The sequence below is a fragment of the Tasmannia lanceolata genome, unplaced genomic scaffold (assembly GCF_043159265.1).
Source record: "Tasmannia lanceolata isolate RefF3 unplaced genomic scaffold, GAP_Taslan_0.1 ptg000007l, whole genome shotgun sequence".
NCBI classification, from domain to species: Eukaryota; Viridiplantae; Streptophyta; class Magnoliopsida; order Canellales; family Winteraceae; genus Tasmannia; species Tasmannia lanceolata.
This window is the reverse complement of record NW_027518684.1, coordinates 8,649,719-8,790,716: the sequence shown is the minus strand read 5'-3', so window position 1 is coordinate 8,790,716 and position 140,998 is coordinate 8,649,719. Positions and strand designations below refer to the sequence as shown.

General features: G+C 38.1%; 10 protein-coding genes, 1 long non-coding RNA gene and 1 pseudogene across 15 annotated transcripts; 9 read left to right on the top strand and 3 right to left on the bottom strand.

Moving 5' to 3' along the window:
* Nucleotides 1–12,789: 12,789 nt before the first annotated feature.
* Nucleotides 12,790–16,164, top strand: LOC143880923 (uncharacterized). Its single transcript, XR_013251818.1, has 2 exons — nt 12,790–14,202; nt 15,581–16,164. It is a non-coding gene; the product is annotated as an uncharacterized LOC143880923 (long non-coding RNA).
* Nucleotides 16,165–24,687: 8,523 nt separating this feature from the next.
* LOC143881301 (plasmodesmata-located protein 7-like) lies at nt 24,688–28,981 on the top strand. The gene is made up of 3 exons (XM_077384283.1): nt 24,688–25,415; nt 27,169–27,188; nt 28,686–28,981. Exons 1-3 carry the CDS (start codon nt 24,688–24,690, stop codon nt 28,979–28,981), a joined length of 1,044 nt encoding a protein of 347 aa, XP_077240398.1.
* Nucleotides 28,982–37,085: 8,104 nt separating this feature from the next.
* LOC143881300 (putative peroxygenase 5) lies at nt 37,086–46,739 on the top strand. Its single transcript, XM_077384282.1, has 9 exons — nt 37,086–37,335; nt 39,430–39,488; nt 39,578–39,640; nt 39,772–39,867; nt 40,707–40,818; nt 40,936–41,024; nt 44,311–44,405; nt 45,698–45,823; nt 46,444–46,739. Exons 1-9 carry the CDS (start codon nt 37,086–37,088, stop codon nt 46,592–46,594), a joined length of 1,041 nt encoding a protein of 346 aa, XP_077240397.1. The 3' UTR covers nt 46,595–46,739.
* Nucleotides 46,740–50,067: 3,328 nt separating this feature from the next.
* On the top strand, nt 50,068–55,693 carry LOC143881748 (putative peroxygenase 4). 2 transcript variants are annotated; one of them, XM_077385005.1, is made up of 6 exons: nt 50,068–50,209; nt 50,304–50,402; nt 50,491–50,579; nt 53,546–53,640; nt 53,946–54,071; nt 55,399–55,693. In XM_077385005.1, the coding sequence occupies exons 1-6, from the start codon at nt 50,191–50,193 to the stop codon at nt 55,547–55,549; spliced, it is 579 nt and encodes a 192-aa protein (XP_077241120.1). In that variant the 5' UTR covers nt 50,068–50,190; the 3' UTR covers nt 55,550–55,693. The 2 variants fall into 2 exon arrangements, with proteins under 2 accessions (XP_077241120.1, XP_077241119.1); XM_077385004.1 differs by having other exon boundaries at nt 50,069–50,209; nt 50,289–50,402.
* A 3,382-nt stretch (nt 55,694–59,075) lies between these two features.
* On the top strand, nt 59,076–62,152 carry LOC143881747 (plasmodesmata-located protein 6-like). The gene is made up of 3 exons (XM_077385003.1): nt 59,076–60,047; nt 61,483–61,596; nt 61,725–62,152. The coding sequence occupies exons 1-3, from the start codon at nt 59,174–59,176 to the stop codon at nt 61,730–61,732; spliced, it is 996 nt and encodes a 331-aa protein (XP_077241118.1). The 5' UTR covers nt 59,076–59,173; the 3' UTR covers nt 61,733–62,152.
* A 6,017-nt stretch (nt 62,153–68,169) lies between these two features.
* On the top strand, nt 68,170–81,130 carry LOC143881746 (uncharacterized). 3 transcript variants are annotated; one of them, XM_077384999.1, is made up of 11 exons: nt 68,170–68,685; nt 68,942–69,010; nt 69,298–69,393; nt 69,582–69,706; nt 70,015–70,210; nt 72,738–72,910; nt 75,059–75,188; nt 76,476–76,636; nt 78,967–79,043; nt 79,127–79,241; nt 80,656–81,130. In XM_077384999.1, exons 1-11 carry the CDS (start codon nt 68,347–68,349, stop codon nt 80,885–80,887), a joined length of 1,713 nt encoding a protein of 570 aa, XP_077241114.1. In that variant the 5' UTR covers nt 68,170–68,346; the 3' UTR covers nt 80,888–81,130. The 3 variants fall into 3 exon arrangements, with proteins under 3 accessions (XP_077241114.1, XP_077241116.1, XP_077241115.1); XM_077385001.1 differs by having other exon boundaries at nt 68,212–68,270; XM_077385000.1 differs by having other exon boundaries at nt 68,541–68,680.
* A 4,666-nt stretch (nt 81,131–85,796) lies between these two features.
* Nucleotides 85,797–86,539, top strand: LOC143880922 (uncharacterized). Its single transcript, XM_077383901.1, has one exon. The coding sequence runs from the start codon at nt 85,890–85,892 to the stop codon at nt 86,280–86,282; it is 393 nt and encodes a 130-aa protein (XP_077240016.1). The 5' UTR covers nt 85,797–85,889; the 3' UTR covers nt 86,283–86,539.
* Nucleotides 86,540–96,106: 9,567 nt separating this feature from the next.
* LOC143880921 (uncharacterized) lies at nt 96,107–96,972 on the top strand. Its single transcript, XM_077383900.1, has one exon. The coding sequence runs from the start codon at nt 96,287–96,289 to the stop codon at nt 96,677–96,679; it is 393 nt and encodes a 130-aa protein (XP_077240015.1). The 5' UTR covers nt 96,107–96,286; the 3' UTR covers nt 96,680–96,972.
* An 8,858-nt stretch (nt 96,973–105,830) lies between these two features.
* On the top strand, nt 105,831–122,296 carry LOC143881743 (phosphoglucomutase, cytoplasmic). Its single transcript, XM_077384997.1, has 19 exons — nt 105,831–105,903; nt 106,016–106,108; nt 106,881–106,962; nt 110,022–110,077; nt 112,126–112,239; nt 112,366–112,428; nt 112,978–113,097; nt 113,197–113,297; nt 116,050–116,109; nt 116,409–116,508; nt 116,799–116,956; nt 117,066–117,161; nt 118,728–118,791; nt 119,084–119,165; nt 119,242–119,417; nt 119,517–119,593; nt 121,391–121,523; nt 121,790–121,906; nt 122,025–122,296. Exons 2-19 carry the CDS (start codon nt 106,028–106,030, stop codon nt 122,094–122,096), a joined length of 1,752 nt encoding a protein of 583 aa, XP_077241112.1. The 5' UTR covers nt 105,831–105,903; nt 106,016–106,027; the 3' UTR covers nt 122,097–122,296.
* Nucleotides 120,374–124,309, bottom strand: STN1 (Nucleic acid-binding, OB-fold-like protein). Its single transcript, XM_077384998.1, has one exon. The coding sequence runs from the start codon at nt 124,125–124,127 to the stop codon at nt 123,633–123,635; it is 495 nt and encodes a 164-aa protein (XP_077241113.1). The 5' UTR covers nt 124,128–124,309; the 3' UTR covers nt 120,374–123,632.
* Nucleotides 124,310–124,981: 672 nt separating this feature from the next.
* Nucleotides 124,982–137,779, bottom strand: RAD4 (DNA repair protein Rad4 family). 2 transcript variants are annotated; one of them, XM_077384995.1, is made up of 14 exons: nt 137,671–137,779; nt 136,657–136,728; nt 136,439–136,521; nt 135,878–136,186; nt 135,683–135,775; nt 133,960–134,052; nt 133,755–133,856; nt 132,194–132,243; nt 129,825–130,544; nt 129,049–129,463; nt 128,715–128,909; nt 128,472–128,624; nt 127,078–127,287; nt 124,982–125,637 (listed from the first exon to the last, which is right to left on the bottom strand). In XM_077384995.1, the coding sequence occupies exons 1-14, from the start codon at nt 137,711–137,713 to the stop codon at nt 125,242–125,244; spliced, it is 2,934 nt and encodes a 977-aa protein (XP_077241110.1). In that variant the 5' UTR covers nt 137,714–137,779; the 3' UTR covers nt 124,982–125,241. The 2 variants fall into 2 exon arrangements, with proteins under 2 accessions (XP_077241110.1, XP_077241111.1); XM_077384996.1 differs by having other exon boundaries at nt 136,445–136,521; nt 137,671–137,778.
* A 1,479-nt stretch (nt 137,780–139,258) lies between these two features.
* On the bottom strand, nt 139,259–140,071 carry LOC143881299 (21 kDa protein pseudogene; annotated as a pseudogene).
* Between the last annotated feature and the right edge of the window lie 927 nt (nt 140,072–140,998).

Genomic DNA, 140,998 nt, shown 5'->3' with positions numbered 1-140,998 from the left:
CCATCTTCTTCAAATCCCACCTTCACATCTTCACAGTCACTAAATCCCTTCCATTTCTCCCATCTGTTTCTCTTCCATTGCTACCATTTTTTTAACCCAAAACCCACATCTGCTCCCCCATCGCCACCATCTTCCTCGGCCAACAACTCCACAACCTCATTTTCCATTCAAACCCCATCTCCCTTCCTTCATCAGCCACATCCACCATTAACCCATCTCTACCTTCTGCAAATCCCATTGAATCCGAGCCACCTTCATCTCCACCCCCCATCAGCCACCACCACTAAAGCCACTTCCTCACCATGCTTAAGCTATCACCCTACCGCCACCATCATCTCTCCATCATCTCATCTTCTACTCGAATCAGCCCCAGCTCTTCTTCTCCATTCATCCCCCATCTAACCCACTTTGATTTTCTCCCATTTGCAGCCATTTCACATATGATTTCCACCAGTTTCCACTACCAACTCCAGTAAAAATCAGATCTAAACCCTCCAGTTACCTTCCCTATTTCATTCTCCCTGTTTCAACAGACCCCATCTCTCTCACATTTTTAGGGTTTAGGCGTAAGAAAGGAGGAGGAAAAGAGGAAAATGAAGAGGGTTTGCAGCTACCATTGCTGACTATTACCTTCTTCCATCAGTGCTCTTCCATCAAAAGGGTTGGCAGAAAGAGTTAGAAAAAGAAAAGGGAAAGAACTCGACGAAAATTGTAGCAATCTCTGAAAGTCACCACAGATCTTGACTCATCTTCTCGGGTAATCTCATTACATTCCTGTTCTTTCCCCTTTTGAGTGCTTGATTGCCCCTTTTATTGTGTATTTCTTTAATCAAAGGGTTTGGATCCTCTGTTTTTCCTTTTCGTTGCCTTTGGATGTTAACATCTGCTAATGTTGTATGATTCTTGGCCCCAATATAATTCCGGTCATTAGATTTTTCTACTGTTGGCCATCCAATTCATAAAGCTTAGTTGGCATGCACAGGTCTCCTTTCAAGTCATATTAATGTGCATGCAAAATGGTAGTCAGTGTATTCAGCTCACTTTGGTTCGAAGTCATGAAAATGTCTTTGCTCGGCTCTGTATTCTCATGCTCGTGTTGATTTGATAAGGCTTGAAGCTATGCCCATATCCTATTGGAGGTCTGTAATTATAGGCATGCTGATTTTTTGGTTGTATAACTGCTGGACACTAGGATGTGAAGCCATGAATATCTTTCCTTGGCTCTGTGTTCTTATGCTCTTGTTCATTTGATTGAGCTTGAAGTTATGCTCATGTCCTATTTGATAAGAATGTCATTCATCTGCAATATTTTCCATTTGATAAGATCGTTTTGGATCAGTTGGATGGCTCTTTGTCTCTTCCTTATGTTCATAATTAGGATGTAGGTTAAATCATCATGCAAGTAATTACTAGCGGTGTCTTCATTAGATCTGTTGAATGCTTTAGCCTCATTTCCTATAATCCAACAAAACCTGTTGTCCATCGTTGTTGACTTAGTGTCTTCTTACATCTGTGGTTAAATTGTAGTGATATTAGGGTTGTGGTGAATATCAGAGAGTATTTGGGTTTATTTTGTTAGCCTGGAAGAGACTTCATCGTTCATTGAGGTGGTTGATAGAAGTTTAAGGAAAGGAACCATGGAATCATCACGGTAATGGCCAAAAACATAAGTCTTGGTAGCTAATATCAATATTGTCATGTTTTGCCAATTGCATAAGCTAATTTCATCCCTTTTCCTTTTGTCCCCCTTCCTGTCCTATAACTTTCTAGAGGGTTTAGGGATTCTTTCTTCTTTAGGATCACTATTTTCATAGGGTTAAGGGTTCCTTTCTTATCTTCTTTCGAGATTATTCTTCATGTTCCTTGGGATCCTATTCGAGTTTCGGGATTCCCTTGATCATAGGAACACATCACCGGGTTTTGGCAAGGACGGACGGCAACCTCCTAAGCGAGAACCCTTATTCAATCAAAAGGGATAAAAACAACCACATAAAAAATACAAAACAATAAAAATCGTAAAAACAATAAAAAAAACTTAAAAAACACTAAAAACGTATTTCGAAAAGCTGTTTCGAACTATGTTGGCTTGATCCTCTTCCACGAGGTACGTAGGCAGCTTGGGATCCTCATCTCAAGTTCAGTCAAACTTTGTAAATAAATCTTTTCAAACCTTTGTAAAAGACATTTCAAACCTTTTATTCAATAATCTTTTTCAAACCTTTTGAATAAAATCTTTTCTAACATTTCAAAACAAAAACTAAAAAATACAAAAGCTAAAAATGGGCAAGGATGATTGCCAGGTCACTCAGAGCCCTCTTTTCATTCCATTTCCGATTTTGATTGTGGTTTTCCGATTTTCATCGGTTTTCCTACGTTTTATTGAGTTTCGGGACAGGCGATGACGTAGCGTGGCCCATTCGCAGGGATTGTCTTCGCTGAGCCCAACGATAGGCTATGACGATCGTGAGACTGAGATTTGTCCGATCTTTAGCGGATCAGGATCGCTGGGCTTGATTTTTTTAGAATCGCTCCCTGAGCCTATCGTGTGTCCCCTTTTCTTTTCCCCGCCATTTCTGGTCCTCGCATACCGTCGATTTTCTGATTTCGTCCTTTCCTTGCATCTTTTAACTTATCGTGTGTTTGTCTTTGGTTTCTTATGTGTTTACTTTCAGCTTGCTTATTTTTCTAACACGTGATTAGTTACTATTTTCTTAGCATTATCTCTTGCATAGGCTCTCATGCCAATGTATTTATTTTACTGCTTTGGTTGTTTATTGCTTTGCATTATCTTCTGCGTAGTTAGGCGCATGTTAGTGTGTTTACTTTCTTTGATTCATCTTATCTTGATTATTTGCTTAGATGTAGCTGTTTACTGCTTTTCCTGATTATCTTATCTCATTGTATCTGCTATTATCTGCTTAGCTGTAGCTATGTATGCGTATGTTTCCTGCTTTCCTAGATGTGATGAGTTAGGATTAGATGTGATGAGTTATGACTTGTTTGTTTTTTTTGCTCATCCCTGGGTCACGCATGCTTATGTAGACGTCTTCTAGGGGGTGTTTATTCCCATTACATGATTTTTGCCTAAAATTTTTCAAAAATAATAAAAATGGCATAAGATCGAGTGCGCTCGGGCAAGTGGGGTGCCTAACACCTTCCCTACTCGTAACCAGGCATGGATCAAATTATCTTTGGATTTATCCATTGCACAGAATACATTTTTATTGGCTCCATGGCCGTATTCCATGAATGATGACTCTTCTTTATTTTCAGGTACGTCTTGATTCCGGGATCTGACCCCGAATCAAGAGGTATCTCATATATCGCCACTCATGCGCACCATTTCGAGAGAACCTTGGTAGAGCTCTCCTTCACATGTGGAGATCCAAAGGATGATGGGTGATCCGTCCCTCGGCATTCTTGGATCGGGGTCCACAAGGTAGCACCATATCCAAGCTATAACCTCAGTTAAAAAAATGTCTGAATAATGAAAAATTGTTGAAAAAATCTGAAATTTTTTATGCTCTGCTCTGAACTTTAAAAATTTCAAATAATTCAAATGCTGTGGGATTTTTATAAAGGGGAGTGATAAATCGACCCCCAAATATCTTAAATCGACCCCCTATGTGTCTTGCTCTCTCTAACCCAGAGGAGAGAGAAAGACACATAGGGGGTCGATTTAAGATATTTGGGGGTTAATTTATCACTGCCCTTTTTGAAAATGCAAATTTGAAGAATAATTAAACAATATGGTATTTTTAAACTTGGGAGAACCTAAAAATTACTGGAAAGACATTGAAGTGAAAACTAAACTCACATCCTATTGTATCAAACATGTCTATTTTGCCATCCTTCAATGCTTTTTATTGTGTTTTATTTAGAAAATAAATAGTAAAGATAGCACATATAATTGTTGTAAATAGAAAAATAATCCACTTTTTTCTCCTCAAACTCTTCTTGTAATTTTCTAAATTTTCCTCCGGAGATTTTAAATGATGTGTGCGCGTGAAGTCCATTACTTTTTAGAAAGTATAGGGGGACCCACTTCATAGGATGATCCAAACTTTTCATTTGATGGGCCACAACTTAAAATAGGTTTGTACCCCATAAATTATCTCCATAAGATGATCCCAACCCTCCAATGTGTAGAGGACAACACATTATAGAAACATCAATATATCAGACGGTTGTGATCATCCCTAAGGGATTATTTGTGGGGGTACTACCTATTTGCGTTGCGGCTCATCAAATGATCGGTTTGGATCATCTATGAAGTGGGCCCCACTCTAGTTTCTTAAAAATACTGGATTTTATGTTGAAAAATGATATAAGCAAAACCATGTTTTAATAATCGTATGGACCCAGCTTGTCTTCTCCTTTTTAATTGGCTTGTGAGAGCTTCTTGGGAAGTGTAATAACTAGGGGTGCAAGTTTGCCATGTCAGCCCTGACCTGCCCTGAGCCCGAACAGGGTCTGGGCTGAATTTTCCAACCCTGAGGGCGGGTCAGGGTTCATTTTTTAGGCCTTGACTCAGGGTCGGGTCGGGTCGGGTTCTGGGTTAATGCCTTGGGTCACCTGACCCGGCCCGACCCTAAGTTTTCTATTATAGAATTGAACCATCTGTGCATGTTTCTTTTGCTAATGTTTTATATTATCTTGGATTGATGTTTCTTTAGATTATTATTGTTAATTAATTTTCAAAAAAACAAAAAAGATTATTATTGTTAATTGTCTTTGCTGCCCGTCATGTTGTTGAATTCATATTGTCTTATTTTGTTCCCCTTCTCTGTTTATTGGTTATTTTGTTGTATATGATATGTGGTTGCTTTATTTTTGGCACTCTTAACAGGTATTTTCACTAGGGCCAATCAGGGCCAGCCCGGCTCGGCCTTGCCCAATCAGGGCTAGCCCCGCCCGGCCTTGCCCAATCAGGGCCAATCAGGGTGGGCCAGGGCCGCAAAAAAAAAAAGGGCAGGCAATGGGTTGAGGTTTTTCGGCCCTGACTCAGGGTCAGGGAGGGTTAGGGCCGAGATAATGGGATCCATGGTTGGGCTAGGGTTTTGAAAAACCTGACCCAACCCGACGCTGTTGCAGCCCTAGTAATAATAACCTTTTGGCAGCTCTTTAAATACTAAAAGACAAGCTGCATTAGTGAAAATATAAAAAAATATGGTTGTGCTGATATCATTCCCCATTATATTTACTTATGGCCATTTTCGTCATTTAAAGATGCACTTTGGACATTTCAGAATGCATGCAAATTTCCTATCCTATATATCTATTCTATATATATAAAGCTGGATGTGGTATGCAGAGGGGGTGCCACGGGATGTGGTACGCTGAGGGTGTGCCACGTGGCACCCCCTCTGCATACCACATCCTTCAACCCTTTTTTTAACGCATTTCTAACCGTTTTATTCCCCCCCCCCCTCTCTCTCTCTCCAATCAAACCCTACGAAGGATCACAATCCTTCAATCCATAATTTCAGCCTTTTTTTAAACGCATCTATTCACAAAGCTTTTCTAACCGTTTTATTCTCTCTCTCTCTCTCTCTCTCTCTCTCTCTCTCTCTCTCTCTCTCTCTCCAATCAAACCCTATGAAGGATCACAACCCTTCCATCCATAATTTCTAAATACCCACTCATACATTATGTCTTTTCAGAAATGCCTCCTGAACTCCACCTATTTAAATATAGTTTCCTTGCCTCCACCCTTCATCCATCCCACTTCTGCAATTTTCCCTATATCTTCTGCTCAAAATCCACCATTATATCAGACACCAGGTACTCTTTTTTACTGTGCTATGTCTTATTCCTCAAAGAAAAGGCATTTTTTTGCAATTAATTTATATATTGGTTTATGCTTCTACGACTTTATAAAAATTGATTTATAATTTTTCTCGCCCATTAATTCCTAATTTGTTTGTACATTTAGCTTTTCTTTCTTTTTTTTATAGGGTTATCAACATTTATCCTCATGGATCTCTTTTAAAATGCATCTTTATTTAAAACAGTCTTAAAGCATTTCTTCTCGCCCTGTGCATCGCACGGGTTTGCAACTAGTATCTATCTAATCTAATATAAGATAGCTGGATGGGGGTTTCACTGTTCATCACTGAGGTGGCAGCCCTCCCATCCTGCCATGTTGGCGTTGAAATCTAACGTGGCATCATGCCTAACCTTCTCCGAAATAGAGAAGCCCTTCCCAAGTCGGTGCCAATGTGCCATAAATTACCTAGATTGTCTTTATCTTCCCAAACGTCAAATATAGAAGCTCTTCCCAATCGGCACTATAAATTCCCTAAAAGCGTCTTTTATCTTCCCAGCGTCTTTTATCTTCCCAAACGTCAAATATAGAAGCTCTTCCCAATCGGCAGCCCAACCTTCTAAATGGACGCAACCCTTCCCATTCCGCCCATAATACGGTATCAGTTTCAAATCTTTACATATTAGAAATTGTTTCCATCTTCGAAGCCTCAACTATCGATGATGGGGAGATTGAAGACATCACCGTGACCACCGGAGAGGAAGAAGAGGATGCCCTTCACGTTTGCAGCCGTTTTTGTGTTGTTATTTGGAAAATCAAAAAAGATTTTCCTTTCCTGCCTTCTTCCCATGTCTCTTTATCTGTTCTTCTTTTATCTCCATTTCCCCCCTCACTTCTTTGTAGGCATCGATGAGAAGCAAGGTCATCAGATGCATTTATCTGTTGTGAACTGAGGAATGGAATCCATAATCCCTTCAACCCTATTTCACTCATTTATGTTTATGTGATGTCAAAGAATCAAGCCCGCCAACTATTTGATGCAAAGCCTGACATGAACGAATATTATAACTGGGTATGTAAACTCTTGGCACATCTCCATCAACATTTTTTTTGTATTGCATATCCATATTAGTTCAATGCTTTTCTTTGTTCTTTTTTGGTTTTAATTTCCTCTAATTTGGCTATAATCCATAGTTTCTATCTTCAATGCTCTTATTTCTGTTTATATTATAAGATTTTTGGCTGTCTTCAATTGATCATGCTCGCCAATTGTTCGATGGAATGCATGACAGAGATGAAATGAGATGAACAATTATGATAATTGGGCATGTCATCTCTAGGTTTATCTCCATCAATGTTTTTTTTAGTATTGGCTAGCCATAGTTGTTCAACTCTATTAAATTCATTGTTTCCTCTACCATCATTGCCTTTATTGGGTACATGATGTGTTGTACTTTATTCTCTGTTTAAGTTCCAGTTTCGATCGTGGTGTCAGATATAGAGTGTATTCTGGAGACATGATTTCCTTTTCGTCCATGCGATGGTGCTCTATTTCCCCTTTAAAAGATTTATTCCCTGATCTTTTTTAGTTGCTGGTGATAAGTCAGCGTTAGTGAAAGATTGTTTTCAGAGAATAGCTGGTAAAGTTATTTGGAAACTTCTTTTTAGGAGGAATTTCTTTGATAGAGAAATGCCTTCGGTGCTCATATTCTTCCAGGTCCTTGAAAAGACTTACATCAGTTTATCAGGGGTGGATAAAAGGCTTTGGGTTTTAGATTCTTCCGGTTTCTTTTCAGTCAAGTCTTTTTATAAGGGCCTGGTTCCTTATCAGGAAAATCCAATGGCAGCAAGGGTGTGGACAATCAAGGCTCCTCCAAGAGTTTGTTTCTTCGGCTGGTCAGCGATATGCGGTCGGATCCAAACGGTGGACTTTCTGAGAAAGAGGAAACTACTAATTATTGATCATTGTGCTTTGTTTATAGAATCAGGGGAGTCGGTGGATCACATTTTCATTCACTGTAAAGTTGCCCGTGAGGTATGAGGCAGGATTTTAGCAAGGTTTGGAATGGATTGGGTTTTTCCTTCCACTCTTAAAGATTTATTTGAAGGTTGGTCCTGTAATTCATGGAGGAAAAAAGGAAAGGTTGTATGGTGGCTCTCATTGATGGCCACATTGTGGGTTCTGTGGATCGAAAGGAATAATAGAGTTTTCGAAGGTAAAGCTAAATCTTCTTATTTTCTGTTTATCAAGGCCATTGCGTTAACTATCTCATGGGCTAGGGCTCTTCCGCTTTTCCAATTTGTTTCGGCTTTCGAACTGTGGGAGGGTTGGAGAGTAGTCTGTAATAGTAAGGAAAATGTTGATGTTATTATTCAGGCCTGACGTCCTTCCCCTGATGGGCTCTTAAAGTTAAATTTCGATGGCTCTAGTTTGGGTAATCCTGGCCCAGCTGGGATAGGGGGTGTCTTGAGAGACTGCGCCGGGGAGGTCATTAAGGCTTATTCCTGTCCGATCAGAACAGCAGATTTGAGTGACAGAGGTAAGAACAGTTCATCAAGGCTTTTTGTGTATGGAAGGGAATAGGTTAGGCAGTTGCATTGTAGAGGGTGATTCGCTTAATGTTATAAGATGGCTCAGGGGCTCTTTGATTCCTCCGTGGAGATATCTTCGTTTCTTTGATGAGATAAAAGACATATCGGAAGGGCTTTCGGTTTTATATCAGCATGCGAGAAGATCTGCTAATGCTATTGCAGACAAGTTGGCAAAAGATGGAGTTTCTAAGCAGGTTTTAGAGCTTTTTGATTTTTTACCGCCCTAATTGTATAATTGCAGGGTTGTCTCTGTTTTCTTGGTTTGTATCTGTGTCTTTGTACTTGAAGGGGGACCTTCTCAGTCTTCTTTTTAATGAGTCATGTTACCATTAAAAATAAAAATAAAAATGGTGTGTTGTACTTTGTTATATTGTTTGAATTTTCTATGATTATATACATTGAATATGAGTTTGTTATATTGTTTGAATTTATTTGTTTACTGGATCAACGATTTCTTCAATTTGGGATGGCATATCTCCATCAATCTTTGTTTTGTTGTTATCTTATAAGTTATAACTAGATTGGATATTTTAAAAAGTCCCGAATCAACTCACCTAAGTTGGGTCTCTTGCTGCTTAGTTGAAAATTCAGGATATGTTTTTTGAGCTTTAACCCCAAAAATATTGCCGACCTCGCATGTCGTTTATGCAAAATCTCCCCACCCCCTCTCTGTCTCCCAGATTTTCGCCTACACCGGATTTTTGCCCCAAATCCTCTTAGTTTCTCTCCCTCACCGTCTTCATCCCCCTTCTAAAATCCCTCTTAGTTTCTCTCCCTTAACATCTTCCTCCTCCTTCTAAAATCCTTTTCGGCTAAAATACATCATATTTCTTTGTCTGATATGCCCCCTCCTCTCTCTGTCTCTCCAATATTCCCCTTCTCTCTATCCCCATCTTCCTCTCTTTTAAGGGTTTCCTTCTTTTGTGACTTGCAACAATAACATCTAAACTGGAATTTACTACCGATCTACACCAATAGAAGCATCAGTCCAACTATTTTGGAGTTTAACAAAACCCAATGCATATTAATTTGTAACAAACAGACCCCTAATTATGGGGGGGTGATAAATGTGCCCCCTATGCAGTACTTGGGACACCCAGATGCAGTGTATCTATATGATATGACTGAAGAGGGGCTGATGTACTTCACATGGGAAGGATTCAACCGAACGGATTACCGCGTGCACTGCAGCTGGGTGTCCGAAGTAATGAAAAGGGGCACATTTATCATTTTCCTAATTACGAGAGGAAAAAAAAGAGACCATGGAAAAAGTAGATTCTAAAATCTCCGTCCGAAGAGACTATCATCAATTTAAATGCCAAGTAGCAAAAAGAATGGATGTAGCACTTTTACGAGGAGAAGAGGTCAGTTTCTTGGGGATGAATCGGGTAAGGGAAATTGTACTCATTTTTTTTTATATATTTTAAATATTCTTTTTATATGTACATGGAAGAGAGACTGATTTTAGACAATGGATCTAGCAATTTTGTATTCATAGTCGTCGTTTTTTTAGTGTTCGGGTGTAGCAATTTGGAATATCTTTACTTTTAGGTCAAAGCATGTTTTGTTATGAGTTTAGATACAGAGAGAGTTGTATGTTCAATGAGTTATCCCTTTTCCTAACTTCTCCAACAAAAAACCTGAAGGCGAAATCAATCATTGGATTAGTTTGTGATGAGTTTTATGATTTATGTTTGTTTCTTTTCCTTGGGTTGAAATGGGCTGTGAAGCATTGAGAAATGACGCTACATTTGCGATGAATTGGGAAAGAGTATCTTGGTGTTTTTCAATTAATTTTGTGTGGGTGTTATTTTGTTCTATTATTTTTTTTTATCTTTTTAGGAAAAGAATTTCTAGGCCACGTTAGTAGCTTTATTCTTAAATGCTCTGAATGGTAGATTGGCTACGTTCTTTGGATAAAGATAATATCTTCGGTGTTATTGTATTTACTTTTCTCTTCTTTCTTCACAGGTTGTTGACGATGATGGGGTGCGAGATGTTCAGTGGGCAGTGATGTGGTGGTAATGAGAGAAGAGACGATTGTTGGTGGACGGGATTGCCTTCTATTAACGAGTGTGGGTTTACTGAGGTGACGTAGGAGGTTTTCGTTGGGGTTTTTGTTCTTTGGTGTGACTGTCTGTTCGAGTTGTTCAGGTTAAATGTTTTGGTAATTTTTTGATGCCTTAACGTATACTCTCAAGAATACACGTACACGTGCCAATGTAGAATTAATTGGTATAATCTGCAATTTATTTTTATTAGTGCACAAAATAGTTACAAAATATACACCAATTTGAGATGCACTTGAATATGGGTAAAAATGATGGTTTTGCTTCAACAGAGAGTTCACATGTTTCTGTTTCGTGAAAGCATAAGCAATGGGTTCTCCTAGTGGAGGCCATAAATAACGGCCCTTAATATTAATAGAGCCTCCCTGCCTAATAACTAAATGTCTTTAAGTTTTTACCAAAGTTTTGATATCGGAATCGCACAATCTTCACCATTCATTCACACCTACAAAGGCAGGAGTATGGAACATACATAAAAGGAGAAAAATGGTTGACCCACCTTGCTTTAAATATAGATATGATTAGGCCCACCATTATTAAAGCATCCCTTAATTGAGCTTAGAAGCTTAAAAGATGATGCAAATGTGATTATTGGTAAAATTTGAATGAAAAACAAATATACATCAATTATATCATTTTGATATGATAGCATAGCCTTATATCTCATTATTTTCCATGTATTATAGCATTTTCCCATTGCAAATGGGTGTTGGTTTATCAGTACTGGCATAGTTGATTTGGATCGAGGTGCTGCATTTTGTTTTTCATGATTTTTTAGATGGAAGAGTTTTGAACTCGATCTAAAGAAAACCCTGTTGGGACCCTTATCTCTTCCTGTATGGCACGGAGACAAAGAGGCAGGAAGCCTGGAATGGAGGTGGTCCAGTGGTTTTTATCAATTCCTTTATTTTTCTATGTACCGCTGGAATTATTTTGTTTTTCACGATCATCTCTATTGCGGAAGGGATAGATAAGATCATGACAGACAATCTGATCGTTCTTTTGAAACAAGAGATGGTGGATTGCAACACCACTTACAACTAGGGATGCATTGGATGTCCTGTGAATTTTTTCCAAAGAAAAAATAAGTGAATATGTGAGAAAATAGGCTAAACATAAATTTAAATGGGACCAGCCATTTACACCTCATGTTTTGATGAGGTGGGCTCCATCATCTCCGCCTATACCCATGCATGCATAGGGCTAACCATTTAACAGTTCATGTTTTAATGGGTGCATTGGGCCACCATTTTACACTAATGGTTGGGGCCCACCATTTTACACAACATGTTTGGATGGATTGGTTCCACCATCTCCACCCGAACCCATTACTAATGCCGGGCCTACTATTTTACACCTCATGTTATGATATAGAATGGACCCACTATTTTACTTCATTCATAGAGCTATAGCCGTTTCTTTGGTAGTGTCTTCTTTTTTTCTCTTCCCCTCGGGTTTTATATGATGTAAGCCTTTATAGTCGTACTTCCATTGGATGATCCTAGCCCTCAGATCTATCGAGGAATTTGGAACCTCTATAAATCGGAGGGTTTTTTTACTCCTCTATTTTTTTTATTGCTTTCCTATAGAAAACCTTCTCTATTTTTTTACTCCTGTGCATCGCACACACAGGGTTGCATACTAGTATAATAATGAGGAAGGGGGGTTTACTGTTCACCGCTGAGGTGGCAGCCCTCCCCTTCCTCCCTCAAACCTACGTGTCACAAAATTTTCCTACGTGGGTATTTTTTTTCAAAAAACAAAAAAATTCTATTTCTAACGTGTCCTTTCCCATCCGAAACGTCTCTCTAAATATCATTCATTTCCAAAAGTTATGGGTTTAAATAGGAAGGTGTCCTTTATTTTAGTAATTTCAGTTACCCAATTCAAAAACGGAAATTGGAGACACGTTTTTCTTCCCAGAGATCGTCACTTTTTTCTTCCCAAGACCGTTACAAGCAATTTGTTTTTCATCTTCCTTTCTTCCTATAGGCTTGCTCCCATAACTCTTTATAACCCCAACGGTTGTTTTATTTATTCCATCCCTCCTTCCCACTTCCTCTGCTGAATCCCTAAACCTGCACCAGCTTGGACGGCAACATCAAGATCAAAGTGAGTTCTTTAATTTCAGTACCATTTTCTCACATATTCCTATTCTGTGCAAAAATTCGTTTAGATTGATTATATTCACGTCGTCGTGTATTTCTAATTTTTTTGAAAATCAAGAAAAATCGGTAGTTTGGTGAGACCCTGGTATATATAGAAAGCAGAATCCTATAACTGGTGGTGCTGCCACGTGGCACCCCCTCTATAACAGCCAGAAATCCTGTTGGCATTAAATCCTACGTGTGTCATCCGCAAAAAAAAGTCGTTTCTTTTTCTCAACCGTCTCTTCCTCTTTACGAAGGCCTAAGTTTCTAGTGGAAAGACACCGTTATTCACAGGGCAACAACATTACCAATCGTCGTTTCAAGTTCCTTTTCCGCCCCAGACGTTAAATACCAATAGTCGCAGATTCCATTGATTCGGGTTTTAGATGGGTTATCTCTGCAAACAATGTATACATGGGTTATCTCTAATTTTGTTCTCTCTCTCCCTCTCTCTCTCTCTCTCTCTCTCTAATTTTACTTTAGACTGATTGTTGTAGACTCTAGATTCATCTGTAATTTTACAGCAAAAGAAAGGGCATTCCTATTTCAAGTAAACTCTTCCTACCGTTTCACGCCTCTGAAATTTCCACTTTCAAAAAAATCAGGTTAGTGTAATTTTTTTTTAATGGCTGAGGTTAGTGCGGTTTTTTTTTTTTCTTTTTCTTCTCTTTATTCATGCCCCTGTCTTTATATTTTTGGTTGTGATTATTTAAACCCGATTCATGATCAGTTAAGGTCATTTCTAGATTTTGGAATTCATAATCACATCATGGAATTTAATGTTCCATCGATGTTTTTTTGCAACTGAATTTTGCATACTTCTTTATTTCCATGTTTGGATTGCAGGAATTTTTTGGAAGAGTTTGGAAAGAAAAAATATTTCAAAATTTCTTAATTTTTTTAAACGTGAAAAAACATAATTTGAACGAACCCTATTCCATTTTTTTATTTAGAGGGACCTTCAATTTATGATTATAACCTATCATTTCCCTCTTAGTTGAGAAAAGGAAAAAGGTTCCTGAGAATAAAATTTCCTTTTAAAAATGTTTTTCTTTCAAACCAAACACGGCAAAGCTCTTTGATTTTTCCGTACATGTTTCATGTGTGCACCAAGTGCTCGATGAAATGCCTCTAAGAAAATCGTTTTTTACTTCCCTGTGTTGTGCATTTATGCATTCCAAGGCTTCAGAGGCATCCAAAGGAACACTCATTAATTTGTTCGGATCATTTACCAACAACCCAATGCTCCTTTTTGTGGTTATATATACGTATATAAATATATATGCAGGAATCCAGATAATTTTTTCTATTTAAGGTACAAAAGGCAAAGGCAAGGCTATTTTTTCTTTCCCCTTTACGCTCATATAATAACATGTTTTCTATCATATTTGTCCGAATTTTCCCTTGGATAATGTTTTTCATATCTTTTCAGTAAAGATATCGCCTTTGCAGAAGACCAGTTCCCTTTCTCGGTCAAAGAGACTCAACCCAACTGAATAGTTTGTGCCAAGTGATTGGCTGCACCAGCCGGGACAACCTTGGTGTGACTACGAGAGGTCGTTAGCAAAGAAAAAAAAAAACTAATGGCGTCGAGAAAAGCACGGTGGAAACGCGCATTTTCTTTGTTGAGTTTTTTCCTCCACAATTGTCTTTCAATCATTGAAAATTTATTACGGTGTAAACATGCCATAGAGAAATAGAGTTCTAGCTCTAAAAATTATGAATCTGTTTAGTATTTATTTTACGTTTTATATGCTTTTGATAATTTTTAGTGTGGGAAGATGTTTTTTCTCTTATATTTTCATGAGTGAACTTTGGGATCACTTATTTTTAAATAGTGAGTTTTGTTCAACTTAGGCCATGTTTTGATTGATTTGTTGAAAATTTTGGCAAATAAAAGGCTCTCGATTAATTTTTTTTTCTAATTTCGAAATTTTTGGATCACTTATTGAAAGTTTTGTTCAACCAGTTTGACACTTAATCCAACAGTTGTTGCTGCTGCTGAGTTAGTTATTATATTTAAGGCCTTTATTGTCATTTCTCTTTGAAGATAGGGAAATGATATTTTCACCCCTGCAGTAAGCATTCACCCCCTTTTAACGTGATTTGACGTCAAAAATCGTTAAAGTTGCCTACTGTTCACGTTATAAGGGGGCGAACGCGTACTGCAGAGGGGTGAAAATATCATCTCCCTGAAGATATTATATTGTATTTATTTTCTGTTTTATTGGCTGATCCTACATGAGGAGAAACCCTTCCATTTATTTCTCTTGGAATTTATATAAGGTTTTGTGAAACTTGCTTTACCTATATTGGAATGACTTACCTCCCCTACTCTTCCTTAACTTCTATTTACATGGCCATCACTTCATTGTAATACAATGAGGCGAACCCATTGTTACATGATGTGGCCAAGCTTTTATCGATCCTTAACATCCCTATAAGACACTGGTGCTCAACAACCATCATAATTAACATCTTAATATCCAAAAAAAATCTATTCACTATTTTCCCCTTTTGATAAGATATCCGGTCCAATTTTCTAGCAGCTCATATTTCCACATTTTTGAATCTCATGTTCTTGAGAATAACATGGAAAGTGAATTCTACTACCACTTATGTTCTCTATCAACTGCTGGGTGTTTTATGTGAAAAAAATGTTTTCCTATTGCTCATAGGCTTTGTTCCACCCATCTGATATTTATTAATTTCCATAAATGAAATAATGCATTTTATTTTTTATTTTAAATCATTTTTGTTGCATTTTTTCTGAATCATTTACTCCTTCCATTTTCTTTTTAAACAACATTTTTTTACCAATAATTTACTGCTTTTGTCGCCCCCTGCATCGCACCATTTTTAGAAGTAAAATTACCTGCTCACGAATATATAAGCATGCATAAAATAAATTCATTGGACTTGGATGCTAAAAAATTGATTCTGATCTTATTTATTATTATTTCTCTTTGGAACTTCTCTAACATTGCACTGCAAAAAAGCAGGGAAAAAAAAACAGACCCAAAAATGGCCCTAATCACCTGTTGAAGAAGAACGGTCCAATTCATCTAAGCCAGAACTGGTCTGAATGCAGGATCGTATGTCAAAAGCCGAATACTATAAAAACCATAAAATTAAAATCCTGATGAAGAGGAAGCCAGCACAGACAGAACCCAAATCAAAATTTCAAAGCCATGAACATTGTCCAAAAGATTATTGATGGTTAGAATCGATTCGATTTTCCCTTCATCGGCACTGGAGCATGAGGAGAGAAAGGGTCTGAACATACATATTGGTGAGGAAGAAGAAGCAGGAGACGTAAGATATGAAGTTTGTATTGCTGCGCCTTCTTCACATCTCTTATATTTTTGCACCTTCAAATGGGATCTTGGGTTTTCTTTTGTTAATGCGTTTGGAGTCCACGTAACTGTTTCTGATCCTACATATTGTAAACATAATGCATTTCATATAAGACTAACTATTTAGTTTTCCCTATGTGGTGAATTGGCCATTAGTGTAACGTAAAAGGATGGATCTGCCTTTTTTTGTTGTTGATCGGATTGCATGCCCAATGAAGGTTCCTTCACAAGAGGTGTTTATTGATTTAATTATTAGTATAGTTTGACTAGAGCACTACATTTGTGTTAGTTTTATTGACCATCTACAAGTGTCCTATCCGAGATGCGGAGTTGTCTGGGATGAATAGCACAAAGGTTTGATTTTCTTTTCATTATTAGGTCATGTTCTGTTTAGCTGTGTGCTTTTTTTAATAATTTTTACATTTTCATTTTTTATTCACTTGGTTTTTGGGTTTAGATACTTTTTTCCCTCTTTGGTTGTACATAATTGGGGTTTTATCCCCCACATTTTGACTCATTATTGTGGAGAACTTATATGATGAAAGGCCGTATAAACACTTAAAGGTGATACGATAGAAGTACCACCCTTCATATTTGATCCAACAGCAGCTCCTCGAAAAGTGAAATGCTATTGGATCAAATATCAAGGATGGGATGCTGAGTACGTGTTTATAAGGCCCTTCATCATATAAGTTCTCCATTATTGAATATCATGTTGCCTCTAAATTAAAAAAATCAAATTTTTTCTTCACATTGGAGTTTTCAGAGCACCCCATGTACGAATTGTTTGTTGTTATATTTTTTTTATTTTGATGAATAAGCTCGGGTTAGGCGGCACCTGCTGTACTTTCATTTTCTCAAGTGAAAATTTTCATTGTTGCTTGATTATAATCAGGATAGCACTTAGTACAGATTTCTAAGAACTCGAAAGTGGGTTTACAATACTCTTATTTTTAACTCCAAGAACTCTTCCAATGCATTGAATTGTTCTTAATCAACTTCCAATCCTTAATTTTGGCTTTATATTGATTTTTATTAAAAAATAATTTAAAACAAGTGTACTGCATTTTTCTAATCATTTTTTGTTTTTTCTTTGTTGTTTCTTACTAGTTTTTTCTTTGTCTGTCCATTTTGCCCTCCACTTTTGGATCGGTTAGGGTGATCCTATGGAGCTGATTTTTTATACACACCCTATCTATATAAGGGTCTTTCAAATGAATGCTTTGGATCACCCTAACAATGTGGGCCCACATGTGTTTGGGCCCTCAAGCTCATATAAGCTATACGAGCTTCAAGCTCACAATCATTTTCCTCTCTCTCTCTCTATATATATATATATATATAAAAAGCTGAATCCTATAAGCTGTGGTGCTGCCACGTGGCACCCTCCTATACACCCTATATACACCAAAGTTCTGTGTATAGCTATTTGAAAGCTATTAAATCTCCTATAATATCTCTCTCCCTCTCCTAAATCTCTCTCACCAAATAAATCTCCAATAAGGAAGCTATTAAATCTCCTATTAAATCTTCACGATACCCTCGAATCTACTTGGCATGTAGTGTCCTTTGGCAAGTTACCTCAGCCGCTTCGTATTCCACCCAACCGCTTCCTAATTTCCTATTCCCACGTAGAAAACTGCCTTTACGTATTAAATTTTCACATAGGGCAAGAGTTAAATTCCATTCTATTAAATTCTTTGAAAACGAAGTAAATAAATCGATTCTCACACAATTAATACTGATTTCAAATTTACACATAAGCCAACACCCTTAGGGGTGGCAATGGTTCGGTTTCGGTTCGGTTTGACCCCCAAACCGAACCGAACCGAAATTTGAATCGATTTGGTTTTACCAAACCAAAACCGAACCAAAACTGAATTTTCGGTTCGGTTCCGCCAATTTTGCCACCCCTTACTCATAATAATTGCAAATATTCGGTTTCGGTTCGGTTTGATCCCCAAACCGAACCAAACCGAAACCGAAATTTCGGTTCGGTTTCGGCTCGGTTCCGGTTCGGTTCGGCCAATTTTGCCACCCCTAAACACCCTAGAAAACTGCCTTTTCGTATTAAATTTTCACGCAAGGCAACAATCAAGTTAAATTCCATTCTATTAAAATCTTTGAAATAAGTATTCTATTCCCTATTATAAGGCAAATATGCATTTTCCATTTCAGCCATGTCGTCTGGCCCATTTAATCCGGCATTTATTCCGGAATTTTCATATATATTTTTTGGAATCCACGTCTCCTAATTAAGAAAGCAGCTTATCCTATCCGTTACATGAGTCAAGTATTCCAACAATTTCGTCATAAAAACGACTATTTTATAACTATGTCTCTCGATTAAGAAAGTAGATATAATCCTTTCCATGGTTTTGGGTTTTTTTTTTTTTTTTTTTTTCACGGAGACTATTTTATTTAATTTACACCTTTTCAAAAAAAAATTATATTTAATTTACATAATCTCTACAGGATCTCACGGGTAAGTGAATCTGTTGTATTTTAGATTTAGTTGAAGCCACACGGCTGATAATAGCTTAGTATGTGTTACAATTGTGTTGATAATGTTGAGGATTTTTATTGGTTCCATGGGATGTATTTGTTTGTTTTGGAACCCATTGATAATCTAAAGTAGGTTAGAGTACATGCTGTTTTTTTCCTCATCCCTTATTCTTTTTGTTGGTTGCTCCTCTCCACTTTGGTTGTAGATCTACGGTCTATGCAGAGAAAGTGGTGGGTATGTGATGGAGTGGATCTTTACTTGAGATGACTTGATCAAATTGTTCACATAATTCAGATCCATTCGGGACTCTTGGGAAATGATGCGGCTTTTCAGCATCCTTGGGGGTTTTGTAGGCATTGGTCTCTTCTATTTGGCAGTGTGGTATGGCTGAAAAGAACAGGTTAGGGTTTAATTCCCCGCTTCCCTCATCCCTTTCTTCATTCCCGCTTCCCTCATCCCTTTCTACGTTCATCTAAAAGTTTCCTTTTGTTTTTGCATAGCATATCTATTTACATGCATTGAAGTCCCTGTACCATTAAAAAAAAATGCAGTGAGGTCCCTAGATGTAATATCATAGCCATTCTTCAATTTGAAGTTGCCTTTTGTTTTTGCATAGCATATCAATCTGTAAAAAAATGCAGTGAAGTCCCTAGATGTAATATCATAGCCATTCTTCAATTTGATTATTTTTTTTTTATAACCAATCCCATTGTTTTATTTATAGTTTTCTTAGTTAACTCTTCTTTTTTACATTTCAGTTTGTTATTCTAATTTTGGGATTTCCCACAATATGTAAGTTGTGTAAATTTTGCAGGGTTTTTCATCGGTTTCAAGGAGAAAAGATGTGAGACAAAATGGTAGGGGTATATCCATAGTAGTATAGTAGGCTTCCAGTATTTTTATATCAGTTCCAGTATTCATATCCAAAGCCATTGGTAGTGATGTGATGCAAAATTTATGTAGGCTAAAGGATCTCACTATCAAAAGCCATTGGTAGAGATGTGATGCAAAATTTATGTAGGCTAAATGATTGTGAGATGCCTTCTGTATTTACATATTGGTTTGGATTAAGCAATATCTTTTAATTAATACGACCATGCTATTTCTTTTTTATTTCTGATTTTCTCTCAAGAGGTTTTTTTTTTTTGAAAAGGGCTCTCTCAAGAGGTTTTAATAGGCTATATTTTTAAATCGGTTGCTTATTTTTATTTGGGAATTGATTTTTCAGACCAGACATGATCTAATAATGTCAATAATATTGGGTCTTCATTTTTTTTTACTTAAATGCATTTATTTATTATCATATCATATTGTTTAGCTACGATGAGCATGTACAGTAACAACTTTTCAACTTTGATAGAGACGTACCCAACAGCTATTCGAGGGCCAATATCAGCTTCTTGAAGCAAACATAGAGACTCACTCTGTTTTACTTAGTTTTTTAAGGCTGTTGCAATACCCAAGATGCTAACAACACCCACTTACAAAAGTTTAGAACAAAGTGAGGAGATGAATAAGGTTTTAATTGAATCTATCTTTCCACCAATGCTTTAGATGAATAAGGAGGAATAGCTCCATCTAATCCATCAACAGTGGACAAAGCCATTTCAAAGCAATGGCTATTGGACTTTGGTTCACAAGCATCTTTGTTTATGTGCAAATTGTTCAATTGTTCTTCTGGGATTAGGTCATGTTGGTTTTTGTTTTGGTTTGAGCTCTTATTAAACTTTGTTTTTTTATTCTAAAGTGGGTTTCTTTCATTTTTATCATAGGATTGGTTTTAGGCGAAAACTGTTTGTTTTCTTTTGTTTGTTTTAAATCACATGGCGAGGAAAAAAATGCTTTAAAACTGTTATATATAAAAGTATTTCTATGGCAAAATTCTCTCTCTCTCTCTCTCTCTCTCTCTCTCTCTCTCTCTCTCTCTCTCTCTCTCTCTCTCTCTCTCTCTCTCTCTCTCTCTCTCTCTCTCTCTCTCTCTCTCTCTCTCTGAAGAGAGGATTGCAAGCACATTGATGGATGCGAGTTCGCTAAGACGTTATTTGCGTGTTGAGTATTGGCTTCACGGGGAACATGGCGGAGGCCTTTTTTCCCATCTAAACCAATTACCGCCACCAACGCCAAATCCCCACAGGTATAAGCGGTAGTTTTTGCTTGGTTTCCATAATATGAAAAGACAAGAGGAGAGCTGTTCTGACCATAACATCCTTGCTTACCAATTTGTTTTACGAATTTCTAGATTCAATTGTGTGGTGTCCATTTATAAATAATCTTATTTTATGATGTCATTCAGAGATACATAAATTACTACTTATGTGCCTGTTACACAGGTGGATAGTTTTTTTAAGGGTAAACTGGGGTTAGGCAGGACCTCTACCAGATAATATTTGGATAGTTCTCACAAGGGAACTGTCAAATTCCTCTTTGAAACTCTATATATTTAAATGCCCATTAAAGCATCGTCTCAATGCTTATATTGTACAATTTTATCATGCCAATGTTTTGTACAGGTCAATGTTATTTTTATTATGCCGATGTTTGGTTCTCATTCCTGCCACTGCTTAGATTAATCTGTTACACCATTCACCTTTTTTCTTTGATGTTCTTTCAGTATACTTTATTCACTTACATTTTGTATGCTCTTATCCATTCATTCCATTCATAAATTTATATATCCATTATGACATCGAATTTCACTTCTTAGATATGTGTTGCATGACTGCGTGTAATAGGAAATTTTATTTTATATGAAAATATCTCATTATACGTTATCATAGTTTGGGGTGAAATTGTGTTTTCTATGTACAATTCAAACATTGTTGGCTAAAAATGCATATACCTGGTCATATTAAGATTTTTTCTTTGAACAACATGGACTATATCATCTCCACCTTCCATGAAGCATAGATGGATAAACATATGGATTGTATCACGTCTAATCTTCTAGAAATGTGTTGCATTTTGGTTACGAATCATAGGTTTTTATCTGATTCACTCGCTTTGGTTTGATCACTATGAAAATGCCCATTAACACATCAGATGATCGTATAAGTTTTCCAATCATTTAGGGTGAAATGAGGCACCCACCAATTTACTATTTGACATTTTAAGACGCCCAAACAACATGCCTCCATCTAAGTAATTTGAATATAGGCGTTGTTTGGATTGCAAGAAATACATTCATGAAGGCCCCTCTAAGTAAAAATAGAATAGGGTTGGTTCAATTTATCTTTTTTCTTTTACTAATCTTTAGATTTTTTTTTCCTTTCCAAACTTTTCCAAAAAATTTCGGCAATCCAAACAGGGCTAAGTGTTGTTCTTTTTATAGGGTAGTAATTCACATAACTTCTTACTTATTTGATTATTTTCAGGGTTTTTTTCAACGTCAAATTACTTCCAACCCGTGCATTGCACAGTTGGGGTTTAGCCCACATAGTAATTCACGTACCTTATTGGTTAGGGTTTAGCCCCTATTTGGATTGCAAGAATTTTTCAAGAAAAGTTTGGAAAGGAAAATATTTCTAAAATTTCTTACCTTTTTAAAACACGAACAAATATAACATGAACCGGCGCTATTTGATTTTTTTTTTAGAGGGACCTTCAATTCATGATGTTACCATTAAATTAATAATAAATTTTGTCATTTCCCATTAAATTGTGGTCCAAACAGGGTCTTAGTGTAATGAGGTCATAAAATTTCATATAAAATAATTTTTTTTCATTTTTATAGATTGTTGTTGGAAGAAAAAATTTTACTGGAATTTTTTTCATTTCTGTAGATTGTTTCACCATCCAAACAGGGCCTTTGTGGATCATGTTTCTATTGTGATTTTGACTTAACACCGCTTCTTCATAACATGTGCATTTAGAAAGGCTTTGAAGAGTCGATCTCAGTCAAGGAAGGGCGCCTCATACACTTTGCTTTATATATGCGAAGATTTGAACCTCTAGAATAAAATCATCCAATCCCATTTGTAGAATTTTATATTTTTATTTCTCACTTTTTTTCCAACCGAAAATAACTTTCCACCCGTGTTGGTTAGATCAAGTAGTTATGATACAGGAAAAGAAAAGAAAAATCTAAAAATTTAAAAACTGAAAAATCATGATGAAAATGTACACATTTTTTTTTTTGAAGAAGGCAACAGAATATGTATATATATATATATATATATATATATATATATATATATATATATGAATAAGATGAACCGAGATGGTCCTGTTGGAACAATGAGCAGAGAAAATAGCAAAACAATAACTCAAGGGGGGAGATAGTCAAAACACTCCAATTCGGCCCGAGAAACACCGCTCTTAGCCAGGGAGTCGGCTGCCACATTGGCCGATCTCCGGACATGCTGAAATACCATGGAGTAGCCCTTTGCTCTATCCTCTATCTCCTCAAAGAAAGGCATAAGTCGCCAAGGGGGAGAAGCGGCTCCCGAAAGCCAGCGAATAACATTTACGGAGTCGCCTTCGACTATCAGTCTGTCGCACTCCAAGCGAGGCATGGAGAGAATCCCACTGTGAACGGCTCTAACCTCCGCCTGAGTCGAGTCGGCAAATCCAAGAGGCCCCGAATAGGCCCAAATGACTTCCCCTTTGTGATTCCGACATAACCCCCCCACTCCAGCCGCTCCTGGGTTGCCGAGAGAGGAACCGTCAAAATTGAGCTTCAGAGACCCCGGGGGCGGGGGGGACCAGGAGGGCCGAGATTTCACTTTGGTAACCGATTCCATGCATATGGTGGACCACCCTTCCCAGAGGGCATACGCAGAAACAAACCGAAAAATAGGAAGTGAACGGGCCCAGGAGATGACCGCTGCTACCACCTGTATATATATCCAATATGGGGCCCGGGCCTTCCCTTCAAAGACCCGCGCATTCCGCTCTTTCCACAAGAACCACCAGGATGCTAAGAGACACATCTTCCACAAAATTCTACCTTTCCTCTTCCACGGAGCCCAGTCCCAACTCCGAATAAATTCGGCCATAGAATTGGAAGCAACCCAACTGACTCCAAATCTAGAAAAGAGATGACCCCAAATATATGAAGCAACCTGGCAATGTATAAAAATGTGGTCGATGGATTCCCCGGTCGATAGACATAGGGGGCAGTGATCCACCAGCCACATTCCTCGCTTCCGCAAGAAATCCATCGTCTGAATTCGTCCCCAGCTAACCGACCACCCAAAGAAAGCAGCTCTTGGAGGGCACGCGTGGCACCAAACCGCGGAGGACGCATGTTCCACTAGAGTGGGGGTCAGATGGATATAAAAAGATTTAACGGAGAAAATCCCCGACGGATTCCAAATCCAAATTCGACGATCTACGCCTGAAGACTTGATGTAGCAGGAGGCCAATAAGGATATGAGGATACACATTATAACTAATTACAGAGCCATTAAATACATTATCAATTAATATTAATTATTTTAAATTAAAATAAGACATTAATCATGATAGTATACTATGATAATTATTTAATAATAGTATGGTTATTTAAGATTCTATATCTGATTTCCTATTCTATTCCTAATGTTCTGCACATAGAGTATATTCAATTCCTAATTATTTAAGATTCTATATTGGCACCATTGTGGCGGGCTTACATAGAACCAACCTATTTTATTCATCGCCCCGTGCATCGCACGGGTCTGCAACTAGTTCCTTCTACGGTAGCAAAAGGGTAGTTACGAAAACTCAGGTTCTTCATCACTTCAGCGTAAAATCTTGTTGAATCTTCTTGTGAGTTCGTAGTGCTCTGATACCTTTTCTTGTTGTAGTGCTAATATTGTTTTAGTGGTAAGAAAAAATAGAAGGGAGAAAGAAGATATTGATAAAACTCAGATGAACTGAAAAACTGATGATTTGATAACAGAGGTTGTAACTTGTAAGGCCTTTACGAAGGCGTAATTTCTTAACATCTAAGAAATTATGCATTATTTTAATTAACGTAGGTTGGCTTTCGTTTTTAAGCAACACATTTTTTCGTTTTTTATGATCAACGAAGGTCACCAATTTTAACTCGTATTTCTTTTTATATCAAGGCTACCGTTGTTTTTACTAATTCCACCGACATGTCTCCCTTTCAACAAATCTCCTCAAACCAACGAGACGAGCACCCAATTCCACCCAGAGATTTTCCAAGATAATATCTCACCCATCCAATCAACGGCCCAGATTCTCCCCAAAATCCCATAATCCCCTTCCTCCCTCTCATTCTCTCCCACAAGCCCACACCAAAATGTCGTCAGAATCACAAAAAACCCACCTCCCATCTCTCCTCTCTTTCCTCCTCCTCCTCCTCTCCTCCCTCCCCAAACTCGCCTCTCCTTCCTCCTCCGACTCGTTCGTCTATGGCGGTTGCTCCCAGCAAAAATTCATCCCAAACTCACCTTTCCAATCCAATCTCAACTCGCTACTCACCTCACTCGTCAACTCAGCCTACTTTTCTTCCTACAATAACTTCACCATCACCGCCTCCGACCCCGCCTCTCCCGTCTCCGGTCTCTTCCAATGCGGAGGAGATCTCGACCAATCCGACTGTGCCGAGTGCGTCCAGCACTCAGTGAGTCAACTCGGCATCCTCTGCCTCTACTCGGCTGGGGGCACCCTCCAGTTCCAGGGCTGCTTTGTCAAATATGATAACACCATATTTTTAGGCGTCGAAGATAAGACGTTGGTTTTGAAGGAGTGTGGGATCTCTGCGGGCTATGGTACGGATCTGCTGAGTAGGAGGGACGAGGTCTTAACGGGCCTTGGGTGCGGGTCCGGATTGTTCCGGGTCGGGGTATCCGGGTACGTTCAAGGGATGGCTCAGTGTGTTGGTGACTTGGACTCCGGCCAGTGTTCGGATTGTTTGTTGGAGGCGATCGAGAGGTTGCGTGGCGGGTGTGGGGCAGCCGTCTCCGGCGATATTTATCTCGGAAAGTGTTACGTCCGGTTCTCCGCCGGTGGGGTTTCTACGAAGGCGTCGAGTAGTGGTAAGCGCTTTTATCCAGGATGGTAGTTTTGGATTTTGTTATGTTTGGCCAATTTACTCAAGTCTCCTTGATAACTAACTAGTTTCAAATTGCCCAAATCTTTTCTTAAGAGGGATTTTGGTTTATTTGGTAAAAAAAAAAAAAAAAGAACTCGAAGGGTTTTTAGTAAAAATTTTCATTGGGCAGTGATATTTCCCCCCCTCTGTTGGATATTCCTTTAACGGTGGCTCCTCCCAGGGGCGATGCCACATGAGAGGAAAGGGAGGCAATTGCCCCCCTTAATTTTTTGGAAAAAATAAAATATACCTTCATGTTTTAATATTTTTTTATTTTTACCCCTTTTTTTTTTAAATATGCCCCCCTTTCCAATCATCCCTAAGATAGAAAATAAGTTTAAAATTTTAATTTTACCATTTTTATCTCCCTTTTTTGTGCAAAATTTACTATAATTTTTGCCCCCCGTGCAAAATTTCAGATAGAAATTTTTTCTATCTTAATTTTAAGATAGATAAAAAAATTACTATAAGTTTTGCCCCCCTTGTGCAAAATTTCTGGCATCGCCCCTGGCTCCTCCACGCCTCATATCTGTTGGGGGGGGGGGGGGGGGGGGGGGGGGGTTGGAATTTCACTGCCCTTTTCATTTTTCTTCTTCCTGGATTTTGTTTGACTATAAAATAGGCCGTGATTACCTGGTTGTTTTCGGTTTGTGTGGAGTATTGTTTTGGTGTGCAAGGGAGGAAAGTTGAGGAAAACACCGACGACGGGCAGTTTATTTTCTGAATTCCAATAGGCGGTGAGTTTTTCAACTTTACACCCTGACACGCTCAAAGAACATCTGTCAGACCAAAATAAGACCATTTTGCCATTCCTTGTTCTGCAAAGAGATTCATGGGCCGTCTTGCGAAGATCTTCGATCCGAACCTTCGCTTCGCATCTACTCTCTCTTAGAGGATGAACCACGCCTTCGCTATCGCCCCTCGCTACCGCTCAACCTCTCCAGCGTGATCCCCTTCTCTCCTCCAGGGATGGTGGCCCTACAAGGGGCAGGGAGAGGTAGGATTATTTCCTATTGGTACGCTATACGTTGTGACGGCGGCTCCGTACGGGGTTCACATCACAATCCACTTTTTCCTGCTGATTGCGTCTCTTTTACTATTAAATTAAATATACCTCGACATCAGCAAAATAGAAATCATTTCATCTGAAGAATACGTGAAACGTCCAGTTTAACGTCAAAGCTAACGTCGACGTTTTTAAATTTGAAAAAACCTATTTAAAAAATCAGGAATAATATTTGCCGTAGAGGCGGAAGTCGACGGCTACAACGTAAGGTGCGACTGGACTGGAGTTGGGTGTGGTCGGAAAATACTTAGGTGTGAGTGCATTAAAGAAATCTGATTAATATTTTGTGATCTCGAGGCCCACGCATTCGAACTTGGGAAAGGAAAGGTTTAATCTACGCCGTTGAACGATAGGGTTCGTTTCGAATTATCTGTGGTTCGATATATTTTCGAAAGTTCATTTCTCAACGCCGCTGTAGCCACTAACTTCTCCCTCCATCTTCCTGAGAAACCTCTTTTTTCTCTGCCTTTCCCTTGCTATTCTTTCGTCTTCTGCATCTTCTCCCTTGCTTTTCCTTCGTCTTCCGCATCTTTAGCCACTGCTCGGTTTACAATCCTCGTACATGAAATGATTTCTGTTTTGCGGATGTTAAGGTATATTTAATGCATGTATAAAAAAAGACACAATCAGCAGGAAAAAAGTTGACTGTGGTGTGTATCACTTGCAGAACAAGGAAGGGCAAAATGGTCTTAATTTGGTCTGACACGTGTACTTTGAGCGTGTCAGGACGTAAAGTTGAAAACTCGCCGCCTATGGCAGTTTAGACAATAAACTGGCCTTCTTTTATGTTTTCCTCAAGAAAGTTCTTTTATTTTGTTTAGTGTGGCTATGTTTCCCTTATGGTCTAATCAATGAAAATTTAGTTTAGTAAGTTTGATGTCTTTATTTCATTTTTTCCTTTTTTGGGGTGGTGAAGAAGGGTGTTAAGGGATGGATGGATGTGATGTTTGAATCTTTTGAGTTTGAGAAATCTTTGGATGGGCCAAATATCAAAGGTTGATATTAGCATCTCTTGGCATAATTGTATTTTGATCAAGATCATCCAATTGTAGGTCTAACATATAGATGATTTTATCAAATTGATTAGATTTGATCGATCGGTGCTCAATGCTCCATTGGCTATTTTCCTTGTAACAACCCATTTGCCAGCCATTTGATTGGATAGCGTGATGTTATAATTGGTACAATTCTCAAAGATGGAGCCCATATTTAGATGGTTTGGATCGACATAGATATAGCTACATGATGATAGAGGCTTCAAGGATGGCGATAAGAAGTGCCCGGTTATTTTATTTTTTTCTAAGTTTCTTTGATTGTTGTTTAAACTTGAAACGATCGAGAACTACTACTCAGGTTCATGCTTCAGTAGGGCACGACCTCGTTGTAGAACAATGAGGTGTGCCCAGTATGATATGGTGGGGTCACAACATTTGATTGATCTGAATCATCCATTTGTTAGATCTTGTTTGGATCTCTTATGCCCAAAATTCACCTCAATCGTGCAATCCTAACATCCAATAATGTGTATTTTTTTACCAATGAATGTGAATCGTTTGCCTACATGTATTTTTTGGCTAGCAACAATACACATTATTATATTTTAGGATTATATGATTGGCGTGGTTTTAGAGTCACAGGAGATTCAAAGCAAGGCCTATCAACTTTGATGTTTCGGAATATTCAAATCAATCAATGGTTAGACACTTAGACCCACAATACTGTAGTGTGCGCTCCTTGTTGTATTACAAACATACAATGTGGTTGCGTCCACCTAAAGTGTTCACTCCTACAAAGGCATTCCTATCCCGAATTTCCAAGCAAGAAAATATGACACATTTCTATAGGTAATTTATATTTCCACCCTCACTTTCCAGCTTTTCCACCCCCTTTTGTTTGCCTATTCGTGGAAATGGAGTCCTTCCGAGGAAAAAGACAAAAAAGAGGTGGAAATTTTGTCATTTTTAAGAAAAGAAAAATAATAGTAGCTGGAAATTAATTTCCTATTCTGTACCAAAGAAAATAAATCGTAAACTTTATAAGTTTATATCAGACAATGTATTATCATAATAATGAAAGTGGCTCTTTCCCACAAAAGTTCAAGGACATTTTGGTAACTTTTGACTTGTTACAACATCAGATTCCGAGGCCGGAAAGATTGTAGCTATTATCATCGGGCTGCTAGCCGGAGTCGGTCTAATTATCGTTTTCCTTTCTTTCCTAAGAAAGGTGTTTGAAGGAACTAAGGGTGAAGAGGTTTCCTCATCAGAAAAGGAAGACGATCAAACAAACACAAAAGGTCTTCAAAAAAAAGAAGGGAAGGTGTTTGAAGGAACTAAGGGTGAAGAGGTTTCCTCATCAAAATCCCCCTCAAAAAAGGAAGACGATCAAACAAACACAAAAGATCTTCAAAAAAAAAAAAGGAAAGGTGTTTGAAGGAACTAAGGGTGAAGAGGTTTCCTCATCAGAACCCTCCTCAGAAAAGGAAGACGATCAAACAAACACAGAAAGTCTTCAAAAAAAAAAAGGAAAGGTGTTTGAAGGAACTAAGGGTGAAGAGGTTTCCTCATCAGAACCCTCCTCAGAAAAGGAAGACGATCAAAAAAACACAGAAGGTCTTCAAAAAAAAAAAGGAAAGGTGTTTGAAGGAACTAAGGGTGAAGAGGTTTCCTCATCAGAATCCACCTCAGAAAAGGAAGACGATCAAACAAACACAGAAGGTCTTCAAAAAAAAAAAGGAAAGGTATTTGAAGGAACTAAGGGTGAAGAGGTTTCCTCACCAGAATCCTCCTCAGAAAAGGAAGACGATCAAACAAATACAAAAGGTCTTCAAAAAAAACAAAAAGAAAAAAGAGTAACCTGGGAGGATGAGCTTACTGAAGTCCACCTGATTCCGGTCGAGCATGAGTAGTGAAGAAGAGACTCCATAACTTGATGAATCAAATGAAGCATGGCAAGAAGTTCCCACGAAAATTTGGCCAAAACGCTCACAAAGAGCCCAACATATCCCTTCCAAATTAGCTGATTATGTAATTCACAAATATTGAGCATTTTGTTCTCTTATGCTTAGTTTTTGTCGCTCATATGTACTGAGCCTTGGTTTTCCCTCTCTCGCATGTTCCGAGTTAGGGTTGGTTATGAGCTTTTATTTTATCATCTTTCTCCTTATCTAATAAATCAGTAGGTCACGCCGGAAGAACGCACAATCGCTAATAGCGATGACGATCCGATAAAAAATAACAAAAGATAATTGTGGTGCTCAAAAGCTAACCCATATTGGAGGGAAACTCCAAGATATAAGTGTAAAAAACACCTTTTCTCCACAAGAAAGACACACTTTCATTCAATATTTCAATTGTCAAAGAAACTACCTTCTCCTCTTTTCCATTACCCTTTTATCCAAGAAGTAATTACAAGGTCTAAATAAAGAGTCCCCAAAAAAAAAACGTGCAACTAGAGGACAGTTATTAGCCTCTTATTCTAAAGAAACTTGATTATGCCATGTAGTAATTTCCTAAACATCTACTTTCTAAAGTAAAAACCTCCTATGCTTACTTGTAAAGACTCTCCATTAATAGGTAATGCTAATGAAAGCACTCAAAAATAGCTCACGTGAATCCTATGCAATCTAAAATATCCTAATAAAGAACTTCCTTTTAATAACTAATACTAGAATGTTGTGCAATACCTTCACATAGTTCCATGTGAATGCAGTCACGTGAGAGTAACGGATGCACACACATGTAATCCAAAGATCCGTGTGGTCCGTTGGATTCTTTCGGCGGGTTCTTTTTGGATGATTCATCCAAGCCATCCATATATCTACTATGTAAGCATGTGCTCTTGCATCAATCGCCCCCTCTAGAAGAAAACTCGACCTCGAGTTTAGTTCAGTGTTGACAATTTGGGGGGTAAGGATCATGGTGGTTGCTGCAAATTAATTTCTCGCTCCGACTTCGAATCGAAGTCCTTTCCAACAAATTAGATACTTCCATCGTACTATAAATCTGACACTTTTGGGTGGTCAATCTACTTTCATCTTCTTCTTGAAGATCCATTTACAACCTATGGGTTTTGATCCAGGTGGTAAGTCAACTAATTTCCAAGTTTTATTACCCACAATGGAATCCATTTCATCATTGATGGCCTCTTTTCAAAAGGCCACATCTTGAGATTTAATAGCTTCTTCATAAGTCTTAGAATCAGGTTCTACTTTTAGATCTATCATAGTAGAAGTTTTGATCTTATCTTTTGACTCTTCTACAAGAAAGACTACAAAATCAGGACCATAGGCTTTTTTTCTTCTATCTCTTTTACTTCTCCTAATTTCATTAGGTGCCTCATTTATTTCCTCTTGAGGCTCTAATGCAGACTCAATATGTGGGTTTAAATCCATTAATCTAGGAATGGATGAGAACCTGTTTTCAAAGAAGATGGCATCCCTAGACTCAATAATGGTATTCATTTTTAATAAGTCATTAGGTTTTATAACAAAGAACCTATAGGCTTTACTATGATTTGCATATCCAAGGAATATGCTTTCAATTCCTCTTTCACCGAACTTTCTTTTCATAGATTTGGGTACTTGAACAATGGCTCTACAACCTCAAACTTTAAGGTAGCTTAAGTTGGGTTTTCTCTTTTTCCAAAGTTCATAGGGGGTTACATGGGTTTTCTTATTATGAATTCTATTTAGAATGTGACAAGCCGTTAATAAGGCTTCACCCCAAAATTCCTTATTTAAACCAGAATTGACTAGCATGGAATTAACCATTTCCATAATAGTCATATTCTTTCTTTCCGCAACATTATTTTGTTGTGGTGTATAAGGGGCGGAAAACTCATGTATTATTCCCTCATTTTCACATCCTCTATCAGATCTAATACACTTGATCTTAGATTCATATTAGTTTTTTACTTCTGTCTTATAAATCTTAAATTTATCTAAGACTTCATCTTTATGTTCTAACAGATATACATAGCAGTATTTTAAAAAATCATCAATGAATGTCACAAAATACTTCTTGCCTCCTCTTGTTGGAGTGCTATGTAAATCACATACATCACTATGAGTTAATTGTAATAAAGTAGTAAATCTTTCTACACTAGGAAATGGTTTTGAAGTTATCTTAGTTTGCATGCACATCTTACATTTATCTACCAAGTTTTCATCACATTTAGGTATTAGTTCTAACTTTACCTTATCATGCATTTTTCTAAGATTTACATGTCATAATCTATTATGCCATAAAGATATAGACTCAAGCATGTAAACAAAAATATTCACTTTATTAATATTCATCTTGAACATGCCCTCATACATATAACCCTTCTCTACAAACGTCCCACCCTTGGACAATACAAATTTGTTAGATTTAAATACAAGTTTAAAGCCACTCTTATTAAGAAGGCTACAAAAAGTAAGATTTCTTCTAAATCTGGTACATGGTATACATCAGTAAGAGTGAGGATCTTTCGAGAAGTGAATTCATGTTCCACTTTGCCTTTTCCTTTGACTTGTGCTGTTGAAGAATTCCCCATGTGGAGAACATTTTCATCTTCGACTAGTGCATAAGTAAAAAATGCGCTTTTGTCTTTACAAACATGTTTTGTAGCGCCCGAATCGATCCACCAAGCATCTTCTCTTTAAAGGAAATTAACTTCGGATATCATGGCAACAAATTTTTTTTTGTTTCCCTGAGTGTTCGACTTTTTAGATCGATACTCCCTCTTGTAGTGACTCATTTTGCCACATTGGAAACAAGCGCATTTGTTCTTCTTGTTCTTATAAGAACCCTTGTCATTTTAACGCTTCCTCTTCTGATTACCTTTCCAAGGTTGAGTAGGGGGTTTGATTCCGTCATATTGACATTCTCCACCATATGGACCATAGAGGATAGTGGTTCAATATCTTCTTTTTTATCTCGAAGCCTTGATTCTTCCTCAACTTGGAGGGTTTGAATCAAATCTTCAAGAGACATCTCCTCTTTTTTATGTTTAAGACTTTTTTTAAAGTCTTTCCAAGATGGTGGTAATTTATCAATAATTGAAGGTATGATGACTGTATCATCAAGATTTACCCTTTGTTGATGAACTTGACTAATGATATGTTGGATCTCATGAATTTGATCCACTACCAACTTATCAGCAGTCATCTTAAAATTTTAAAAATGACTTACTACAAACTTTTTGGCTACAGCGTTTTCAGATAGATACTTTGCCTCTAAAGCCGTCCAAAGTGCTCCCGCCGACTTCATATTATGGTAGATGTCAAACAGTTCATCGGTCATGGCATTAAGAATGTGGCCGATGCACAAGTAATCATCATGATCCCACTTCTTTCTTTTACGTGCTTGAACAGTCGTCTCATCTTCAACAATCTCCGGTTTTGGTGTAGTAAGTACATACACAACTTTTAGAGTGGTGAGAACAAAATGAACCTTCTTCTGCAATCTTTTGAAGTTCCATTTGTTGAATCGTTCCAACTTCACAAAGTCTTGTGTCATTTGCTTCATTGATTGCGCCATGAAGATCTTCTGAATATTGTCTTAAGATTGTTGGAGAAATTTCCTCTATAGTGGTTATGAGAAAAAGAAGAATAAGATGCTTCAAGGCGCGTAATCGCTTTCCTTAAGACAATATTCGCCCCCACCAGTTGCGTGCAAAGGAGATCCGCGAATTGCCTCCAAGATACAATGAAGCCTTGTAGGACAATCCTACAATTGTTTGATGACGCTTTGCACAAGCGGAATCAAACCCAAACCACCTTTCAAGAAATTCAAGCCTTAGAGAAAATCACTTAAAACTGTTTCGGCAGAAAACAGTTTTAGTGCACCGTTTTATGAACAAATTAACTAGAAAAACAAGTGAAAGAGAGATTGCTAGAGAGAGAAGAAAGTACAACAATAACTGTTTTCTCATTATTAAAAGACAAGTTTTTGCTCTTTTTTATAGAACACTAGATGTCTATTCACTAAGAGAAGCATCTCTTCAAGACATCTTTTTGATTGGTTTGAATAATGACCATTCGATCACAACTCTTTGTGACTTAAGTGTCTTGGATCACTCACAAAGTGTCATTTGTATTTGAAAAATATCTGACTGTTGGGAAGCAAAAGACATGAAGAAAGGCTAAAAAACGAAAGTGAAAAGCCATGTCTATTTTCTTCCAATGGATAGTTTTTCCAACATCCGCGGTCGACCTCCGACATGCTTCTGTTTCTTTATTTTTCTCGATCCAAAGAACTGCGGTTGACCTCCTATACCTTTATGGAAATCATTCAAGTTTTCATAACCAATCCGCGGTCGCCCAGGATACCCTGGTCGACCGGCCCTGTCTGAAAATTGTTTTTATATTTAAAATCAAAATTTGTGAAAAACCATTTTAATTTTCAATACCATTTTGAAAATCTCTAACAAAAATGAGGAATAACTATTTAAATTAATTGTTAGTTACCATATGGAAGGCGGACATAGCTAACCCACAGTGCTACAAAAGCAGTAGAGCATGTGACAAAGTGACCGCCTTTCAGCTCTATCCTTTTCAGGAGGCTAGAACTATGTTCCATCCTTTCATGTCTCCATTAACTATGTTCCATCTTTTTCAGTAGGACGTAAGAATGCCATTAAGGTGGGTGTCCTCGTTGAATTAACTCAGACATAAAAACTAGCTTTGTTAAAGTGTATGGTGGGGCTAACCTAATCTAAGCCTTGCACTACCACTTTGCTAATTCTATTCAATCATGGGTAACATATCACACACGCTTTATGCTAGAGTAAGACATTATCTAAGTAATCCACTTATCTGCTCCGATGGGGCCTATGGAATCAATCCTAGGTTGTATTCATATCACTAAAAAAGGCAGAGAGAAAGAGAGAATTATTGGTAGTTAAAATAAAAATAAAAATGCAGATTTTTTAAGCATGCACAATGGTAGGGTTCCTGTGCATATTCTTTAGAAGGCTTTTTAACATATAAAAAAGTTTAGAGGAAAATATATATAAAATATTGGAGGCTTTCTATTCATTTAAAGGTTAGGTGATGTTTGGATAAAAAATATATTCCATGAAAGAGAAATCTAGGGTCTTTTTCTTTCATGTTTTGCAGTCAGTGGTAGAGAACCTTCATTTGCATGATTTGATATAGGGCTGCAAACGAGCTGAGCCGGCTAGCGAACATGTTTGGGTTCGGTTCGTTAAAAGCTCGGCTCGGGCTCGTTTGTTTACTAAACGAGCCGTACCCTAGCTCTGAACAATCTTCTTTTAGATAATACACTCCTTTGTGCTATTAGAGATAGTGTGTTATGCCCTTTTCCGCCTTTGGATAACTCCACAATGGATAACTCACCCCTCCTTTGTAACAAGATAAATGTTACTGGCACCACCATGCTTTGACAATTGCACCACTCATTTTGAGTTCACCCTCATTTTCTCTTGAATAGAAAGAATTGGGCACACCTTGCATGGATACTTCACACCCCTTTTACTTGGTCTTGAGATAAAAATTAAAATTGGGGTGCGACTTGGGATAAATTTCTTGAGATTCGGATTTCAAGATTTTATTCGCTCTTGGGAATTTATTCAATTTTAAGATTTTCATTTGATTTCGGGACTTAGGGTTCGGTCAAAATGGGGTGTCTACAAGTCTATAAAATGGGTTTAATCATATTACAAAGATGCAAATGATGTGAGCTGAACCCCATCTTACTTAAGAGTCATATATTTAGAAAGTGAGCGGTGGAGATGCACCTAAGCTTTTGCATCTTAAAGTGAGTTCGTGAACAATTTGGTGATATATAGTCCTTAGCTATTATCAACAATAGTAGTCATCACGTGTCCCACAGGTGGAAAAGGAGACTTGAGGGTAAGGATAATATATTATAGAATGGAAAAAAATAGCTGCACTCCTTCGTTTTGATAATGGCACATGTCACTTTACTAAACACTCTTTTGATTGGTTGCTAACAGTTTTTTAGGTCTTATGGTAGAAATTTCAAAGAGAGAAAAGTATATACCTCACTTTGTGTGGCACAAATGATATGATAACGGACCTGTACGTTCTGAAGTTCCAACCAATTAGATGCACTACTTGTTCAGCATAGGGATTGGCTAGCGTCCATCGCAAAAGGCTTCTCACCAGCTGTCGCACTTCAGACCAGCCACCTCGTGAATGAAGACCACAACTTTTGTCTCCATTCACGAGGTGGCTGGTGTGACGTGCGACCGACAGACCAGCAGCAAAAAGCCTTTTTGCAATCGACCTTAGCAAATCCCTTGAGGTAGATGGTGCTGTCTCCCAATTCCAGAAATTGTCTCATCTTTCAGGTGCTATAGAGTATAGAGTGGGACAGGGATCTCTCAGGCTTTTTTAGACGTTCCCAAATATCTTAGACCTAGGGCTAGGTCTTACAATTTCTCAATCTGTGAGGTGGAAATTGATCAACCCTTTCACGTACGAGTGCTGCAATTACCATTTTAGCCATCAACAATTTATAATTGCTATAGAGCCACATCGTGAAATTGATCAACCCCGTATAGTTTTCTATCAAATACATTCATTAAACCCCAATTTTGATTTGCGTTAAAAAGTGGATTTTACCTGTTTTTTCATTTTTTGTTTGTCTTCGTATTTCCATGATTCAAAATATTCCTAGACTTGATTAACAGAATTGTTATTTGTTTTGTGAGGTTTAAGAGTATGTTATAAGTTAAAATCTCTCTATCTCTCTCTCCCTCTCGTATTTTTTGAAGCTGAAACCCAAAACCCTCTCTCCGGTCATGCCCATAATCCATTCCTGTTGCTGTTGCAATCTAACCTGATCTAACAAAATTCCTTCCAATCTCCTTCAAATCTCTAATAATTCCACTCCCCTCAACAAATTCGTTTTCTCAAATGCTTCTCCTTCAATCCCTAGCAACAGATTCGCTTCCATACATTCGAGATTTTCACACGGAGATCAAACATTTTCTAACCCTAATTTCCCCTTTCATCGCCCGAAATGCAATCGCCCCAGAGTAATTAGGGCTGCGGGATCGGATTATTATGCCACGTTGAATCTCAATCGGAAAGCGACTTTGCAGGAAATCAAAAGCTCTGATGCGAATTTTCTCCAAATAAATCTCCTAAGTTTTAGGCTTTTAGATATTTTATTTGAGTTATTTAAAATTGTAGTTGTTACCATGGCTGATATTATTTGTCCTGATTTTCCTCATTGTTCCTTATCTTTTGGATTGTTCCTTATCTTTTGGGTTATGCTATTATCCATGTAACTGCAAAACGTGTGTTGTAGTTGCTCTATTTAAAGGGCATGTTTATCATTAATAAAGAGGAGAAGAGAATTTACAGTAAAATGGAAACTATGTTTCTAGGAGAGTAATGGCTCCTCTCAAACCGAGCCATTAGGAGGTTCTGGTTGCCTCGAATCAACCATCATCTTTCTTATTCTTCCTTTTTTATCTTTTTATCTTTTTATTTTGTTTATTCGTGTTACGGCCCGATCAGGCACGTAACAAGTGGTATCAGAGCAGTCGGTCCTGCGCCATGGCTTCATTCCGTGAGATTTTAAATTTCGTGAATGAAGATTTGCAGAAGGTTAAAGCGTCTTTTTCGAAAAGGATAGAAGCGCAACGGCGATTTGAAGAAGGTTTGGACAAAATCAGCGAGCTAATCGAGGAAATACGCAAAGATGAAGAAAAGAAGAATCTTGAAAATATTGATGTTCAGGTCGAGAAAAGTGCAAGAATTGATGGCGACAAGGCTGGGTTAGTTGAAGAAATTACCGAAGAGCATAGTTATTTTATTCAACTATCCGATCATTTTGTCGTTTCGATACGACCCCAAGAAAGATTGTATTTCTTTTCAACATCGATCGCATCAGATTTTGAAGACGGAGTTTGAATAATCGCTATCACTTATTTTGAAGGATATCAAAGGCTAATATCAACTACGGCCAATAGGATTTGGGACCCCGGTGGATTGAAGTATTTTCTCTAGTGAGGAATTCAACAACCTTGTGGACAAGGTTGTTTCAAGGGGGAAGGAATGATGCGTGCCAAATCCTGAAAACCGTCTCCAAATAAATCTCCTAAGTTTTAGGCTTTTAGATATTTTATTTTAGTTATTTAAAATTGTAGTTGTTACGAGGAATCATGGCTGATATTGCTTGTCCTGATTTTTCTCATTGTTCCTTATCTTTTGGGTTATGCTGTTATCCATGTAACTGCAAAATGTGTGCTCTAGTTGCTCTATTTAAAGGGCATGTTTATCATGGAGAAGAGAATTTACAGTAAAATGGAAGCTATGTTTCTAGGAGAGTAATGGCTCCTCTCGAACAAAGCCGTTAGGAGGTCCCGGTTGCCTCGAATCAACCATCCTCTTTCCTATTCTTCCATTTTATTTTGTTTATTCGTGTTATGGCCGATCAGGCACGTAACAAGCTCTTACAAAAACCTTGCGCGTAAGGTGCATTAATTCGATTCGAAGTTTTTGCCTACAATTCCATGAATTTATCATGTTCTTATGCTTTGGAGGCCGGTTGGATACAATGATTTTAGAATCCTGGATTGTAAAATCAGGATTTTGTAAGCTAAAACATGTTGCGGCAAGATCCCGCCGCTAGAAATCCGGTTATAGGAGACTACTCGAACCAATCAATACCAAATAGCCACGGGCAACCCACAGAATTAGCCTAAACGAGTATGTGCACAAATCAAGAGTGTAGTGAAATAAATGAAGAAAACAAGAGAGCAAAAGACACACGAGATTTATGTGGTTTGGCACTTTGGCCGACTCCACGGACAATCTAGCAAGTAAAGTTTCACTATCAACAATGGGAAATTATAAACAAGGGTTAAAACCCTTACCTCTCCAACAATAGTGAAAACCCCACCAACACCCTCTTCTTGGAACCCAAGCAAATAAACAACTCCCTCTTTACAATGTTTTCACAACCCCAAAAACATTATAAAAGGAACCCAACAACCTTGGATCGAGTTCTTGCAAGAGTAGAAGAAGAAGAAGAAACCCTTGGAAAGAGAAAACCCTTTTCTTGTAGAGAAAAGCCCCACATCCACTTCTTTAGAATAATTCCCAACTAAAGATAAACCCCTCTTTAGTGGGCTTATAAACCACATTCCAAGAATGCCCTCACTTAAAGAAGATTTTACCAAGTGATTTTATATCACTAATCCAACAAAACATGGATTTTGCAACCTAAAACCTTGATCATACATTTTTAGGATTGTAAAATCCAGGTTTTAGCTTACTAAATCCAGGATTATAAAATCCATGTATCTAAACTGCTTCTTTTATAGGGCTGTTTGGGTATGCAGATTTTACAATCCGGGATTTCTTCAAAATTGTGGCTAAGAGACAAGAGAAGAAGTGAACCAGCCGTCGTTTTTGACTCGTTTTTTACTTCCCGACCTTCTTTTCGTTAGTAAGAGAGTAGCAGATCCTCCCATATTTCTAGGTTTTAAAAATCTCAGGATGCAGGAGAGATTTTTAAAACCTGATTTTCTCACTTAAATTCCGAGAAACGTTGTCAGGACAACATGCAGCAGCTTGATCATGAACCCTCCTTTGCACTGCTTTCAAACTAAAAACCTGGATTCTAAAATCCTTGTATCCAAACGGCGCCTTAGTGTCTGTTATGTTAATTTGTTTTAGGTTAATTATTGGAATGATCAATTACTTTGGCGAAATGTTTCGTCTAGAGCTGATTAATTTAGAATTCATACATTTTTTTTAGTAAGGACGATATGAATTTGCTTACGAGGGCTTTGCTAATAGAATTGTTGTGTTCTTCCTGTTCTTTTAACCTAGATTTTTATCGGATTGTGTTGTTGAAAACTATTTTTGTTTTGAAACATTAATTATCATCCAGCTATGAACAAGAGTCCTGGGGCAGAAGCAAAGTTTAAAGAGATTAGTGCTGCATATGAGGTGCTCATCTCCTTGTTCCATTTGTATACATTAGGCCGTCTTGTGTTTTTTCTTGGTTTTGTTTAATGAAATATTCTTCTTGGGAGTAGCTATATGGCAGTGATACTATTTGGTTCTCTTGTATAGTCACATTTGAGGGTGTATTCTATATGGTATTGATGTTGGTACAGATAGTGCTTTCATTGGATTATAAGATGATTCGCGGTTGCATTTCTGTTAGATGTTATTGCGACTTTTGCATTTGAATTTTCGTTTGTGTCATGGAAATTACACTTTTATGTAGGTTCTATCGGATGATGAGAAAATATCTTTATATGATTGCTTTGGTGAGGCAGGTTTACGTGGAGAGTTTGGAGGATCAGGTGTTGGTCCGCAAGAGGTAAGAACGGAATTCTCATGTAGTGCCCTCAATAACAGCTAACAAAGCAGAAGTTTTTATTAATCTTAGAACATGCTTAATCTACCAAGATGAGTGTTCAATTATCATGAAGAGACCCCTATGCAAGTTAGCACCCATTTGAAAAAATAAGTAAAGAAAATGAACAGTAGAAACTTGAGAAAGCTGATGTCTATAGAGAATAGTAGTAGAATTGATGCAGACAAAGAATTTTGAAGGTGGAGTTCAAAAGACCGCACCCCGCTATTTTTTATGATGGAAGTCTGAAGTTTGTGCTTGCTGGTAGTTTGTTGGTCTCTGATTTTTCAATTTAATCTCACATTTTGCTTTTTTTTTATTTTTAAACACCCTGTTTTTCCTTTTTTCGATTTTCGAATGTTAAAACTTATAAGTTATAACCGACCCAATATACACCATAATAACATGCACATATTGCTTGGACAGGTCTGATATTTATGGCATTCCTAGGATAATTTAACCCTTAAAAATGGTGTTTAAGCAATTAACCATGATTGTTCTTATTTCCGGAACGGAGCCTGTGTTTTACAAATGTTTTCCTCTTCTTACTTCTAAGCAAGTGTGACGTAGCGAAGAACCAGGTTCGATTTCCCTTATCCTGCTTGCAATCTCTCCTTTTTGTGCTCCAAAGCCATATCTCTCTCTCTCTCTCTCTCTCTCTCTCTCTCTCTCTCTCTCTCTCTCTCTCTCTCTCTCTCTCTGCTATCCATGACTTCTCGGAGCGAAGGTATGCCTGTGACATTCAAAGCTCTCTCTGCTTGTTTATTGAATTTATGCAATTGACATTTTTCTCCTCTAAAGAGGGTGAGGTTTTAGGAGAATCGAATGGCGGGGATTTGAACGTTCTGCAAAAGCATGTTGCCTTCTTTGACAGGAACAAAGACGGGATCGTTTATCCATGGGAGACATTGCAAGGTTTTTTTTTTTTCCTTCATTTATATTGCCTTTTTTAATTTTTTTTCTCCTTAACTGTCTCTTTGTTTTCTGTTTTTTTTAAAGAAAAAAAAAATCATTTTATTCCCTATTGTTTAGGGTTTCGTGCGATCCGGTGTGGCATGGCCTTGTCCACCATCAGTGCTTTCTTTATTAATTTGGCTCTCAGTCCTCGCACCCTTCCCCCGGCAAGTCTCTCTCTCTCTCTCTCTCTCTCTCTCTCTCTCTCTCTCTCTCTCTCTCTCTCTCTCTCATAATCATAACCATACATTACATTAATAATCGGATGATCTGGATCGTTCGTAGGGTGAGCCTACCGTGAATGGGCTGGAATACACCTATGGGATAATCCTGACCGTCCATCTATTAGCCTTTAAATGGATTATATAAGCAATCGTTATCAATGGACACAAATCTATCCTAAAACACTCGTTAGAAAAGAAAGGGTGTAATGATATCCGCACTTCCTTACTTTGTCAACGGCACTCCTCTCTTATTGCCTGTTGTCTATAGCTGTATTAGAAAAATAGCTAACTGTACTTTTCGTTTATAAAATGTTACTGTACTTGTCTCTAACAACCAATGATTCTAGTATGGTTCTTCAGTCTTTGCAAGTCACATCATGGAGAAGGGGCCGCATTATTGTCTATCTACTTTCAAGTGGTCTTCGGATTCTTTCATTCGTCAAACAATCCCCTTTCAAAATTGAAGATTGCTAGTAACATTTGCATTGATGTTTTTGTGGCTTCTATCAAATTTGTTTTCAAATAGACCCTCCTTGATCTTGTTGTAAATCTTGTCAATCTCTACAAAGCCCTCAAATCTTGGAATTACTAGGTCGTGGTGAGTGTCCTCATAAAACTTTTTTTTTTCGCAGGTAAGCTGGGTTTCGTGGGGACCCCTACCAATCTATTAAATGAATAAAAAAAGATGATACATTTTAAGTATGAAAGCTAACATCCCTACCTTGAGACACACTAGATAGGAAAAAAAACAAAGACACAAATAATCCAAAAATACTAGAGACCTATGAGCAAATTGATGGTGAAGAAACAAATTACAAGCTCATAGAGGTCAACTTCCTGCTATCCTTCATGAACTTGATGCCCCTAATGTTTCGAGAGGTCTATCAACTTCTGACATAACTTTCTGATTCTCTGGCTCTTCCACATCTTCTGGTGGTTTGTTCTAAATGATGTGTCCTCTGTTAATGGTGGTTTGTTCTCAATGGGAGGCGGGCTATCATCTTTTGACCTAGCTCCTATTTCTATTGTTCTTTGTCATCTTCTGATGGTTTATTCTAAGAGGGTTGAGAAGGTAGGATGTCCACGAGTAGATGACGGTAGGGAAATGAGGGGTGGATGGTTTCCCTTTCTCCTCTGCTCCTTTTTACCATGATCCCTCATCCAAGTCGGTGGAATTTGCCGGGGAGTCTTTTCCGAATGAGCTAATGCATTCTCTTCCAAATTTTAGCCTTTTTCATCGTTAAGGGTTGGTTCTTCCTCAAATTTCTCTACCGCCAGGAACTATTGCTCTGGTGATTTCCTTGGTGATGGGTTACTTCCTTAGAAAACTTCATGAAATTAGAACTAAACTCAACCGATTAGAAAACTTTATTGAAATAAAAAACGTTATTTAGTCTCCTCAGTGGAATATATTGTGATGGTCGAAACAATCATGGACGCTGGCATGACAGTGATGGTAGCAACAATAATGGACTCTATATATTGTGATGGTTGAAACAATCATGGACTCTGGCATGACAGTGACGGTCGCAACAGTAATGGACTCTGGCATGAAATTAGGACTAAACCAATTAGAAAAAGTTATTGAAATAGAAAACATTCTTTAGTGGAAGATATTATGATGGTCTCAAAAGTCATGGACTTTGGCATGACAGTGACAATAACAACAATGGCAGATGCACTTAGAGTACCAGACTTTCTTTTAGCAGTTGCAGTAGGTCAGCGGTTTTTTTCTTGCCAAATAAGTACATATAAAACTTGGTGCGCCATAAACATGGGTAGCACAAGGACAAAGTGTTGGACAATGGATCTGACCTGTTGCTTGGATGTGCCATGTTGCTTGGAGTAGAGAGGATGGACAACACCTATCTCTAATGCCTAATATAAAATGTGACCACCAACAACATTATTCTTAAAGCCCTAACCACAATAGTAACCTCCACCACCCATCTCTCTCCTATTTTGCCCTTTCTAGTCTAGCAATTGAAGCTTTCAGCTTGCCCAAGTATTGAGAAGTGCGTGAGGAGACTTTGCTAAAATGCCTAGCAGCTAAATAAGCTTGTAGATGATTAATGCATATGCTTTGATATGGTTTTTATGAAGGCAGATGCTTTGATTTGGTTTTGGACAAAAGTAGACGCTTTTGTTTGGTTTTTCATATCCCAAGGAGTGGTATTAGTGTTTTTTCCGATTTATGCTGTTGAAGAAGTGGGTTTTCAGATCTCTTTAGCTGTTGAAGTTGTGGATTTTAGTTTTCTGCCTCGTCCCGAGCTTAACGGATGAGTTTTCCTATCTTGTTTTAGATATTGCATTTCCTGTGTAGCTTTCTGATGTTTAAATTTTTTTTATGAAGTGTGCTGAGGTTTTTTAGCTCTTTAGATCTTGTTCATGCAATGCTCTTTTATTTCTAGCTTCCCATCGCTGTTGAAGATTTGTTTTTTTCTTTGGTGTTTTCCTTCTTTAACTCTGTAGATCTCATTCTTGCAATGCTCTTTCTCTCTCTCAATGAGAATTGAATCTGAATTGGGGGAAAGATTTTTATAAATGATTAAATAACACCAACTCTAACAGCTTATGCTTTTGGACTAATGGTTGTTTTCACACGCCAGACACTAAAATCAGAATTAATAGTTGGTAATGATATCCCTTACATTGGGGTTAGGTCTGTAGCTCAATGGTTGAGGCTTTGTTTCTCAACCTTGAGGTCGCAGGTTCAATCCCGGCTTACCTACCAAAAATATATATTGATTCCTGATTCCTGTATTCCAAACGCACCCAACACATTTTATCCACCCATTAAGATATCCACATGATAATGTTTTACTTGACTTAATAGCCATTGATCTTCAACTATTTATTTTGCATTATCATTGTGGTCGTTGATCTGCATATGTTATAATAACTGCTATCTGCCATCTTCTTATTTGTGAAACAACCAGTTACTCCAAAAGCTTAAGCTGTTAGAGTTGATGTTATTTAATCATTTATACTTCAACACTCCCCCTCATGTGTGACCGCTCTTTCTTTGGGTTGGCTGTACACGTAGATTTTTAGTATGGAGTTGTTGGGTTTTGAATCCAAGAACTGCCATGTGGTGATGTGAAACAATCAATTACTCCAAAAGCTTAAGCTATTAAAGTTGGTGTTATTTAATCATATATGCTTCAACATAAATATAGGGTTTTTTTATAAGAATTGGAATTAGAAAATAATCCTCTTTATGATGCAGGGAAAATGGTTTTCCCCTCTTTTCCCAATCTACATAAACAATATCCACAAAGCCAAACATGGGAGCGACTCTGTAGTCTACGATGTAGAAGGAAGGTAATAACACGCAAGAACTCTATTGGGTCTTCCACCCCTCATCATTCTCATTTAAATTCTCACCCCGAGACCAAACACTCTCTACAAAGATATAAAAAGGATCCTTATGTAACCCACCACCCTTGGTCTAGTTGACCGATTTATTTGCTTCATTCACAGTTCAGCTTGTTGACTTTTTTATGCAAAAGTCTTTTTGTAATTCAATCTTACAAAGGGGTGCTTTTAGTCTTTTACATTGGCTTTACTTTTTGCTTTAAGGCTTCTCACTCAAAGTTAAAGCTTCCCTCCAAAAAGACTAAAGCCATGAGAAAAATTTAGTCCCAAATGGGAAGTGTGAGAGGGTGAGAGTAGCCATATATATACTTTCACTCTCTTAGTCTTGTGAATGAGAAAGAGGTCATGGGAATCCTACGCGCACGGATCACCCACTTGGGTCCGGTGGGCTTTTGGTATTACCACACGCGCGCCGCCCGGCCCGGCCCGGCGCGGCCAGCCGCGCGCATGGGCTCAAAGCCTTTTTATTTTATTTCTTTTCTTTTTCTTTAATCATTATTTAATACTTTTTACCGTTTGAGATTCCTTAAATCATGGTTTTGTGACCGTTTGGGAAACGTCTCTCACGCATTAAAAGAGTGCGACGTTTCATCCCAACGTGTCTATTATTTTTCTATAAAAATGGTTTTACAGAGATACAAATAGATATAGAACGGATTCTTCTTCTGCTATCCTCTCTCTGGTTTCCTTCTGGTTTTCCCAACCTTTCTGATCAAGGCTTTTGGCACATATAAGCAAGTTGTTAGGCATCCGGGCTGCGTGAGTGCACACCCCTGGAGCAAGAGTTGTTGTATCCTGGAGGCATACGCCGTGACGCCCATCTGCACCGTTGATTCGTCATAGTGGGGGCGAGATTTGCCTTAAGGACAGCGAAGATTCTTCGTGCCTCAACTCGATAAGTGATCTAACGATTTGTTCTTCCTTTACAGTTTATTATTGCAGAAAATTGTTACTGTTGAAATCTGCTTTTGAAGTTACCAGATTAATTTCGTATAAGGTATTATCTCATCCTAAATTACAGATTTGCACATCAATTTTTATAACACAGCTTGCTACCCGCCGCCCTTGGTAAAGGTCTTGAGGCTTTTTTAGTTTTCTATGTATCGACCGGAGCGGGGGCCTTTTGAGCACTGTACTAGCAAGCTTTCCTTTCTTATAGTCGTAGAAGAACGAATCCCCGACTTTACTGCAACGTATCTTCAATAATCGTATAATCTCATTTTGTTTGTTTTGACAAGGTTCGTGTCATCAAGATCTGAGGAGATTTTCCACAAGCATGCAGTTACCAACCCTAATCCTCTAACGTGGAGTGAATTGATGGAGATACTGAAGGCAAATCGATTTCCCAAAGGCTACAAAGGATGGTGAGTGTTCTCTTGAGAGAATGCATTTTTTTTTTGTTATGTGCATTTGATTTCATCACAATCGTCAACTTGGGCTCCCTTTGGTTGCTATGAAGCGGGACAGACGTTACCTCCTTTTTTTCATAATTCCACCCCTCTTGTCAAATGTTTTTTTTCATAGAATTTCTTTTGCTTATGGTGTTTTGTTTCATTATTGATGCAAACAATGAAACCATCGAGGGGAGTCTTAAGGTTTGTTTATAGTGTTATTAGTCAATTAAATCTGTGATTAACTTCACTTCAAGTGGCCGTGTTTGGAATGCAGGGATTGTGTTGAAAAGTTAGGAAAAGAATTTTTTTTCCAAAATTTCTTATTTTTCCATCATTTGACCACAAATGAAAAAAGCAAACAGAACCACAAGTTTTATTTAGAGGGATCTTCAATTTATAATGATATCCCTCTAAATAAGCCATAACTATAGCATTTCCCTCTAAATGTGGAGGCAAAAATCTTTCAGAAGAAAAGCTTTTCCACGAGAAACGTTTTTTCCTGCAATCCAAAAAGGGCCCAGGTACAGAGATCTATTTGTTGGAAGCTTTTCTAGGCATGTGTAAGTTGAACTGATGTGTGATTGTTACAGGTTCGCGAGCTGGACGGAATGGAAGATACTTTACGTTTTGTTTAAAGACAAGGAGGGATTGCTGCAAAAGGAGACAGTGAGAGCTGTTTATGACGGGAGCCTCTTCGAAAGAATGGAAAAGGAGAGAGCATTAAGTCGTAAAATAGCTTGAAGATTGATAATAGTTAACCAAACTTCTTGTGGTATCTTACTTCCATTTCAGCTTTGATGTTTTCTATCTCTATGTATAGAATTATAGATATATAGTGATATATTGCTTGAAATGAATAGGGACACACAGTGTTCGTTGAAATGAACTAGTTCGGTCTTGGCATTTTGCCTAACCCCAGCTTACCCATCAAAAAAAAAAAAGAAGTTCGGTTTTGGCTAGATAATCAGAGGGCCACCACACATGAATGATCTCCCCTTTTGGACAGCATATGCTTCAAGACTTCAAGTAGGTGTCATCGCATCCGTTGATCTGACCTGTTATCACAATTATGGCCGATTTTTGCTGAACCCATCTTGAATATGTGATCCTAACCCTTGATCCATCACCTATAGATTTGTGTAGGCCTTTATCACATTGGATGTCTGTTTGGCATGCGACCACGGCTATCTTTGAGGCACACCATTGTTTTGAATTACAGCTCATATACTGTAGTTAAAACGTTATTTATTGGCCTATATGTGTGTGCGTGCGCGCCAAGACTACTCTTTTTAAACTAGAAGGGGGTGGCCCAGGGAAGAAAAGGGGGTGGATATATCATTTCCCCACTATTTGTTGTCAGGAGATTCAACACTCCCCTTCTAATCTAATGAAGGACCTTTTTTTTTTTCTAACCCTTAGACCTTACTTAGTTACCTTAAAAACCATTTGTAAGAGAACAACCATGTAGGCCGCACCATCTCCAAGCTATAACCTCAGTTAAAAAAATGTCTGAATAATGAAAAGTAGTTGAAAAATTCCGGAATTTTTATGCTATGCTCTGCTCTGAACTTTAAAAATCTCAAATAATTCAAATGCTGTTGGATTTTGTAAAGGGGAGTGATAAATCGACCCCCTATGTGTCTTTCTCTCTCTAACCCAGAGGAGAGAGAAAGACACATAGGGGGTTGATTTAAGATATGTGGGGACTTCTTTTTTTCTAACCCCAAGACTTTACAAGGGACCAAACAATTTCTTCTCTTCTAGTTTCCCCCCTTTTTCAAGGCTCTTTCTTTTCCAAAACCCAAACAAACCGTAACAAATTTCTTAAAATCCATAAATCTGCCAGCAGGTGGTAAAAGAAGAGAAAGTTGTTATCTATGTGCGCCGGGGGGGGCTATTTAGGGCATTAGGTAAAATACCAAGAGAGAGAGAGAGAGAGAGGCTATTTAGGGCATTAGGTAAAATACCAAGAGAGATGCTGGTCATAAAATAATGGAAACGTGCTATCTACGGTACCCTTTAACGTTTTATGTTAAAGCAGCATCAAGGGGAGAAATAGCGACAGTAGGGGAGCGAGAATATCAGCACCATTTTTTACTCATCTAACGCTCTATTTTTTTTCTTCTTCTATTTGCCTTTCTAGGTTTTCTTCAATTCATGTATTACAAATGGTGGGGGAAAAAAGTCCTAGAAGTATCCTAGTAAAATAAAAATCCCATGTTTGGTTGACCGGATTATGGTAGGAAAAAAAAAACCTTTGTTTGGTTGCTTGAACTGTTGCGTAGAAAAAAAAATTCTTCTCAAACTTATTTTTGGTTCCTGAGTTTATTTTTGTTCCTGGGGTTATTTTGTGATGGGATGAAAAGGCAATCATTACAAAAGTGGGATTAAAAAATTCACCACACAAGCAATCATTATAAGAGTGGGATTAAAAAAAACCTAGTGCTAAAAGGCAACCAAACATGGGATGGGACCAAAATTTTACTAAATCTTCCTGGGACAAAAATTTAACTGGCAACCAAACGGATAGAATTCTAATAAATATTTCTAGGCTACTGGTGCTTTCGCTTTTCTCTCTCTTTTTGTTTGTTTTAGGCTACTCAAAAAGGGCTGCAAATGCGAGAAATCCAATTGCAAATCCAAATCTTCTCGGCATCCAAACGGGCCCTATAGAATTCTAATAAATATTTCTAGTGTGTTATTACGTGACTAAATGGGTCCACCTTGATGAAATAAATTAAAGAAATGAAGAAACTTTCTCCAGAAATTGTGTTTTGAGGAGGACTGATCCTTCCCTCGAAATGGGTCTAGAGGCTGATCTTCCCTCTTAGAAGATAAAATTAGTTGCGAACCAATTCGGGTTTACGGAATGCTTTGACAATATCAGCGTAACGATTGAAAAATTAAGCAAAGAAAACGATAAGTAGAAACTTGAGAGAGCTTATGTCCGTGTAGAGAAAAGTGCGAGAATTGATGCTGACAAAGATGAAAATCTTATTTTCTTTTCCGAATTTGATCACAATGAATTTTGAAGCTGGAGTTCAAAAGATCGTGCCCGCTATTTTTTATGATGGAAGTCCAATGTTAGTATTGCTCGCTGGTAATTTGTTGGTTTCTGATTTTTCAATTTACTCTCATTTCTCCCGCTCTCTGTTTTGTTTTTAACTTAGAACACCTTTTTTTTTCTTTTTTCGATTTTTGATTGTTATTAACAAAGTTTTAAATTTCGAGGTTTCGGTCGAGACCGAAATAGAAATTGGGTGAAATCGAAACGTTACCGTTTTCCCCGAAATGTCTGGCCAGAATTTAAGGGATATCTCCAAAAAAAATTGTTTTTAATTAGGGCAGTGACAAATCGACTCCCAAATACCTTAAATCGACTCCCTATGTGTCTTTCTCTCTCCTCTGGGTTAGTGAGAGAAAGAGAAGAGAGATAGACACATGGGATCGATTTAAGATATATGGGAGTCGATTTATCACTAGCCTTTAATCATTATTTAATATTATCCCGAAATTTTACTAATTTCAAAGAAATTTTGTACAGGATAAAATATAAATGAAATTGATTTCGATAATTTCAGTAATTTCAACGAGATTTTGTACGAGATAAAATATAAACGAAGTTGATTTCGATAGATTTCAAACGAACCGAAATTTCGGCTGAAATTTCAGATTCGGTGAGGACTGAAACACATTAAATTTAAAGCCCAGGTTATAACCAAGGTTTTCAATTTCTTTCGGACCGAAACTAGAAATCTGGTTTCGGTCCGAAATTTCGGGTTCGGTCGAGAATGAAATTGAAATTGAGTTAAATTGAAACGTTACAAAATTTGAAATTTCGTTTTCGGAAAATTTAAGGGATATGACCAAAAAAATCTATTTTTTATTCATTATTTAATATTATCCCGAAACCCATTCCGAAACCGAAATTTAAAACCTTGGTTGTAACTTGTAAGTTATAACCCACCCAATATACACCATAATAACATGCATATATTGCTTAGTTTGCCGCGTGTGACGGCTGTTGACAGGTCTGATATTTATGGCATTCCTAGGATAATTTAACCCTTAAAAATGGTGTTTTACGAGTGTTTTCCTCTTCTTACTTGGTTGGCACTTGGCATCGACAACCGAAAGATGAGATACACGTTTCAAAGATCTATTAACGTCTGAGAGACACGCGTAAGGATAAGATTGCTTGTAAATCAAAACAAATCGTTACTTCTAAGCAAGTGTGACGGAGCGAAGAACCAGGTTCGATTCCCCTTCTCCTGCTTGCAATCTTTCCTTTTTGTACTCCAAACCCAAATCTCTCTCTCTCTCTCTCTCTGTTATCCATGACTTCTCAAAGTGAAGGTATGTATGCCTATGAAATTTTAAGCTCTCTCTCTCTCTGCTTGTTTATTAAATTTATGTAATTTTTTCTCCTCTAAAGAGGGTGAGGTTTTAGGAGAATCCAACGGCGGGGATTTGAACGTTCTGCAAAAGCATGTTGCCTTCTTTGACAGGAACAAAGATGGGATCGTTTCTCCATGGGAGACATTCCAAGGTCTTTTTCCTTCACATATATTTCCCCTTTTTAATTACGTTTTTCCTTAACTGTCTCTTTGTCTCTTGTTTTTTTCCCTGTTGTTTAGGGTTTCGTGCGATTGGGTGTGGCATGGCCTTGTCCACCTTCGCTGCTTTCTTTATTAATTTGGCTCTCAGTCCTCGCACCCTCCCCCCGGCAAGTCTCTCTCTCTTTCTCTCTCATAATCATAACCATACATTCATAGTCGGATGATCTGGACCGTTTCTAGGGTGAACCATACATTTAAAAATGTTACTATACTTGTCTCTAACGACAAATGATTCTAGTATATTGTTCTTTAGTCTTCGCAAGTCACATCATGGAGAAGGGACCGCATTATTGTCTATCTACTTTCAAGTGGTCTTCGGATTCTTTCATTCGTCAAACAATCCTCTTTCAAAATTGAAGATTGCTAGTAACATTTGCATGAATGTTTTTGTGCCTTCTATCAAATTTGTTTTCAAATAGACCCTCCTTGATCTTGTTGTAAATCTTGTCAATCTCTACAAAGCCCTCAAATCTTGGAATTACAAGGTCGTGGTGAGTGTCCTCATAAAACCTTTTTTTTTTTTGGAGGTAAGCTGGGTTTGGTGGGACCCCTACCAGATTATTAAATGAAAGCTAACATCCCTACCTTGAGACACACTAGATAGGAAAAAAACAAAGACACAAATAATCCAAAAATACTAGAGACCTATGAGCAAATTGATCGTGAAGAAACAGATTACAAGCTCATAGAGGTCAACTTCCTGCTATCCTTCATGAACTTGATGCCCCTAATGTTTCGAGAGGTGTATCAACTTCTGACATAACTTTCTGATTCTCTGGCTCTTCCTCATCTTCTGGTAGTTTGTTCTAAATGATGTGACCTCTGTTAAAGGTGGTTTGTTCTCAATGGGAGGCGGGCTATCGTCTTTTGACCCAGCTCCTATTTCTGTTGTTCTTTGTCATCTTCTGATGGTTTATTCTCAGACGAGTAGATGACGGTAGGGAAATGAGGGGTGGATGGTTTCCCTTTTTCCTCTGCACCTTTTTACCATGATCCCTCATCCAAGTCGGTGGAATTTGCCAGGGACTCTTTTCCGGATGAGCTAGTGCATTCTCTTCCAAATTTTAGCCTTTTCCGTCGTTAAGGGTTGGTTCTTCCTCAAATTTCTCTAGCGCCAGGAACTATTGCTCTGGTGATTTCCTTGGTGATGGTTTACTTCCTTAGAAAACTTCATGAAATTAGGACTAAACTCAACCGATTAGAAAATTTTATTGAAATAAAAAACGTTATTTAGTCTCCTCAGTGGAATATATTGTGATGGTCGAAACAATCATGGACACTGGCATGACAGTGACGGGGTCGCAGCAGTAATGGACTCTATATATTGTGATGGTGGAAACAATCATGGACTCTGGCATGACAGTGACGGTCGCAACAGTAATGGACTCTGGCATGAAATTAGGACTAAACAAATTAGAAAGAGTTATTGAAATAGAAAACATTCTTTAGTGGAATATATTATGATGGTCTCAAAAGTCATGGACTTTGGCAGACAGTGACACTAGCAACAATGGCAGATGCACTTAGAGTAACAGACTTTCTCTTAGCAGTTGCAGTAGGTCAGCGGTTTTTTTCTTGCCAAATAAGTACATATAAAACTTGGTGCGTCATAAACATAGGTAGCACAAGGACAAAGTGTTGGACGATGGATCTGCCCCGTTGCTTGGATGTGCCACGTTGCTAGGAGTAGAGGATGGACAACACCTATCTCTAATGCCTAATATAAAATGTGACCACCAACAACATTAATTCTTAAAGCCCTAACCACAATAGTAACCTCCACCACCCATCTCTCTCCCATTTTGCCCTTTCTAGTCTAGCAATTGAAGCTTTCAGCTTGCCCAAGTATTGAGAAGTGGGTGAGGAGACTTTGCTAAAGTGCCTTGCAGCTAAATAAGCTTGTAGATGATTAATGCATATGCATTGATATGGTTTTTATGAAGGCAGATGCTTTGATTTGGTTTTGGACGAAAGTAGATGCTTTTGTTTGGTTTTTGATATCCCAAGGAGTGGTATTAGTGTTTTTTCCGATTTGTGCTGTTGAAGAAGTGGGTTTTCAGATCTCTTTAGCTGTTGAAGTTGTGGATTTTAGTTTTCTGCCTCGTCCCGAGCTTAATGGATGAGTTTTCCTATCTTGTTTTAGATATTGCATTTCCTGTGTAGCTTTCTGATGTTTAAATTTTTTTTTTATGAAGTGTGCTGAGATTTTTTAGCTCTGTAGATCTTGTTCATGCAATGCTCTTTTATTTCTAGCTTCCCATCGCTGTTGAAGATTTGTTTTTTTCTTTAGTTTTTTCCTTCTTTAACTCTGTAGATCTCATTCCTGCAATGCCCTTTGTCTCTCTCAATGAGAATTGAATCTGAATTGGGGGAAAGGTTTGTATAAATGATTAAATAACACCAACTTTAACAGCTAACGCTTTTGGCCTAATGGTTGTTTTCACACCCCAGACACTATAGTCAGAATTAATAGTTGGTAATGATATCCCTTACATTGGGGTTAGGTCTGTAGCTCAATGGTTGAGGGTTTGTTTCTCAACCTTGAGGTCGTAGGTTCAATCCCGGCTTACCTACCAAAAATATATATCGATTCCTGATTCCTGTATTCCAAACGCACCCAACACATTTTATCCACCCATTAAGATATCCACATGAACATGTTTTACTCTGACTTAATAGCCGTTGATCTTCAACAATTTATTTTGCATTATCATTGTAGTCGTTGATCTGCATATGTTATAATAACTGCTATCTGCCATCTTCTTATTTGTGAAACAACCAATTACTCCAAAAGCTTAAGCTGCTAGAGTTGATGTTATTTAATCACTTATACTTCAACACTCCCCCTCATGTGTGACCGCTCTTTCTTTGGGTTGGCTGTACACGTAGATTTTTAGTATGGAGTTGTTGGGTTTTGAATCCAAGAACTGCCATGTGGTGATGTGAAACAATCAATTACTCCAAAAGCTTAAGCTATTAAAGTTGGTGTTATTTAATCATATATGCTTCAACATAAATATAGGGTTTTTTTTATAAGAATTGGAATTAGAAAATAATCCTCTTTATGATGCAGGGAAAATGGTTTTCCCCTCTTTTCCCAATCTACATAAACAATATCCACAAAGCCAAACACGGGAGCGACTCTGGAGTCTACGATGCAGAAGGAAGGTAATAACATGCAAGAACTCTATTGGGTCTTCCACCCCTCATCATTCCCATTTAAATTCTGACCCCGGGACCGAACACTTTACTGGCCGTTTTATTTGCTTCATTCACAGTTCAGCTTGCTACCCGCTGCCCTTTGTAAAGGTCTTCAGGCTTTTTTAGTCTTCTATGTATCGACCGGAGCGGGGGCCTTTTGAGCACTGTACTAGCAAGCTTTCCTTTCTTATAGTCGTAGAAGAACGAATCCCCCACTTTACTACAACGTATCTTCAATAATCGTATAATCTCATTTTGTTTGTTTTGACAAGGTTCGTGTCATCAAGATTTGAGGAGATTTTCCACAAGCATGCAGTTACCAACCCTAACGCTCTAACGTGGAGTGAATTGATGGAGATGCTGAAGGCGAATCGAGTTCCCAAAGACTACAAAGGATGGTGAGTGTTCTCTTGAAAGAATGCTTTTTTTTTTTTCTAATGTGCATTCGATTTCATCACAATCGTCAACTTGGCCTCCGTTTGGTTGCTATGAAGCGGGACAAATTTTACCTCCTTTTTTTCATAATTCCACCCCTCATCAAATGTTTTTTCATAGAATTTCTTTTGCATATGGTGTTTTGTTTCATTATTGATGCAAACAATGAAACCATCGAGGGGAGTCTTACGGTTTGTTTATAGTGTTATTAGTCAATTAAATCTGTGATTAATTTCGCTTCAATTGGCCGTGTTTGGTAGGGGTGGACATGGTTCGGTTCGGTTTTGGGGCATACCCAGAACCGAACCATATATAATCAGTTCCCTAAAATTGGAACCAGAACCAAACCGTATAAGTTTGGAACCGAACCGAACCACCATATATAATCGGTTAGGTTCGGTTCGGTTCTGGGTTTACCCAACTGAACTACAAACAGCCAAACAGGTATATATGGACTACAAACAGGCCCTATCAAATTATATGTGAACAAATATATATGGACTACAAACAGGTATATATACCTGCATATCAAAGTTTTGGGCAATTCCTAATATACATTATCCAATGCATATCAAAGTTGGGATAACATATATATATATGGACTAACAGGCCCTATCAAATTATATATGAAGTTATGAACTACAAATTTGGGCAATTCCTAATATCCACTATCAAATTTGGGATAACATTTATATATGGAATTACGGACCACAAACAGGCCCTAATATCCATTATCCAATGCAAAAATCAAACTAAACCAATTCCTCAAGTAAGTAGGGTTTGTTGGTTCTCGGTTCGGTTCACGGTTATGGGATCCCAAACCCAGAACCGAATCGAATATCCACTGGTTCCAAATTTTCCGAACCGGAACCGAACCATATATAGCTGGAACCGAACCGAACCAAATGTGCCAGTTCGGTTCAGTTCCCCGTTCGAACCGGAGCCATGTCCAACCCTACTGTTTGGAATGCAAGGATTGGGTCGAAAAGTTAGGAAAAGAAATTTTTTTCCAAAATTTCTTATTTTTCCATCATTTGACCACAAATGAAAAAAAGCAAACAGAACCACAAGTTTTATTTAGAGGGACCTTCAATTTATAATGATATCCCTCTAAATAAGCCATAACTATAGCATTTCCCTCTAAATGTGGAGGCGAAAATCTTTCAGAAGAAAAGCTTTTCCACGAGAAACGTTTTTCCCTGCAATCCAAAAAGGGCCCAGGTACAGAGATCTATTTGTTGGAAGCTTTTCTAGGCATGTGTAAGATGAACTGATGTGTGATTGTTACAGGTTCGCTAGCTGGACGGAATGGAAGATACTTTACGTTTTGTGTAAAGACAAGGAGGGATTGCTGCAAAAGGAGACAGTGAGAGCTGTTTATGATGGGAGCCTCTTCGAAAGAATGGAAAAGGAGAGAGCATTAAGTCGTAAAATAGCTTGAAGATTGATAATAGTTAACCAAACTTCTTGTGGTATCTTACTTCCATTTCAGCTTTGATGTTTTCTATCTCATGTATAGAATTATAGATATATAGTGATATATTGCTTGAAATGAATAGGGAAACACAGTGTTCTTTGAAATAAACTAGTTCGGTCTTGGCATTTTGCCTAACCCCAGCTTACCCATCAAAAAAAAAAAAGTTCGGTTTTGGCTAGATAATCAGAGGAGGAGGGCCACCACACATGGATGATCTCCCCTTTTGGACAGCATATGCTTCAAGTAGGTGTAATCGCATCCGTTGATCTGACATGTTATCACAATTATGGCCGATTTTTGCTGAACCCATCTTGAATATGTGATCCTAAACCCTTGATCCATCACCTATAGATTTGTGTAGGCCTTTATCGCATTGGATGTGTGTTTGGCATGGTACCACGGCTATCTTTGAGGCACACCATTGTTTTGAATTACAGCTCATATACTGTAGTTAAAACTTTATTTATTAGCCTATATGTGTGTGCGTGCGCGCCACACTCTAGACTACTCTTTTTAAACTAGAAAGGGGTGGCCCAGGGAAGAAAGGGGGGTGAATATATCATTTCCTCACTATTTGGTGTCAGGAGATTCAACACTCCCCTGCTAATCTAATGAAGGACTTTCTTTTTTTTCTAACCCTAAGACCTTACTTAGTTACCTTAAAACCATTTGTAAGAGAACAACTGTAGGTCGCACCATCTCCAAGCTATAACCTCAGTTTAAAAAATGTCCGAATAATGAAAAATTGTTGAAAAAATCCGGAATTTTTTATGCTCTGCTCTGAACTTTAAAAATCTCAAATAATTCAAATGCTGTTGGATTTTTTAAAGGGGAGTGATAAATCGACCCCCATATATCTTGAACTCTCAGTATTATGAATGGGCTACTAAAGGAGATTCATTGATATTCCCCAATTTGGAAGATATCCATTTCGGATGAGCAAAGCCAATAGGATGAATCAAAAGAGTTGTAATAGGATGAATCAAAAGAGTTGTGCACCATGAACTTTGTACCGCGCACATCACTTAGATGGGCCCCGAAAAGTCACGTAGGGGGAGTGAAGAAAGTGAAAGTGAAGAAATAGAATATGAAAGAAAATATGAAATTCTGAACTCAAAATTCAGAAATGAAAAGGGGATCCCCTCTCTCTCTCTCGACCCCATGTGTCTTTCTCTCTCTAACCCAGAGGAGAGAGAAAGCCCTTTTTGAAAATGCAAATTTGAAGAATAATTAAACAATATAGTATTTTTAAACTTGGGAGAACCTAAAAATTACTGGAAAGACATTGAAGTGAAAACTAAACTCACATCCTAATGTATCAAACATGTCTATTTTGCCATCCTTCAATGCTTTTATTGTGTTTTATTTAGAAAATAAATAGTAAAGATGGCACATATAATTGTTGTAAATAGAAAAATAAGGGAAATGATATATCCGCCCCTTTTATCACCAGAAACACCCCCTGTCAGTGTATCAATGACTAAAGAGGGGATGTTCTACTTATGTCAGAAGAATTCAATGCCAAGGGTAGGGCTGGCAACGGGGCGGGTCGGGGCCAGATGTTGGGGTCCCCTACTTCTTCCCCTCTGAGGGGAATTTTCCCCCTCCCCTTCCCCTCCCCACTGCGGGGATGGTGGGGAATCCCCCTCCCCTCCCCACGGGGAATATCTAATCCCCATCCCCTCCCCTTCCCCGCCCCACATCCTTCAGGGACAATCACTTTACTTTGTTAAATGTTAGGTTTAAAACTAAAGATTTGCTAGGGACAATCACTTCAGGCATGTTGCGGCTTGGCTGTTGCATGTGAGAGTAGCCACACAACCCACATAGGCTAAGATTTTGTCTTATTCATTTTATTAACATGAGGACAAAGGTGGTTGCTCTCAGATTCATTTAATTGATCAATAGTCCCTAGTAGATCCCTAATTCCCAATCCCACTTGCCAAAAAGCACTGTACGTGCCACACCACAGGAAGATCCAAACCGTCCATTTGATGGGCACACCATACTACCATAGGCATAGGATGATCCAAACCTTCCACTTGATGGGCACATTGTAGGATAATCCAAACTGTCCATTTGATGAGCCACAACGTAAATAGGTTGTGGCCCAAAAATCATTTCCATAGGATAATCCCAACCCTCTGATCTATAGAGGAATTGCATATTATGGTTCCTTCTATAGATCGGAGGATTGCAATCATCCTATGGAAATGATTTTTGGGCCGCAATCTATTTACGTTGTTGCCCATCAAATGGACGGTTTGGATGATCTATGGTGTGGCCTGTAAAGTACTTTTAAATTGTAGCCTATCAAATGGACGGTTTGGATCATCCTATGGTGTAGCCCATACATTACTTTTTGAAAAACAATGGACTATACGAGCGCACACCATATAAAATCTCATCACTCATCAGAGAGATGTTGCCTTTATTTGGGGGAGGGAGATTTTCAAAGAATTTAATGTTGCCTTACAGTGATTGTTCGATGGAGAGATTTTAGGGATTTCTAAGGGTAATATACTAATATAATGAGGGACAATGCCCAATGGATTATGGGTAAAAGCAAACATAAAAAGCTATTTCAGGGACAAAATTGTACTAATGGAAATTATGAAAATTTTGGGGGAATCTTGTAGATATGTTTTGATCCAAGGGGTTTCTAGTAGTTTTCCCAAAAAAAAAAAACACTTAAAAAAATACAAGAAAAAAATGGCATTAATGCGGGGCGGGGCGAACTCCATCCCCTTCTCCTCCCCTTCCCCGCACCGGGGAATTTTTTAAATCCCCTTCCCCTTCCTCTTCCCCACTCAAATCGGGGAATCCCCTCCCCAAGCGGGGCGGATCCCCGCTTTTCCAGGTGAAATTGCCAGCCCTAGCCAGGGGTGTTCGTGGTGATCAAAAGGGGCGGATATGTCACTTCCCAAAAATAATCCACTTCTTTCACCTCAAACTCTTCTTGTAATTTTCTAAATTTTCCTCTGGAGAATTTAAATGATGTGTGCGCGTGAAGTCCATTACTTTTTAGAAAGTACAGTGGGACCCACTTCATAGGATGATCCAAACCTTTCATTTGATGGGCCACAACTTAAAATAGGTTTTTACCCCATAAATTATCTCCATAAGATTTTCCTCTGGACAACACATTATTTATGGGGCACAGCTTATTTGCATTGCGGCCCATCAAATGATCGGTTTGGATCATCCTATGAAGTGGGCCCCCACTCTAGTTTCTTAAAATTACTGGATTTTATATTGTGAAATGATATCAGCAAAACATTGTTTTAATAATCGTATGACCCAGCTTGTCATCTCCATTTTAATTGGCTTGTGAGAGCTTCTTGGGAAGTGTAATAACCTTTTGGCCGCTCTTTCAGTACTAAAAGACAAGCTGAATTAGTGAAAATATCAAAATATATGGTTGTGCTGATATCATTTCCCTTTATATTTACTTATGGCCATTTTCCTCATTTAAGGATTTGGACATTTCAGAATGCATGCAAATTTCATATCCCTTCTACGAAAACAAAAGGGTGATTACGAAAACTCAGCTTCTTCATCACTTCAGCGTAAAATCTCCTCAAAGCAATGAGACTAGCACCCGATTCCACTCAGAGATTTTCCAAGATAATGTCTCACCCATCCAATCAACGGCCCAGATTCTCCCCAAAATCCCATAACCCCCCTCCTCCCTCTCATTCTCTCCCACAAGCCCACACCAAAATGTCGCCAAAATCACAAAAAACCCACCTCCCATCTCTCCTCTCTCTCCTCCTCCTCCTTCTCTCCTCCCTCCCCAAACTCGCCTCTCCCTCCTCATTCGACTCGTTCGTCTATGGCGGTTGCTCCCAGCTAAAATTCATTCCAAACTCACCTTTCCAATCCAATCTCAACTCGCTACTCACCTCACTCGTCAACTCGGCCTCTTTTTCTTCCTACAATAACTTCACCATCACTGCCTCCGACCCCGCCTCGCCAGTCTCCGGCCTCTTCCAATGCCGAGGCGATCTCGGCCAATCCGACTGCGCCCAGTGCGTCCAGCACTCAGTGAGTCAACTCGGTATCCTCTGCCTCGACTCGGCTGGGGGCACCCTCCAGTTCCAGGGCTGCTTAGTCAAATATGATAACACCACATTTTTAGGCGTTGAGGACAAGACATTGGTCTTGAAGAACTGTGGGATCTCTGCGGGCTATGGTACGGATCTACTGAGTAGGCGGGATGAGGTCTTAACGGGCCTTGGGTCCGGGTCGGGCTTGTTCCGGGTCGGAGCGTCTGCGTACGTTCAAGGGATGGCTCAGTGTGTTGGTGACTTGAACTCTGGCGAGTGTTCGGATTGTTTGTCGGAGGCGATCGAGAGGTTGCGTGGCGGGTGTGGGGCAGCCGTCTCCGGCGATGTTTATCTCGGAAAGTGTTACGTCCGGTACTCCGCCGGCGGGGTTTATACGAAGGCGTCGAGTAGTGGTAAGCGGTTTTATCCAGGATGGTGGTTTTGGGTTTTGTTATGTTTGGCCAATTTACTCAAAGATAACTAGTTTCAAATTGCCCAAATCTTTTCTTAAGAGGGAAAAAAAGAACTCGAAGAGTTTTTAGTAAAAAATTTCATTTTTCTTCCTCCTGTTTTTTGGGTCTGTGTTTGACTAGAAAAATAGGACGTGATTACCTGGTTGTTTTGGGTTTGTGTGGAGTACTGTTTTGGTGTGCATGGGGAGGAAAGTTCTTGTATTTTGTTTAGTGTGACTATGTTTCCCATATGGTCTAATCAATGAAAATTTAGTTTAGTAAGTTTGCTGTCTTTATTTCTTTCTTTCTTTCGTTTTGCATTTTTGGGGTGGTGATGATTCTGATGAAGGATGTTCAGGGATGGATGTGATGTTTGAATCTTTTGAGTTTGAGAAATCTATGGATGGGCCAAATATCAAAGGTTGATGATGTTAGCATCTCATGGCATAGTTGTACTTCGATCAAGATAATCCAAATTGTAGGTCCAACATATGGATGATTTTATCAAATTGATTAACTTTGATCTATCGTGCTCTGCGCTCCATTGGCTATTTTCCTTGTAACAACCCATTCGCCAGCCATTTGATTGGATACCATGATGTTCTAATTGGTACAATTCTCAAAGATGGAGCCCACATTTAGACGGTCTGGATCGACAAACATATAGCTACATATATGATAGAGGCTTAGAGGATGGCGATTAGAAATGCCCGGCCATTGATTTATTTTTAACTTTCTTTGATTGTTGTTGAAACTTGAAACGATCGAGAACTACTTCTCATATAGGAATGCTTCAGAAGGGCACGACCTGGATGTAGAACGATGAAGTTTGCCCAGTATGATATGGTGGGGTTACACCATTTGATTGATCTGAATCATCCATTTGTTAGATCTTGGTTGGATCTCTTACAATCGTGCAAATATAACATCCAATAATGTGCATTTTTTGTTGTTGAATGTGAATCGTTTGCCTATCAAACTTTGATGGTTCAGAATATTCAAATCAATCAAATCAAAGGTGAGACCCACCACACTCTAGTGTGCGCACCTCGTTGTGTTACCAGCATACAATGTGGTTGCGTCCACCTAAAGTGCTCACTTCTACAAACGCATTCCTATCCCGAATTTCCAAGCAAGAAAATATGACACATTTCTATTGGAAATGGAGTCCTTCCCAGGAAAAAGACAAAAAAGAGGTGGAAATTTTGTCCCTTTTTTTGAAAAGAAAAACAAAAGTAGGTGGAAATTAATTTCCTATTTCTGTAACAAAGAAAATAAATTGTAAACTTTATAAGTTTACATCAGACAATGTATTATCATAATAATGAAAGTGGCTCTTTCCCACAAAAATTCAAGGACATTTTGGTAACTTTTGACTTTCTTGTTCCAACATTAGATTCCGTAGACGAGGCTGGAAAGACGGTAGCTATTATCATCGGACTGCTAGCCGGAGTCGCTCTGATTATCGTTTTCCTTTCTTTTTTAAGAAAGGTGTTTGAAGGAACTAAGGGTGAGCCCTATCTCTCTTTTCTTTTACCTTTGACCTTTTTTTCTAACATAAAGAAAATGTTTTCCTTTTTCTTCTTCAACACTTGGCCATATTTCATAACGTTTCATGTGTTTTGTTTTACCATGCAGGTAAATAATGAAACGTACGTTCCTTGGATCCGGTTATTTGCTTTGAATCAGTCGGTGGAATTTGTTTGTTTTTTTAATTTCTCTCTCTGTATTCTCAATGTTCTTTTTCCTCAGCTCTACTTTATCTTTTTGGGTCTTCTTCTTTTTACTTCCTAAAGAGGGATTAAAGGAGGGTTGAAAAGATGTGGAGGATGGTACCTCGAAAGAAGTGAAGACAAAGTAAGGGCAGAGATTCCAAGCCCACTCACATACGAATTTGTCTGTGTAGAATGCAATTTTTTAGGGTGGATGATGTGCCCATGATGCTTTAGTACATTGGCTTTTGATTGGATGTGATTTTGATTTTCATCCAACAATTAGGGCTTTACACCTTATTCTCCATGTAATTCGATCATGCTATAATGATTCAATCTATCCAGTTCACTCAATGGGTGGTGGAGAGTTTAGATACTTCTTTTGTTGACTAAGCAAATAATGATTTGTTGATTATGATGACCTTGATTTTCATCCAAGAATTAGGGTTTTATATCAAAATTTCCATGTAGATACAATTTAGTTAGCCCATGGTCATTTGTAGATTGAATCTTGAATAAACTTCACTTGAGACAATTAGAACACTAGGGTTTTATAAACATTGATATGTAAAAATGTCGATGAGAACAGCAACATAAGAAGAACCTTAAACAAGAACAACCATTACCCTAGAAAATTATTCAAAACCATTAGAAGAAAGCCTAAAATTCTACTATTATACTAGTTGTGAGAGAGTTGAGAGAGTTGCCACAGAAGGATTGCTTAGTTTGAAGACAGATGCAACCCACCAGAGCCATAGTGAGAGTGAGTCTTCATAGGGTAATTGCCACTACTTATGAGACCGAACTAGGGTGATCTTTTTTTTTAATCAGTAAGCGGGATCGAACCTGCGACCTGATGGTTGAGATAAAAAGTCTCAACCATTGAGCTATAGGCCCAACCCCATGAACCTGGTTGATCTACCTACGACCATGATGAAGCTTGGGTGAAACTTAGTGTAAAGTGACTGGAAAAAACTTGTGAAAAGAATGTCATTGCCATATTTGATATCTATCAATCCGCTTGAACGAAACAAATTAAGGAGTGGTTAAGTCCGAGTTTTGAGATTTAGTTAACTCTCCTAAATTTTAAGAGATAAACGATGGCTAGGTAGTCTCAAAGAAAAATCTGCATATCACGTTTTAAGTTAATATATGAAGACTCTCTGTTTAAAAGTTTAACAACAGGCACTTTTTTCATGTGAAAAGACGAGTCAAAGATTGATTTAAGCTTTATTCGGAGAATACCCCATAAGAAATGAGGAAGAACAATTTAATTTAATTGTTAGTTACTGTATGGAAGGTGGGTATAGCTCACCTATAGTGCCATAAACGCAGTAGAGCATGTGACAAGGTGACCGCCTTTCACCTCTATCCTTTTCAGGAGGCTAGAACTACGTTCCATCCTCTCATGTCTCCATTATGCCAATGCTTTTAGTAGTGAGTAGGACCTAAGAATGTCATTAAGGTGGGTGTCCTTGTTGAATTACGTTAGACATAAAGACTAGCTTTGTTAAAGTGTATGGTGGGGCTAACCTTAATCTAGGCCTTGCACTACCACTTTGCTAATTTTATTCAATCATGGGGAACATATCACACAGCCTTTATATGTTAGAATAAGACATTATCTAAGTAATCCACTTGTATCCTTAGATGGGGCCCTATGGAATAAATCCTAGGTTGTATTCGTAGCACTAAACAAGGCAGAGAGAAAGAGAGAGAATTATTTGTAATTAAACTGCAGATTTATTAAGCATGCACAATGGTAGGGTTCCTATGCTTATTCTTTAGAAAGGCTTTTTTATATATAAAAGGTTTTTTGAGGAAAAAAAATAGAAAAAAGATTGGAGGCTTTCTATTGATTTAAAGGTTAGGTGATGTTTGGATAAAAAATATATTCCGTGGAAAGAGAAATCCAGGGTCTTTCTCTTTCATGTTTTACGGTCAGTGGTAGAGAACCTTCGTTTGCATGAGCGGATACATACGTAACGATATGCCACCAAGGAAACGGCAAATATTAAATTCCGATTAGCACATTTTTTCTGGATCATGAAGCTTTTTCATATTGTTATCTCATGGCCAACCAAAGGAATAAAGTGCACGTCCGCACATAAAAGAACTGAATGCCATAACAAAAATAATATTAATATGCATCCCACCGTATCCTACCATATATCTATGCTTTTTCAACAAATCTCATCTGATTTTAGTTAATCTCAGCCTTCCCCTACACCAAGGTAAAATTAACGTAACTGTTAGCTTTTAGAGAAGTTGGTTAGTTAACATGGTATCAAAGCCAAAGGTCTCGAGTTCAAACCTCCTTGATAGCAAAAATCCGCATGTGATGGTCGGCCCAAAGTGGGACCACATGTGCCACGTGTTTGCCAAGTGGGCCACACGTGCGGGGGAGTGTTAAAGTATAAAAGATAAATAACACCTTTCTCCAACAGCTTAAGCTTTTAGAGAAGTTGGTTAGTTAACAGTAACACCATTTATAAGGTAAATTATGTAGTTATACAGGCGCACAAAATATCGATTCCATCAGATTTTAATGGGTTAGAGCTAGACCAAATAAAATCCGTCCGTTGATCCACATCTATGATGTATCTAGCTTGTATGCATCTAACTAGATTGTGACTGATATGTATTGTATTTTAGCACGAGATTGTGGTCATATAATGCCTCCATATAGTAAGCAACTAGACATGGTTGTTTAATTTAGACTATAAAATGAGTTTAATCGTATTGCAAAGATGCAAATAATGTGAGGTGAACTCCATCTTACTTGAGATTCATATCTTTAGAAAGTGAGCGATGGAGATGCACCGAAGCTTTTGCTCTTAACGTGAGGTCTGAACAGTCCTTGGCTATTATCAACACCCACAGGTGGAAAAGGAGACATGTCACATGAGGGTAAGGATCATATATTATAGAATGGAAAAAAATAGTTGCACTCCTTCGTTTTGATAATGGCACTTGCCACTTTACTAAACACTCTTGTAATTGGTTGCTAACAGCTCTTTAGGTGTTATCGTAGAAATTTCAGAGAGAAAAGTATATACCTAATTATATGATAACAAACCTGTACGTTCTGAAGTTCCAACCAATTTGATGCATTACCTGTTCAACTTTGAGATAAATGGTGCTACCTCCCAATTCCAAAATTCCATGAATTGTCCCGTCTTTCAGGTGCTAGAGTGTGGGATCTCTCAGGCTATTTTAGACTTTCCCTAAAATCTTAGACCTAGGGCTAGGTCTTGTAATTTCTCAATTTGTGAGGTGGAAATTGATCAACCCTTTCATGTACGAGTGCTGCAATTACCATTTTAGCCATCATCAATTTATAATTGCTATAAAACCATATCGTGAACCATCCCTCGTATAGTTTTCTATCAAATACATTCATTAAACCCCCATTTTGATTTGCGATAAACAATGGGTTTTGCCTCTTCTTCTTTTTTTTTCTCATTTTTTGTTTATCTCCGTATTTCCACGATTCAAAATATTCATCGACTTGATCAATGTAATTGATATTTGTTTTGCAAATTCCCACAATGTAATTATTTAAAAAGAAAATTATTTAATAATAGGAGCACAGGGACCCTCCTTGCCATAGGCGGATTCCTTCCGATCCGGGTTTATTCAAGCTTAACTTCTACTGATCTAGTTTGGGCAATCTGGGTCCATTGGGTGTCGGAGGCCTCCTTAGAGATGAGAAGGGAGCCACGATATGGGCGTTCTCTGGACCGTTTGGTAGAGCGGATTCTAATGAAGCCAAGCTTAGGGCAGTCTTTCAATGTTTAAGGCTAACTAATGAGAGAACCTTGTCATCATTGGTGGTAGAGGGAGACTCCCTCAATGTTATTTGACGGTTGACTAGAAGCCACCCATACCCTAGGAGATTTTCACAATTGATGGATGAGATTTCAAGACATAGTGGGCCACATATTTATTTCATATAGCGATGTTAGAAGGTCAGCAAATGGTGAGGCTGATACTTTTGCTCATGCGGGGTGAATAGGCCCAATATGGAGACTTTCAACTCTCTTCCCCATGAGACTGTAGTGGTTTAATTGTTGATTTTTTTCCCCCTTTTCTATTATTTCCTTCCATCATATGACCATCTTGGTCTTGTTGTTTGTTTTTCTCTGCTTAATATAATTTCTTGTTCATTCAAAAATAAATAAATATTTAATAAAATACTAATTTTATAAAAATTAAATCACTTTTTTTTTTTTTTCAAAAACCGATCTTATAAAATTCAAATTTGGCTTGATCAATCATAAAGTATTATTAGGTAGTTCTATTTAATTATCATGTACGTTTTGAGCGCTCTAAATGCATTCAAATTAATATAAAATAATTAGGAATTTCATAATTGATTCCTTAATTTCGATCGGCACATTGCAAGGAGTCCCAATATGGACAATCGTTAGTCTGTACCATGTAGTGCGCTATGTCCCATGTCAAAGAGTACACCGTAATGAATTTTCTAGTAAAGTGTACTATGCATGAACTATTGTATTTTCATGCACGCAAGTCAATGTATTCCAAAAAATTAACATGAGCCCAATTTCGTAAAATCTTTCTAATCCCTCACACGTGTTTGTATTTCCACATGTTGTGAGTGTGTGCATCCCAGTGTGAGACACACAAACACAAGATCCATATATTTCCTAAAACACAGGATCCAACATAGTTAAGATCCAACAAGTCTTGCTGACACCCTAGCGGGAACATTATAACTACTTTGTTTAGGGGCTTAAATTCCATCATCAGATACCATGATCCTATCATCACTACCCGATGTATTTCGTAGTGTTGTTTCGACACTAATTAGGTTAATTTCCATTGTTGACACCCCTCTTATAGTGGAAATATATGTCCTAAGAAGATTTATGTTTCTCGAAACTAGAGTAGATTAAGGTTATGAGACATTTTATGAGTGATTTTTATTTGGTTTTTATTTTCTTATATGTATTCCGTAGTTATTCATCTTCCAAGACCTTTTCTAGTTTCGATTTGATCTTCTACGGACTAAAAATCAACAATGTGTAGAGATGATCACTAATCTCACTCAAATCTCTCAAGATACAATGAAGGAGCTTTACGCACTATGGGGGATTCACACCTCGGCACAAAATACATGTGTGACGACTCTTCAAGCTCATATGTTTCCATTCTTGGATTGAACTCTCGGTTAGCTTTAGCGGAGATCGACTCTGATGAACAATTTTTGCACAACTTGAAGGTCCTTTTCATTCAAATCGGTGCTCATTTAGCGGGTTGTTTCATTACTTTAGTTGTTGGGATTCGTTAGGATTGCAAATTTTTATGTCTTCTTTCCATTCCTAGTGCTAATCTTTGTTTGTTTACATAGTTTAGGATTCCCAGTAGACCTAGCATCATTATTGGCACAAAAAACCTCCTCCCTTAAGCATGGTACGCCATGATTAATCTATGATGAGAGTGCCTTGACCTCCCCATGGCTGTGGCAAGAAGGATGTGTAGGTTCATTCTAAGTGGATAAACTTGCATATGTAACAAGGATGATTATGTATAATCGTGCAAGATATAAGCTCTACACCTCACCTGATGATTAAGACAAAGTGATCTCGTGCTTCTCTGCCCCGCACAGGATTTGGCCTCCCTTAGCAAAACACCTAATTTATCCCTGCATTCTAGCATCATATTATACTATACCATCTTGTTCTTTCCACATTTACCCCAATAAGTTACCTGTAAGTCTCATTAAACCCCAAAAAACTCCAACACAAATCTCTCTCTCTCTCTCTCTCTCTCCAACCTACTAACTCACACCCTTTACATGTCTCATTCTGGTTCAAAAAAAATAAATGTGTGTGTGTGTGTGTGGGCGTGGGGGCGGGGCGGTTGTGGATGGGGGGTTGGGTTGATCAGGGCAGAGTTAAAGGGGAGAAATGCTAATATCTCCCACCTAAGAGGTGGTATTTTGATTCCCTCCTGAAGAGAATGAAATATTTTCATTTAAATTTTTTATTTTAATTTATTTCCAGTCCGTTCACCGCGGAATTGGATTAGGAATCAGAATATGATGCCGATTCTGATTTTTGATTCCGATGATCCAAACTAGTCCTTGGTCTCTTTACTTAGCCACTTCCTTAGTTCCTTATGTAGCGACTCAAGTGCAAACAACCAAATCACTTTTAAACGGACCTAATAAAGCAAGAAAAGTGCTCCAAGAGCCAGATTAAAAGGCCATTTTCACCATTCACCTTCAATCGTCCAATTAGGCTTTAGACAACCTGAATCGGGCCTGGGCCCCGGCCCATTTGTCCATAATTGGCCAGAGGGCCCTGGATTGAACTTCAGTGTAATAAAGTGAGATCCAAAGAAGCGGGGGACGGTCCGAATGATTCAGCGCTAAATTCGTCTTTTCATATCGTCCTCTCTCCGACGCCTCTTTCGTGAAGGTGGGGTTTTGTGAGGTTTAAGAGTAAGTTAAAATCTCTCTCTCTCTCTCTCTCTCTCTCGTATTTTTGAAGCTATAACCCAAAACCCTCTCTCCGGTCATGCCCATAATCCATTCCTGTTGCTGTTGCAATCTAACCCTATCGAACAAAATCCCTTCCAATCTCCTTCAAATCTCGAATTCTTCCACTCCCCTCACCAAATTCGTTTTCTCAAATGCTTCTCCTACAATCCCTAGTATCAGATTCGGTTCCATACATTCCAGATTTTCACGCGGAGATCAAACATTCTCTAACCCTAATTTCCCCTTCCATACCCCCAAATGCAATCGCCCCATAGTAATTAGGGCTTCTGGATCGGATTACTATGCAACGTTGAATCTCAATCGGAAAGCTACGTTGCAGGAAATCAAAAGCTCTTACAGAAACCTCGCGCGTAAGGTGCATTGATTCGATTCGAAGGTTTTGCTTTGTGTTTGTTATGTTTGTTTTAGGTTAGTTGTTGTAATGATCAAATTACTTTGGGGAAATGTTTAGTTTAGAGCTGATTAATTTAGAATTTGTACATTGTTTTAGTAATTATGATTTAAATTTGCTTAGGGGGGATTTGTTTATAGAATGATTGTGTTTTTCAGGTTCTTTTAACCTAGATTTTTATTGGATTGAGTAGTTGAAATATATTTTTATTTTGAAACAGTATCATCCAGATATGAACAAGAGTCCCGGGGCTGAAGAGAAGTTTAAAGAGATTAGTGCTGCTTATGAGGTGCTCATCTCCTTGTTCCATTTGTATACATTGGGCCATCTTGTGTTTTTCTTTTCTAGTTTTTTTTTTTTCGTGTAACATGCTATTTGGGAATACCTATGTGGTGGTGAGACTATTTGGTTCTCTTGCATAGTCTCATTTGAGGATGTATCATACATGGTGATGTTGGTACAGATTGTGCTTTCGTCGGATTATAAGATGATTCATAGTTGCATTTCCGTTAGATGTAATTGCGACTTTTGCATTTGAATTTTTGTTTGTGTCATGGAAATTTCACTTTTATGTAGGTTCTATCGGATGATGAGAAAAGATCTGTATATGATCGCTTTGGTGAGGCAGGTTTACGGGGAGAGTATGGAGGATCAGGTGTTGGTCCACAAGAGGTAAGAACCGAATTCTCATGTAGTGCCCTCGATAACAGCTAACAAAGCAGAATTTTTTACTCATCTTAGAACATGCTTAATCTATCAAGATGAATGTCCAATTATCACGTGGAGAACCTTAAGCAAGTTAGCAGCCATTTGATGACCTACATTTCTTATAGCTTTTGTTTATGGATGTATTTGACTAGGTGGACCCTTTTGAACTATTTGATACATTTTTTGGCGAGTCAAATGGGTTTTTCAGTGGCAGGGGAGATTCGGGGGGCATTAACTTCAATTTGAGGCGTAAGCGAAATCAGGATCTTGACATTCGGTAGTTATTCTATTTCGATTACTTCTACTTTTAAGTTTCGTATCATGTCCTTAGTGTTTGTTTTATGATGTGAATTATTTGCTTTCATTATGCTTTTAGGAGTTTGATTATGCTCTATTACTAGGTTCATCTGATATGCTTCCACCCTAGCAATTGTACCAATAAAACTTAGTGCTCCATTTGATTTGGTGATTGATTCAAGCCTAAGTACTAATCCTAAGTAATTTCAGGTCTTCTTCAGGTGGAAGATTTAGGTTTAGTTTGTTATCTGAAAGTTGTTAACATAAAAAATATCTTCTATATTGCAGTTATGACTTGTCCTTAAGCTTCGAAGAATCAGTTTTTGGAGGACAAAGAGACATCGAAGTTACCAATTTTGAAACATGTGATAGTTGCAGTGGGACTGGTGCAAAATCTAGCAATTGCATAAAGTCATGTGAAGATTGTGGAGGTAGAGGAGGGGTGATGAAAACTCAGAGGACGCCATTCGGAACAATGTCCCAGGTAATTTGAGTTTTTCTTTTTTCTTTTTAAAAAAAAAAGCAGGTGTAAAAAGTTTATATATTGGTCACTCCTGAAAGCTTTTGTGCTCTGTATCTCAGGCATCTATTGAGTGTCAGGCAACAGCCCGTCTGTTTCCTGGGTATATTCTAGTCCTTACAATTTTATATAGACTAATCAGGGATTGATTTGGTTCTTGACATCTTTTTAGTGAACCTTTCTTGAAACAAAAGCAAAAATTCGAAAAAAGAAGGAGCGGAAATTCTCTCGGGCAGAAGAATTTGTGTCGATCTTGTATTGCGTTTTTTTGTCAAAAGTATAAACTTCTTTGTAACAATGACAAGTGGGGGGAGTTCTGTTTCTGGGTGGGTTACATGAACAGAAACAAGAAGCATGTTTTTGGTATTTGGCCTATAGAAGAAATTAAATTTAATGAATTGAAGCAAAATGACTACATAAGGGTCACATACATTCTATTCTCTCTTTATATTCTAAAAGGTGTAGCACTTTACGCCATTGCTTAAATTTGGTAGTACTGTAAAAAGAGACGACAACCTGTGTGAATAAAATCCTAGAGAAGCATCACATAGTCGCAGGAACTTTAAATCTGATGATAATCACTGCCTCTATGAATTTTCTAAATGAGAGATTGTTTTGGACCACTCAGTGTCTTCTAGACACAGTATTAGCTCGATAATCCTTAGATATTTTGTGTATTGAAGAAAATTAGAACTAAACATCACAACTCAACTCACAACACAACTAAGCCTTTGTCCCAAACTAGTTGGGGTCGGCTAACGAATTCTTTAGAAGATTTTCAAGAAGAAAATTAGAACTAAACATTACATCCAAAAACAAAAAACCGTACTCATATATAACCAAAGTACATTCAGTAAGATTGTTAGAATCAAGGTTTTAAATTTCGGTTTCAGTCATAGCGAAACTGAAACATTTCGGTTTCGGTACGAAATTTGAGTCATAATCTTATAAAATCACAGAAGCATTTCGGTAAGAAATCGTGGTCGAAATCGAGGCAAGATTCTTCACCACTGGTTTTTTCTTTTTATTTTGTCATTTTTTAAGAAATATCTTAAAGGAATCTCGTGGTTCTTCTCTTTTCTGCGATTGGAATTGATTTTTATCAGGGTTTATGTCGAAATACCTTTGTTAGTATCTGAAAAGTTGCATTTTTCTCATATTTTGACTGAAACATTTATGAAATTCTCCATTTCAAAAAAAAAAAAAAAAAAACACATTTATGAAATTCTGAAATTTCGAGCGAAATTCCAAAATTTTGCCGCTGTGGTATCTTGTATTTTTGTGAATCCTAGTGGATTTTGTTTCGGTAGCAGTTGAAATATTTCACCCGAAATTGAAAATATTTTGGCTGAAACAACATACTTTGGCTGAAAATAAATCCGAAATTTAAAACCATGGTTAGAATCTAAATAGCATATCAATGAGGACATTTTATGCAATGTTACTTACATCTATGTAATCTCCTTATATGACCAAACTTCAGATGTATCACTGAAAGTTTTTTCGCAGTTTCGCTTCACATATTTTTCATTCTCTTGATTCCTCCTCTTTTGATACTTATTTATTTTTTTCCTTAATATATAGTCACAAAGATGCTAAAAAACAGAGATACAAATCTAGTTACAGATCTGAAAGTTGTATGTTTCTATTGATAGGTATAGCAGACCATGTTGTTCATTATTAGCCTTTAGTTGTACAATGGGTAAGCCCAACACTATGTGATACTATTTTTTAATGGTAATTGAGTTTGGATACAGCTGACCTCAGATATTACAGCTCCAATCTCCCTCAATATTACCCTTTGATGGACTTGCTAAAGGGGATTAGTTGACTCCCCTTCTAGCTAATCCTCTCCCAACCTACTTTGTCCTCTTTGAAAGCAATTCTTGACCTGGACCTGCCCTGGAACACTGATCTCTGTGTGTTATCCATAGCTGGCTTGTATCTTCCACAAAATCCTCCAGCAGAAGTTAATGTAACCTCAGTCACTCCACATCCATTCGCCCTTCCACCGAGGTCCCAGACTATGTGTGTAACTTCATTATCGCTTGGTTTCGGTGCCCTTCCACTGAGCTCTTGTTAGATATTCATTCATATATCATGAAACTGATATGATGAAAAAGAGCCGAGCGGGAAGAGAACTTACTCTTCCCTTTTGTTCTCCCCATCTAGTTTTATTTCCATCCTCTCGTCCTTTAATTGATTCCTAATATATTTTCCTCCTGTCCTTTTTTGGTTTTCTTCCCTGTTCCATTTCATACTCTTCCTTCTTCTACTGTAATATATTTCTTTCGGCATACAGCTGACAAAGTGAACAACATACTAACATTTTCTGGAATGAAGTTTTCACCTGCCAATTATCTATAACTTTGTAAGTTTGCTCTATTAATACATCGTATGGTATATTACTGTTTTCCCAATTATATATTCTCTTCAGTTCTACATTCTGGTTTTGACATAGGCAATGTAGATGGTTTCATATGCATTCTAGGTTTCCACTTGTCCAAAGTGTGGTGGTGATGGCAAAATAATCACCGATCGTTGCCGGAGGTGTAGCGGCAAAGGTAGAGTACAGTCAAAGCAGAGCGTCAAAGTCGATATCCCACCTGGTGTCAATGATGGAGTCACTATGCGAATTCAAGGAGGAGGAAACTTTGATAAAAGGTATGCATTTAATATCAGCATGTTCACATAAAGTTTGTTATACCAACAGTAGCACCTATTTTCTGATGCTCTCCACATTATATATATTAACCTTGCTATCCTTCTACTCAAATCATAGACCATTTTAAAAAAAAACATTGCTGAATTTTTCTGGAGTTGTTTCATTAACTTTGTAACATTTATTTGGAGTATTAGCCGAGCGAGCAACAAGCTTGTGCCAGAATGTGTAGTTACCTTCCAACTTTGATATTCTTTGCTGATCCTAATCTCTGTATCTTTTGTATTTTTCATTCACAGAGTATCCTTGCATGTCTTAATTTTAAAGTTCGCAATTTTTATTCGTTTTATTTTTTTCTCATTTTGTTGATATTTTAAAAGTGGAGCGAACTGGCAGGTTCGGGCCGAACCAGAAGTTGCAAGTATGCTTCTCTCCAAAAACCTTTTCCGTGGATTTTGGGCAGAGAATCAATCTCAGAATCTGATTTCTCAAAAAACTCGTGACGAACTACAAAATGCAACACACTCCTCATTGCTAATTTGTGTCACAACATTATGCAAAATATTATAAATATTGTTGTGTAAGTTATAAAAATAATAGACTACAACTCACTGTCCCCACCATGCCATTGTTCAATTGGCATGTGTCTAGGGTGGCTTGGATGGCAATCGGGACAGTACCATGTGGTGGGTTCCATCCCAAAAGTTGCTGCAACTGACGGTCTGCACATTTAAAATAAATAAATGTTAGGAAAAGAATGAGCAATAGTCCACATTAACGGACAAAACTTGGCAATCACATGATTAGGATTGTTTTGTTGACGCAGTTTTTGGGTTATGACCCATACACATGGTTACCGAAACACCCACCAAGTCAACAGTCTGTATCTTATATTTATGGTGGGGCATTGAGTTTTCTTTTTGATTTCTTTTTCATGAATGATGTGGGGCAACGAGCCACAGTACACTATAACTTTCTCAATTCATAATATCACTTTTCATCAAAATAACTAATGAATTTTTTATTTTTTATTTACTTTGCAAAAGGTATTTACATTAAAGTAAACAAATTTATTGTCTTTAAATTTAATAAATATAATTTTATTTTACCCTGAAAAAGAGGTCTCGTGGAAACCCAGGGAATGTACTGATGTATGAGTGCGAGAAGATCGAGTTTAATCTCACTAACCCGCATTAATACTGAACCAGGGTTCGTCCAAGAGGATATTATTGAAGAGAAAACTTTCTTTCGAATCGGTGGTGCAAGATCGACCGAGCTCCTGCTGTCTTCTTGGGACTGGGTACCGGATCCACCGACGAGCGTCATTCAGGGGCTTGTAGTTCATGACCAGCCGCCGGCACGCCTCTGTCTTGTTCGTTGCGATTTTGAACGTCAAAGGCAGCAGGAGACTACGGGCTTCTGCTTGGCCGTTTGCATGATTTCCTCTAATTTTTTCCTGTTTAAAACTTTCTATTTATATTGACAATAATTAGTTTTGTTGATTTACAGGGTTTCATCTAGTGTATTTTTTTTTCTTCCTAATGGATTTAATCAATTTCTTATCTTTTCAGTTTTTTTCTGTATATTGACAATAATTAGTTTTATGGATTGGATTTTGAGATTTTCATCTAATTTTCTTTTCTTCCTAATGAATTTAATCAATTTCTCATCTGTTCATTTTTTGTCCTACCATTTTTTCCTGGCCAGTCTGGCGGCCCCTTCCAGTTGGAACCTGTGTGGTCCATTTCTGAAATCGTTGTTGGTTATACTTATTTGTTGGTTTTCTTTTTATATTATAGCATTACTTAGGGTTGTTTCATTCACTTTCACCACTGATGTTTCCATTGTCATTATTTTCTTGTGGACATTTTTTCTTAACTTTTTAGCTTCTTATTTCTAACTTAACTCTGGCCATTTTTTGTAACCATTGGGTAAAGATTCTCAGTCACAATTCTCTTTAGGTTTTTTTTTGCCTTTGTAAAATTGACATCTCATATTCATATTTGATATTCATTGCATTTAGATTACCTAACTGTATCAGAGATTTGTACTGTACTAATCTCTAATTGATTACGATAGCAGATCTACAGCTCATCAGAATACTTAAATAACTAAAGGTGTTGGTTTTAATATTCTTGCTTTTCATGTAGGGGCATAGCAGGTGACCTCTATATTTTTTTCCATGTCAATGAGAAACCAGGAGTTTGGAGGGATGGTATTAATCTGTACTCAAAGATTAGTATCAATTATACTGAAGCAATACTTGGGACTGTAATCAAGGTATTGCAGTGATAATGTGCATATTCTTTTCACATTCTTAGGAATTGTAGCGGTTATTGTTTGCCGAGTTATCTTAGAGCATTGCGGTTGATAAACATTGTTTTATCTTCAGATTATCTCTGTTTAATGACATCAAGTTTGTCTTCCAAGTAGGAAAAAGTATTCTCCACTTAAATGCGGGTCTTTTAGCCGGGTTCAGTCAGATTTAATGTGTAATCAACACAGGTGACTAAGAATTAGGAGGTATTAATGGAAAACATATCAGAATCACATAGACGAAGTCCTATATATCTACTAAGTCGGGACATAGGAAAATACCTGAAATATACTCCATGGATTTGTAGGAAACTGTTTATACAGAAATAGAAGCAACTCTGGGTTTAGGTACAACAAAGTGGCAAATGATGATATGAGTAATATGGAAAAATCCATAGTAAACTAAAATCCGACCAAAATTCCCAAAGCAAAAATTCACATAATAAAATGAGCACACCTATAAGCAGTTTTTGCATATTCACCAGATATTATGTGATCCTGCACATATTGGAGTTGGTTTTTTTTTTTTCTTAATTTTATTAGAGGAATGGCTCCATTATGAAGAGACGGACTCCCGGACATATTAAAAATTTAAAATGTAATTGGATTGATTTCCAAGTTCTATTTAGTTAACAGGATGCCATTCTGATTTGCTATATACTGGGAAAAGAAAACTCGTTTGAATGAGGGTTATGTCCCATAGCTGGGCATGCCCTATTTCATTAACTTAAGTGAGAGAATACAAAATGGCAATTCGCCCGACTTAGGTATGATAAAAACCGAACTTAAGTTGCATGATAAAAACTGAAAATAAGTCATAAACACTGGTATCATACAACAAAATCTCAGAGGGCACCTAGCCTAATACAATTTAAAATACTGGGACCGTTGTGCAGATAATGCAATTTATTCATTCTATGATCCTAGACCTAGTTTCAAGACTGAAAAATAACTCACTAAACAGTGAGCTAATCTAGTTTCAAGATTAATAGTGGGAGTTATCGATGAGAAATGAGTAGTTCATGAGGTACTGAATTTAGCAATACTATTTTCATATTTGTTTGTCAATCATTCATGGAAGGTTGATAAGACAATGAAATCAAAATATCTGCTTGGACAAGCTGTGAGCATAAGTCGCCGACTTATAGGCTCGTACAATTGTATAATGAGAAAAATGTCATTTGTTTATTTGTTTTTAAATAATATCAGGTGGAAACAGTTATTTATTTATTTATTTATAAATAATATCAGGTTGAAACAGTCGAGGGATTGAGAGATATTCAAATTCCTTCTGGGATTCAACCTGGAGAGACAATAAAGTTGCCTGGTCTGGGGGTTCCAAACATTAAGAAGCCTTCTGTTCGAGGTGATCATCATTTTATTGTGAGCGTTGAGATCCCTAAAAACATCAGGTTCAAACTCTTTTTCTTTGTCACTATGCCCTTCCATATAATTTCATTATACATTTTTTCTGAGGCTCATTACCTTTTGTTTGTAGTGTTGATTCTTTTTCCATTCCTTTTTTTTGTCATTAGACGTTTCATTGAAAATATCAATGACACTCCCGTGGAAACGTTGAGTCAGTGAATACAAGAGCTTTGACTTCTTCGGGCTTGGATGCTGCCTTGCAAATTTAAAAATGAAATAATAATGTATGAAATATAGCCATTTCAAAAAAAAATGAAAAAATGTATGAAATATGAATATTTTTATTTAATCCATGGTTTATTGAATCTCCTTGGTCTTAAATATATCGATCCTAGTAGTTTTTGCAAGATTTCAAGGGGAATTTAGTTGATACAAAAATTAATTACGAAACTCATTAAGAAAAAGGAACATGAAGAATAACTACTAAACTCTGGTAGTTTCTATTTTCTGTTCTAGGTTCCCCAAGTCATTAGGGTCTACTTGTTTGGCTCTGATTATGAGTTAGATTAGTCTAGAATGGATGGATGGAATTAAAAGTAAGATTTTAAGTTGATTTTAGAGAGGGCGAGACTTGGCGCAACGGTAAGGTTGCTCCATTGTGACCTGGTGGTCACAGGTTTGAGTCACGCAAACAGCCTTTCTGCAAAGCAGGGGTAAGGGGTAAGGCTGCGTACATCTAGCCCTCCTTAGACCTGCAATGGCGGGGGCCTCGTGCACTGGGCCACCTTTTTTTTTTTTTGGAGTTGGATATGTTAGTTTTGTGGCACATTGCAATAGAACATTGGATATTTTTTCATTTTTTAAAAATTTTATGCAGAAATGAGAGTTTCTTCATGATTGATTATGTAGATCAATTTTTTGCTAATTTCTAGTGATCTATTACATGATTTCCATCCTCCGAGCATCTTAATTTTGCATTAGGTCGCAATTCCATACAGATTCTAGATGTTATTTCAAGTCAATGATCCAACCTAAGTCTTGGGCTCCTTCATACATACAAGAGATAGTAGTATATAATCACTTTTAAGCTGAAATATTTCAGTTTTGGTGGCCGCCAAAACAAAATCCAGTGGAAGTGATTTCGTTACCAAATTTCAGTCAAAATATAACCATGTGTATCTATTGAAAGGTGTTTGTATGTAAATGTGTAAATCAAATTTCTTATTTTGAATTTGTTTTATTGGTGGGACATATGCTTTCGTAGATCCTTAATTTTTGTAATTCACTGTTAGCTACACTTTCCGTGGACTCAAAGCCTCACATAATCAGGGATCAAATTGGATTAAGCAAGAAATATCAGTGTTGAAAAACTCCTTGACATGACAAGGAACTCGCCCGAGTCGACAAGGATTTTTCTTGGCCGCGTTCCGCATCTCACACATCCGCGTCTCGCGTTTTGCCTTGTAGAGTCAATAAAAACTCCTTTGACTCTCCCGAGTTATGACCGCGTTGACCGCATCAACTGCGTTCTTGGCCGCGTCCACGCCGAGTTGACAAGGTTTTTCTTGTCCGCGTTTCGCGTCACATCCACGATTTTAAACACTGGGAAATATGACTTGGACTAAAACCAGCTATCCACTTTTTTTTTTCTTTTTTTTTTTTGAAATGGTAACCAGGTATTCGCTTATCCTCTGAACAATCTTTATTGTCAGCTCCTTTGTACTCCAAAATATCATTTTAGGAAGAAATTGACTCTCAAGTCAGTTCTTGGATAAGAGTTTGTCATGATCATGACCACGGTTTTAAATTTCGGCAGAAACATTTTGTTTCGGCCGAAATATTTCGGTTTCGGCACAAACCGAAACGAAATTCACATGAAGTTGTTTCTTTACTAGATTTCGCCAAAATTTTAACGAAATTTCACCGAAATGTTGCCGAAATTTCGGTTTCATTTTTTGACTTTTTTACAAAATTTCCACCGATATTTTAAAAATGTACACTGAAATGTTATAATTTCCACCGAAATTTATGAAATTTCCACCGAAATAGCCAAAATTTCAACCGAAATTGACACTGAAATTTTAGACATTTTGGTCAAAATTAAAAAATAAACAAAATCATAGTCATATTTTTAGTTTTTACATGATTTCGGCCGAATTTCGGCCCGAAACCGAAACATTTCGGTTTCGGAGGTGGCCGAAACCGACACTGAAACCAAAATTTAAAACCTTGATCATGACCAGGAAATAAGGAACTTGGGAATTTTGGGTTTGGGAACTATTGTATGAAATCCATTGGCTGCCATTATATGATATTTTGCATGTCTTTTCATCAATTGTTTTTTTCCGACATGCATATGACATGATAATGACAGTGATGCAGAGCGCTCGCTTGTTGAAAAGTTGGATTCACTCAAGGCGTCCTGCAGAGATCAATTCGTTCCGTCAAATGGTAATTGATGTTATTTTCTTTAAAGCATTGATTTTTAGTTTCCATAGAGGTTCTTCAGATTTTTCTGATGAATATATTTCCAGGGAAAGTTACAGGCAACCTTGACAAACATAAGATGAGAAGCAGGCAAAACGGTGCTTCAGGCATAGGGATCAAACAAGTTACCTCTTTGTGGAGCTCAATTATGACCTTTTTGCGGTATGTTGTTGTAGGATATACGTACATCATTGATCAATATTCTTTTTCCTTTTTTTTTTCCTTCCCTCATGCCATAGTTACTTAAATTTCCTGCTTGCACTTGGTTGTAATGGATCACTTAATTGTCAAAGTGCATGATTGAAGATTGAGGATTTTACATGATAGAATCTGCAAGTGTAATTTTTGAGACCTATTAAAGATTTTACATGATGGAATCTGTTGTAATTAGTTTGGGCAGAAATTTGATTGGATGAATAAATAGACTTTATTTCTTGTTTTAGTGTTAAAACCTAGTATTGAACTATTATGGACACATCATTGACCAATAGCATTCAAAATTCGGTTTGATCAGAATCCTATTTAAATGAAAAGGTGAATGGAAGAAATTGGGGTTAATATCAACAAATTGCTGTTTGAGCATTTATTGTCTTAATCAGGAGTCATCCCCATTTCTGTTAATCTGGTATTTGACAAAAGAATCAAACATGTGGAAGTTGACAGTGACTTTGAGAAGGAGCAGGTGAACAATGGAACTCTTAAATCAAAACCCCTTCAACCAGAATCAAGTACAGTCTAGTAGCCAGAAGAGCTGTTGGATGTGACTAATGTAGATTACAATTAGTAAGTTGGAAGCTGGACCTCCATTCTCTAGTTTGATGGTGAGTGTTCAAATATGTTTGATTGGTTATAATTGCACCTTATTCATTCTAAAGGAATTTAGTCCTTAGGTGTTCTTTAGTTGTCCAGGGCTATTTATGTTCGGTTATATTGTGTCACCTCTCTAGTGAAATAGAAATTAATTGATTCTGACTTAAACACGGCCTCTATCAGTGGCAAATGAAATTTGAACTGAAATGTTCCCTGCACATTCTAGATATTGATTCCTTTTTCATTTCGTTGAAATGAATGTTCCTTCCATTTCGAAAAACAGAACAAAAACACAAACAAAACTTTCATTCAGCAATTCATGCTGATCCGGTGTGGTGTATTTTCGTTCCGCTTTGTCTGTTTCGGACGAAATAGAGTGAAACATCCTGTTTCTGACAAAATAGCATAAAAAATCTGGAAAATAAAATTAGATTCGTAATTATGCTGCAGATATTTTTATTTTCCATTTTAACCTCATTTAGTGATTTTGTGACACTGTGAAAGACATTTCACGTCTTTAAACTACCCCAAACTAGAGGGTTAAAAACACATCAAAACATGCAAACATCAACTTCTCGGAATAATGAACCAATACAAGATGCATATAGAATGAACATCTGAATGCATATTCTTGAACCATTTGTGTGAACCACTGTTTAGCTTATAGCACAGGGTGCCTTTATATTCCAAAACTATGGAATGCTTTTATTGTTTGATGTTCCATTAATCAGGATGCTGAAGCATCTAACCATCACTTAATTTTCAGGCGAAAGCAATCTCGAGATGGATTTGCATCTCTTAGTGTGGGAACAGTGGCACCTATATGGAATCCTCGTGGCGTAGCAGATCCCTCGCTCGTCATTTCCATTTCTATGGTGTTTGTCTTAACATTTATCTGTTCCTTGATGATAGGTAGAACTGGTTCTTGCAAATTATTACAGCACTGGAACCCTTCTGCCTCTCCCCGTATATCGAGAAACAAGAAAATTCGGGGCTAAGAAAGTACAGTATATTGTCTTTAACTTCTGTAACGCATAGCAATGAGAGTTGCATTTTGTGCTATTTCGTTTACGCACATAGCTACTTAGGCCAGGGAATTATTTACTAGGAAAAAAAGGGCAGAAGTTGAGATGTAATTTTGCTTTATTGTCTAAACAAAAGCTACTTTTTATGTTTCAATATTCAGATTAGTTGAAAAAAATAGTGGGGGAAAAAAACATAGCCTCAGCAGTTTAAGAGTCTGGTTATTTATGTTCCTAAAATTGTTTGTTTTCCTCAAGGCAAATGATGTGTGCAGTGCCTTGCTTTAACTAAGGCTACTATCGGGCGTGGTTTTAGATAGGCTACTGATATTTCCACAACCATGTTTTTAATTTAATAATGAGACAATCTCACCTTGTCTTTTACTATTTAATCAGCTGTCAAAAGTTATTACGATTCCGAAAGTGCTCTCAGCTGCCAATTGAAAAAAAAATTGATAAGCTGATTTTGTCTTATTATCAAAGCATGGTAATGTGAATCAGTCGCCATTTAATTTTGGAAAATATAGGCTGATGTACTAATATATATTGGTATTGGCATTCCTATGATGCTTATTGTATTGGCTAGTAGGACTGTCAATTGGGCTGAGCTTGGGCGGGCTTGAGGTGTTCAAGCTCAGCCCATGTCTATACGGGCTACGAGCTGAGTTCGGGCCAGACTAAATTAGAAAATTTGCTTGCCCAAACTCCACAACGGGCTTCAAGCCGAGTTCGGGCTTGCCCATCACCTCTTATTTTCTGCACGAGAAAAGACTATAAGGCAAGCATAGAGTAAGGAGACCAGGTACCAGCTCAAAGACAAGTTAACAACAAAAAACCTGTTGAACATTCCATCCAGAACGTATTCCTGTTTAAGTGTTGAACTAGAAAACCATTTAATATCATAAAGAGTAACAGAGAATGTTTAAGTACCTATTTAATTAATATCTACTGCTATTTTTAAGGGCATAAAAAATCTTGAAAAATTATATAGTAAATATATTATCGGGCCTGGGCCTATAACGGGCTGGACGACCCTTGATCAAGCTCGGCCCAAATTAGAGTTAGGACTTCAACTTTTGACCAAGCTTGGTTTTGCTTATTCTCATTTTAATTATGGGCAGGCGGGCCTCAAGATTGCCCATCCCGATTGACAGTCTAGCTAGTAGGTCGTAATAGATTGATAAAACTTTTAAGAGGACTGACATACGCAAAAACCATGTTCTGATAATGGAATGACTCACATTATTTCATACTTCTCTAATTGGATGTTGAGAACTTTTTGGGAACTGTAATCACTTTTGGCATTGGTTAAAAATGAATAAAATAAGGTGATTCGTTCCATTATCAAATCATGGTCGTGGGATATTGGCACTATCCTATTTTAATAATTGCACAAACTCAACTTGTCTTTTCTGTTTTAATTGGCTTTTGCTAGGGAATTTTGCTGCCAACTTTTGCATGAGAAAGCAGCTACCTCGATGGATTAAATGAATAAGACAAAATCTATTGAAAAGTGAGCCTATGTGGTTGCTCTCTCATGCAACGGCCAGCCTGCGAAATGCCTTCTACGATGGTCCCTGGCCCGTTTGGAGCCGTTTAGAATCCAGGTTTCAGTTTGAAAACAGTGTAAAAGAGGGTTCATAAGAAAACAGTTTCTAGACACAAGCGTAGATAAGTTATCTACACACTAGCTTAAAATACAGTGGAGGCCCACATTGTCTGGGTGATCCAAACCATTCATTTGATTGGCCCTCATATAGATAGGGTGTCCACAAAAAATCAGCTCCATAGGATCATCCTAACCCTTCGAACCGTGGAGGCAAAAAATGTACAAATTTGTGAAGGTTTAGAAATATCTCACACATCTTGAGATTTCTAAAACCTTGAAACATGGGACGATCACTTGCTCTCTTGCTGTCGAAAAGAAGGGCAAGAAATCAGAAAACGACGGCCGGTCTCCTTCTTCTCTCATCTCCCATTTGCAATTTTGAGGAAATCCAAGATTACGCAGATTTTAGAATCCAGGTTTTTAGTTTGAAAACAGTGTAAAAGAGGGCTCATGATCAAGCTGCTGCATGCTGTGCCGGCTGCGTTTCTTGGATTTTAAGTAAGAAAATCAAGTTTTAGAAACCTCTCCCCCATCATGAGATTTCTAAAACCGGGTTTTCTTACTTAAAATCCAAGAAACGCTGTCAGGACAGCATGCAGCAGCCTGATCATGAACCCTCTTTTACACTGTTTTCAAACTAAAATCCTGGATTCTAAAATCCACGTATCCAAACGGCCCCTAAAAGTATGGTAAAAAGGTGAAAAGAAAGTTCCAGATTTTATATAGGGTATGGAGTATTTCACTCCATGAATAGAGGCTTAGGACATGTTGGGAAACCATGAAAAATTATTCCCTGTAATATGGATGGGCCCAGTCGCAAAAGAGAAGTTCAGAAGAAGGCTAGGGGAGAGACTTGAGAGAGTACCAGTGGATTGAGCAAAAAACAGTGAAAAAATAAACTACTTCAGATTGGTTTCTTTCCTAATTTTCAGAGGTTTCTTTATGCTGCCCCTCACTCCCCACCCTCTTAAGACTCTCTCTCAGCTCATCTCAATTCCATGGAATATTTTTTCATGATTGCCAAACATGAAAAAAAAAATTCAACAATCACGATTCAATATAAGAAGATATCCATGATCAGGAATATTGGACTAATCCAATCCCACTTGTAATTGTAAGACAGGTAAGGTGGGGGCCCACTATTTTGGGTAGTCTTCACTCTTCAGCAAACTACAATAAAGCCAAGGTGTCTTCAGCAAACTGCTACAAAGCCAGAAGGTAAAGGTTCCTTCTTACTTCGTACAGACCCTTCTAGACTACACATGTTTACGATTAGAATCGTCTCGATCGACATTTCTACCTATAAGTCTATAACATTAACAACTATCTCACCTCTCTCAATCATCCTATTTCTTCTTCTCGAATTGATATTAACACGCAACAATAACAGAATCATGCCCTCTCAAGCTATCTTTCTCGATCCTTTCAAGCGCTTTTTTCTTTCAAAATATAGCAGCAAACATACAAAGAACTAAATTAAAGTCAGAGCTCAAAAACGTTGAGAACTATGAGATAGCAGAAGAAGAAATGGCGATAAATCTAAGAAAAAAGCTCATACTGACTTTAGCCCATATGAGAAAACAATGGACTTGAGGAGAAAAAGTAAAGAGAGCAAAAAATAAATAAAAATCATGCCTATTATTTTTACTGTATATAAAGAGAATAAAAAAATAACTATAATTGGAAATCAACATTGAAAGGATTATCACAAAGAATTTCTCTAAAATTAAACATTTATCTAACATATATTATTGTATATGCTCCATCTAGATCAACATAAATTGCACAGATGAGCATATACAGTGACAAAAAAGGAGGAGTGAGGAAGAGGCCTTAAGTTTGGGTCACCCGAAAGCAAGGAAACATGAAGGCTCATTGCGACCGTAGGTGAAGGAATAAACACTGCTTCGAGAGCCCAGCAGCTATCATACGGTGTCCTGATATAAGTGGGATGAGATTAAATCATAGATGGTCATGCACCATTTGGGGGAAAAAAAGAAAAAGAAAAAGGTGGTCATGCATAAATGTATTTTGCAAATGTCTCATTTATTTCAGTTGTTTATTAATAATTAGAATAGAATGACGAGATCACTTTCCTGGCAATTCAACAAAGGGCAGTGATAAATCGACTCCCCCCCCCCAATTGGATAAATCGACTCCCCATGTGTCTATCTCTCTCCTCTTTCTCTCTCTAACCAGGAGGAGAGAGAAAGACACATGGGGAGTCGATTTATCACTCCCCAACAAAACCCAAAAATGGGTTACCTATTATGTCAGTGAGTTGCCCAATTGAAATGTGTAAAACTGAATCTTTTGTTCCCATTCCCAAATTCCTTTAAAAAAAAAACATGAAAATTTTCTTTTCGTTGCTTAAGGGTGCAATATAGTTCATTTTCTTTTCAAAACCACATGCAGAAAGAGCATCTGAGAATGTGAACATTAGCCACTTTTCTTGTAAATGCAATCGTTGGAAGAAGGTCAGTATGCAATGGCACATGAGTTGGGAATTTGAAACTAAAATATCCAATTCCTGGCAATTCATGAAAGAGCAAATCCCTAAAATCTACGTTAGACATGAAAATGAAACATTCACATTGCCACAAATGTAACAACTATCGGTGATGTGAAGAGAAATCAGCAGAGTTATCAGTGTTCTACCTGAGAAACCCATATCAATTTTTACAAACAGGGATCCTCAATTAACCCATCCCTCTAAATTAACCCTAAAAATATTTTTAGGGCTCATTTCAACTCAATTGACCACGGCTGGTTGCTGGCTATCTCAAAATCCAAAAGAAACAGCACCTAAGGAAAAGAAAGACGGGTAAATCAAAATATTTGAAAAAAAATGCAAAAGAATAGAAAAAAAAAAGAAAAAGAGGAAACCTAGAATCCCGATTTTGAGAGGTTTCTTAGGCAACTTCTATTAAATTGAGAAGAATCCTTAATAGGAGGTTTGTAGGAAACCCAGAATCCCGATTTTGAGAGGTTTCTTAGGCAACTTCTATTAGATTGAAGAGAAGCTAATAGTAGCCGATAATAGCAATCCTATAAGTTTTTAGGAAACAATTCGATAGATAATAGCAATCTGATTTTAACGTGTCACAATAGGAGATGGGTGTGGGAGCTGTCCGCAGTGAAACCCCATCCTGCTATAATATAATTAGATAGATATGAAAAGCAATGATTCCATTCCATACTTGGCAGCGAAGGAAAAGGCAAAGGCGGAATGAAGAAGGAGGTTACTTGAACGTGTAAGCAATTGCCACGTGTCCTTCGAACAAAGTCTCTCCCTTGCCCCAACCCCATTGTAACTCCTTCCATCCCTTATTTTCTTCCCGTCTTTCTTTCCCTCTTTATTTTGTGGAAATGGCATTAGAATGGGTGGTTGTAGGGTACGCAGCGGGGGCCGAAGCGATAATGCTCCTGTTACTAACATTACCAGGTCTTGATCGGCTCCGAAAGGGTCTTGTTGCCGTGACTCGCAACGCATTAAAACCCCTTTTTTCTGTGGTCCCATTTTGTCTGTTCTTGATCATGGCTATCTACTGGAAGTACGAAACAATGCCGTGTTGCAGAGGCCGATCTTGCACTCCAACTGAGTTTCTTCGCCACCAGAAATCGATCATGAAGAGCCAACGCAATGCTTTGCTGATAGCAGCCGTCCTCATCTTCTATTGGCTTCTTTTCTCTGTTACTAATCTCGTTCTTCGGTTCGAGCAGCTCAAAGCGCACGTAGAGAAACTTAAGAATGATGATTGATGGAATGGCATGGAGATAAGGGCTGTTTTGTTCACGTACTTTTCCTTTTTACTGTTCGGATTTGTAGTTGTGTTGTGGTGGATCTGTTATCTTGTTTCGTATACTCGGGATCTATGCATCTTAAATGAGATCTGTAAGATTCGCTCATGTTTGCGTTTTGAAGACATGATTGTTGAGGATCTCTTTTCGTTAATACGCCTGCTATGTCTTTGTATGATTAGGTTTTCAATAAAAGTAGTGTTGTTGGTATTTTATTACTTTATGATGCATTGGCTGTTTGTTTGTAAATGTGCTAAGTTGTTTTGTAAGTGTTGGAAAACGATAACCCATAAATCTCTCATCTTCTTCTATTATGTTCCAAGCCAAATCAGGAACCGTTCTAATATTTGTTCAATCTGGTGGTCCGTAGCTTCGTGTTTCAGTGGTCAATTATGCTAAATTTTGTGTCTGATAGTTATTTTGTTGTCTTGTGCATGGTTTTAGATTTTCGGTGGGGACCGAAACCGAAATTTCCAGAAATTTGATATTTCACGAAATACCAAATTAATTTCGGAACCGAGAAAATGGCATTTTTTAAAAACAAATAAATGTTACAAAATTTCGGCCGAAATTTCAGATTTTGGATTTCGGTGGGGTCCGAAGTAGGTACCGAAACCAAAATTTAAAACCTTGGTCTTGTGTAATCGCCTTGACTGTTACCTCTATTTCTGCAGAGCAAAATATCTGTAGTTTGGTGTCAGCATTCTAGGATGGACTGCAAGCTGCTTTGGGGATTTTAGGAAAATTCCCCATCTAAGTATGCAACAGGGCCAAGATGGTAGGTGAGGAAGAAATGATATGGGAACCAATTTAATGAAAACTGATCCAAATATTAAATGTCAAGTATCATCATTATTTACTAGACCAGTAATGAGGTTATATCAGTGATGAGGATGAATAAGGTTCGTTTCTTGATGGGTTGGCCTGTACAAATTCTTTGAAATCGTTTTGAGTTCTGCATGTGCCTAATCTTACAAGAGGATTCAATACATGTTTATGTTAACATCACTGTAATTAAATTTGCAGTTTGTTAACTTCTGCAAGAAGTCAGGGGTCCCGGCAATTGGAAACCTCTAATATGAACTCAAACTTTTCAGGCTGCATGGTACTACATCTCCCTGAAATTTATGAGTTGAGACCTCGTGGAATTTTCACGGTGTTCAAAATTTCAATCCACAGATTCTTGGATTCTTGGTACCCTTTCCTTCAATTCGAGTGAAACTTGAAATTTAAGCAACTCTAGTTAGAAAACTGAAACCCATGGTATCAGACCATTTTTTGGTAGGTATGCCGAGACTGAACCTACAAGTCTGCAACCACAAGATTAAGATACACGGCCTAAACCAATTGAGCTATAGGCCCATCCCCTAGTAGCAGACTTTTCCCAACTAATACTCCTTAAAAATCCTTTTCTAAGCCCTTCATTCAAAAAAAAAAAAAAAAATGGAAAAGAAAAAGAAAAGAAAACTTCTTAAACATTTCAAAAAAAGAAAAGAAAAGAAAACTAAACTTCTAAAATGCTCTATACGACTCCAAGATTTGCTTGACTCTGTGGGTGTATTCCAATCTACCCGATCTTTCAATCTTGTATAAGAGAACTGTTTCTTAATTTTTCCAACTTCAGGGTTGTTGCAGATCTTTGATACACTTGGATAGTGGTTATTTAAAACCTTCTTCAATCCTTCGTACAATTCAATAAAGATCCACCAGAATTACCGGCTTGAAGTGACTTAATTCGAAATGTTGTGGTTTCTTGACTCACATCATTTCATACTTCTCTAATTGAATGTTGAGACTTGAGAACTTTTTGGGAATTGTAATAACTTTTGACATTGGTTTAAAATAGTATAATAAGGTGATTTGTTCCATTATCAAATCATGGTCGTGGGGATATTGGCACTATCCTATTTTAATAATTGCACAAACTCAACTTGTCTTTTCTGTTTTAATTGGCTTTTGCTAGGGAATTTTGCTGCCAACTTTTGCATGAGAAAGCAGCTACCTTATATGGATTAAATGAATAAGACAAAATCTGTTGAAAAGTGAGCCTGTGGCTGCTCTCTAATGCAACAGCCAGCCTGCGAATGCTGATTTTAGAATCCAAGTTTTAGTTTGAAAACAGTGTAAAAGAGGGTTCATGATCAAGCTGCTGCATGTTTGTCCTAACAGTGTTTCTTGGATTTTAAGTAAAAAACAAAAGTTTTAGCAATATCTCCCACATCTTGAAATTTCTAAAACCTTGAAACATGGGACGGTCACCTTGCTGTCGAAAAGAGGGCAAGAAATCAGAAAACGATGGTCGGTCTCCTTCTTCTCTCATCTCCCATCTACAATTTTGAGGAAATCCAAGATTCTAAAATCTGCGTATCCAAACGGCCCCTAAAAGTATTGTAAAAAGGTGAAAAGAAAATTCCAAATTTTATATAGGGTATGGAGTATTTCACTCCATGAATAGAAGTTTAGGACATGTTTGGAAACCATGAAAAATTATTCCGTGTAATATGGATGGACCCAGTCGCAAAAGAGGAGCCCAGAAGAAGGTTAGGGGAGAGACTTGAGAGAGTACCAGTGGATCGAGCAAAAAACAGTGAAAAAATACACTACTTCAAATTGGTTTCTTTCCTAATTTTCAGAGCTTTCTTTATGCTCCCCCTCACTCCCACCCTCTTAAGGCTCTCTCTCAGCTCATGTCACTTCCATGGAATATTTTTTCATAATTGCCAAACATGAAAAAAAATACAACAATCACGATTCAATATAAGAAGATATCCATGATCAGGAATATTGGACTAATCCAATCCCACTTGTAATTGTAAGACAGGTAAGGTGGGGGCCACTATTTTGGGTAGTCTTCAGCAAACTCTATAATAAAGCCAGAAAGTAAAGGTGTCTTCAGCAAACTACATACAACAAAGCCAGAAAGTAAAGGTTCCTTCTTACTTCGTACAGCCCTTCTAGACTACACACAGATTATGATTAGAATCATCTCGATCGGCATTTCTACCTATAACATTAGCAACCATCTCATCACCTCTCTCAATCATCTTATTTCTTCTTCTCGAATTGATATTAACACCCAACAATAACAAAACCATGCCCTCTGAAGCTATCATCCTCGATCCTTTCAGGCGCTTATTCTTCCGAGGACCAACGGCCCCGATGGATTGGCTAGAAACTCCTAACTCCCACATAGTCAAGATCGACTTCCCTGGTATGTTACTAAAATGAATTTCTCTCTCTCTCTCTCTCTCCTCAATCAACCTTTTCTCTTCTTGTTTAAGGGTTTGAAAGAAATGACATAAAAATTCAGTTGGAAGAGGGGAACGTGTTGAACATCAAAGGAGAATGTGCTAAAGAAGAATCTTACACTAAAGACGGGATATGGCACATAGCTGAAAGGAGAAAAGGGGACTTTACTAGGCAGTTGGGGTTGCCTAAGAACGTGAAAACCGATCAGATAAAGGCTAAGGTGGAAGCATGGTTTTAAATTTCGACCGAACTCCGAAATTTCCTACCAAATTTCGGAAATTTCGAAAATGGCATGTTACAAAATTTCGGTCCGAAATTTCAATCTCAGTCCCAAATTTCGGATTTCGGATTTTGGTGGGGTCCAAAATAGGTACCGAAACCGAAATTTAAAACCTTGGGTGGAAGATGGTGTTTTAACTATTGTGGTCCCCAAAGACATCAACCCAAAGTCTAAACCGAGGAACATCATGGTCTCCAGCAAGCTGTGAGAATTGACAAAAAGGTGCAACGTAGGCAAGATGTGAAGTTGGAGAATTTATATGATGGGTGGCCGTGAAAACACGTGAAGTCTAAAAAAAGTAGGTATGGCCCATATTTTTTTTATGATCCAAACCGTTCATCTGTTTGGGCACAAAGTAAATAGGTTGTGCCCCAAAAATCAGCTCCATAGGATGATCCTAACCCTTCGATCTATAGAAGATTCCATAAATGATTTTTGGAAATCTCCATATTCAGATCAGTTCAGATCGGAGGGTTAGGATCATCCTATGGAACTGATTTTTGGGGCACAACCTATTTACGTTGTGCCCAAACAGATGAACGATTCAGATCATAAAAAAAAAGTGGGCCGTACCTACATTTTTAGACTTCACGTGTTTTCACGGCCACCCATCATATAAATTCTTCAATGATAAAAGTGGGCCGGACCTACTTTTTTAGACTTCTCGTGAAGTTGAGTCTTGAATTTTAATGCATTGGTTAGCTGGCAAGAATATATTATTGGATCAATTACCAATGGGGGACAAAAATTAGGTAGAATTATCAACAGGACCCATGCTTTTCAGAAATTATCAACGAGGGACAAAAGAGGTCTTGTCATTAAAAGCTAGACGAAAATGCCATTTTCTTAAGCAACACGTTTTGCTTTTCCACTTTTCCCTCTTCTCTCTTCTTTCCCTCTTTTTTTCGTACTTTTTCATTTTCAACTTTGTTTTTTTTACCTTACCAGTCATCTTCTTTATCATTTAGCCACCATTGGAGGCGGGAAAACTCGAAAATTTGAAACGTGAGTTCATTCCCATCTATCTCTCAATATCTAGGTTTTATTTTTCATTTGTTTTAGGGTTTTGCATTTCTCCTTCTCCCTTTCAATGGAGGATGAGGAAGATGAATTGTACGGTAGAAAGAAAAAAAACGTGAAAATGAACGAGTGAAAAAAACAGGAAGGAAAAACGTGTTCATAAGGGAATCGATAAGCCCATTCGGAATTTGGTAACCCCATTTTGATACTGGATAACCCCAACCCGAGAGACTTGAAAACCCCCTTCCAAAACTCCAGTACCCTTGGGTAATTTTAAGGGATTTGATAAGCCCATTCGTAAATTGGTAACCCCATTTTGATACTAAATAACCCCAATCCCAAATACTTGAAAACCCCCTTCCAAAACTCTAGTACCATCGGCCAATTTTCAGTGACTTGATAAGCCGATTCGAAAATTTGTAACCCCATTTTGATACTTGATAACCCCAATCCTAGAGACTTGAAAACCCCCTTCCAAAACTCCAGTACCCTTGACCAATTTTCAAGGACTTGATAAGCCCATTCAGAAATTACTAACCCCATTTTTTATACTAGATAACCCCAATCCCAGAGACTTGAAAACCTCCTTCCAAAACTCTGGTACCCTTGGCCAATTTTCAGGGACTTGATCACCCAATTTGGAAATTGGTAACCCCATTTTTTATACTAGATAACCCAATCCTAAAGACTTGAAAACCTTCTTCCAAAACTCCAGTACTCTCGGCCAATTTTCAAACACTTGATAAGCCCATTCAAAAATTGGTAACCCTACTTTTGAGAGTTACTAATCCCCTTCCAGAGAGTTGATAAACCCCTTCTGCTACAAAACCCCATGCCTATAGCAACTCTTCTGATGGCATTACAATTCTGCTCATGATAGAAATAACAAAAGAAATGGATGTTGTTTTCATTAAATGTGCTTCATGTATTACATCCCAATTTGTGTATTACAAAAAAAAAAATTTATGTAAATCAAAAAATGTGTAGCCATCCATTCATGTATTACATCAACCTTTTCTTATACAACCACTTGTCTTCCAAAAAAGTGAGTGAAGCCATCCATGCATTATCTCCATAACTCACCCTAAAAAACAAATCGCTTAAACCCTAAACAAGATAAATCAGAAACAGAGGGATGAAAAATAGTGCAAAACCCTAAAAAATCAAAAACAAAACCTAAATACAAAGAGATAGATGGTAAGAACTCAACATTTAAGTTTTCAAGATTTATCAGCAACAATGGTGGCTGAACATGAAAGAAGATGACTAGTAGGGTAAAAAATAAAAAAAGGTGATAATGGAAAAGTAAAAGAAGAGGGAAGAAGGAAAAAACAAGGTCAAAACGTGTTGTAAATGCCAAAGGGCATTTTCGTCCAGCTTTTACTGACAAGACCCCTTTTGTCCCCCGTTGATAATTTTTGAATAGCATGGTTCCTATTGATAATTTTGCCTAATGTTTGTCCCCCATTGGTAATTGGTCCTATAATATTTTGTCTTTTTTGGGTTTCTTTTGGGTGTTTTCATTACAATTTCTCCTATTTTTCTCTACTATTTCTTAATGTGAAGAGAGATCTAAATGGAGAAATGGGTTCTATATTTTTACAATTCTTATTTGTTGTAAAATGAGAGATCTCTAATCTCTACATAAACAAGATAAAATTCAATATTCAATATACAACAAGATGAAATGTAAGAAATACTAAGTACTAACACACAAAACCAAAAAAAAAACAAAACTTTGTGGTGGAATCGCACTATTCTTGAAGATACTAGTGATGTTGGTGGAATTGATGCAATAAAGTAAATATTTAAACCAAGGGAGATGATATTTTCACCCCTTGCCGTACGCATGCGCCCCCCTTATAACGTGATTTTGATGTAAACAGTAATATTTTCATGCTAAAGACTTGGGTTAGTTGAGGTACTTATTGGGTATCGAAGTAGCTCTTAGAGGGTTCTCAAATGGAACATGTAATAGACCTTTTTTTGATAAAATGAAAAATGTTTGGGGCTAGACTAGTTAGTCGATTGGAATCCTATGTGAGTTTGGATGTTAAAAACATTAGCGACAGACTGTTCCATTAAGTTTACAAGGGATTATCACAAACTGAATCATTAGAAAGTTGTTTGCAAAAATGTGGTCTCCTTTCTAAAGTCAGTATGACCTCCTTTCTTTGATTTCTTTGCGATTTATGTTGTGTTATAAATGTGGTCTCTCTCTCTAGCCATGATAAATTTCTTGTAATGGTTTTATAACTATTAAATATTTTTGTTTTATTAACAAAGGTAAACAAAGTAAGCATATTTGTCATCTTCCTTTCATTATTACTTTCTTTTTCAAACTTACGAAGGGATTCTCCTAAAAAGAAAAAAACTTGAAGAACAATAGACTTAATAAATTCAACTATAATTAAAGTGTTGGCACCTAACCAATATGCCAAAATCCATAGGACTCATGAAACTCAGTAGGCTACACCCTTTAAACCAATCCACACCGGGCTGAGTCCTACCTAATCTCAAACTTAGGCAAACCCTCACTTAGGATCGTAACTGATGCAGTCCAAAAATATGGACGCTCTTCGTTGCGCAACAGCAGATGCAAGACTGATAAAATAAATGGAAAAGGGGACCTTCGAACACCGTCGTAGGAAATAGGATACTTCGATCACCTTGAAGGGGATGTGATTTACTTCGATCCTGTCGAAGTCGAGTTTCTCAGGGTGAAACTAGAAAATACTCCTGCAGGGCTAATCCAAGCAACCAAAAGTTCTCAAAAGAACTCAAAAGCCTAAAAGCAAATTTCATTCAATAATCAAAGTCCATCACAATGCTTACATAACATATATTTATAATAAAAGAAACCCTAAAAGCTAACTTAATACCCAAGCAACTAATCATAACCGTCCATATAAAATAACATAACTAAAGCTAAAAATTTGACTAAAACTTACTTAAAATAGTAATCCCGTATTAGACACCTACCATATCCTAAAACTGCCTATAACTTACCCAAATCAAGTTCAAATCGCGTAATCTTGGAGTCTTTAGATAGGTAATCGAAAAACCTTTCTAAAAACACCAAAATCAGACCAAAAGAACAAAATTTGATACCCAAAAAGAATACTACAAATAAAATGACGAAAATACAAATTAAAAAATAAGAAACTTGTTCTACGCCAACGAACCGAACTACTCTTGGTGATTTCCGTCCGCATCAGTAACATTCCATCACGCTTCTGCATCCATAGTCCTCGGTGGCTAACTCTGTTGCAGCTCTCATTTTGGCCTTTTCTTTTCCAGGTAGTCCTTTCCCTAGGTTGGCTCTCCTACTACGGCTCTTTTTGTAGTAACTTCACTTTGGCATCTTTTACTTTGGCTTAAGTCACTGAGGGCTTCAACACGTGACATGTAATACCAAATCTTAGGTACATATGCTACCCTAGAACTGGTAGAATGTGTTGAGCTACGTCCTTTAAGCCTGTCCGGCGTTCCACCGACTCCCACACTGAGGCATGTCCCACTTAGGACCCTAACAATCAAGAGAAGGGAATTTCCATGAGAATGAAACTAAGGTTAGCCTTCTAGTTTTTGTGGAAGAAAATTGGATCTAAGGCTTTGAAATTTGGAGAATTTTGAAGTGTAGGACCATTTCTCTATGTTTGGAGCTTTTCAATTTCTTCATATTAGCTGGAAAGAATAGGGACTGAAACAAAGTGATTTTAGGGTCATGCATCTCCATAAAAGGGGATCCGGATCGGGCTAAGACCAACTCAGCTTTTAGCAAATCGGGTTCTAATATTATGAGATTTTATATGGTGCAAGCCCTTATAGTGGACCACACAATACGATGATCCAAACCGTCCATGTGATGAGCCACAACGTAAATAGTAGACCTGGCAAACAGGCGGGCCGGGCCAGGTCAAAATGACCCGGAAGATTTCATTGGTCACTAAGTTTGGGCCCGTACCCGGCCCATAGTTTTTTGACATATTTTCTGTTATTTTTTTCCTGTTTTTATGCCCACACAGCCACACTGTAATAGGATGATCCAAACCGTCCATGTGATGGGCAATAACATAAATAGGTTCAGCCCAAAAAATCATTTCCATAGGATGATCCTAGCTCTCTGATCTATGTAGGAATCGCATATACTTTTGTTAAAAAACGAGGGAGAGAGAGAGAGAGAGGCGGCGAGAGAAGAAAGAAATTGATATGGATCAAGTCTAGAAACCCTATTTTACCATTAAAAAAAAAAAAAAAAGAGTCTTGAAAACCCTATTTGATTTTCTTTTGAAACTCTTGAACCTAATTAATTGATTGGGGAGCAAGCTCGGATCGTCTATTTTATAGCCTTCGAATTGTTAATCTGAGGGCCTATAGAGGCAGATTAGTATCTATAGAAAGTAAAGGGTTTCATCTAATATCTTCCAAAGGGTGCTGCTGGTTTACGCTTCAGATGGGTTCGATGGTTTTCAGTAGTAATCCTTTTCCCCATGGTCTCAAGGTTTAACAATAAAAATAGGGAAGTGATATATTTGTCCCCTTTCTTACTTGGGACAGCCCCCTCTAGTGTATTCTACAACATCCCAAATTTGGTATTTCCACCCCTTCATCAACCAAGGTGAATTAAATGGTTTTTCATATACTTTTGTGAAAAAACAAGAAAAAAAAAAAAAAAAACCCGACTTTTGTGACTTTTGGCCGGGTGGACCTGTGGGTCATTTCAAAACGGGTCGCGATTGAGTGAACCAGACCCAGAAATTACGGGCGGGCTGGGTCGACCCTGGGTCCGGGTTACTTCTTGCCAGGTCTAGTAAATAAGTTGTGCCTAAAAAAATCATTTCTACAGGATGATCCCAACCGTCGGATCTATAGAAGAACTATGTATAATGAAAACCTCTATATATCGGAGAGCTACAACCATCCTATTGAAATGATTTTTTGGGGCCACAGCCTATTTATGTTGTGCCCCATCATATGGACGGCTTGGATCATCCTATGATGTGGTCCGTACGGTACTTGTTTAAATATACGGGACTGTAAGGACGTACGGCCATATAAAAACTCCAATATTATAAAAAGAAAAGCAATAAAGAGTCAGACAGTGATTCCATTCCATACTTGCCAGCGAAGGAAAAGACAAAGGCGGAAAGAAGAAAGAGGTTACTTGAACGTGGAAGCAATTGCCACGTGTCCTTCGCCCCAGGACCTTTATAACCTCTTCCATCGCTTATTATCTTCCCATCTTTCTTTCCCTCTTTATTTTGTCGAACGGATCTAGGGTTTCTTAATAGAACGGATCTTGTTCGGTGCTGGTTTTAGGGTTAGGGTTTCTTCAAAAGAAAGAAAGAAGAAACACCGATCTAGGGTTTCTTCATAGACCAGATCTTATTACAGGTTTTCTAGGGTTTTCGAAATGGCATTAGAATGGGTGGTTCTAGCGTACGCAGCGGGGGCCGAAGCGATAATGCTCCTGTTACTAACACTACCAGGCCTTGATCGGATCCGAAAGGGTCTTGTTGCCGTGACTCGTAACGCCCTAAAACCCCTTCTTTCTGTGGTACCATTTTGTCTGTTCTTGCTCATGGATATCTACTGGAAATACGAAACAAGGCCATCTTGCGAAGGCCATTCTTGCACCCCAACTGAGTTTCTTCGCCACCAGAAATCGATCATGAAGAGCCAACGCAATGCGCTGTTGATCGCAGCCGCGCTCATCTTCTACTGGCTTCTTTTTTCTGTTACGAATCTCGTTCTTCGGCTCGAACAGCTCAAAGCGCGCGTGGAGAAACTCAAGAATGAGGATTGATGGGAAGACAATGGAGATAATCGCTGTTTGCCTAGTTTTTGTTTTACTGTTTGCATTCTACGTTTTTTTAGTTTTTTTTTTTTTTTTAGTTTGTAAGGTGGTGGATCTTTTATCTTGATTCGTATACACGGGATCTAAGCATCTTAAATGAGATCTGTGACATTGGGTCATGTTTGCATTGTGAAGACATGATTGTTGAGGATCTCTTTTTCATTGATAGGCCTGCTGTTTGTCTTTCTATCATTAGGTTTTCAATAAAAATTGTGTTGGTATTTTATTGCCTTATGATGCCATTGGCTGTTTGTTTGTAAATGTGCTAAGTTGCTTTGCAATTGTTGGAAAACCATAACCCATAAAGCTTATCTTGTTCTATTATGTTCCAAGCCAAATCAGGAACCGTTTCTAATGTTTGTTCAATCTGGTGGTCCTTGTTTCAGTGGTCAATTATGCTAAATTTTGTGTCTGATAGTTATTTTGTTGTCTTGTGTTGGTACCGACTTTTACCGCTATTTATGCACTGCAAAATATATGTAGTTTGGTGTCAGAATTCTAGGATGGACTCAATTTGCTTTGGGGGTTTTATGAAAATTTCCCATCTAAGTATGCAACAGGGCCAAGATGCTAGGTGAGGATGAAATGATATGGGAGCCAATTTAATGAAAACTGATCCAAATATTAAATGTCAAGAATCATCATTATTTAGTAGACCGGTAATGAGGTTATATCGATGATGAGGATGAATGAGGTTCGTTTCTTGATGATGGGTTGGCCTGTACAAATTCTTTGAAATTGTTTGGTGTTCTGCATGTGCCTAATCTCACAAGAGGATTCAATACATGGTTATGTTAACATCACTGTAATTAAATATGCAGTTTGTTAACTTTTGCAAGAAGTAAGGGATCCCGGCAATTGGAAACCTCTAATCTGAACTGAAACCTTTCAGGCTGCACGGTACTACATCTCCCTGAAATTTATGAGTTCAGGCTTCATGGAATTTTCATGGTGTTCAAAATTTCAATCCACAGATTCTTGGATTCTTGGTACCCTTTCCTTCAATTCGAGTGAAACTTGAACTTTAAGCAACTCTAGTTAGAAAACTGAAACCCATGGTATCAGACCATTTTTTGGTAGGTATGCCGAGACTGAACCTACAAGTCTACAACCACAAAATTAAGATACCCGGCCTAAACCAATTGAGCTATTGGCCCATCCCCTAGTAGCAGACTTTTCCTAACTAATGCTCCTTAAAAATCCTTTTCTAAACTCTTCATTCAAAAAAAAAAAAGGAACTTCTAAAATGCTCCATAAGACTCCAAGATTTGCTTGACTCTGTGGGTGTATTCCAATCTACCCCATCTTTCAATCTTGTATAAGAGAACTGTTTCTTAACTTTTCCAATTTCAGGGTTGTTGCAGATCTTTGATTACACTTGGATAGTGGTTATTTAAAACCTTCCTTCAATCCTTCATACAATTCAATAAAGATCCACCAGAATTACCCGCTTGAAGTGACTTAATTCGAAATGTTGTGGTTTCTTGACTAGAATGGGGCCCCTCTTCTGGTGCCAACATGTTAAGCACTTAAGCTGATGTTATGTCGACATCAACAGTATGACTCCATTTGGGCGTTTCTCTTGCCATTGATTTTGATGATTTTCGACATGTTTACCCCCGCACTCACTATTGATAAGAGCTCTTCCCTTCCATTGAATGCTATTTTCTTTTGGATTTTCTGGATGGGGAATGTGCACTATTATGTTGATTGTAGTATCAACACTTTGAAATTTGAATAGGTTGATGATGTCCGCAACATTGAATGTAAAGCAGACGACGTATCCTTCCGCCCTCTAGGCAGCTCACCGATGTAGGAATTGTCATTTATCCACAGGGTTATCTTAGCTAGGCCAGTCTTCTTTTGTTTGAGTTTGTTATATGTTCTTATTGAATATCATTTTCATCGTAGTTGCACCATAGTGAGATTTTCGTCATTAATAGCTTGTGATCTTCGGCCATTCAAAAAAGAAAAAAAAGCTTGTGATCTTCAGTGTTAATTTGGCGGACCCCCAATACTTGTTGCTCCCCTTAAAATCTTTTCATGTACTCGAATCTAGAAAATTTTGCCAAATGCTTCAATTAGCTTGCAACAAGAGAGTGACCTAGTCCAAAACTTTAGTTGGATGTATTCCAATAACAATCATAAATTGTAACCTACTTGTTGTCTGATTTACTGAAGCATTGTAGGCAGGATCACCTTGGGGAAGGTCTAAGGCTCTGAGCTTTCTGATCTCCAGTAATGCTTTGCAATAGCTTTCCAAGGCCTAGGTTTCAGGTTTTTGTTTGAGTATGCATTTCAGTTGTGACAAATGGAAACATATCGGTGGGTGACTCTATTGCTTGTTCTTTCAGCTGCACTGACGAACCCTCTCGCCCCGTTCTCTCTTAAGGCTTCCCAAAAAGGGAATCCTACCTGATGGGGACTTGTGAAGAGGACAGAAGTTCCATAATCAATATTTGGGTTGGAATGTTTTCTTCAACTAGTTGGCCACACTGTAGGATGGCTTCAACAAAGCAGATTGAGTCCCAACTGGTTGAGATTGTGGCTGCAAATGAGAAATTCTTCTTGACCTTGTGATATTGACCGATGCTATACGTAGCACAGGGGATGGGTTTTTATGCAAAGATCATCAAGCCTAAATGGAATGGAACTAGCCAAGTGTGGGATTACTGTTCTGCTAGGTTTCCCCGCCATGTCTATCGCAATGTGTGGGAATCTGTCGATGCTTCCCTGCCATGTCGATCGCAATGCGTGGGAGCATGGGAATCTGTCGACCCATGGGCAAAGCAAATCTGCTAAGCCAATAGGCTAGAAAGGAAGCTAAATGTAGCTTGTCAGCATCTAACAATGGCAGTTCTGCTTCCCAAGTGAAGGGCAGAAGAAAGGAGGAAATGGCATCTTGACCTCGGTTTGCAGAGGTGATGAGATCTCATGTGTTCGGTAATAATTTTGGGGATCCAGGGGAGAAAGCTGATGTTGGGGGGCCCACAACATATGAGAGGTTAGGACGAGTGATAGTAGGATAGATGAAACTCCCAACTCGTCATTGTGCATAGATGGATCATAAAGATCTCAATTTTCGAACAATCACTTTTTCTTTTGTTCAATGTTCTATGCACGCGGTTTGCTTCCAAGTAGTTCTGGTAGCAGATGTAGGGCACATCTGCATTGCGAGAGAACTATGCCTTTGGGTTGACAATCTTTGATTACAGTTTTTTTAGTGTTAACTGTGATTGCAGTTTGATTTAGGTTAGTCCCACAGATGTGCCTTGTGAGGCTTAACAAACAACGAAAAAATTAATCCTGAATTGGAGAGGTGCTTATGTTGGTTGTTCCGGCGAAGATATGTGGTCGTCAATTCCATATGCTATTGTATGGCATATGGGCGGAACGCAACAATCGGATTTTTGTTGGAAAAGAAAGATGCCCGGCGAAGGTGGCCCTGGAAATTAAATTATCTATCATTAAATGGGCCAAAGCTAAAAGTGGTATCCATTACCCAGTGGGTGACATTCTTCGGCATTGGGCTACTGTTGTGGGGGAAAGGAAACCTAAAAATACCATATCTCCCCAATGGCAACCACCTCCTGAAGATTGGCTGAAATTAAATTTTGACGGAAGCTCTCGTGGGAATCCGGGGAGAGCGAGAATTGGTGGATTATTACGCAATCACTTGGGGACTACACTCATGTCCTTCTCTGGTCCGGCTGGGATTTGCGACGCGAACGAAGCAGAGGTATCGGCCCTCCTATTCGGTCTTCAATGGTATGTGAAGCACTGAACTAATCCCGTGATTGTTGAAGGTGTTTCCTCCAATACCATAGCATGGGCATCCTATAATTCTGGTGGTCCGTGGCAACTTGCGAACAAAATTGACGAGATCAGGGACTTGGTTACTCTGATCCGTCCTAAATTACAACACCGGCACCGAACAGCTAACGAGATGGCGGACAATCTTGTGCGGGAAGGGGTGGACCGGGAGTCTGTCATTGTTTCAGCTCAAGGCTCCCTTGATCTGTAATGGGATCTCATGTAAGGTCTGATATATTTGGGGGACGTCTTGTCCCCATGTACTGATTGCCATTATTGGCTTTATTAATAAATTGTCATCTTCAAAAAAAAAAAACAAACAACGAAAAAATTGTTATTGCCCTGGTTTGATGATTAACTCCTTTTCATTGAGCTTTTAATCTTTGGCCATCTTGGTCCTCAGGTCCCAACACCTATATTCATCCTTTAAAAGATGCAAAAGTTGTTGATACGTCCTTCCCCATTCAACTCTAAGCATTCCGTTTGATCAACAATAGGTACTCTCCCATTTCCTTAACCAATTGACTTCTCTTTCTGGTAAGGTCGAGACACAATTTCAAGATCTTAGGACGAGTCGTATGAGGCAGCTCACATATGGTTCGGGAGCTAGGTCCCAATGGCTTAGTCCAACACTTTTATATTAGCCAGTCATCAGTTGGAAACAGGCAAGATGGTGATGAATTGCGATTGGTCCGAACCTTCGACTAGTGGCTTATTGCGACCTTGAAGTGCTTGTTATCACTGAAATGAAGGAATCTTTCCATCCAAGTGAAAGAGAAGGTTAAATGGAAAATGTTGTGAACCAGAAATCTTTGAAGTTACGAGAAAATATGAAGCAGAAAACTTCGTATCTATGTATAGTTTTACACAATACAGTTAAGAGACAATGTGGTGAACAAAAACCATCCTTCACATTCTTACAGCAGATTGGAAGTGGAAAGTGACTCCTCTAACACAGTCTTGTGGGCGAAAGGAACTAGCGACGGTCCATGGAGGCTTGCTAATATTATGGATGAAATAAAAGATATGTGTTTGCTCCTTTTCTCTTATTCCTAGAAGTGCCAATGAATTGTCTGATCGTTTAGCTAAATTAGGAGCTTCTAGCGAATCATTTTATATGGGGCAATCCTTACCCCCTGAATGTGCACATGTAATCCATTTTTTTTAATAAATTGTTATCTTCATAAAAAAAGAGACATTGTGGTGAACCATAGCTCGGTGGTTTTATATAATTAAGTCATTTCTTAAAAAAGTTCCTCTATATTGTATATGTTATCTTTTGGAAGTTGAATGAAGACTTCAGTTGGAGGGCTTTAAATAAATCCTACTGTGCATGTCACTTCTTCCAACCAGGTAAATCATGTATTGTGACTATGCTCATGGCTGAAGAACATTAGTGTTTTCTGTACTGATAAAGTCATTGCATATTATAGGCTTTATTGCAGCCATACTGATTAACTATGCTAGTGTTCTTTAATGTGGTTTCTTGGAGCTTCCGTAGTGATGCATGACTATGGAGACCAGTGTGATTTTCCATTGGGGGAAGTCATAGTGACCCACATAAAACATGGACAGGTCCCATCATTTCTGGGTTGGTTCCCCAGTTTTTGCCGATGGAGAATGGTGTGGCAGTACATCTTCACATTACCTCAACTTTTTTCTCGTACGATTGTTAATCTTTTTACCATTTTTTCTTCTGTCTCCTATTTAGCTTAAAGTGTTCAATTATGCTGCACTATAGTGTTGGTGCACAATCGTTGTGTTGACTAGGGTTACTATGATGCATCCCCCTTTTTTTTTTTTCTTCAAAGTTCCAAATCACCATCAGTCTCCTTTTAAGTTTATGGAAAATGCTATTCAGACAGTCTGCTTACAACTAGTAATCCACCACATCAAACAATCTACTCTTCTAGCCAAGGCCTTTTCTGCCTTTTCCTGGAATTTTAAAAGGTTTTCGTAAAAAATATATTTAAAAACTCTCCCTCCCTACGTCCCTCACCCCATCTCTCCCTCCCCCTCTATCTTCCACTCAAACCGGTCCCTCTCCGAATAGAATGGGGATCCATCCTGAAAATAGAAGATGCAAGGGAAAATCTCTCTCATTGTACCATCCACTCCCATCTCCTTTCACTCTCAGATCCAACCCCAAATTCCAAGCCCATTCTCTCCAACAAAAACCATAAAAGAATTCCTTCAAATCACAAAATCAGAATTGTCGGATCATACAATGACGAGGATCATATCAATCTACTCATTTCTTCCACTTCCCAACAAAAATCCTCCAAAACTTTCTGTATTTCCCCAGAGCTAGATGTTGGCAAAAAATCCCTGCGCATGGATGCCTGCGGTGGTGCTAGTAGCTCTCAGAGATGGCCAGGCTGCAAGGGCTTTCTTCAATGTCTCTAATTTTGCCTACTCTTAAAGGGAAAACTTGTGAAAACGACCCTCCTCCCTGTTGAAGCCAACAATTCCTAGGCCTGAAGGTTGAGGTTCTCGAAGGAAAAACTTGTGCAAAATTGCCCTTCCAACACTGCACTTCCTTAAACCTAAGGCCACTGAAGGAGATAACCCTCAACCCAAGCTTATATTCAAAAACCCACAAAAGGGCATGCTAGAGGCAACAAAATGGCTCAAAAAATGCTACCCCTCTCAAAGGCAACAAACAGGTTCAACACGAAGGGAGGGGAAGATGTGGATTTTAGCAAGGTGCCTTGGATGTCACGGACCACAGGACCAGTCTTTGTTTCCTTACATCCCAGGGGGCACATGCTTAGTACATGAAAGGTTGGTGTGATCTTTAGAGAAGTGTTGCTAAAAAAGAACCCATATTTTCCTGTCTTCCTAGTAGCCACCTGTTACTTTGAATTTTCCAAGAACTGAGACAAGACCCAATAAGCAAGGTTGAACAGAGAAGCATAGGGAAAACCATCTTTCCGCCCATTCTTGTTCTTGCTCACCCTCTTTCTGTTTACCCCTACTACCTTTCTCTGCAAGTTTGAGGGTTATCTTGTTCTCTCCACTTTGTCTCTGTTCTTCCTTCTCCATCTTTCCTCACGTCATTACAGTACATTTGCCGTTCTGGTTGTGGCCATCAACCAACAGCGTTCTCCGTCAAGAAGGTCAATGATTAGTGCAGCAATAACATGATTGGTGCGGGGTGAGGGGGGTTAAGACAAAGAAACCCGAATTTTGTTTTGTTTTCATCTTTTAATATGTAAAGATGCTTTTGCTTTTTGTTTTTTGTTTTTTGTTTACATTTTTAGCATCTTTTGTCTGTGCTTTCTGCATTTATAATTAGCACACTGTAATCTTGTTTGGGCCCATCGCACTGGTACCCCATCTTCAGTAGTAATCCAGCGTCTGGAGTCCACAGTTTGGAATTTGGGTTGGCTCCATTTTATAAAATATGTGAACAGCATGGTTTAAAATTTCGACCGAAATCCGAAATTTCGGATACTGGTGGGGACCGAAACCGCAATTTTCCGAAATTCCATTTTTCGCCCTTTACCAAATTTCAGTCTAATGACATTATTTATTAAAAAAAAAAAAGTTGCAAAATTTCGGCCGGAATTTGGAACCAAATTACCAAATTTCGGACTGAAATTTCGGTTTTTGGTGGGGTCCGAAACGGTTACCGAAACCGAAATTTTAAACCTTGGCGAACAGTACCTGGCATCTCTTGAAAATGGCTTGCAAAAAGGTAGTAAGCTGGGCTATACTATATGTAATTCTTTTCCTTGTAGTCAAGTTGTTTATCTTTTCTCATGCGAATAAAGTAGGAAATTTTAGAAATATTTTTTCTTTCCAAACTTTTCCAGATAATTTCTGCAATCCAAACAGGGCCTCAAGGAAGAAAAAACCTCTTGCTGTTGTATCATCTCTGTAACACCTCTTGCTGTTGTATCATTTCTGCAATCCAGATAATATCCTCAATCATCCCAAGTTTTGCAAGTTGATGTCGTCTCTGTAACACCAACAAAATCTTGTAGTTTCGTAAGGAAAAAAATTGTATGAAAACATATAAGACAGTCGGGGATGATGCCTTGTTAGAGTTGTCTTGGATCAGCTTCAGAGGGTGCTAGTAGGAAGGCATTGCTTCTTCCCTTGGCTTAGAAGAGTGAATGGAGTTAGATCAATATGTTGATAAACGTATAAAGGATTAGGTGGCGTGGGGAATGGAGTTAGAGTTGTCTTGGATCAGCTTAAGCTAATTACCAAGGATTTTTATGGAGGTTAGCTAGGGAGAGGTCTCTCAAGTGAAGAGACCCATTTGTAAAGCAGGTTGAAGAGGTATTAGATCAACGGCTTTGATTAAAAACTCATTTGCATGTTGGGCCAAAAAATTGTGTTTTTCCATTGACCCTATTAGTGACTTTTGCCTTAGTCTACAGGCTATTCTTTAATGGGATTTGCTAGTGTCCATCGCAGAAGGCATTTCGTGGATGGGCTATTGCATGTGAGAGCAGCCAGAGGCTCACTTTTCGACAGATTTTGTCTTTATTCATGAGGTGGATGCTCTCACATGCAACAGTCCATTCGCGATTTGCTTGGACGCTAGCAAATCCCTTCTTTAATAAGGTTCTTATATGATGAACGCACATGCGAGAACACAAAAGTTCAAGTGGGGGACAGAAATTGGAGGGTTAGAGTTGTCCAATATGAGTGGATTTTGGTCCATGGCCATCAATATGATATTTAGTCTTGCAAATAAAAATGAAAAAAGAAAGGTGTCTGTCTCTAAGTTCCTACTTTTCCATGCATGTCGCTGGTATATCACTGGATTTGGTGTCAATTAAGGGAGTACAAGTATGCTATGTCATGTGGGTCCTACAAAATAATCCCAATAGAATGATCCTAACCCTCCGATCTGTTGAGGGATGACACATTATTCAGATCAGAGGTTTATGATCACCCTATAAGAAGATTTTAAGAGCACAACCAGTTAATTAAGGACCCAACTAATGAGTGTGTTAGATCGTCGAACCATGTGGGCCCCACGAGAGCAGGAAAGTTATCAAACCAACGGCACAGATCCACTGCCAAATGTATGGTGATCAGGTCCATGATATTCCTTGGTCCCACATTCAGACCTTAGACGAGAATGATGATAAAAGACGTCATTGGTTTTCGCATGCCTCATTCTTACTTTGGAATCAGATCTTACATTTCGGCCTAGATCTGGACACGGTCTGAGTCAGACCCAATATCCACCGTCGAACCCGTTCTCGTTCCTTTCCCTAAAACCCGCGCGGTTTAAGTACACGTGGCTTAAAAAAACCGCATCATCCACTCGCACTCCAAGATGATTTAATTTCTTTTCGTGTTCTCGCTTCTCTCCAACGCCACCCCAATCCCAACCAGTGAGTGACACCTCTTCCTTATCCTGTGCACCCCTTCCCCTTATTATTTATAGCAGTCTCTTCCTCATTCGCATTCTCATTTTCACTTCCTTTTCATTTTTCAATTGTGCAGAGAAAGAAAAAAATGGTGATGTTTAAGGTTTCTCGAAAAGCGACCTCTCCCATCGATGGCCAGAAACCTGGAACTTCTGGTCTGAGGAAGAAGGTAATGCTCAAATCTAGGGTTTTGCTTCTCGATCTCCTTTTCTGTCCAGGTTTTTTTATTTTTTATTATTCATCCTGGTTTTAGATCACATATCTATAGTTTACTCACGTTCGATTCCGAGATCGATGGTTAAATATCTGTCCTTTTTTCCGATTCCCGAGGTCGAATCGTTTGAATGAGGATTTCTTTCTTCCTGTAAATGCATGTATTCGAATCTTTTAATAGAGGATTTCGATTTTATGGATCGTTCGTGATTGATACTTTTGCGTTTATGGATCCGTTTTTGTGATGTTGGATCGATCTGTTTGCTGTTTTCGATCTGGTAACTGCATTTCTATTTATTTTTTTTCGATTTAGTAAGTTTTTTTCATGAGGTTTTGCCATTTTTTCTTAAGTAATCGAGGAATTTCTTCTTATATCTAGTAATATTTTATCAATTTGTTTATGAATAACTCCCACGGCTTTGCTGTTTTGATTTTAGTTTCGTCTCGTGTCTGGCAAGTGACAAGTCATTAATATTGAGAATCGCCTTAAGATAGAATTTGCAATTCTTTTGTTTTTTGTTTGAGATTGGACTGCTCTTTTTATTGGTTCGGACAAATGATACAAATTCACTAGTTGAGTTGAGTAGAATACGCGATCTCACTGTTGTGATGTGCGACTAGTTATTTCCATATTTCCTATTTTTCTACGTTTGAGCCGAGTACCTCAATGTACTTTGTTGATGTGTTAAACAATTATGCAATGACCTGGGAGGTTTTTTTTTTTCCAGGTAACTGTATTCAAGCAGCCTAATTACTTGCACAATTTTGTCCAATCAACATTCAATGCTCTTACACTCGAAAAAGTGAAAGGTTTGTTTCTGTTTGCTTTTATCTGCCTTGCTCATTCTGCCATTAACATTACTGTTCTAGGGATATTTGAATTTATTCTTGTGTGGTAAACACTATTTCCATGGATTATTGAGGTGTGTTTGTGAATTCTCGATTTAATGGAATCAAATTATATTGGAAATTTAGCGAGTACATTCAATATGCTTCCGACTTGTTTAATAGTGAGTAATTTCAGACAAATTTGCTGATTTATACTACAAATTTAATTGATATTTCTACATTTCTTAATAATCAAGAGTAGTATTTAAAATCGGACTATGATGAGAGGAGTCAACTCGGCGAGTCAATGATTGAGACGATCAACTTTTAATTAACCCGGGTGAGTCAAAGGAGTTTTCAACTGACTTGGTAGGGCAGACTCAGACTTGGACGAGAGCTTGGCTAAGGTAAAACAGAGTTGACTTGGGCGAGTCAATGATTGACTCGGAGAGTTTTTAAACAAGTGTTCAAGAGCCCTATTGCATTTATATTGTATCCATTTACATGTGTTCCGTTCTTTCTTGTTTCAAGAAATTCAAACACCAGTGCTGATTAGATAATATTTCATGATTTTTGGTATGTTATTGTATCCTAAAGATGTACTGCAGTTGCCACCTGAAGCTAATACTGTTAGATTGAACACACTGAATAAAAACAGGAATTACCGAAGGGCCAGCCCTTACATTATTAAAATAGAGGCAATGGTTGCATGAGCACTGCAGCTTGTTTTGAAGCCTACACAAGTTTTTCCTTTTCTCTGATTCCTCTAGCTCAACTTCGAATACTCTTTAGGTTCATTCACCATTTTTTTTGTTGATATCATCCTTCGAATTTGACAACTGCCCCAAATGTTAGGTCATTTAAGGGATTGGCTTTACTACTGCCTATCCCCTGTGGACGTACTTTCATTAGAACAATTACTGATATTGTGTGAGCTTTACTTTGTGATCCCTGAATTGATTTTGATCTTCCAGTAGTTAAATGAACTTTTTAATCTTTATCTGGCATTGTTGGAGGAGTCATTTTATAGTGTTTTGTTTCTGCCCTCTATCCTCAAAAGAAGCCATTCTCAACTCAACTCAACTCAACAAAGCCTTTGTCCCAAACTAGTTGGGGTCTGCTAAATGAATCCTTTAGCCAACCCCTCTATCCTCAAAAGAAGCCATTCCAACAAGAAATTATGATTAGCAGATGGGGCTGTTGTGAGCAAGTGTCATTTGCCAAGCTGAATCTTTTCTTACAAGTTATTGCGATATTTATTCCATTCACCAAATTTTTTTGTATGATTTCATCCGTCAAATTTGACTATTGCCCCAAATGTTAGCTCATTTAAGGGTTTGGCTTTACTATTGCCTATCCTTTGTGGTAGTACTTTCATTAGAATCAATCACTGATATCGTGTGAGCATTCCTTTGTGATCTCTGAAGTGATATTGATCTTCCATTAGTTAAATAAACCTTTTGATCTGTGGCTGGCATCGTTGGAGGAATCTACAGCCTCTTGTTTCTGCTCTCTATTCTCAAAAGAGTCATTACAACAACAATTTATGATCAGCAAGTGGGGTTGCTGTGAGAAAGTGTCATTTGCCTTGCTGGATCTCTCTCTTACAAGTTATTACAATATCTTTATGCTTTTTGTCTGAGTTTTCTCACTAGTTTCTTTCTTGCTCCCTTTAGATGGGGTTTGAAACCATCAGAGGAACTTCTTTTGTGTCATTATACCTGCTGTCTGAGTATCACTAGTTGGAGGTTCAGTTTTTATTTAGCGGCAGTAGAGGTTAGATCAATGTTTCGGAGTTTTGACTTCATTACCTCAAAATATGTGAATATCACCCTCAATTATGGAACCAAAGTCCCGATGGCTCCTTTTCAGTATGTTAACTCACTCTATTACAGTTTGATTGGTAACCCTAGGGAACCCACCTTGTCTAAGGGGATATGAAAGATTCCCCCACCACTCTGGGTGTTGGCATTCTGTTGGATTGCTTGCCTTGGTAAGATGCTCATAATGGATCACCTTTATCACAGGAACCATATCATTATCAATCATTTTTTTATGTTCGACTTCATTGCTTGCAAATCACCTCTTCATTGCAATTCCTTGGCAAAGTTTTGGAGCTTGACACCCTCATTGTTGGGAGTGCTTCTCTGAACATGATCCGTTTTGTTAGAGATATGATCCACCCATGGCGTTTTGGCAACCCGGACGAGGAGATTTTGGACCACATTGAGGGACACAAGATTGTTTTTCAGCACATATTCGGGTCTGCCAGCGAGCGCGGATGCTGATTCACTCGCTTATAGCGGTGTTAGCAAGAGGACGGTGATTTTTTTATCAGATTCCTCCCATGGATTTAATTGGGTTTCAATTTTTCTGTATTCCTCTTGTATCTCATCTGTTCGGCCGTGACCATCTTGGTTGAAGGCCTTGTATTTTTCATTATTAATGTATATAATCCCCAAGTATCGTTCGAAAAAAGAAAAAGAAAAGGTGGATGTGGCCTATTTCTTCTTTTGTGTGTGGCACTTACCCCATCACTTGGACCCTAGAGGACCTGCCTAGACTATGGTGCTTCTGTGGGTCTCCTTAGGTGTTAAACCCCTGCCTATGATCACCTATACACCCATGGAAATTGCTTTAACTATGGTGAGACGTATAGGTCATATATCATATATTGTTGTTCTTCTTTGATGATATTTGTAAGGCGACTGGAGTCTAAGAGACTTCACTTGGGTAAGAAACACTATCTTTGTTTTGTTCTTTTTGTATTTTTTTTCCAACTTTGGTAAATATATTTAACCTGAGTTCTATTTAGTGGGTGTAGCTTTCTTTTAGAGCAATTCCCAATTCTTTTATTGGAGTGAGAAGTCATGCATCCCCTGTCCCTTTTTCTTTAGTGTTCTTTTTTTAGTTTTTTTTTGTATTCTACGAGATTTAATCACCTTTACGTAGGATCTTGTCAAAAATATATTAAAAAAAGAGAGAGGATAGTATTCACTTTTTAAATGTGTAACAGTGTAAGCACTTGTTGCTTGATGCAGGGGCTACCCTTGTTGTTTCTGGAGATGGCCGCTATTTCTCAAAAGATGCCATTCAGGTATTGTGGTACCAGATCATGTTTTTCTGAACAAGATACTTTTCAGTAATTTAATTGGATCACATTGATATTCTCATCAAATCAATTAGCTATATCTCCAAAGGAAAACTTTAGTTTCTAAATTTTGGTTCAGAGCTATGAATTGTGATAAGTATATGAATTGCCCAATCAATGATATGGGCATATATTTTCCTTGAATTCATCTCTTTGTCAAGTTTATGAAGATGTGATTGCAAATTGCCACCGACTAGCTGTTGCTTGTATTTTGTGGTTGACAACATCTTTACAAATATCCTTACAACATTCTTACAAATATCCTTTAGGGCCTATTTGGATCGCGGGAATCAGGAATCGGTATGGACATCAAATTCCAATTCTATCCCAATTTCTGCGGTAAAGGGAATGCTGATACTGATTCTGTTGTTTGGGGAGGGGGTGTCAATTGCAATTAGTCGAGAGAGAGAGAGAGAGAGAGAGAGAGAGAGAGAGAGAGAGAGAGAGAGAGAGAGAGAGAGATACCATAGTTGCCAGAGTGGGAAGTGAGTGCGAGAAGCGATACGGGAAGCGAGGGGTTTAGAAAAGAGAAAAGGCGAGAAGTTTTAAAGAAAATAAAGAGAAAATGTTTAGGAAGTATCATTGAAAGTCTATATGAATCATATAATAAGCCTCATTGGAAGCAAAAAAATACATAGAAAGAGTAGGATTGTAGTAGGTTAGGAATGAAGGGTTAATATAAGTAAGGATTACAAGTAGAAATAAGACTTTGTGACTAATTAGAATTACGAGATTTAGAAATTTACAATTTCACATGTTTTTTTCATATTTATCAAAACGAGAAAGATTTTAGGGAGGGAGGGAGGGAGTTTAGAGAGTTTTTTTCGATATTTATCACTAGCAAAATCGAGAATACCAACTCTTTCGGCGGTAACAAGTTCCGCTTGAAAATCCTACCTTTTTTCTGCCCTAGCATTCCCTTTGCGCTTATAAAATTTATCCAAACGCCTGAATAGGCCATGACAGAAAGTGGTGGCGGAAGGTGATTCATTCAATGTGATTCCCACATACATATATGGGAATTGCTAGCGTCCATCGCAAAAGGGATTTCGTGGCTGGTCTGTTGAATGTCAGACCACCCACCTCATGAATGGAGACAAAAGCTGTTGTCTTCATTCACGAGGTGGCTGGTCTGACATGCAACAGAGCAGTTGCGAAATGCCTTTTGCGATGGACCAAAGGATATATATATATATATATATATATATATATGAGAAAACGGTTCCTACACACATGTGTAGATAAGTTATCTACACACTAACTTAAAATACAGTGGGGGCCACATTATTTGGGTGATCTATATATATATATATATATATATATATATATATATATATATATATATATATATATATATATATATGAGAAAACGGTTCCTACACACATGTGTAGATAAGTTATCTACACACTAACTTAAAATACAGTGGGGGCCACATTATTTGGGTGATCCAAACCATTCATTTTTAAGGCCCTCTCATAGATAGGGTGTCCACAAAAACTCAGATCCATTGGATCATCCTAACCATTCGAACTTTGGAGTCAAAAAATGAACTAATTTGTGAAGGTTTAAAGACATCCACTTTACCTCCACAAATCGTAGGGTTGGGATGATTCTATGGATCTGGTTTTTTGTAGACACCCTATCTATGTGAGGGCCTTTAAAATGGATGGCTTGGATCACCCAAACAATGTGGGCCCCCACTGTATTTTAAGCTAGTATGTAGAGAACTCTCTACACATATGTGTAGGAAACGCTCTCTCTCTCTCTCTCTCTCTCTCTCTCTCTCTCTCTCTCTCTCTATATATATATATATATATATATATATATATATATATATATATATACAGCAGTTAATTGTTTGTCCTGTTCTATTCCATGCAAAAGTCTCCCACTTCGTGTTTTTTAAGTTTCCAAATGTTGATCATAGGTCTCGATTAATGTCCTTGTATACAGTATATGCTTTGTGATTTGCACTCTTTAATTGTTTTCACAGATAATAATTAAAATGGCGGCTGCAAATGGAGTAAGACGTGTTTGGGTCGGACAAAATGGATTACTCTCAACACCTGCCGTATCAGCTGTCATACGTGAAAGAGTTGGGGCGGATGTAAGTTAATTTTTATGCTCGAAATGATTCCATTTATCCCTCAGTATTGGTGGGTTGCAAAAGTGCATTATCTTATTGTTTTGACTAAAATTTAATATAATTCCTATAATATCTTTTCAATCTCAGGGATCCAAGGCATCAGGGTCTTTTATATTGACAGCAAGTCACAATCCAGGTGGTCCGCATGAGGTATTTGCATTAGTTTCTTAACTGAGGAAGGCTGTTGGACGGAAATGGATTGGGTTATTGATCCCTATCATTTTACTTACCACTGATATTATTGAAAAAGATAAATTTCTCTTTATGTCACTTGATTTTGCAATGATTTTTAATTTTTCTAAAAAGAAATTCCTTGATTAAAATTTTAAGGATTTTATGTGAGAATTCACAGATAAACAGTCCCCAACTAGTTTGGGACAAAGGCTTAGTTGAGTTGAGTTGAGTTTAATTCCCAGATAAACAGTATCCTAGAAAACCTCGAAATTTTTAATCTCCTGACAAGTTATTGGAAATGATATTTTCCCAGTGTATCGAGTTATCTTGACCTTTTAGAGGTTTCCAAACTGCTAATGTGACTAAGCTATATACAGTTGTGATTGATTTAATGTGCAGGCTCTTAGCATATGACTTACATTCAAAATGTTACACCATCATTTGTGTGACTTACGTCCAAAATCTCGTACGTCCAAAATGTTTCTATCTCGACTCATCTGTATAAATATTGATGCCTTTTCACAGGATTTTGGAATCAAATACAATATGGAAAATGGTGGACCTGCTCCTGAGGGGATTACTGATAGAATCTACGACAACACAAAAACAATAAAGGAATATTTCATCGCAGAAGATCTGCCAGATGTATGAGCTTTATCATAAGGCAGCGCCCGTCATTATTGAAATAGATTGTATGGAATTCTCCCATCATTTTTATGTTTCTACTTTTGGTAATTGCTCCAGGTGGATATCTCTATTATAGGCGTAACAAACTTTAGTGGGCATGAAGGACAGTTTGACGTGGATGTTTTTGATTCAACCAATGATTATGTGAAACTAATGAAGTAAGCAGCCTTTTCTGGATCAGCATAAATCTTACTTTTTGATTCATGTTCTTGATCCATATTTTAATTGATTTGGAAGTGGAACTAGTGGCCGAAAATGTTATAATGGTCACACCATGATTCGCATGACGTCATATAATTTCTTCACATAATGTTATGACGTTGGTATCAAGAATTATGTCAAAACATGTGTTGTATTTCCACTGAAAGCTTCTACCAATTGTGCTAGTATTTTCCATCAGATGGAGTAATCCTACTGAATTTTGATAAGTAGGCTAAAGTGTGGTGAGTAGTTTCCAAATGAATTTTTAATTTATTGCAAGTTTAAGCAGACGTTGGACATGAACATAATAGTATTTACTTTGAGAAATTGACAATTACATGAACGGGCCTGAGATGAACAAAGATATTTAGAAATTTATATACTAGAGAGGGGAGGGAGGGGTGTCAAATTACCCCATGCATTGTGGAATCACGTAGTTGGGATGTGGAGCACATGTCTGAGGTTAGTTACTTACAGCTTTAATGCTAGTATTGGACATGGCAATCTTGAATTATGCAGGCGCATGACATTGCTGCATCTTATTGGAAACAATCATGTGGAAATGCATTTCCTCATGGATGAGCATTACTCTCATGTATACATACTTTATAAATCTTCCAAAGAATCTAGGACTTCCCAACAAACTAGAAATAATCAATGGAATTGGAGACACGCATACACTTGCTTTGTTACTTGGAATTGCCATATCCCCTTAGGAGTACCATATCCCTTAGGAGTACCATATCCGGTATGTGTCGTGGGACGTTACTTAGAACTTAGAAGTGCCATGTCAATGACCCATGGATGAGCTTTACACTCATGTGTGCATATGTTTTCCATTGATCTCCCCCCAAAAATCAAATGATATCCTCAACAAATTAGAATTATTTGATGGAGTTAGAGACACATGTACAATTAAAACTAGAGGAAGATAATGCACACTTGTTATGCTCTACTTAGAAGCACTATTTAAAGATTTCCTGCTTCAATTGTCAACTCGCTCGAGTCGACTTCCTTTTACCTAGGACTAGTTCTTATCTGAATCCGAGTTCACCCTACTAAGTCAATCAAATCTCCTTTGACTTGACTAAATTATCACACACGCTTGACAACTAATGCCACTTTGTGCTTGATTGTATTAAACCATTATGGATGACTGTCTTGGTTATGTGATGGTTTCTAACTGCGTATTTGTGTTTATTCTATCATTTCCTAAATTTCATCCCAAAATTCTATTATTTGCATAGATTTTTATATGTTTATGTGAATTTGCAAGATTTTCACCAAAATTCCCAACCAAAACCGAAAATTTTCATTTCCCGGAAACCGAAATCAAAATATAAAATCGTGGTTAATTGTGGCATGTCATTTGTGCTACACAAAGCTTGTTATCTTATGCCCTCATATTTTAAAAGCTGCATAATTATGTTTCCTTTCGGACTGAGAAGCGGGATAGGGCAGAGAAGGGGAGAACTCCAGGAAAGGGACTGAGAGAGCTCAAAGCTCTACAAAAATGATGACAGGTTCCGGAAGGAATAAGAGAAAAGGAAAAAGAGAAAAAAAAGAAGTCTTGGTTAAAAGTTTCTTGGTATAGGAATCGGGTATAATTTTTTGGGTGTTCCTCGACACAGGTTGTCGTAGGAAAGATCTAAAATTGGCAGTGTCGTTTCCATTGCCTCTCCCCAGCAATGTTTTTTGAGGGTCTCTGACCCTGTATGTGGAGTCAGATATTGAGACTCTGGACGGGAAGGTTTGTCTTCAAGATCTTCGATGAAGATCGCACAAGTTGGTTGGAAGTTCTAATGAAGGTGTTCTATTCAAGATCCTCGAGGAGGATCGCAAACTTTGTTGGATTTTATGGGTGCTTTATTCAAGATCTTCAAGGTAAATGGCAAGGTTTTGGTGGGAAGTTGGTTTTTTTGGTTTTGATGGGGAATGTAAATGGAAATAGTTCTTTTTGGATAGTTTTAATCTTTTTGGGCTTTGGAGCTCTCTCCTTAGCTGTCATACGTTGTAATCATGGGGGACTCGTGGTCCCTTCTTCAGGTATATCTCGTATGAACTCTATATATATATGAGAGAAAGGATTGTACGCTCGAGTGTACCAAGCTTATGGTACGCTCGAGTGCCCAATCACATGTGGGCCCACTTTGTTAGGATGATCCAAAGCATTCATTTGAAAGGCCCTTACATAGATGGGATGTGTACCAAAAATCAGCTCCATAGGATCATCCTAACCCATCCATTTGTGGAGGTCAAAATGGACAGACACTGTTTGCCCACAAATCTGCCCATTTTTGCCCTCCACTTTTGGAGGGGTTAGGATGATTCAATGGAGCTGATTTTTGGTACACACCCTATCTATGATAGAGCCTTGCAAATGAATGCTTTGGATCACCACAAAAAATGTGGGACCCATGTGATTGGGCACTCGAGCGTACCATAAGCTTGGTACGCTCGAGTGTACAATCCTTTTCCTGTATATATATATATATAGACACACACACACACACACACACACACACACACACACACTTGTCAAAAAAAATGTTTCCTTTCTGACTGTCACTTGCCTTTTGTCTTCTTAGCTGAAACGTTTGTGTCAATTCTGATTTGTTTATTTAACAACGTCATTTGTTATACCCAATATATTGGCAAAGCACTTACATCCTTTAACAAGTTAAATCAGCAATTGTTTTTACTGCCCAGGTCAATTTTTGATTTTGAGTCTATCCAGAACCTCCTCGCATCTCCAAAATTTTCATTCTGGTACGTGAATGATATCAAGTTTACATCTAAGATGCAAATTACTTTGTCTACTGATGCTCGCACTGCCATGTTTTGATAATGGGAGTGAACACACCTTGTCTTTTACTATTTAATCAGCTGTCGAAAGCTATTACAATTCCCAAAAATCTCTCGACAGCCAATTAAACAATAAAAGATAAGGTGTGTTTGGTCCATTATAAAAAATATAGTAGTGCGAATATCTGTAGCCATTACTTTTTGCCCTCTTTTAGTATCTAGAGGATATATATACTTCTGTTATGCTATTGCTATTTCTCTAGTTATGATGCACTTCATGGAGTAGCTGGAATTTATGCCAAACGTATATTCATCCAAGAGCTTGGTGCACGTGAAAGTTCATTACTAAATTGCACACCCAAGGTATCTCCAAATTCCGTATATGGTTCTTTGGGTTTAGGAAAAGGGTAGTGATATATCCGCCCCTTTTATTTACTTGGGACAGCCACCTCTGGTGTATCTATGACTGCTGAGGGGCTGATTTACTTCACATGGGAAGGATTCAATGGGTTTGATTGCCACGCACACTGTATTTGGCTGTCCCATGTAAAGAAAAGTGGTGAATTTCTCATTTCCCAATGTTGACAATATTCATCTCTTCAGGTTTTACATTTCCTTTATGTCTATTTTTATGCCTGGCCATGTGCAAACAGGAAGACTTTGGAGGTGGGCATCCAGATCCCAACCTAACCTATGCAAAGGAGTTGGTTGCACGAATGGGATTGGGTAAAGCAAACTCGCAAGAGGAACCACCAGAATTTGGTGCTGCTGCTGATGGTGATGCAGATCGCAACATGGTCCTTGGTAAAAGGTATAACCACAATTGATTTACGATGGGCTTGAATAATTTTTCCCTTGACTTTATGGCTGGTTTTTTTTAATGGCAACTTATGATTGTCGTTTTCCTGCGGTATTATCAGATTTTTTGTGACTCCATCAGACTCTGTTGCTATTATTGCTGCAAATGCAGTTCAAGCCATTCCTTATTTTACGTCTGGTTTGAAGGGAGTTGCTAGGTAATGCTTACATGACAGTTTTGTGTGTTTCCAAGTTTAAGAAAGTTTCTATTTGTTGAATTAGTGATATTGAACTTGAAATGTTTCCACTCTTGTCCTGTTAACAAACAGGTAGGCCTGTCTCTTATGTGGATCTTTTACATGGAGGATGTGTATTGATTGATAGTTGCATTAATGCCTTTCTTAAGTTGGATCTAAACTTTTTTTTGAAAATTGACTTTTATTAAAGAAGCAAAAGCGGGCAGGGAACAAGATGTCCCCTAGTCCCCCTGATTACAGTAGCCGATAGCTAAACATTCAATAAGACCAAATTACAATTGAGGATCCCGCAATTCTGGATCCATATATAGCGACATCCCCTGTAGGTTAACCCCATCTTTGGCTAAACGATCCGCCATCACATTTGCAGTCCTCCTTCTGTGTTCCACAGTTGGTCTGATTTGAGTCACTAAATCTTTAATTTCCGAAATCAAGTCTCGGATCCGCCATTGCCCCTTCGAGGAGGTTGTAGCCCACGCAATTGCGTTTGTTGAATCGCCTTCGACAATTAGAGGTCCAAGATTGTTCCGTGAGAACCATTTTAACCCAAAAAGAAGAGCCATTACTTCCGCCTCATTAGCATCACAAATGCCCCCCGGACCAGAATACGACATCCATATCCTTTCCATGGAATCGAGAGTCACTCCCCCTATTCCGGCCTTACCTGGATTATCCTTAGCACTTCCGTCAAAATTGAGTTTGTACCATCCCGCCGGTGGTGGTCTCCAGTTAGGTTTGATTTTCTCCTTGACATACAACATCTTTCCAGTGTCAGAGGATTTTGCCAATTCCATATTGGATATTCAACCTTGCTTTACCCAAGATATCAGTTCTATCCTGATTTGGAGTAGCACCCAACCTCTTCTCCTCGTCTTGTCCTAAAAAATGCGACTATTTCTTTCTTTCCAAATGTTCCACGTAACAACGTATGGTATCAGATTCCATAGAGCTTGCCCAATTTCTCCAAATGGAAAACCAGTCCATCCCAATAGTACTTCGCTGATGCTGTGCTGAAACACCCAGGCAACATCGAACGATTTCAACATTTTGTCCATAGGTAATTCGAGAACGGGCAATGAAGTAGCAGGTGATCAATCGTCTCCTCATGTTGTTTACACAAGACGCATATACTAGCCATCTGTACCTTCTGCCTCTTGAGCCTATCACATGTGTTGGGTCCCCCATACGTGACAGTCCAAGCGAAAGCCGTAATGCGTGGAGGAGCCATTGATTTCCACACAACATCTCTTTGTTTCGATTTCTTACTACCCTTGTTCATTGATGAGAAAAAGGACTTAGCTGAGAACACACCTTCGGGATCTGGCTTCCATATTCTGTCGTCCTCGTTTGATAATGAGCAATAACATGAGTTCAATTTCTGGAGCATGGACATGAATGCCTGTATTTCTTCCTCCTTTAAATTTCTTCTCAATTGGATCTAATCTGTCTATCTTTGTTTCGGAAATCATCATTTAGTTCTTTGACGCGTCTAATTTTCTTTCGTTAATTTGGTGTTGCGTCTTGCAGGAGCATGCCAACATCTGCTGCCCTAGATGTTGTAGCAACAAACTTAAAGCTAAAGTTTTTTGAGGTATGTGGTAAGGGGGCTGATATCTGCACGGCCCATGTTTTAATATGGGATGAATCACCTTCTTTTACACTTCTCTAATTTGCTGCTGAGAGCTTTTTCGGAATTGTAATAGCTTTAGACAACTGGTTAAAAAGTGTAAAACAATGAGATTTGTTCCATTATCAAAGCATGGCTGTGCAGTTATCAGTCCCCTTTAGTAATAGGAACTTTGATTCTACTCACATGGATCTGATTCCCCTGATTCAGTACCCTTAAATGCATGGCTTGGCCATTTATTTCTATCTGCCGTTAGGTGCCCACTGGCTGGAAATTTTTTGGGAACTTGATGGATGCTGGATTGTGTTCAGTTTGTGGCGAAGAAAGTTTTGGAACTGGTAGGCGTTTTAGCTACTTGTTTGAGAGACTAGAACTTCTATAACGAGCTTACTTGTTTGTTCTCGTTGCTTACAGGTTCAGATCATATTCGTGAAAAAGATGGAATATGGGCAGTTTTAGCTTGGCTTTCTATCCTTGCCTTGAAAAATAAGGACAACCTCAATGGAGGAAAGTTGGTGACTGTGGAAGACATTGTTCGTCAGCACTGGGCTACTTATGGTCGCCACTATTATACTCGATATGACTATGAAGTATGACATTACAAGGACACAATGCATTATTTCAAGACTATTTCCTTTTGATACAATTAGTTAATCTTCTCCTTAACCAGTTCGTATTGTTTTGTGAAGAATGTCGATGCTGGTGCAGCAAAGGAGCTCATGACATATTTGGTCAAACTACAATCCTCTCTTCCTGATGTTAACAAGTATGCTTTCCCACGCATTTTTCCAAGCTGAAATTCTTGTTTGAAAACACTGTAATTACCACTTCTACTTGTGAATTCCCATGCTTTTAGTTCCCTATACTTCCCATATGTAGCTGGTAATTATATCATAGCTTTTACGAAGAGTGGGAGCTCTGCTTTGATGTTATCTAAGCAACTTTTAGGCTTCTTGAAGTTGGTTGCTTCCATCAGTGTCTTTTGTCCGTCTTCCATGTGTTGATTTCTTCTCAAGGAATAATATTGGGATTCAATTATTTAGGAAGAAATAGAAAATTCCCCCATTATATATGCTCAACTATTGTAGATACAACCTAATCTTCTAGGTTGTGTATTTTTAGTCCCACAAGAGTTGCATGCATGCATGGTCATGAAGCATCAGGTTCTTTTCAGAGAAAGTTAACCATATCATTCAACAAAAAAGAAGAAAATACCGAAGGCAAAACCATTCCAGAAACACAAAGAATCCGAAGACTATTGACAGGCGCTAAGCTCCCTCTCGAATGCAAAGTCTCGCATGTTTACATCCATGCAACAAGTTTTAAACATGGTAGCTCGGTTGATTGGCACTCGTGTTTACATCCATGAAGAAAAAGATACACTGAAATTTTGTTTCTAATTGTATATTTTCTTGATATGGTCATAGACATAAGATTGCATTTTATGCTTCAAAATATTTTGAAGGAATCAGTTAGCTTCCCTCACTTCCTCATTTAATATCACTTTTTTTAATGGTTCATTGAATATCACTTCCTCATTTAATAGTTGTGAAAACTTAGAAATTAATATAAAGCATATGTGAGACATGTAGATCTTAGTTGTACATGGAAAGCAAATATTAATCGTGCTTTTGGGAAAAGCCATTTACTTAGGGTGTGTTCTACAATGCTTCTCACTCTCTGTTTTTTAGACCGAGCAAAACGGGCAGAAGAGAATCTCTTTTAGCAACTCTGCTTCCCTCCAAGAATTAATTTCAAATAACCGCCAAATGCTGCTCGAGAGTCGGAACTTGCAGAAGTTTTTTTTGTAAATGGGAGTGCTCTAGAAAATGTTTAGGTGTAGTCTTGACTTCTGTTACCAGGGCTGCATTTGTTATCTGGTGGGCCGATGATTAGAATTTGTTATTTTTAATACCTTTCTCATTCCCACAAAAGGAAGATTTATCAAGGTGCCCCATGATTTGGCCATTTGTATGTCACTGTTTTGAAAGCCAGTCCAGCCTCTAAACCTGCAAAGGTGCTGCTTGATTGAACTGCTGGGAATCTGATCAACCAGACTGCTTCAACAAACCTGGAATTGGATTGTCTAATTTCAATAAGGAAAAATATTAGAAGGCAAAAAAAAAAAAAAATGTTCAAAAATGTTAAATTAACGAAAAAGAATAACATATTTACTGACCTGAACAACAAGTAATATTTCAAGTAGATTTGAATTGGTACAGGATCAGTATAGAACTTGATTTTCATTGCAAAGTTTGCATGTAATTCCCTTTTAATCAAATCAAACATGACATAATTAGAGATCATATTGCATATGTTGGTAGAATAAATATTGCTTTCATTTCAAGCCATTTTATTCAACCGCTACATGCTCTCTTTTCATTTTGCAATCTTATCATTTCACATAAGGCAACAAGACTGGTGATGAAGATCAATGCAGAGGGTTATTTGGGAGATCTATGAATACTTTCAGAATTTATGTTTGGGAAGTGTGGTGTTATGGTCTGATAAAATGTCTAGTAACATTGAATCTTTTAAGAACCTTCGATGTCGCTTGTTACAGAATCATTAAAGGAATCAGATCAGATGTGTCAACTGTTGTCCAAGCAGATGAATTTGAATATAAAGATCCTGTTGATGGTTCCATCTCAAAGCACCAGGGTATCCGTTATCTGTTCGAAGATGGGTCACGTTTGGTAATTCTCTCGTTCTAATATTTCGGTTTTTCGTAAGGCCCCATTTCTTTCAACCTAAAAGTGGACGTAAAATTTAGTTATTTCAACCCAAACCTGACCCAATTTTATGGTGAAAGCTCAACCCAAATTTCCAAAAATCCACCCTAGTTGGGATTTTTTTTTCCAACCATAAGCTTTTAAGCTTCGAAATCTGGTGCTTTGGATGTTGATCATTACACTAATAATTTTTATCACTGCGTCTCTCTAAAGCCATTTTGTAATTCCAGGTTTTCCGGCTCTCTGGAACCGGTTCGGAGGGTGCGACCATCCGTGTTTACATAGAGCAATATGAAAATGACTCTTCAAAGATTGGGAAGGATTCTCAGGAAGCACTTGCTCCTCTTGTAAGAAGCTCTACTCCGTATTTCTCCAGCCTTTACACTTTATTCTGCTGGAAAAAAAAATCAACTCTATAATGATTCTCTTTAAGACGTAACTCTGATGCATACATGCTTTAAATAGGTGGAGGTTGCACTCAAGCTTTCCAAGATGCAAGAATTCACCGGCCGGTCCGCTCCCACCGTTATTACATAGATTAAATAAAGAAAAGTTTCCTTTCCGTTTAGCAGTTTTGTTAAAGGTATTACTGGTGTTGGGTCTAATGGTGTACTATGAGAGACTGCTGAGCCATGATACTCTTTTTTATCATTCAGTCGTATGTATTGTACAAGTTCTCCAAGCTGCAATGCTTGATTGCTTTGAAACCATACAATAAAATATCATTTTTGGAATAACTTACATAGGTAAAAGCTGTAAACTTCCATGTGTCCTGCACCTAACAGGCTTGCCTAAATGTAACACAGAACAAGGGTTCCAAGAAAACAGGAAGTTGAAGATATGAGTAATGAAAGCTGAACAAGTGAGCCCTTGAATTTCCTCACTCTCGGTTAATTATCTGCAAGTTGTCTCCATTGTTTGGCATGGGTTCGCAGTCTCCAATCACAGTTTGCCTACATTGGGGTAGATGGACATTCCTCACAAAATGTGTACAGGGCGATGATAATTCCGGCTTTTGTTTTGATACGGGCAATCCTTCTAAGTACAACAATCAACCCAACCCAATATTGTGTTCTTTGTATCCAAAGATCAACGCGTATTGTGAGTTTACCTTAATGAAGATCAGAACAACCAAACATCGAGAGAGAGAGAGAGAGCAAGCAGATGTAATGCGGGTGCTTCAGAGGGAAGAAGAAGAAAAATAGAAATCAAGAACACAACAAGAGAAGAAGAAGAAAATGGGAGCGATGCTCAACCAAATTGATATTCCATCAATTACATAAGTTTATCAACATTAAAATCCCCTCTAAAGATGGTTTCTAACTCTTTAAATAAAAGAAAAGCAAAGCAAATTCGTTCAAGCTCCTCCACTAGTTCGCTTAGGGACTAACATAACATTAATTGTACTAGAACTTACTAACTTTGACTGTTTTGAGAACTTAAGGACACAGTCCACTAAAACTGCCATAATTTTTTACCCTTTTGTCCAATTTTTGAACACAAATACTTGTTGGAAAGATCTCAAAGATACCTACAACTTTGTAGTTTACTACTTTCCATAATTCAGCCATTTAGAGGTCCAAAATAAAGGTTCAAAAACAGGCAGCAACATTGCTGCACGAATGCACTTGGAACTCCACCAAAACCACATAGCTGCCATGTTGGCACTGCATCAAGAAGGTAAGCTGCCATGTTGGCACTGCATCAAGAAGGTATGGGGTCCACCGTGATCGTTCTGTAGATTTGCTTGTTAATCTAATACTGCAGTTTGATCTTTCCATGCCATACACCACAACTTTCAGAAAAAGATTTGGAAGTACGTAGTAGCACGTTGAAGACTGTTAACAAATAGATCTCATTATGTTCTATAAATCGAGCATAATTTCGAGACTTTACAAAACATGCTTAATTTTCTGAGAGTTTCCAAGGAGTATGAGATTTCTTTTAGAAAAGCAGATTGCATGCGAATAATCTTCTTATATCTAGATTTTCAGATGGAGGATCTTCGAAAGAATTTTGATACCATGCCAAGTTGCCAGATGAAAGGTCCAGATCATGGAAATATTGAAGTCACTATCTGCAGATTCGAGAAGGAGGAGGAGCAACATTGTAACAATCTCGAGCTAACCTAATGCAATCTAACCAATGCAAGATCTCCGAATTCGGATCTTTCTCCACAAAAACATCAGCTACCGTGATCTGCAACGTACCTCTGTAAGAGGTGATCCGACCTCGGACCCTGACGAGGATCCCCAATCGGATCTTGTTGGCCCGATCAGCTGCAATGTCGGCCAACAACCGGACATCAGAAGGGTCGTGCCTAGAGAAGTAGGGAGAGTGAAGGTGGTTGAGCCATAGGATGCAAGGGATGCAACCGGTGCCATCATCGATGAGGAATTTCAAGAAGTTGGGCTTCCGCTCGTGGCTTACAACAACGCCTAGGGTTTCGGCTCTAGAGACGGGCCTTCCGTTTCGGGAGAAGGAAGGAACGTGGTTCAAAGATCGTTGGGTGAGAGAGAGAAAATCGAAGGCTAGGAGCTTCACGCGAGTCCTGCTCAGAGGATCCATGGGGGTGGATGCAGAGCGAGCTCAAACGAACAAAAACAAGGGTTTATGCACCGAGCTTCAGTATATAGTCCTTACAGAAACAAGAACTTTCATGATCTATCTATGCTAACTATTCTCGGGGTCCGTGTGGGACCCACTGTACTGGGATAGGGTTGCCAGTGAGGCACTGAGGCTGTTCTCCACTGGGATAGAAATCCTTGATAAGCTGTTTCAGGTATTAGCTACTCTGCTGGGATTATTTTATCCTGGATATACCACTGCCTAGGGTTAGCTACTTAGCTACCCTGCTTGTATAGTAAAACCCTATACCTTGGCACTGTTCTCCAGGGAGAGGAATTACAACATGGGATGTACTTTTAGTAGGCTCACCCAATTGACTCCAATATGATCCACACAATCCATCCAGTGAGCCCCACCATTGAGATGTCGCCTAGCCGTCCGATCAGCCAACTTGACCATCCGTCCGTTTGCAAGTGTTTTTTTAATCTCTGGCATACCCAATTAGGGCCCACCAGATGAGCTGTTAAGATAATGGCGATATCATGCAAGGGAGCATCCTTTGGTTCCAGCATTTAGTAAAAAAAATAAAAAGAACAGAATCAAGAGAATGAAATTGACACCAGCATGGAATTAACCAAAATTTAAGGGGACAGAGTGCCGGAATCTGTTTCCCACCCAAAGAGGTCGTATTCCGATTCCACCATGGTTGGAATGGAATTTTTTTGCATTAAAATTTTTATGACGTCAATTTCGATTCCTCATTCTGGCAATCCAAATGCAGGAAACTGAATTGGGGAACCCTTGCAGGAGGTTATGCAGTCTGGCCCACAAACACGACACGCTCCTGCTAGCAATTCTCTAAATGAGTAATCTTTCTTTTTTCTTTTCTGTTTTTTATCAGAGAACCCAGCTTCATTAATTTAACATGAGGTTACAAGCATGCAAAAACTTTCACTTACAGCTTTGAAGAATTAAAAAGAAGGGGGTTGGGCCTGTAGCTCGATGGTTGAGTCTATTTATCTCAACCTTGAGGTCGCAGGTTCTATCCCAGCTTACCTACCCAAAAAAAAAAAAGGAATAAAAATAGGAGATTACACAAATTCAGAGTGAGCTGCTACATCTCCTCAACTTGTATGGAAAATCCACAGGGGCATCGCTTCGTCCTCACACAACTCTCTTCATTGAAACTCTGATTCTCAATAGGGAATACATGCTCATGGTCGCCCGAAAATGCCACTGACTGAGAATTAGACCTGGCATCCTCTAAATATCCCTGCTCAAATCCACTTGAAAACATGTCCTCTTTACTACCATCAGTCTGGGTCTCATTTAGATCAACCTTTTGGTTTAGAGGGCGCCGGGCAAGTGAGGTTGATCCATCCTCATAAGTGTTTTTCAACCTTTGTCTGGTTACTATGGATGAAAGAAGCTGATACCACCTAGAAATAGCTTGAGCTTCACTCCGTTTCTTCTCTTCTGCTTCTCTCCTCTCCTCTTCTTCTGCATATGCCTGATGAACAGAAATTTAGTCCAAGTAGCCATATCAAAGACGGCTAATGATTGTAGAATGTGCATCGCTTGGGTTTATGCATAGGACATTAATACCAAAAATCATGGAAGGTTGCCATAAAAGAGAAGATTACTTTGTGCTTACATCAAAGCATGGTTGTCTTTATGCATTGCCCGCAATTTAGAATTCCCCTTTCATTAAGGCATAGCTTTAAATTTCCAACAAACCCAGTACAAAATGACAAAAATATTTTTGTTTCCATCCACACTGAAACCCATATCAAAACTAAGACCGTAAGTGTATTAGTGATTTATATTTACATGAATTGAATGTGAAATGTGATGTATATATTATGTATAAATATTTCTATGAATTATATAAGAAATATGGTAAGTATTGAGTTATCAAACATATGTGACAACGCATGTTATGAGGTGTTTCATTGTTAAACTCTCATGGATAGGTCTTGCGTAAATAATGATTTGTAAGTGTGTGTTTGTGCTTATTCTCGCATTTCCTAAAGTTCTATCTTAAAATTTCATCACTTGCATATATTTTCATACGTTTCCGCAATTTTACAATATTTTCACTGAATTTTTCAACCAAAACCGAAATGTTCCATTTCCGTGACGACTGAAACTCAAACCAAAACCTAAATTTAAAACCTTGTATGAAAGTATTGCCAATTCACAATGACCAATGGCATTAGAGTAGAATTCAAGAGAGAGTGAGTAAAGTATTAATTTAAAATAAAAGCCTGCTCAAGTATTGTGCAGTTGCTTCAAAGTTGTGACCATAGTTGTAGTTCACAGTGCCTATTGCAGTTACCAATCAGGCAATGCCGATGTACACTCAAGGTCCCAGCATTTTCTCAAGTGGGAGAGAGTAAATTATAGTCAAGGTTTTAAATTTCGGTTTCGGAAAGCGTTTCGGTCCTCACCGAAACCGAAATTTCAGCCGAAAGAAATTTCGGCGAAATCTGTCGAGGTTAAATAAAGCAATATTTTAGGCGGTACCAAATTTCGACGAAATCTCTGAAATTTCAGGATAATATTAAATAATCAATAAATTACTGATTTTTTGGAGATATTCCTAAAATTTCGGCCCGACCCGAATTTTGGGGGAAACGAAATTTTGATCAAAATTTTGTAACGTTTCAACTTTATCCATCTTCGGTTTCGGTCAACACCGAAACCCGAAATTTCGGTCGAAATTTAAAACCTTGATTATAGTTCATGCAAACTACCCCACCTCTTCCCCTTTCAAATAAATGACCAAATCACTAAATTATAGTAAAGCAGGAAATGATCTTAGAAACATCTAAGCTTCCAGAAAAAGATCCAAAGATACTATAATTTCAAATGATAAAAATAAATAAATCACAGCACCATTTTATGGTTGCAGCAAATTGTCATCAATCTACAGAGGTAGGTACATTACCTCCATGATAGCATCTTTGAACTCAGAACAGACCACAATCCCTTCGAAGACAGGAACTGAGCGACCGTTGTGGAACTCAAACCCAACCATGGCAGGGGAAAAATCAACTTCTAGTCTCTTCACAACTGGAAACAGCCTGGGTAATCTCAAGTGTACAGTACCGGGTGGGAGGCATTTCTCAGACCACACATCCACGTGACCACGCTCGTTCTGGGAAAAAAAAGTTCAGATTATAGCTTTAAAAAAATACAAATTCTTCTCCAGATTCATTAAAATAATAAGACATGAGTTGTTAATACAGGCAAACAGAAATATGTTAATATAGGCACAGGATAGTGCAAGCAAACAGAAATATGTTAATGTAGGCACGGGATAGTGCATCGGTTGATAACGTAACGAACCCAGGAACACCATGCATAAAAAAATGATAATATTAGTGCAGTTCTTTTTTTTGAAAAGTGACGTAATTTTATTGATAGTAATATAGCAGATGGGACCAGGAGTCCCATCCTATTACATGATATGATAATAAGCCAGAATATTAGTGCAGTTCTACTCTGCTGGGATATTTTATTGATAGTAATATAGCAGATGGGACCAGGAGTCCTATCCTATTACATGATATGATAATAAGCCAAAATATTAGTGCAGTTCTACTCTGCTGGGATACAGAGACCACCCAATATGCTATTCTACTATACACTTGACATTTAATTACCTACAATTGAGGCATGCACATGATTTTACCATCCAGCTCATGCACAGGATACAGGCATGCACATGATTCTCCTAGAGAGACCACATCAAGTCTCGCATGCCATGGGGAAAGAGGCAGTAGGAATTTGCACGAGTCCCTAGCAAGTTCCGCACCTTCCGCGGTTGTCAAAATTGTCATAAAACCCCAGAACCACAATCAAAGGTTGGATGGTATAACAAATCTATAATTTGATCTCCTAGCTCCTCTCCATAAAAAGAAGCCCCATGCCTAGGTTTAGTTGTTCAGGCAATAGAGTTAAAACTGTTGTGTTGCAACCCTCATTACAAGAGGAGCTAAAATCAATATATAACTGTTTTAGGATTTTCACACCACATCAAATCAGTGTGTCGAAACTCGAAACCCTGATTTTCCTTCGGAAAAAAATTAAATTCACCATGTATCTGTTTAGGGATTTTCACACTAGAATTAGTAAGGGATCCTCAGATTTGCATGCCAGTCTTCCATGTGAGTCATGCTCCTTTTTTCTTTGAATGGCAAGAAATTTCATTAAGGAAACAAAGGGAGACTGAGAAGATCAAACAACAACAGTAGGAGAACAACCAACAAGGAAAATAAAAGGCAAGAGAAACATCATTTGCCTCTCTCAAAGCAAAAAAGAAAAAAAAAGATGTCTCACCTTGGGCACAATCCCGTTTACAGCATGAGGAAGACACAACGGTTCCATTTGCCACTTCCCATAAAGTGCTATAGTCCCGTCACCATCATTTTCTTCAAAAACATTATGTTCAGATGCCTGTGCTTTACTGAACTTTTGGGAACGTTTCACCACCTGACGAATAACCCCAAGCAATTTGTATAAATGACACAGCTTATCCCTGAGTGAACAAAGATGTGATCATAAAAACGCTATAGGCCATACCTTGGCAGGGTATTCATTTTCTTTAACTTGCAAGCCTTCTCGAAGCCATCTTTGTTTTGTTTGTAGGGTTTGCACACAAGTTCGAGAGTAGACAGGATGACCAGAACAGTAACCAAGTATAGGACCTTTGGGATGAAGTATTTGATACTTAGTAAGCCATCTTTCTATAGCATAAAGGTTATGGGCTCTATAGGCCTGAATTTAATTTCAAACAATCATCAACAAGTATGTGCTTAGCAAAGACTAATCTTAAAGCAAGCAACAATGCAAATCTCAAACAAAAAAAAATTGCATTCAAGTATACATTCAGATTATATTAAATATTAATCTATACCTGTTGATTAGTTGGAAGAGGCTCAGTAAGTGCCCTGGTTTCCAGCTCCACATCCTCAAGAGAGCTTCTATTAGCAACCCCAAGATTCTGTACAGAACATTCCACATCGACATTAATGCTTCGCGGTTTAGAGCTTTCTACACCAATGCCTTCATCCAAGCTAACGTGGGGTGGAACATATTCACGAGATGATGAACTTTCAATAGCCTCCCGAGAACCAATAGCTTCCCGAGAACCAGATACTTTGACAGACTGTACATGCTCCAGCTCAGTTGAAGCCTTTTCTTTTTGCGCTTGCAAATGGACCATGCCTCCAGTTGTACCTGACTCTAACTCCTTCAATGGTGCCAACACTGTATCCCACCACTGTGAGTTAATCCGTTGTGATGCAATCGTGTACCACTTCATACAATACCTGAAAGTTTAAGACAACATATTTTTTATCATCCAAATTATCCAATGGATAATGAGATGATCATGGCGAAGACGACTGTTAAAGGGAAAAAAAAGTACCGCTATGGAGACCAATTTGGAGAACTGGAGTGGAACCGAACAAATACCTACATGCCACATGGCATGGGAGGCGTAGTTTTGCCATTTAAGGGTGGAAAAGGCCAAAAAAGTGAAAAACAAGGAACCAAGATTGCTAACTTGTGTAGAGGCTATTAGTTCGGTTCCACTCTAGGTCCCCAAATGGGTCTCCATATCATTATTCGAAAAAAAAACTGTTATGCACACAAAACCTGTTAAAGGAAAAAAAATGTAAAGGGCAAAACCTGCGAGTCACATCTTTAGCTCCATGCCCAGCAAAAGCAACTACATATCTCAGTGACCTTTTGGACGCAGCAAATCCAGATTCGACCTTTTGCTCTCCATCAACGATTGCATTTGCGGCATCAACATGGACCCACCTTCCAGTCAAGGTTTCTCCGCTACAAAACACTTCTGCCCAATACAAAGGAGGTCCCATTTTTCTTGACCAAACTCCACCAGAGCTTCCCATGGTGGTAACCGGAGACTCTTCGGCATTAGTTCTCTTCATTTTCTTAAATGAGGAAGTAAGAGATGTTGGGCTACTATGAACACTATTCAAGTCTGGACGCATTGTATTTTTACAAACTCCTGCTGAAGTGGAAGAAAGAGCCATTTCCAACTGCAACTCAAATTCCACATCCCCTTTCCTTTTGGATCCTTCGGCATAATTGGTGCCACATGCTCCATGGTTGTCAATGCATGCCTTACTAGCTAATGAATCTAACACTTTATCATTCAAGCTACCATTAACAGGTAAATCTTTGGACCCATAGGTCTCTTGGGTTAAATTGATTTCTCTGATTTGATTCACACCACTTTGATGAGATTCATGACCAATGCCTTCATTAATATTTGCTTTCTGTGAGGAAGTCTGAACAGCAACTCTGATAGTATCTTGGTTTGAACATCCAGACATGTCTACATCTGGTTTGAGGGAGGCCACATCGAGAACTGATACAAACCTGAAAACAGATACATGTTTTAGCATACGATGCAATTCTATTATGCTGCTTTTAATAAGGAAATATAATTTTTTTCAACCACAGCAATTTAGATTCCATTTAACTTAATTACCGATTTCACTTAAAGCTATATAACAATATGCAATATGAATTAATTGATACACATGGGAAATGACAGATGCAAATGTATGTAAAAATATTCATATAAGGTGTTTAGTTATATTCATAGTGCATATGATAAGGTGCTCTTTTCAAATTTCCATCTAATATGTAGTTTGGTTGTCTTTAACAGTACAAAGAACTAAAACCTTGTTTCAATGACGAGATGATATTTTACCTATGAATATTCACACTCGTGCGTGGGATCTACATGAATGTCATTGACAGGCCAACCCATGTTTGAAATAAGGACACACAAGTGCTGGCAAAATCTGTCACACACTAACACAAGCAGACTGGGAGTTTGGATTCTAAAGAAGAGTTCAAGTAAAATAATAATAAAATTTAGGCTGAGAGAAAGACTCTATTTTTATCATGTGTCCAAGACAAATCATCCACTCAATCCTATTCAAGACAAATAAAATAAAATACAGCAACAATAATCTGAGAGTGGGTACGGTGTTCGACAAGAACAATAAATCATTCAGAGACTCCATTTTTATCATGTGCCCTGTAACAAATCATCAAAATAATGCTTCAAGTGGAATCAGAAATTAAGCTTCATCATCAACAACCCCTTTTCCACAATAAGTTGAAATGAGTGCCTTAAACATGACAGCTTTATTAAGAACTGAACCCATAGCTAAATTTGAAAGTGCTCTATATAGAAACTTCTTTTTTTTTAAATGCTCTACATGGAAACTTTGAGGTTACTAGTTTGGTCCAAGCTTTTCTACGAAAGACAACAAAAAAATTAAAAAAAATAGTGGCTTTATAAAGTACTAGTTAAATATACATCTTTGGTCATGCAGTAACATAGCTTGTACTGTGCTACATGCCCATATGTGTCCTAAAAACAAACCATGCCGGTCCAAAGTTCCACTTTCGTGAAAGATATTCTGATGACTTTATCTGCAAGAATTCCTATACTTATGGTTATCCATATCTCACCTCAAACACACACTTCTGGCTTCTTGGCAATGTTTTTTTTTTTTTTTGAAAATTGACTAATTATATTTAGATTTCAAGTATATATACAGCGAGAGGGGACCAGGAGTCCCAGAAAAAACAAACAAAGATGACCTGGGAAGTGACACCAGGTTCCCAAAAAATCCTCTGTTCCATACCATTTCCATTCCGACCATACAATCTCTAACGCCATTTGTAGAGAAACCACCAAAAAGCTCCTCTTGGCAATGTTTTCATGACCCAGAACATGCTAAAGCCTAAGAACTAGTGCACCAAGTAGACTCACAATGAATACAATGAAATAAAACAGGCTTTCCCAACCAAGACAAAAAATTAAGAAGTAAATAATCAGCACAAGAACTGGATAGCATAGAATTAAGTACATATAAAGAATAAACACCAAACATGTTTACGAAGAAATAACCCCACAACTATCTATAGGCTATAATCTGATCTATATTGAAAAGATTATTTTAAAAGCATTCATAAATTTATCTTTCAGGATTGTAATAAGATTGTACCGAGTTGTTAAATTGAGTGCTCTGAATAATGCCACAGATAATGCAGCAACCTGAAACATAAATGATCCTATGTTATTTCCAAAAATAGAAAATAAATGGCATACAAAGCCATTTTCTTCATGTCCTTCCACTAATAGACACTCTTTTAAGAGGAAAGTGTTCTTGCGCAGCTGCGCAGGTAGCTCCCTGAGCTTAAGTGGCTTATAAAGCCTCCCATTGGTCACTTTCTGTGGACCCGCTATAAGAACCAATGGGAGGCTTCTTAAGCCACTTAAGCACAGGGAAGCTCCCTGCGCAGCTGCGCAGGAACCCTTTTCTCCTCTTTTAATTGATCAATCTCTTGGGAAGTGATATTTACGCCCCTTTTCATCACCAGGGACACCCAGCGTCAGTGTATCAATGGCAAAAAGGGGGCTCATGTACTTTATGTCAGAAAAATCCAGAGGCTTTGATTGCAAAGTACACTGGCAAATGGGTGTCCCTGGTGATAAAAGGGGCGTAAATATCATTTCCCAATCTCTTTTGAACTGAACCTTTTTTTTTGCAAGAAAATCTGGGATAATACAAGATTATTTAAATTTAAATATACTGAAAAATAGTTGAGTAGCAACTGTAACTTGAATTGTATTAACATTGTTTTGGTGAAATCATTATCACAAACCACAAATCATTATTTGGTAAATTTCGGTCATTTCGGTTTCGCTCTTGACCAAAATCCGAAATTTCGGACTTCGGTCGAAATTTAAAACCATGCTTTTAATCAATTGCTGTGATAATTTTACAAGTTGCAAGGAATTGGACAGTTAAATATGGAATTTCAGACTACGCAAATGCATGAGTAAATAATCATTCAAAGCAAATGCATGAATAAATCTGGTTAAAGCTAAATGATGGGCAATGAGTAAGATTAATAGCCAAATCCTTATCTTAACCAAAAAAATGTGAGCATGAAATATTGGCAGTTGGCTACTGAGGGTAATTAGTAGATGAGTAGAATTTTGTAGCAATAATTGTGTCTTCTTTGGGAAGGTAGTGTAAAGCAGTTTCATAGGTTATACATTGACCCACAAGATTTACACCACATAAAAGCACAATAAAATCCTGCCATTTGGTAAAGCTCACAAGTAACATCATCACCCAAACAGTCAGTGTATTTTCAAACTAAACAAGAATGCAGTTTTACTGTCCTACACTCTCAAACTTTCAGTGGTTAACCAATGTTATGAAAAATGTCTCATGGTCATAAGCCATTACAAATTATTTACCTTTGTTACGGACTGGTTAAATGCTTCCCATGCTGCATTCCAAGTATTTTATAGTGGATATTATATAATAGTCATGCTACTATGCTAGTAAATTTACATCAGACAAGGACAAAAGCCTAAAGCAGACGCTGTCAGCCGTAATTCCTGGAGGCAACCTAGACAATAAGCTGAGAAGTATTAGAGTTCTACATTGTGAAATGCAGGTTATATTCTAAGTAGGTGCTAAAAGACAAGTAAATAAATTTCTCTCCATGCCTTTGATTTGTGTAACAAACCCAGAGAAAAGAATATACTACCTCTTCAGCAGTCCCTTCACGAGTTTCAAGAGCGTGGGCCAGACTTGACTTGAAGGATCTCTCTATATCCCCCGGGCTTTGAACATGAAAGTTACTATGGAACTGCAGAGAGAGCATCCAGACAGTGAAAAGCGAGTAATAGTTAAAAAAGAAAACACCAGTAAAGTTGCTTTTATGCAAGGTACTTGAAGGAACTATCACGCACCCAATTAACAAGAGGGGCTAGTATATTTGCAGTCAGTTTCGGGACCTCGGCTATCTTCAGTAAGTGTGTTGGCACAAGTGAAAGTAAGGAAGCCTGTCGTAATGAGAATCTTCTCAGTATGGAATTTCTTTTAGTTGGTACAAATAATATGAAACAAACACAAAAAATGCAGCCTTGTTAGTGGATTCATGTATTCAATAAAACACCAACCAGCAGAGTGCATTCCAAGGAGCATTTCATAGATGGTATCCTCCCCCACTAAATGCATTAAACCTAAACTTGGATGGATCAAGTTTAGGAAATCCAGGTCCGGAGCGAATAGGGGACATCATTAGCAACTATAGAGGGCTAGAGTGAGATGGCCAGCGAAGGGTCCTCCAAAAGCTGTGCTCATTGGAGTATGATCCCTTTTGCCATCCCTTAGTTATTGTTGAATAAAAGAAATTGTAAAACATTCGAAAATAGTGAAAGGTTGAAGGTTGGACTTGGACTTCTTTGGGAGGTAAAGAGTCATATCCTTAGTTGGGCATTGGTCTCCGGTGAGCTTAGAAACTATTATTTTCAAGAGATATTTAGAAAATGGGATGTGATTGTAAAGCTAAAGAAGACTAAGGAAAGATAGAACCTCTTGTGTCTAATTATTAAAATTAAACTCTGATGGCTGTTCAATTTGTAAAGCCAGGTAAAGCCGGAGTGGGTGTGGGAGATTGGATTTTCATTGGTGTGATTGTTCGAATGTTTGACGACAGCTCGAGGGATGTTATAGGGTTAAAAAGAGTTCCTCATATGTGATCTCTTGGACCAAAAAAAAAACATTGCTTGGGGCCGAGGAGGTCAGCGCACTTTATTCCAAACATACGCGACAATGCATGTCATTAGGTGTTTGATCTTGTTAAACCAATTTTCATCATTTGCATGTTGTAATTGCATCTCGTGCCAACAGTTAAGGTGGAAAACACGCTTTGGGTATTAGGGATGCCCTAACTTTTACCTCACATAAGGAATGTGACTCATCCTATAGACCTTCCTTGGGCCCTTTCTCTGGAACGGGATGGAGCTTCAAATAGAAGGTATGGCATATAAACGGCGAGGGCAAATAAAAGTATGGTTTGGATCATTGAACAAGTGATCCCACATTCCCACCTGCGTTTTTTCCCACCTATATTTATTTATGAAAAATAGCTCCAAATACCATATAATTCCTCTTATAACCGTCCCTTTTCTACTTTTTCCATACTACCATTATATTCATTTTCGGATCATTGAACAAGTGATCCCACCTGCATTTTTTCCCACCTTTATTTATTTATGAAAAATAGCTCCAAATACCATATAATTCCTCTTATAACCGTCCCTTGTCTACTCATTCCATACTACCATTATATTCATTTTAATTGTTTAATACACTATTGCATAAAAAGAATAATGTTTGAGGACTCACTTTGCATTAGTTTCTAGTTTCACACTGATCCTATGAAACATGTTTTTCCTTAACATCTTCCTTCATTTAGGTATCCACTTGTTTGCAGGAGAAAAACTGTTTCCCCATTAGAGAGAGAGTGTGTGTGAAGAGCACGGTGGGAAGGTAGAGAAACAAGAAGATGCTAAATTTGTGTTTATGAGATGAAAAAAAGATGAGTACTAAACACAAGATGCAACATAATAAGATGGTAGGAAGGTAGAAATGTGGGCTTAGTAGTATGACTGTAATGAAAAGAAGTACCTGAATGAGAGGATCACTGCAAGCACTGTCAACCAACCTTCCCCATGCTAGTAGACACAATAAATGAACCTTATGCACAAGCTCAGCTAATTCCTGAAGAAGAAGAAAATTCACTTCAAGTATGTTTTGGACTCGTGGTCAAGAACAAATATCTAAATTAATCATGAAAAATTTATCTGCTGCCAAATAATTTACCTTGTCTACAGCAGAAGCCCTTCGAATAATTTTCCGTTTCCCAGAAGATGGTGACTCACTAAATTCAATTATTACCTCCCTTTCCAGACTATTGGGATTATCTTCTCTGAAATTTGATGTGGAAATAGAACCTTCTTCCCAATCAGTTTCACTTGTATCTTCTTCCTTTGCAAATAAATCACAATGAACAGTTTCCCCTTCATCTTCCCCTACAAGTGGAAGTCTTCCTTTTGCATCCCCCGTAGTACTTCCAGCCAGCACAACATTACGAACAATTTCTGCATTATTTTCTTTACCCCCGTCCTTAGACTACAAAAGACATTAAGAATTGGTGTTAGAGGATACAAAAGAGTGGACATCACATTGAACCCATGAGTAGCTCTAGTACTTCTTTTGCACTGCAAAAATAAGACATCAAATGCCCACTACGATGCACAAAACTTCCTATCAGGGCACAATGGAAACAGGACATGGCTAGGGCTCTATTAGAGAATGAGCACAATAGCCATTTCAATAAAAAGAAGCATAAGGAAAGACAATGCAATGAGACCAAAGATTCACCAATACCCCATAACGGGCAGTGCGAGAAGTAGCTCGTTTCAGAAATCTGCCCACCGCTTCCCTCGATACATTGGTCAGAATTCCTAACAGCAGTTCAGGTACTCATGTTTATTAAATGCAGACAGAAATGTCAGAACATGCTAAATTTAAGACTTTTAAGTGCCTTTCTGATTATCAAATCCCTGAAGGCAACCAAAGTTGGGCATAACAACACAAACCAGTTTCAGGGTGTGATGTTGTAGGGCTTCTGTTTTCTGAGTCATGTACACCTTTCACCACATTCTCGTTTCCTAATAAAAGAAGACAGAAATATTCCAAATAATTAGATTGCATGGATAAAAAACACCTACAAATCATGTACACCTTTCACCACATTCTCGTTTCCAAACAAAAGAACAAAGTAATGTTCCAAATAATTAGATTGCATGGAAGAACAAAATATAAAAACAAAAACAACACCTACCATGTATTTTCACAGCTTAAAGAGGGCTTAGAACATTGCTGTAAATAACACACAGCACACACCTTGTGGTTCGAATGAACCATCACAACCAAGAAAAACCGAGAAACCCTAGGCTGTGATGAGCACTTAGAAATTTATATTCACTTCTTATACTTTGATATATATATATATATATATATATATATATATATATATATATATATATATATATGTTGTGTGTGTCTTTACAATGGTAAGGGATACGACAAAAATACCTTATACAATATAACATATTCTAAGATAGGGGTTGGGCCTATAGTTCAATTGGTTCAGGCATTGTATCTCAATTCTCAACCTTGAGGTTGCATGTTCAATCCCAGCTTACCAACCAAAAATAACATATTCTAACATAGTCATCCAAAATAGCCCTCTGTAAGTCTTTTTATATTTTTCCCTTGTTTGTCCCTGGCTGCAAAAGGAAGCCTTTGAATAAGCGCAACAGTTACTTCTCATGGTTTTAGTTTTGGGCATTCTTCATTGCCATCTTCACTTCTCCTCAAGAATTTTTCTCCTATTGAACTAGAGGAAAATCCTTTTTATCTAGAAGAAACCCCTTTACCCAAAAGAAATCACAGGTCCACATAAAATATTTTCAGATAATGCATGTAATTATAGAGAGAGGAACAAAATTGAATAGAAATGTAAGAGGTAAAATGAAGAGCAGACATAGAAACCCTAGAAAGCTGTAAACAAAAGGGTAGATAGACGGGCGATGATTGAAATTGCTTACCGGGCGTCTCTGGCGGGCGTTTAGATTGGTTTCTCGTTCGCATTTTCGAGCCTTTGATTTCGCACTCACTCGCGGTAAGAGAAAAAGAGCGAGCGAGCGAGATATTAAGAAGGAGCCTTTAATCGTTTACAAGGAGGCCACCTAAAAGTAAAACTCAAGTAAACAACGATCCTTTTAAACCGCCAATGCGTTTTAGCCACGTGTTCCAATATTTAGTAGGCAATGGGAACCACTTTCAAAACGGGATTTCGTTTGGAAAAATAAAGACGAAAGTGGAATTGACCGACGAACTGGTCAAGCTCCCTTCCTTGTCTTTTGCACTTGTTTCATATCTGGCAACATGGGATTTCTTTTTTATCTTCCAAACGAAATCCCGTTATGCTAGCGGCCCTTGATTGAAATGGATAACACTTTCAAAACGGGGCATCCCAAAATTTATTGGCCACCCCGAGTTTATGTTTTGGTTGTGTACGCCTAGCATGATTCAACTGAAATATGCATCTTGTTAGCTGACAATTAATATCTTAGGGAAATGTTTATCAGCCATTTAGCACTACTGTATTTTGATGGTCGCACTCCTCACTTTTATTAAAAGTACGGTATGGCCCGCACCATAGGATGATCCAAACCGTCCATCAGATGGGCCACAGCCTAAATAGGCTGTGCCCCAAATATTATTTCCATAAGTTGATCCTAACCCTCCGACCTACAACATACGCTGCTGCTGGGTGTCCCAAGTAATCAAAAGGGGCTGATATATCATTTCCCTTTTTTTTAAAAGAAATATGGCAGTATTATAGTTTCTCTTTTGGGGAAGCATGAGTAGAGGGAAAAGGAAGCTCCAAGTCCCAAGTGAACTAGGGCCAATCGAGACCCCTTGTGGCCAACCAAATCAACAGCCTCGCTTATAATAGTTGAAAGCTGCATGTACCAGCTGCAGGCCATAGCAGTCCAAAAACCTAGTCCTTTTTGTTGGAGGCAGAGTATAAGGTCTCTTTGTATACGTCTAGAAAATTATTTGCATGTAATCTTATATGCAAGAGGCCCTGTTCATTTTAGTTTTTGACAACCGATTGTAAGCACCAACCCAATCGGGGTCTGAGTAACTTTCCTCGGACCCCTTGCTAATAGTCTAGTACCTATCAATTACTTCTGAAAATAAAAAGTAAGCATGGAATTGATATTTCCACAACCCACACCCTTGACTATTACAGGGGTATGAGGAAAGTTCCCTAACCCCGACCTGAGCCAAGTTCTCTTCATATCTCACTGCAAATCTATAAGAAAGAAAACATTAGGAGGCGTTGTATTCATGCCCCAGTCTCTAGATTAGATTAAGATTATCTCTTTCCTTTGTTATCATAGACGTTTTCCATGTCTATTTATCCTTTGAGTATTCTATTTAAACACTGATACAATGCGATCATCAATTCATTTCCATTCAATGAAAGCAGGATTTACAATTGGTAACCCAGAATCTGAAAGAATCGTAGAAGGTGGAGAAGAAGATGTACCATCAAACAGCCCCAAAAATACGTACCCGAGAAGAAGCATTTGTTAGGATACTTGAAGTCTGAAACAATATTCCTTCAGAAACAAATTATTGGTATTATATTCAAAGGCAGGGTTTCTTTCTTCCTTATTCAGACTTTGAATCAAACGACTTTACTAAAGCACATAATATGGTTTACTTTCTTCACAAAGTAATTCAATATTACAAATTTCATTGTTGTATGTATCGTATACTCCACACCAATCAACGTTACACAATTTCCTTCACGACCTTAGCGGCAAAGCTATTGACAAGCGCAAGCGCGTTGCTGGTGACTTCCTCCACGTACGCGACCCGTTTTGACACGTCAGACTTCAGTGGGCCCGCCCCCACCTCCTCGAATCCGTCCGTACACGTGTTTATGTCCGTCAGAGCAGCGCTCATCCACGTCTCCACGTTGCTCATCTGGAACCGTAGATCGTTGCCCTTCTTCTTTAGCCGGTGCAGCTCAGCCCTAGATTGGCGCATCTGATCAATAGCATCGCTAAACGTGGACACGCAGTCGTTCAGCGCGGCTCGGGCTCTGGCGTCGGTTCCGCCTTTTTGGTAGAGAAACGAGAAGTGAGCAGCGGCGCGCCTAGCCTTCTTGAGGCTGACTGAGATGGCGACACGTGCCAGCTTGCGAGGGTTTTGATGTACGGAGTTGGCGTGGCCCACGAGGGAGGAGTAGCATATTTCAGGGGAGAGAGTTGCGTTGCAGCTTGTGCGGATGAATTCCGTGTTGTTGTTGTTGTTGTTTTTGTTTTTGTTGCCGGAAACTGACGCACAGGTGGCCGGAATTATTGCCGGAAAGAGGAGGAAGGCTGACAAAACGGCGAGGAGGGGGAAGGGGCATTGGAATGTCGCCATTTTGAATGGAATAAGGAAATGGAATGGGTTTAAATAGGCTCTTCACTTGGGGCGTAGTTACTGAAAGGCTACCATAATGATCCTTTATTACAAGAATACCATTGCTTCTTTGCACATGGGCCCGCACATGGTCCTTAACTCTTTTTCTTCCCAGCCACGCTCGCTCGTTTGAGTCTTGGAGTGTCTATCGGACTGTCCAGGATCCAATAACAAGAAAACCCACAATGAAAAGAATGATAGGATTGATAACCCAATGAGGCAATGACAATAGAAAAGGGATTGGAAAAATTACACTTTCAATAGAAAAGCAAAATTAAAAGACTTATAATAAATTAATATTAAATTATTTGTAAACATCTATAATACGACAATTTATATGAAATGCGGCCATATAAACCCGTATCATAAGATGGTCCAAAGCGTCCATTTGTTGGGCTACAACGTAAATTGGTTGTCCCCCAAAAATCATTTCCATAGGATGATCTAACCCTCTGATCTATAGAAGTTTCCATAATGTCCAGTACCTCTATAAATCAGAGGGTTAGGATCATGATTTGGAAAGCAATTTGAAGCACGATCTATTTATGTTGTGGCCCAACAATTGGACGGTTTGGATCATCCTAGGGTTGTACCGTACTTTTTGAGAAATATGGTTTTATACGGCCACTCATCATATAAATTCTCCTGTAATACACAGTCACGTTTTGCATTGAAGATTAAAAAGAGACTTTGGGAATAATAAAGCCTCTTACAGCTAAAACAAAGTGAGATGTTCCATTTGTTTAAGAAGAGGGCCCATGTCATCTTCCTTTTTCTATTTTCCGGCAATCCTTACTATACTAAAAGCGTGAATCCTATATTTTTCAGCACGTTCTTTCCTGCTATTGCCTTATGCGTCCACCTTAATTTCCGTAAAATTTCCACATA

Excerpts from the sequence above, each read along its gene's own strand:
- LOC143881301 (XM_077384283.1), top strand. The coding sequence starts at position 24,688 with ATGTCGTCAGAATCACAAAAAACCCACCTCCCATCTCTCCTCTCTTTC. Across the intron at positions 25,416-27,168 it reads GGTGGGGTTTCTACGAAGGC|ACACAATCAGCAGGAAAAAA; the intron begins GTCGAGTAGTGG and ends GTATAAAAAAAG. Across the intron at positions 27,189-28,685 it reads ACACAATCAGCAGGAAAAAA|ATTCCGAGGCCGGAAAGATT; the intron begins GTTGACTGTGGT and ends TTACAACATCAG.
- LOC143881300 (XM_077384282.1), top strand. The coding sequence starts at position 37,086 with ATGGCTTCATTCCGTGAGATTTTAAATTTCGTGAATGAAGATTTGCAG. Across the intron at positions 37,336-39,429 it reads AGAAATTACCGAAGAGCATA|CTATGAACAAGAGTCCTGGG; the intron begins GTTATTTTATTC and ends ATTATCATCCAG. Across the intron at positions 40,819-40,935 it reads TCCATGGGAGACATTGCAAG|GGTTTCGTGCGATCCGGTGT; the intron begins GTTTTTTTTTTT and ends CCTATTGTTTAG.
- LOC143881748 (XM_077385004.1), top strand. Across the intron at positions 50,403-50,490 it reads TCCATGGGAGACATTCCAAG|GGTTTCGTGCGATTGGGTGT; the intron begins GTCTTTTTCCTT and ends CCTGTTGTTTAG. Across the intron at positions 54,072-55,398 it reads CCCAAAGACTACAAAGGATG|GTTCGCTAGCTGGACGGAAT; the intron begins GTGAGTGTTCTC and ends TGATTGTTACAG.
- LOC143881747 (XM_077385003.1), top strand. The coding sequence starts at position 59,174 with ATGAGACTAGCACCCGATTCCACTCAGAGATTTTCCAAGATAATGTCT. Across the intron at positions 60,048-61,482 it reads TACGAAGGCGTCGAGTAGTG|ATTCCGTAGACGAGGCTGGA; the intron begins GTAAGCGGTTTT and ends TTCCAACATTAG.
- LOC143881746 (XM_077384999.1), top strand. The coding sequence starts at position 68,347 with ATGCCCATAATCCATTCCTGTTGCTGTTGCAATCTAACCCTATCGAAC. Across the intron at positions 69,011-69,297 it reads AGATTAGTGCTGCTTATGAG|GTTCTATCGGATGATGAGAA; the intron begins GTGCTCATCTCC and ends ACTTTTATGTAG. Across the intron at positions 76,637-78,966 it reads GAGATCCCTAAAAACATCAG|TGATGCAGAGCGCTCGCTTG; the intron begins GTTCAAACTCTT and ends TGATAATGACAG.
- LOC143880922 (XM_077383901.1), top strand. The coding sequence starts at position 85,890 with ATGGCATTAGAATGGGTGGTTGTAGGGTACGCAGCGGGGGCCGAAGCG.
- LOC143880921 (XM_077383900.1), top strand. The coding sequence starts at position 96,287 with ATGGCATTAGAATGGGTGGTTCTAGCGTACGCAGCGGGGGCCGAAGCG.
- LOC143881743 (XM_077384997.1), top strand. The coding sequence starts at position 106,028 with ATGGTGATGTTTAAGGTTTCTCGAAAAGCGACCTCTCCCATCGATGGC. Across the intron at positions 112,429-112,977 it reads ATCCAGGTGGTCCGCATGAG|GATTTTGGAATCAAATACAA; the intron begins GTATTTGCATTA and ends GCCTTTTCACAG. Across the intron at positions 121,524-121,789 it reads TCGAAGATGGGTCACGTTTG|GTTTTCCGGCTCTCTGGAAC; the intron begins GTAATTCTCTCG and ends TTGTAATTCCAG.
- STN1 (XM_077384998.1), bottom strand. The coding sequence starts at position 124,127 with ATGGATCCTCTGAGCAGGACTCGCGTGAAGCTCCTAGCCTTCGATTTT.
- RAD4 (XM_077384995.1), bottom strand. The coding sequence starts at position 137,713 with ATGCGAACGAGAAACCAATCTAAACGCCCGCCAGAGACGCCCG. Across the intron at positions 135,776-135,877 it reads GGGCTTCTGCTGTAGACAAG|GAATTAGCTGAGCTTGTGCA; the intron begins GTAAATTATTTG and ends CTTCTTCTTCAG. Across the intron at positions 127,288-128,471 it reads TAAACGGGATTGTGCCCAAG|AACGAGCGTGGTCACGTGGA; the intron begins GTGAGACATCTT and ends TTTTTTTCCCAG.